General features: G+C 33.9%; 5 protein-coding genes across 9 annotated transcripts; 2 read left to right on the plus strand and 3 right to left on the minus strand.

Moving 5' to 3' along the window:
• The first annotated feature begins 9,057 nt into the window (after window positions 1-9,057).
• On the plus strand, window positions 9,058-100,014 carry LOC149479059 (phosphatidylinositol-3,5-bisphosphate 3-phosphatase MTMR4). 5 transcript variants are annotated; one of them, XM_089708820.1, is made up of 21 exons: window positions 46,404-46,629; window positions 55,646-56,014; window positions 70,199-70,372; window positions 71,960-72,135; window positions 76,101-76,296; window positions 76,585-76,724; window positions 77,022-77,199; window positions 77,571-77,767; window positions 79,600-79,792; window positions 87,989-88,174; window positions 88,555-88,713; window positions 89,706-89,865; window positions 90,157-90,259; window positions 90,638-90,779; window positions 91,017-91,244; window positions 91,880-92,258; window positions 92,761-92,913; window positions 93,406-93,590; window positions 94,351-94,464; window positions 95,037-95,206; window positions 95,566-100,014. In XM_089708820.1, the coding sequence occupies exons 2-21, from the start codon at window positions 55,868-55,870 to the stop codon at window positions 95,663-95,665; spliced, it is 3,480 nt and encodes a 1,159-aa protein (XP_089564946.1). In that variant the 5' UTR covers window positions 46,404-46,629; window positions 55,646-55,867; the 3' UTR covers window positions 95,666-100,014. The 5 variants fall into 5 exon arrangements, with proteins under 5 accessions (XP_089564949.1, XP_089564946.1, XP_089564947.1 ...); XM_089708821.1 differs by having other exon boundaries at window positions 46,404-46,624; XM_089708822.1 differs by lacking the exon at window positions 46,404-46,629 and adding an exon at window positions 46,684-46,702.
• Window positions 100,015-102,278: 2,264 nt separating this feature from the next.
• On the minus strand, window positions 102,279-107,108 carry LOC149479060 (WSCD family member AAEL009094). Its single transcript, XM_089708945.1, has 5 exons — window positions 106,673-107,108; window positions 105,846-106,018; window positions 104,433-104,517; window positions 103,753-103,922; window positions 102,279-103,330 (listed from the first exon to the last, which is right to left on the minus strand). The coding sequence occupies exons 1-5, from the start codon at window positions 106,938-106,940 to the stop codon at window positions 103,160-103,162; spliced, it is 867 nt and encodes a 288-aa protein (XP_089565071.1). The 5' UTR covers window positions 106,941-107,108; the 3' UTR covers window positions 102,279-103,159.
• A 456-nt stretch (window positions 107,109-107,564) lies between these two features.
• Not10 (CCR4-NOT transcription complex subunit 10) lies at window positions 107,565-109,438 on the minus strand. Its single transcript, XM_089709134.1, has one exon. It carries the CDS (start codon window positions 109,321-109,323, stop codon window positions 107,626-107,628), a length of 1,698 nt encoding a protein of 565 aa, XP_089565260.1. The 5' UTR covers window positions 109,324-109,438; the 3' UTR covers window positions 107,565-107,625.
• Window positions 109,439-112,691: 3,253 nt separating this feature from the next.
• On the minus strand, window positions 112,692-113,583 carry Pop4 (ribonuclease P/MRP subunit POP4). Its single transcript, XM_089708554.1, has 2 exons — window positions 113,549-113,583; window positions 112,692-113,478 (listed from the first exon to the last, which is right to left on the minus strand). Exon 2 carries the CDS (start codon window positions 113,344-113,346, stop codon window positions 112,720-112,722), a length of 627 nt encoding a protein of 208 aa, XP_089564680.1. The 5' UTR covers window positions 113,347-113,478; window positions 113,549-113,583; the 3' UTR covers window positions 112,692-112,719.
• Window positions 113,584-114,000: 417 nt separating this feature from the next.
• Window positions 114,001-118,562, plus strand: LOC149479063 (aldo-keto reductase AKR2E4-like). The gene is made up of 6 exons (XM_089708521.1): window positions 114,001-114,254; window positions 115,064-115,237; window positions 115,546-115,662; window positions 115,999-116,166; window positions 117,109-117,312; window positions 117,817-118,562. The coding sequence occupies exons 1-6, from the start codon at window positions 114,180-114,182 to the stop codon at window positions 117,994-117,996; spliced, it is 918 nt and encodes a 305-aa protein (XP_089564647.1). The 5' UTR covers window positions 114,001-114,179; the 3' UTR covers window positions 117,997-118,562.
• The last annotated feature ends 9,505 nt before the right edge of the window (window positions 118,563-128,067 follow it).

Raw genomic sequence — 128,067 nt, forward strand, 5'->3', positions numbered from 1 at the left:
TAACGTCAAATCTTAAAATATTGAAATATGTATCCTTTACACTTCACCAAATTAATTTAAACACATTCCCAAACACCTTCATCGAAAATAAATAAATATTCACACATTTTCAATGACAAATCAAATTAAACTTTATTAATTAGAATATTTTTATGTAGTTTTAAAAGCAAAGCAATTAATTATTAATTTTCTATAAAAAAGCAATACTATTATTTAAAAATTAACACCTGAAACACTGCAAAGGAACCTTCATAGAACTTCAGTTGTTACTTACTGAACAACAGGATTTTTGCCTTCACTGATGTAAAGAGCTGGTGAACAGGTACCTTCTAGTGAAGCATGCTCCATCCTAGACTACATACAATATAGCAGATTAGATTGAGGTCAGGTGGAAATGAAAAATTATTTATTTCAGCAAAAAACACAATAACAATAACAAAGTGCTGCCTTTTTTGTTCATAAAAAATATTATAATTAAGATATCAGTAAAAAATAATAACAATGAAGACAAAGGAAACTATGATTGGATGCTATAATTATCTTAATGTACTTTCTAGTCTAGCCCTTATTTTAAGATATGTTGTATTCTATTATCTATGTGCCTATAAGCTAGTCTTTCCAGTTCCCACATCAACAAGCCTTCACTCAGGCTTCTTCTCAAACTTCTGCAAATAAATCTGTGTTAAATATTGATACTTTTTTATTTAATATGGCAACTTAGAATCTGCAATTATAAAAAAACAACTTTGTTTAAATTTTTCCATTTCATAATTGCAATCAATTGTTATATAATCCTTAAACAGGTAAACTCCATTTCCAATTTGAGCTCTTAATATTTATTTTCTTTATTATTATTGAAACCTACACTTACAGAATAAACACCTTCAAAGCTTCAACATAATGTACGCTATTCACCATGCCCTTCATATAAAATTTGCGAATCGGAAATCGGAATGTTATTTAACCATACCTACCAACACTTTTAAAATTCACTTAATTTTAAATATGTACCTACATGCTGCCGGCTGCGTGATTGAGTAATTAAAAACTTGCGTAATCTTAATTACGCATTAAAAATAAAACGCGTTGACTGTCGAAGTCACATCGAAGTAAATAAAAAAAATGTTCAATACATTAATCATTAATATATTTTATTTTTAAAGAAATAAATGTCATATTAAGTATTTTCCAATTGCTACAAATTAATAAAAAAAATCTGTATCCCAAAATAATTCAAAACACAAAACATATGTTTATTGTTTATTGACAATCAGTACAACAATCAAATTCATGACAATTGACATGAGTTCGCTCAGAGGAATAAGAGCGTTTTCACATTATCCGATCCGATATCGGATATCGGAAGCCGATAGCCGATATCCGATATCGGAGGGAAGTAAAATGTATGAAATATGTACCTGTCTTTCACATTGTCCGGTCCGATATCGGATATCGGAGCCGACATCGATATGCCCGTGAGCTATCGGACGATAATGTTCAGTGTTACCAACTCAATTTTCGAAAAGGCAGTATACCAACAGCAAAAAAGCACTAGTTTGTGTATTTTCAGTCATTTATAGGGCGCTAAATCTTAAAAAAAAATCCTTTGCTTTAACCTAAAACCCTTTCTATTAAAAGAAACCGTTTTTATTAAGAAAACACACATTTAAGGATTTATAGGCATTAAAAATACGATTTATACGGCAGCTATTTTAATTACCGTATAAAAATATACGGCAATTGGCTGAAGTAAACAAAAATATATTGCGTTCTTAAATTCAAATATCTATCTTCGAAAACATTAGTGTCTATCATCTTTATTTTATCTCATTCTGCCTCGCTCCTCCTCCTACTCGGATGTTGGTTGTGCTGTTTATTGTATTGTTGTCATTGAGTGCTTTGTTTTTAACCGACTTCAAAAAAAGGAGGAGATTTCACACCGATTTTATTTTTATTTTTAATTTACAACAAAGAATACAAAGTTTGAAAACTCTTAATTCTAAAATAATTGCTTATAACAATAAATTAATTTATGTATCTTTTTACTTACAGGAAATTACAACAATCATATTACAAATATATTTGAACGAGTTTCAATATTATTTTAGGATATTACAGTGTAATAAGAAAAAGAAAAGAAAGTGTGAACAAAGATTGTATCACTTAATAAATTTATCATAGGTACTACATGAACTTTTATAAATGTATATAGTGAAAAATGACTAAATGACTAGGTACGTCTTGCTGAAAATAGATTTAATAGATTTTGAAAGGTATTTTACTAATGTGTATTACTAAAACTATTAACTAATACTAGGTTGTAGTAGGTATTGAAATAAATTTATTTAATTTATAATGTATGTATATATATGTACATATTATACTATACAAATGACCGATATCAAAACTATTTAGTAAATAGCACATCTAAATATGTAATATGCAGTAATTAATGATATCAAATCTTTTTTACATTTTACTTTTCTTTTTTTGAAGTTGTTTTTTTTTAACGTAGTTATTTTTAATGTATGTAGGTACAACTATGATCTATCATTTGATTTTTTTTTAATTATACCGTTTTTTATCAACTGGCAATTTAGTTTAGTTTTCTCTTAAAATTTCTGGCAACACTCATGATGATATCGGAACGATTTTATCGGACAATGTGAAAGGGCAAATTGTATCCGATATCGGATATCGGCTATCGGCGTCCGATATCCGATATCGGATCGGATAATGTGAAAACGCTCTAATGCTCAAAGCTCAGAGCAATAAACCTATAGAGTACTTGTATCGAGCGTATAAAATTTACATATATTTGTTTCTCTCTATCTAAAGAAAACGTCGTATGAAAGAATGAGATAGCTATAGACTACAAGTTACGTTTCAACATAGTCATGGCACCATTTTTACTATAGGTACGTATTTAGATAGATAGAAGGTGATAGTGATGGGATGTGCTTCAATCGATAAAATCGTGAATGCATTTTGCATTTACGGTTTCGTGAAATAATAAATAATAAAAAAAAAACAAAATTAATCATTAATTTCAGCTGAATACATTATTTGTTTAATCCTACGAATATAATAAATGCGAAATTATGCGAGAATGGATAACTTTCTCTTTCACTGCCGAACCGATTACAATGAAATTTTGTACATACACACAATAGGATAGGTTTTATCCCGGAAATCCCACGTGAACGGGAACTGTGCGGGATTTTCTTTAAAAACGCGGGCGGAAAGCTAGTATATTATAAAATAAATTTTAAAACTTGAAATGTAACTAATTTAAAATAAAGTTGGAAATGATGATAAAGTTAAAGGAGTGAGGAGAAAGGCACAGTCAGCATGAAGGAATCATGCAGCATTTTAACAAGTTCATAAAAGGACAGTCTTAAAGAAAACACATAGTTACACATATTTTAAAGTAACTTATGTGTAAAAAAATTTCCAAATAAAAATTCACTCACACACAAATGCATTTATTATCTACAGGAACAAAAAAAAAACGTAAGCGTAAGATTGCACAATTCTTCTAGAGTATCCTTCTTGATAACACGCAGGCTCGAAATGCAGTGAACACAATCTAGAAAATTTCGACGGCGTCCAATCTACTCGTCTCATGTTTTATACCCATTTTTTATTTAGCTCTGGAAATCTAAAACAAAATGAATTTATTAATAATCTAAAAGAGAAAATAATAAACAACAAAATAAACAGATAAGTCAAATAAAACAACCACGTGGTATTTTTTATTTTCCTGCTGTAGAAAATTTACATCTATTATTTGCAACAACAACTACATATAAATCTGATATAAGAAACAAAATAAATAAATCAACGTTAATATGAAATAGATTTTTTGTCATAAATCGATAATATACGCTAGATATGTTACAACACTACGGTGGTAAACAAAATGCCAAACGTGATAATATTGTGACATTTTTTTTTAATTATTTAATTCTTTTGTATTCCACAACCCCATAAAGTGGGTAAATGTTACAGTTACAACATAAAATTATAAAAAAGCGCTTGATAAAACCTTCAAATAGGGTTAAAACATAAATATTTATCAATTTGCTGAAAATCACTTACCGATGGAAAGATATTTTTTCATTGTTTTCATCCAAAACTCCCATTCGACTAGTGATAGCCGGTAGCTAAACATACAATAGTCATTTTAGCACACTGACAAATAAAAAGAAACACTATACACTTTATATTTTCTAAATATTTCGTTAAAAACACTTGACGCACTGAGCCCACCAGCTGGTTGGAAAACAAACTGACTGCCGGCGCGCTACGTTTGAAGACAGTGCAGATACTCTATCGCTATCTCAATCTGGCTTATGCTGTTATTGACTAAGAGTAAGTAGATAAGAAAATATGTATTTTGTTCTGTCTCAATATAATATAAGATAGCGTGTTTCTTTTTATTTGTCAGTGTGCTAAAATGACTATTGTATGTTTAGCTACCGGCTATTACTAGTCGAATGGGAGTTTTGGATGAAAACAATGAAAAAATATCTTTCCATCGGTAAGTGATTTTCAGCAAATTGATAAATATTTATGTTCTAACCCTATTTGAAGGTTTTATCAAGCGCTTTTTAGGGTTCCGTAGCCAAAATGGCAAAAACGGAACCCTTATAGTTTCGTCATGTCCGTCTGTCCGTCTGTCCGTCTGTCCGTCTGTCACAGCCGATTTACTCGGAAACTATAAGTACTACAGTGATGAAATTTGATGGGAATATGTGTTGTATGAACCGCTACAAAAATATGACACTAAATAGTAAAAAAAAGAATTGGGGGTGGGGCCCCCCATACATGTAACTGAGGGATGAAATTTTTTTTTTCGATGTACATACCCGTGTGGGGTATCAATGGAAAGGTCTTTTAAAATGATATAAAGTTTTCTAAAAAACATTTTTCTTAAAGTGAACGGTTTTTGAGATATCAGCTCTCAAAGTCGTAAAAAGTATGTCCCCCCCCCTCTATTTTTATAACTACGGGGTATAAAATTCTAAAAAAAATAGAGGTGATGCATGCTAATTAACTCTTTCAACGATTTTTGGTTTGATCAAAGTATCTCTTATAGTTTTTGAGATAGGTTGATTTAACTGTAATTTATTATATTTGCTGCTACGGAACCCTTTGTGCGCGAGCCCGACTCGCACTTGGCCGGTTTTATTTATAAGTTTATGTTGTAACTGTAACATTTACCCACTTTATGGGGTTGTGGAATACAAAAGAATTAAATAATTTTTAAAAAATGTCACAATATTATCACGTTTGGCATTTTGTTTACCACCGTAGTGTTGTAACACATCTAGCGTATATTATCGATTTATGACAAAAAATCTATTTCATATTAACGTTGATTTATTTATTTTGTTTCTTATATCAGATTTATATGTAGTTGTTGTAGCAAATAATAGATGTAAATTTTCTACAGCAGGAAAATAAAAAATACCACGTGGTTGTTTTATTTGACTTATCTGTTTAGTTTGTTGTTTCTCTTTTAGATTATTAATAAATTCATTTTGTTTTAGATTTCCAGAGCTAAATAAAAAATGGGTATAAAACATGAGACGTGTAGATTGGACGCCGTCGAAATTTGCTAGATTGTGTTCACTGCATTTCGAGCCTGCGTGTTATCAAGATGGATACTCTAGAAGAATTGTGCAATCTTACGTTTACGTTTTTTTTGTTCCTTTAGATAATAAATACATTTGTGTGTGAGTGAATTTTTATTTGGAAATTTTTTTACACATTTACTTTAAATGTGTAACTATGTGAAAATTAAACGGTTGATTAAATGACAGTTCTCATAGATGAGAAACTACTATTGAAATACATACTTAATATACATGCATTTTCAAAGAAAAACCCGCATAGTTCCCATTCCTGTGGGATTTACGGGATCAAAAGTAATTTTTCCAAATTTCATTGTAATCGGTTTAGTAGTATTCGCGTGAAAGAGTAACAAACATCCATCCTCACAAACTTTCGCTTTATTAGTAGGATGTAAGGAAAATGTTTTCTTTAAGACTGTCCTTTTATGAACTTGTTAAAATTCATGCTGACTGTGCCTTTCTCCTCACTCCTTTAACTTTATTGATCTTTATTTTAAATTAGTTACATTTCAAGTTTTAAAATTTATTTTAAAATATACTAGCTTTCCGCCCGCGTTTTTAAAGAAAATCCCGCACAGTCCCCGTTCCCGTGGGATTTCTGGTATAAAACCTATCCTATGTGTGTATGTACAAAATTTCATTGTAATCGGTTCAGCAGTGAAAGAGAAAGTTATCCATTCTCGCATAATTTCGCATTTATTATATTCGTAGGATTAAACAAATAATGTATTCAACTGAAATTTATGATTAATTTTGTTTTTTTTTATTATTTATTATTTCACGAAACCGTAAATGCAAAATGCATTCACGATTTTATCGATTGAAGCACATCCCATCACTATCACCTTCTATCTATCTAAATACGTACCTATAGTAAAAATGGTGCCATGACTATGTTGAAACGTAACTTGTAGTCTATAGCTATCTCATTCTTTCATACGACGTTTTCTTTAGATAGAGAGAAACAAATATATGTAAATTGTATACGCTCGATACAAGTACTCTATAGGTTTATTGCTCTGAGCTCAGAGGAATAAACCTATAGAGTTCTTATATTGAGACAGAACAAAATACATATTTTCTAATCTACTTACTCTTAGTCAATAACAGCATAAGTCAGATTGAGATAGCGATAGAGTATCTGCACTGTCTTCAAACGTAGCGCGCCGGCAGTCAGTTTGTTTTCCAACCAGCTGGTGGGCTCAGTGCGTCAAGTGTTTTTAACGAAATATTTAGAAAATATAAAGTGTATAGTGTTTCTTTTTATTTGTCAGTGTGCTAAAATGACTATTGTATGTTTAGCTACCGGCTATTACTAGTCGAATGGGAGTTTTGGATGAAAACAATGAAAAAATATCTTTCCATCGGTAAGTGATTTTCAGCAAATTGATAAATATTTATGTTCTAACCCTATTTGAAGGTTTTATCAAGCGCTTTTTTATAAGTTTATGTTGTAACTGTAACATTTACCCACTTTATGGGGTTGTGGAATACAAAAGAATTAAATAATTTTTAAAAAATGTCACAATATTATCAAGTTTGGCATTTTGTTTACCACCGTAGTGTTGTAACACATCTAGCGTATATTATCGATTTATGACAAAAAATCTATTTCATATTAACGTTGATTTATTTATTTTGTTTCTTATATCAGATTTATATGTAGTTGTTGTAGCAAATAATTGATGTAAATTTTCTACAGCAGGAAAATAGAAAATACCACGTGGTTGTTTTATTTGACTTATCTGTTTAGTTTGATGTTTCTCTTTTAGATTATTAATAAATTCATTTTGTTTTAGATTTCCAGAGCTAAATAAAAAATGGGTATAAAACATGAGACGTGTAGATTGGACGCCGTCGAAATTTGCTAGATTGTGTTCACTGCATTTCGAGCCTGCGTGTTATCAAGATGGATACTCTAGAAGAATTGTGCAATCTTACGCTTACGTTTTTTTTTGTTCCATTAGATAATAAATACATTTGTGTGTGAGTGAATTTTTATTTGGAAATTTTTTTACACATTTACTTTAAATGTGTAACTATGTGAAAATTAAACGGTTGATTAAATGACAGTTCTCATAGATGAGAAACTACTATTGAAATACATACTTAATATACATGCGTTTTCAAAGAAAAACCCGCATAGTTCCCATTCCTGTGGGATTTACGGGATCAAAAGTAATTTTTCCAAATTTCATTGTAATCGGTTTAGTAGTATTCGCGTGAAAGAGTAACAAACATCCATCCTCACAAACTTTCGCTTTATTAGTAGGATGTAAGGAAAATGTTTTCTTTAAGACTGTCCTTTTATGAACTTGTTAAAATTCATGCTGACTGTGCCTTTCTCCTCACTCCTTTAACTTTATTGATCTTTATTTTAAATTATGTAGTTATATTTCAAGTTTTAAAATTTATTTTAAAATATACTAGCTTTCCGCCCGCGTTTTTAAAGAAAATCCCGCACAGTTCCCGTTCACGTGGGATTTCCGGTATAAAACCTATCCTATGTGTGTATGTACAAAATTTCATTGTAATCGGTTCAGCAGTGAAAGAGAAAGTTATCCATTCTCGCATAATTTCGCATTTATAAATTCGTAGGATTAAACAAATAATGTATTCAACTGAAATTTATGATTAATTTTGTTTTTTTTTTATTATTTATTATTTCACGAAACCGTAAATGCAAAATGCATTCACGATTTTATCGATTGAAGCACATCCCATCACTATCACCTTCTATCTATCTAAATACGTACCTATAGTAAAAATGGTACCATGACTATGTTGAAACGTAGCTTGTAGTCTATAGCTATCTCATTCTTTCTTACGACGTTTTCTTTAGATAGAGAGAAACAAATATATGTAAATTGTATACGCTCGATACAAGTACTCTATAGGTTTATTGCTCTGAGGCTCTGAGGGTTTATTGCTCTTAGGCTCAAAGAATATACCACAGGAATATACTACACGAGAGGCTCTGAGTGACTAGATGGCACTAGATGGTGACTAGCTCTATGGTGACTAGTGAGTTCGGATATTACCACATTACATAGCAAATAACAGCTGAGATGATTGTTGCCAGATTTCATCATAGTTTTATTCGTTCATGAATGAAAAATAAGGTTTATAAATTATATTATCAAAGTTTTAATTCATAATATTTTATACATATCGCTATACGAATTTATTAATTATTTCAAAGAAGCACAGACCTTAATATAATTTCTACGTTCTAAAATGTTCATTTCTAAGGCGAGTGACTTACGATCAAGAGCGAGGGTGACTAAATTATTCCTAACTTTTTACATTACAGTATTTTACACTATAATGTTTTAATATCCATCAATGAATCATTAATTTAAAACTGTGCTTTAAAAATAAAATATTTCATTGACATTTTGCGTAACATGACAGAATTGTTACGTTACTGGCAGCCCTGATGTTTTCTCTTGTTCCGTCCGATGGTTTTGCTTTTAAAAGTGATAAGAAAATTAAATGTAGTAATTCTCAGTGATTAATTTACGTATAGTCAAATTAGTTTCTTGGATTTCCTCGCTTGTTCCCGATACCAGCGGAGTACAAGGAGGTAAGTGTTATTGCGCATTCGTTTTATCCTTATTGAGTAATGACAATCTTTGCACCAATTGTACAAAATCTTTATCAACCTTGAGTTGAGATTCGTGTATCGTGTCTTGATCGTAAATAAATACCATTATTAAGTTTATTTACCCAACTCGCTGCAAACAAAACTCAACAAACTCATATTTTCAACTCTGTTAATGGAATTTGAATAAAAATCGTGTCATTCTACGTTGTCACCTGTTTTCAAGTTTACTGCCTTTGTTTATCATAATTCGTGTAAACGCGGAAGTTAATAGCCCAAAACCAAGTTGTTGCAAACATAATATGTATGTGAGGGTAGAGCATAAAACATGTGCAGTTTCATATCCTACCTCCTAATTTCAAGATAATATATCCTTATTTAATGATGTAATTAGTTCTCTATTGTACAATAATTTGAAGCCAAGTAGACCCCAAAAATCAAACAGGTGATAATGATAATATAAAACTATCAATTGTATTGTCACAAATGTTAAAACAATCAGATGTATGATGTAGCATAAAATATTATCATTGTTTATACATAAATTTAAAATTTTAGAAAATTCCTACTTACTTTAACCCATTGAGCCCCGAACGGTCAGATCCGACCGCGACACAATAGATTTTCTATTGTGTCTGTGATTCCGGGGCCTGATGGATTACTAAGATTTTCAGAGTTATAGTGTCTATAAGTTAAAATCTTTTACAGCAATGCAGTCTGTTGGACACAGAAACAAAAATAACAAATCCTTAAATTATTATTATGTATAAATTTGAAATGGTGATTATTTCTTTGTATTAAATAAACAGGGGTTATGTTATCTGAAGATAATTAATACTTACAACATTCAGTAGTATCTATGTACTAATATTATAAAACTAAGTTTACTTGTCTCACGAGAACACGCTAATCTCAGGAACCATGGGTCTGATTTTAAAAATTACATGGTTAGAGAGTCCATCTATCGAGACAGACATATATCATCACGTTAAGACTAATAGGAGTGGAGCAATGTGGGTAAAACCGCAAGGTACAGCTAGTTTATACAAATAATAAACTGAATTGTTTATATTAGAATCAATTGAACTATCAGATGCCGTCATAACAAATAAACAGATGTTTAATTTTTCTGAGTCCTTGGCTCATGACCTTTTATAATGGGAAAGTTGTATAGATGATATTTTTAAGTGTTTCCATTTGTTTAATTTAATTGTTATTGTCAATTTGTTTCGTATAGAAATGACAATAAAGCAGTTATTAATTGGCAATTGAAAAGGTTGTTTCTATTAACTTTCAAAATATGATGATATAAGATTGCATTATTTACCTACCTATTTTGTTTAATTTATTGTATTGACATCTAAATATGTACAGTATAATAATTTTATACCAAATAAAATATTGCAATAAAAAGCTGTCTTATCAAGTCGTTTAGTTGTTCTTGTTCTTAATGTAGGATTAAATAAACAACAAATAAGCATACCAAACATTTAATTGGAAATTTTAATGTACAATTTTAATCTGTACTATTGGGATCCTAGGTTTCTTTATATATTGTTTCACTGCAAAAAAAAGGAAGAGGTTCCCAAGTTTTTTACTCATTTTGATGATTATTTTTTTTTATTCGAAAGCGTGCCTTCTGGTTGAGCCCTTTTAAATTTTGTCCAGTTCTGAAATCATTTTTAATTAGTGTAACTTATTGACTATTTAGCTTAATCAAATTGATACTAATAATATAAAACTAAAGTTTACTTTTTAGTAGCAATTTAAAAAATTCTTTCACTGTTGGATGTATGCGATCACTGAGTGTTATATGCTTTATATGTATGACGGGAAAATCCGGGGCGGACTGTTAGTTTACATATTCATAGGAGATGAAAAATAATTTATTATGTGTTTAATAAAGGGGGACGAAATTGAATAGACCAATAATAATGCGATTCCAGTAAAGGATAACACACACAATCGTTTCATATGTAAACAGTAAACACTATCCTAACACTATCGCTACATATAACCAGATAAAATATCAACAAAGGTGCCGCGGCCAATCTGCGTAATGCCCGTCCTTGGGCGCAACAAGGTCACGTCTCAAGGGCGTCTGGATGTCATGTTATTTGTTCCTCGATGTAGGGAATATCGAATTTCTGCTTTTTGCTATTACCACATTGTGATTAGCGCGTTTTTTATGCTTTGTGGTTTGTTGTGAAATTGATATTGTCGGATTGCATTGTGACTAGGTTAATATTTTTGACCATGGTGGTGTCATGAGTAAATTTCGATTTTAAATCCGCGGTTCGTTTTTTACAGTAATAATTGTGGAAACTATGAAGTTGAGAAATAAATCAATAAACCAAGAGGTTACTTAGGCACCTTATGTTTTGAAAATGTTAATCTTAGACCTTAGTTGATACGGCTGTATAATCCAACTTTGTAAGATAATTAGTATGTATTTACGAAGACAAAATTATAACTCGTCATGAGAGGCGATTTGACCTCTCAATGTTATCTGTTTATGCTTTTTATCTATGGATACATAAAAAATCTTTAAACAAACCGATATAGAATTATATCTTTTGTTTTGAACAGTTAATGAAGTTATCATCAGACATCAATGAATAGGTCTAGTATATTATTGTATATTAGTGCCGTAATTGAAAATCAATTATTGACATTAATTCGACGATAATTAAGTTCTAGAGACTTATAATAGATGTTTTTTTTTTGTGTGGTGTCTCTCAATGTTAGCTAGAAGGGCTTCTACATTTTAACGCGGACGCGTTATAATAGATGTGTACAAGGGCATAATATAGTCGAAAGTCGAAACTCATTCGCAGAAGACTTTTAATCTTATGGATGTGCGTTTCGTACGAGTCTTGGCCCTTGGGGTTTTTTTTATATTATGATGAATAGTGAATTATTATCTTGATCACGTATAGAGAGATTTTCCTTATTACCCATGGTGTATGGGGTAGTTGCATTAGGTACACATTCGAGTCACGAATGAATGTAAAAGAAAGAACTGGTGATACCTATCTAACGACACCTTAAATGTTAGCCTATTTATTTATACATATTATTCACATTTCATATTCGTTTAATTTGTGTGAATAAAAGGTAAATAATAATCTAATTAGATTGTGTAAATTTTAAACAAAAAAAAATGCAATGTAAACAAACAAACCGCGTATTTTATCACCGTCAAGTTAAATGTAAACAAAATATTTGTTTTGCGGTCAGTTAAATATATCCCAGGCTTAATTTAGCACACGGTGCATTTAAAATCCATACTAATATTATAAATGCGAAAGTAACTCTGTCTGTCTGTCTGTCTGTTACTCAATCACGCCTAAACTACTGAACCAATTTGCATGAAATTTGGTATGGAGATGTTTTGATACCCTAGAAAGGACATAGGCTACCTTTTATTGCGAAATATGTACCACGGGCGAAGCCGGGGCGGACCACTAGTATTTTTATAAAACCGGCCAGCCTCTGTATCTCTCTAATTGAAATATGGTTTACATGTTATGGTATTTCCATATGGTAGAACCTTGACAAGTTAATAAGTAATCATTTCAGCGATATTGGCGAATATTATTGCAATAAACTGTTGAATTGAAGAGTCAATAAATAAACATGAAATGAAAATACATCGTAATAATTAATACAGTAAAAACTCCCATGTGTGTATGGCGCAAATGCATAGGCTTTATTACCTACATATATACCTAAATTAAGTTTCTTCTACGCACAGCAGAATCTTGCTTGAAAAGATACTTTATAGTTTATACTTTATACCCATCTGTAGCTAGATGTTATAAAATATTTAAACAAATATTGCACGATCACATAAAATACGTGTAATACATAACGGTACTCGGATTGACGGTATTATTTTAATGTTTTTTTGCACAAATTATAATAAATGCCACTTTTTATACCAAAAATAGACTTAAGTACCTACCCTATAATCGTAACAACTAAATAAAGCTACAGTCGGCTAGATTTAGCGCACATTTATTTGTAAAAGCCGGCGCCAGGCCTCTAATTGCATGTATATTATGTGAGTACGAGGACCTTGATTCTTTTTAAACATGTTTTGAAAATTATTTTTAAAGCTTATTTTGAATGTTATACAGATTTTTCGTTTTTCATCATGTTGTACTATGAGTTTTATCACTAAAATCTCGTTAATTTGATTATTCATCTATTTTACGAATTATTATAACCAACAATCTATAATATAATAAAACCGGCCAAGTGCGAGTCGGGCTCGCGCACAAAGGGTTCCGTAGCAGCAAATATAATAAATTACAGTTAAATCAACCTATCTCAAAAACTATAAGAGATACTTTGATCAAACCAAAAATCGTTGAAAGAGTTAATTAGCATGCATCACCTCTATTTTTTTTAGAATTTTATACCCCGTAGTTATAAAAATAGAGGGGGGGGGACATACTTTTTACGACTTTGAGAGCTGATATCTCAAAAACCGTTCACTTTAAGAAAAATGTTTTTTAGAAAACTTTATATCATTTTAAAAGACCTTTCCATTGATACCCCACACGGGTATGTACATCGAAAAAAAAAATTTCATCCCTCAGTTACATGTATGGGGGGCCCCACCCCCAATTCTTTTTTTTACTATTTAGTGTCATATTTTTGTAGCGGTTCATACAACACATATTCCCATCAAATTTCATCACTGTAGTACTTATAGTTTCCGAGTAAATCGGCTGTGACAGACGGACAGACGGACAGACGGACAGACGGACATGACGAAACTATAAGGGTTCCGTTTTTGCCATTTTGGCTACGGAACCCTAAAAATGAATCGCAAAATGTGTTGGTAAGCGCATAACTCGAGAACGGGTGGACCGATTTCGATAATTCTTTTTTTATTATATTCCTTGAAGTACCAGGATGGCTCTTATGTAGAGAAAACATAAATATGTACCACGGGCGAAGCCGGGGCGGACCGCTAGTTATTAATAATAATTTATTTACTCGTTTCATCAACTTCTTTCTTCATGTTTATAATACTACAAGATGACAAACATACTTACAAAATATGTAAATGAATCGAATACCAAACGACCAATTTACTGAAAAACCTTCAATATAAAATAAAAATAAATGAATACTTTATCATGCAAACAGACAGTTCAATTTCTGAAAGGAAGTAGTAATAAATATAAACCATATAACTATGTCGATAAATGTACTGTCATTTCGTATAAGAATCTTTATTATACCGGTTTTTCATAAAGCCTTTTATAGTGAGAATTCAGAGATGCGTTCAGAATAGAGAATCCAATCCCGCATCAAAATCGCGATCCCGCAAGCCTGCGGGATTAAGATCATCAATCCCGCGGATCCCGCGGGATTTGCGGGATTGATTTTAATTATTATTATTTTTGTTTCATGTAATTTAAAGAAAGAAAATACACACAAATATTTTTAATTATTCTTATCAACATGAAGCAAAGTTATCACTTATATTAGAAACTAGCGGTCCGCCCCGGCTTCGCCCGTGGTACATATTTACGTTTTCTCTACATAAAAACCATCCTCGTACTTCAAGGAATAAAATAAAAAAAGAATTATCGAAATCGGTTCAGCCGTTCTCGAGTTATGCGCTTACCAACACATTTTGCGATTCATTTTTATATATAAGAAGAAGATTAAATATAATGATGTTTAAGACAATACAATATTCACAATATTTCACGTTTCATATTTAGAATTTTATTTAAAATAGAACATATTCATTGGTTTTAGAGGCATTTAAAATCAGCTTTTTTTTAAATACTTTCGAAGAAATGATAAAGTATCTTACGTTTCATCTTTTAGATTTGATCTTATCTTGTTGCATAAATAGCCAGAGGCGGAAAAATCACGCTCGGCTTCCACACTTGTAGGCGGAATTGACTTCACATAAGTATAAACAGCTTCCAAATACTTCCCCCTATTCCCTCCACATTCAAAAAGTGTCACTATCAAATCAGTTGAATTATCTCGAGTGGGTACACGCACAGCAGATCTAGACTCTGCCACCCATTCAGTACGCGCAAAGCCCCGTGCGCCGTAGGGAAATCCCCAGTCATAGAGTACTGGAACTGACATTGATTACGTTCCGTTCCGTCCGATTATTAGTCCGTTTTGTTATGGGCATGCTTGTATGGAAAGGTATACATTTTTGAGTAAAGCAATGAAATTTGGTTCGAATGTTGTTCTCGTCCACCTAAGCCCAAATCGCCTGGTAGCCAGTGTCTACTCCCCGGCAGAAGGGAGGGAGGGGGGGTTATAGAACAGAGCGCCCGGCGCTCGGAAAAAAAATTCTGGCGGATTCATTTGGCCCTTTGAGTCGAGTTTGGTGTCGTTATCAGGTAACTAGATGATGTCCGATTCATTTCCCATACCAGTTTTTTAAGGTTCCGTAGCAAAATATGTCACAATCTATAAAATAATAAACTTTTGGCAGTGGCAAAATCCAAACAAACCAGTATATTTTTATATTTTTGTATCAAACTTGGTTTATAAAAAAATACTGTCTGAAAGGCCATTTCATGCAGATTATAAAAACATTAACATGTAACATATATCTTACCATTTTCAATGTGAAATAAATTATAGAAAGTACAGGAACGTTCGTCAGCGCAGCGTAGGGGACGGCTAATAGACCCGAAAAATAAGCAATAACATAAAACAAAAACCAGTCAAGTGCGAGTCTGACTCGCCCATCGAGTGTTTCGTACTTATTTGTCCTATACCATGTTATCCTGTCTGGTAGGACCTGGTTAACTGATACACACACCCTTTCGTCTTTATAATATTAGTGTGATTTTTAATCATCTTTAAATTATAAATGAAGTCAGGTAACATTGTTAAAAATAAAGATATATAATAATAGAACGTTTTTGTATTAATAATAATGACAACCACCTCCACAATTACATAATTAGGTACATTTGAGCTGGCGTATAAAACACTTCAATCTGGAATTGCAAGATTTCACGCACCGACATCTTATCAATTCAAAGCTTCTCTTTTCTTTTTATTTCAGATGGGCAAGGCATATTTTGATTTATTTTAGGTCCCTAAATATATTATACAGCCTGTAAAACTGCCCTTAAGGTGTGTTGTTTAAGGGCAGCTTCTGTGGGAGGCAAATTTTCGATTTGCCTGTCCGTTTTTGTTAAAAATTTGTTTGCGACCCTCATTTACTGTCACAGCGGGGTACAATGTGAAAAACAAACATGTACTTATAATAATTATAAAAAAATATAAGTACTCTTATCCAGAGAGTATCCTTAAAATATCGTGACCGTCCTTACCCATCATGCATTGTAATCACAAACTTTTCAATTTCACTGTCTGCATATTTTCCACTGTAAAGTGCTTCAAATCCTCGTGTGACATTCGGATATGCCTTCCATACCTCAAATGCAGGTGTACCTATGTGGCTAACACACGATATTTTAGTGTATGTATTTTATCATACGTATATATTACACACAACAAGTATTTAAATATTTTATTTCATATTTATATTCGTATTTAATTATAACACTAAACATTCATTACACAAAACACAAAAAAATACAGACATGCATTACACTCATACAAAATAATTATAATATTTATTATTTTATGACGGAGTCGCGGTATTCGCGTAGTATGCGTGCCGCGACGAAATTATCACGGTCCCAGCGGGTAGATCGGAATATTTCTTCAAGTTTCTACACAATTGTAAAATTAACAGTTCGATCTTAGTTACCGAATGCGCATCTAGTCAGTGTCTTTTTGTTCTTGTATTTTCATGCCCAAAGTGTTGCTTGTATCTGATAATTGTCTCTCTCCTTCTACGTGGAGCAATAAACGTTAAAACTGTGAGTGTGTGGTTATTTGTGCATCACCCAAAGGTACTGTACCTAGTGTAATTGATATCCATTATCACGCACCCCACAAATTGGTGACCCCTCTGAACACTATATATATAAAAACTATGTCCAGTGCAAGTGATTCCGAAAACGCTGATCGAGTTAATACTCAACCGCGAAGGTGCGTCAAAATGGCGGAACGACCGCCGCACGTGTCGCCCGCCCAGCAACCATCCGTTAATTTACGGATCCCACCTTTCTGGCCTGAAAAACCTGCAATATGGTTTGCACAAGTCGAAGGACAATTTGCTATTATGAACATTACTGACAATGCTACCAAGTTTTATCACATTCTGGCCATATTAGATCGACAGTATGCGGTCGAGGTCGAAGACATCCTTACCGGCCCTGCTGATTATATTAAATTAAAATCGGAATTAATAAAAAGATTATCCGTGTCTAGAGATAATAAAGTGAAACAGCTGTTGATGCACGAGCAGCTGGGATTACGCAAGCCGTCACAATTCCTGCGGCATTTGCAGCATCTAGCTGGTCCCGAAATTCCAGAAGATTTCTTAAAGACGATCTGGACCAGCCGATTACCTGCTGGATTGCAGCCGATCGTTGCGTCACAACCTACGCTGTCCCTGGACGCCCTGGCTGAGCTGGCTGACCGCGTGTACGAGATCGCGGCTCCCACTACTCATGTTGCAGCGACTTCTTCATCGTCATCTTCGGCAATGGACGACTTGGCACGCCAGGTGGTGGAGCTGACGCGCCAGGCGAGCGCGCTATCCACCCAAGTAAGCAGTTCCCGACCCGGTCCCCGTGTGCGCAGAGATCCCTCTCCCCATCGCCGTCAACGGTCTTCTTCTCGACGGTCCCACTCTAATTACCGGCGTTACCCTATCTGCTGGTATCATAATAAACATGGCACAAAGGCTAACAGATGCATTAAGCCATGCGACTTCAAGGCATCGCACGACACGAAACGCGTACGACACTCAGTGATGGCGACTAACGCCTGCCCCATTTCCCCCGGTCGTCTTTTCATAACAGACCCCACTCTTAATGTTGAATATCTAATAGATACCGGTAGTGATATTTGTGTTTTCCCTATAAGTGCTGTGTCTGAAAAACGATGTAAAACTAATTACCAACTGTGTGCTGCCAATGGTTCCGTCATCGATACTTACGGTTACATTCAATTAAACCTCAACTTAGGCTTACGTCGCGTTTTTCCATGGCGTTTTGTTGTAGCTGACGTCACCAAAGCCATTATTGGTGTAGATTTCCTTTCACACTACCAAATTATTGTTGACGTAAGTAAAAAACAATTGATCGATGGCTTAACCAATGTCAGCAGCTCAGCAATAAATTGTAATTCAATTAATTGTAATATTTCTAGTGTTAAGGTTGTAACTTGTGGTGATAGTAATTATCATAAAATTTTAGCGCAATACCCGGAACTAACACGCCCCGCTGGTACTCCAGGTATTGTCAAACACAACACTACACACCACATTCGCACAACTCCTGGCCCTCCTGTTTCCTGTTCCCCTAGACGCTTGGCTCCCGACAAACTTAAAATTGCAAAGCAGGAATTCGAGGCTATGATAGCAAACGGAACAGCCCGCCCATCTGACAGCCCGTGGTCGTCTCCGCTTCACCTCGCATCGAAGAAGGACAATGGATGGCGTCCATGCGGTGACTACAGACTTCTCAACGCAAGAACGATACCAGATAAGTATCCAATCAGGCACATACAGGACTTTTCACACTGTCTGTCTGGTTGTACTATCTTCTCTGTCATCGATTTAGTTAAGGCCTACAACCAGATTCCTGTTTTTGAAGGCGATATCCCGAAGACAGCGATCACCACACCCTTCGGTTTGTACGAGTTTCCTTTTATGACCTTCGGACTTCGCAACGCAGGTCAAACTTTTCAGAGATTTGTCGATGAATTGACGCGAGGCCTAGATTTCTGTTATCCTTATCTTGATGACTTCCTGATATTCAGCAGATCAGCACAAGAGCACGAAGACCACCTGCGCCAACTCTTTACCCGTATGAGAGATTATGGTGTTCTTATTAACACAGCCAAGTGTGTCTTCGGCGCTCCTAAGGTAACATTTCTAGGCTACGAAATCTCTGAAAAGGGAACCAAACCTTTGGACAGCAAGGTGCAAGCCATCGCCGATTTTCCTGTCCCAAGAACTGTTCGAGAGCTTCGAAGATTCTTGGGCATGGTTAATTTTTATCGACGTTTCTTGCCCAATGCTGCCAAAATTCAAGCACCTTTAAACGCTTTGCTCGTAGGTTCCGTCAAAGGTTCTCATCCCGTGGTCATAGAAGGAAATTCGCTGCAGTCATTCCAGGACTGTAAGAAAAGCCTTTGCGAAGCAGCCCTGCTCGCTCATCCTGCCTGTGAAGCTAAATTAGGACTCGTCACTGACGCTTCAGATACAGCGATAGGTGGAGTCCTACAACAGCTTAAGGATGATGATTGGCAGCCGCTCGCATTCTTCTCGCGCAAGTTGAGCCCGTCACAGGTAAAATACTCACCATACGATCGAGAGCTCCTTGCCATCTACGAGAGCATAAGGTACTTCCGACACATGCTAGAGGCCAACCACTTCACGATCTATACTGACCACAAGCCGTTATGTTACGCTTTCCACGAGAGGAAAAGTAACTGCACGCCGCGTCAGTATAGACACCTCGACTACATCTCGCAGTTCACAACCGACATACAGCACATATCAGGTGCAAATAATGTCGTCGCTGATACTTTATCGCGCGTATGTGAACTGCAGAGGCCTGTCGATTTAGAAGAGATGGCAAAGTTGCAAGCTTCAGATCCTGAGCTCACTGCGCATCTCAAAGGTGAATCATCTCTTCGCCTAAAACGGATGAATGTACCTGGAAGTCGTACTCAACTGTACTGCGACGTCAGTACACCGACTCCCAGACCTTTCGTCCCTACACAACTGCGTCAGCAGGTTTTCAATTGTCTGCACTCATTGAGTCACCCAGGCGCAAATTCATCAGCCAAGCTCGTTGCACAGAGGTTTGTCTGGCCTTTAATGCGGAAGGACTGCCGCGAATGGTCTAAGGCATGTTTGACCTGTCAGCGCTCGAAGGTAAACAGGCATGTCGCGTCACCTATTGGTACGCTCGCTTTACCTTCAGCGCGATTCAAACATGTTCATATAGACCTAATCGGCCCTTTACCACCTTGCGGTGATTATCGGTATTGCCTAACAGCCGTCGATCGCTTCACGCGATGGCCGGAAGCTGTACCACTTACCGACATCACCGCAGAAACTGTCGCGAAAGCTTTTGTGTCCTGCTGGGTAGCCCGTTATGGTTGTCCAACCGACGTCGTTACCGACCGCGGTGCACAATTTCAATCGGCCCTATTCCAGCAGCTCGCTAAGTCTATCGGTTTCGATCACCGTAAGACAACCGCATATCACCCGCAGTGCAACGGCTTGGTGGAGCGCTTCCACAGACAATTGAAAGCTGCAATTACCTGTCACGCTGACGCAAATTGGGTAGAAACACTACCTCTCGTGCTTCTCGGCATAAGAAGTGCTGTGAAAGAGGATCTGCACTCCTCCTCAGCCGAGCTGGTTTTCGGTGAACCACTTCGCCTACCAGGTGAATTTTTTGGTCACGACACTTCGTCTTATACTACCGATATCACCGACTTATCAGCTCGGTTGACAAATTTCGCCAGGAATATTCGACCAGTACCAACTCAACATCATGGTAAGAAAAACATATTCATCTACAAAGATTTAGCCTCATGTGGTCACGTATTCCTTAGGGAAGACGCACTGCGCGGCTCTTTACAACCCGCATACACAGGGCCACATGAGGTCATTTCAAGAGATCACAAATTTTTCAAAATTAAATTAAAAGGAAAGTCAACGACAGTTAGCATAGACCGCCTTAAGCCAGCCTACTTACTGTCGTCTCCTACCGAAATCCTTCCTTCTCCCGCTCTTCCACCTCCCGATCCTCCCCTACCTCTTCCCAGTGCTCCTGTGGCATATACCACTCGCTCTGGGAGGAGAGTTCACTTTCCAGACTTTTATCGCCCTTAACCCGGTCTCTGGAGGGGAGTGATGTGGCTAACACACGATATTTTAGTGTATGTATTTTATCATACGTATATATTACACACAACAAGTATTTAAATATTTTATTTCATATTTATATTCGTATTTAATTATAACACTAAACATTCATTACACAAAACACAAAAAAATACAGACATGCATTACACTCATACAAAATAATTATAATATTTATTATTTTATGACGGAGTCGCGGTATTCGCGTAGTATGCGTGCCGCGACGAAATTATCACGGTCCCAGCGGGTAGATCGGAATATTTCTTCAAGTTTCTACACAATTGTAAAATTAACAGTTCGATCTTAGTTACCGAATGCGCATCTAGTCAGTGTCTTTTTGTTCTTGTATTTTCATGCCCAAAGTGTTGCTTGTATCTGATAATTGTCTCTCTCCTTCTACGTGGAGCAATAAACGTTAAAACTGTGAGTGTGTGGTTATTTGTGCATCACCCAAAGGTACTGTACCTAGTGTAATTGATATCCATTATCACGCACCCCACACCTATAGTTCTTTTAGACCTTCTAGCTTTGGAACACACGGACTATATAGTTCCGATCATCGTCTGAAACTATTTTTCTTACTTTTTTTCAATCCCGCGAACGTGCGGGATCCCGCATGAGTAATCCCGCATTTTTGATCCCGCAAAAAAGGTGCGGGATCCCGCATTAGCAGGATCCCGCGTTTGCGGGATTGGATTCCCTAGTTCAGAAAGGTATTTCTGATTCATGATATAAGACGTTATATTGATATTCATTTTCGCTCGTTTTCGATGCAAAATTATTGGTTTGTAGATGGCATATGTTTCGCGGTTTTTTTTTTGTACCTGTTTATTCTTGTTATATAACAATCTATAAAAAATCATCACAATTTGTCGTAAAAGTTCTGCTTATCCCAATTTGAAATACGGATGAGGCTGGATGTCAATCACTATCGTGATGGCCTCTACTTGCCCAACACTGGCCATTTAGAAGAGGGTCAAAAGACATTTATTCAGTGTCGAAGTAAAAGTTAATTAAAATAAAGATACACATAATATAAAAAAAAACTAATCTGTGTAGAAAATGTACATAAACACAAATATGTTTTGTTTATAATCATTTATGAAGCACTTAATTTTTTTAAACAAATTTCCCTTCCATAACATAGACAGGAGTGATTCATATTGTTGAAAAACAGACAAATCGTGGGATAGTATGCACAATCGCCATTTAATTAACACCAACAGCAATTATATTATAATGGAGAGAGCGTGCACTCTAATTGGCGGTAAATTCTGTACGTAAATCATAAGCATAAAAAGAGGTGAATAAAATTACTGCATTCATTCGAAACTGGTTGTGGCTCCCGTTCATTATTTACTAGCTGTACACGCGGTTTCACCCGCCGTCTAACTTTATTATATGTATGTATTTGAATTGTAGCTACTGCCATCGAATATCATTTCCTGGAAGACAATTTTTTTCAGACATTTGTTTTTCCCCAAACCAAACAAAACACAATGGATACTGTTTACATTTAAATTGTTTACTGTTTAGCCATTATTTCTTAAAACAAAGCCAGTCAACAAAATACTTCTAAGAAATTACGCAACCGCCGCCCATGTAAATTTTACTTTCTTGACCCGAATACCAGTGGTTAGTAACATTTCGCAATTTACCATTACATTGTTTTAAGCTACTCGTAAATTATAAGGGAAACAATAATTATAATGTCGGACTCTATTTTGCACCTATAGGCCGATAGTTTATTGAACCTTTACCTTGATACAATTCAGGAGTAATATGAATTGATCACGCGACAATATTTTTGTATTGATCTTTTATTTTTTTTTTTATTTTTAAGGCTCAGGCTTTTATACCTTTCATACTTGAAAATTTTACTGTGCATAGCTGTGTACATTACATGTAATAGGTTCGATAACTTATTTAGAAAATATCGAAAGGTCAGCATTGTTAGATAGATTCGGTAGGCACAGCAATTCATAGTAATTTCATATTGTCGTCACTGGCTAAACTTTTTTGGCTTGGGGTTTCACTTTACACCTTTGAAATAGCATCTGCTTAATATACTTCTTGCCGATTGAACCACTTAACCATTCCTTTACTATCTTGTTGTTGCCAAACGCGATGAGCTCAAATCCCGACCACCTGTGGTAATTTATTATAATTATCAAGGAGGTGTTTTGACCTGCCCTAAATGTGACCGCACATTCCTCGCTAAAATTAACTACATAAGCCATCTCCATTCTCCGAGCGCACGACAGGGCATTGCATTGTTGACCCACCGTAACGACGACACAATATAGCAGTCGCTGGAGCCGAAATCGGCAAGGAGCGATTATTTTATTTTTTTATTTTTATCTTGTTGTAATATTTCTGCCGTAGGTACCTAATGATAAGAATTTCTCTTACAAATGAACCTTGAATAGTTCACACTAGAAGTGCACTGATTTGCTGAATATACAAACACCGTATCACGTAGCAAAACATATGACGTAGCTATCGACTCTGATTAATAATAATTGATCTAGAATCTAAGGTCCCTGACCCTATAGTTCTATTTGCAGCCATGTAAACAAGTCTTAGTAATGTGTTAGGTATGCTAGCTCTTTGCCGGTAATTATGAAAGCTATTTGTGATATTCTTTCATAACTATGGTTATTCTTGGTTGCCACTCTGTTTTAAATAGAATGCTGGGTATATTGACCACATCAGAGAGTTATCTCTTTAGGAATATACGATGTCTTGTACATTTCATAATTGAAATCTACTGGTCCGGGAGCCAGCAGCAGATTTTATGACCAAGTTCCTCTCAAGCGGTAATTAGTAAAATGCATCAAAGTATAGTATTATGAAGCCTCGTGAACGTCAGCTGGAGCTTGGTTGGGGGGAAGAGCGGTTGTAGCCTCCCGTATCAGCTGACGGTTTTTCCACCAAGATACAGCCAGCTGACATATATTTATCCACAGTTACATATAAGCTATCATCAGGTAAATTTTTGTTTGAGAGGAAATAACGGAAAATAAATTTTTCTTTAAATTTAACTTTCATGTTCGAGACACCAGCTGACGTATAATACACCATGTTGTAACCAGCTGACTATTTTTTTTCGTTGAGATATTGGGTTAGCTACAATTTGACAAATTTTTAGCTGAGAGGAAATGAATGAATCAATGTATTTTTTTTCCTATGTGCGTGGGAGGCTACAACCGCTCACCCCCCCAACCGAGCGCCAGCTGACGTTCACGAGGCTTTATAATACTATACTCTCATGCGGCTGACGAATTATCTCTTGAGAGGAAATAGTTAACCAAATTTGCACCTGGCTCCCTAACCATACATGAAAAGTAAAAGTTTTGATGTAGACTGTCGATTTGAAGTTCGTTATCACAATTAAAACATAAGCAAGCAAACATATCTTTAAATGCAATTGGTATTGGGTTCACCAAGACTTCATAAAGTATGAAGATTGTAGTTGTACTGCTTAGTTTGTTAAATAACAAGATTCTTATTGCAAAATATAAGTAGACGAATTCACGTAGAAGTTAAGGGTATAAAAATAAGTTGGCTATAGTTTTAACACTATAGTTCATACGATCGCCAAGAACTTAAACTACGAAGCTACTTCTATTAAATAAAGTAAGAATTATCTTAACATTTTTCCTCTACTGTGATTATGACAAATCCAATAACTTCAATCTATAAAGGTTCAAACTTAGCCAGACAGATGGCACTGAAGCATGAAATAGGCAATTCTTGAATGATCGTCGGTAAGAATTAAGCACATTACAGGCAATCAGTCGGATCGGCCACCCGGTTACATATATTAAAGCGATGAACCATTGTTGAGATGTTTTCCATTTCCGATCGCTTATTAGTAGACATCGGATTATATGCATTTGCATATTTGCATATGCAAATGCATAAAACTCGCTAATTACGGCGTTAGTGCATATTTTAGCCTTTTTCCCCAATAGTGCATATTTCGTTAAGTAACGGGAGTTTTGATTGGTCGACTAACCTTTATTAGCCAATCAGAACGCTCAGCGAGTAAACAAACCCTATTTTGGCATGGTAAAATGGCGAAAAATTAAAAAATGGGCTCCATTTTAAGTAAATTTTGAGCTATTCAAAATAGGGCTAGATTACCCTAAAACTTAAAACATGGGTTGAATTCGAAAAAAGGGCTAGATTTAGCCCGGAAAGGTCTAAGGTGGCAACACTGGGCTCGCGGGTGACAAACGTCACAAATTTGCGCTCGAAAATTAGGTAAAAATGCCTAATTGTATACTGGCACAAAAACTATACTAAATTTCATGAAAATTTCACTGTATTTGTACAATCTTTGGTTTAAATATATAAAATAATAAAGGTTTTTTTGATTTTGTATTGTGCATATTTTAGGTATATCAGTCGTTTTTAGTGCATATTTCGGCCTTTTTTAGTGCATATTTGCATGCATATTTTGGCATTTTGTTAGTGCATATAATCCGATGTCTACTTATTAGGTTAGCTAGGCTATATGAGATTTGTTAAGCGGGGGGTATTGCAAATAAATTGTGGTTCTCTGTGTACAGATTGACAATTTAACAATTAATATTATAATGTATGTTGCTTAATGTTCTTGTCACAAGTCAAAGACCGGGCTTATATTAGTGATGTGCCATAAGAGAGGTCTATCAGTGATCAGCTATAATGGACAATAATTATAAGCTGATGCTGATTGTTGATGATGATGATGTTGCTCTCCTTCTTCTTCTATCCTTGTCTCTTTCCCATTTATTTGGGATCGGTATATCTAATACTCATTCGTATTTGTAGCTATTATTTCATATTTCTGGAAACTATTTTTAAACCTGTAGGTAATAGAAAAATATCACGTTTAAAATTAATTTGTGTTTTTGCTGTTTCCTTCTTTGCTCATATGATTATTACATATTTTGTATATTGTATTTATGTACGAATTCTTACTATATTAACAGTTATTATTAAATTTAGTAATACTCCATACTAATAATATAGTCTAAATGCAAGTCACGTGCAATTATGGATATTGAATGGAGTAAACATCAATTAGTTTAATTGCATAAATATAACTTTATGTACATACATTTAATATAATTATAATCGCCTATAGGCGCCGCGGAAAGGCGTCACTACATAAGGCTCCATTCATACTGACAGACATTAAGATGCAATTATATTCATAAAATCATTATTACCTATCGATAAAGCATTGATAATACATTCCATAAGTTCCAATACTTTATTAAACCACATGCTATGTATAATAATTTATTGAGTTAGTTATACATGTTCATATTGTACCTACATATTAATATTATTAATCTTCTTCTTCTTATACAGGGTGTACCAAAAAGTAGTGATGAACGGAAGCTGAGGGGTAGAGGACCTAGAGGGCTATCCGAATCACCCCCATGTATGTTATGCGATTTTTCGTATTTTCGGAGTTATGACGATTTTTTCAATTTTTCACCTATCGCCGAGTACGATGATATTTTCACTAATGCTGACGTCAATGATTGCCGAAGATGCTTGATTTTTTTTGTGTGCTAAGCTGAAAGATAGGCCAATTCAGTATGGTAACATTTACTATCGTTAGATCTTTGAATGGAATAAAAAAAAGAATTAAATGGCAAGAAAGATAAAATTACCCAGTATGTTCACCACTTCAAGGGCCCGTAAAAAAATAAAATCACATAAAAAAAGTTTTCCGTTTGACTTTTAAAAACTTGCTCTATCTATCAGATAGCTACCCTGAAAATTTCATTTTATTATTCAGACGGCTTCAATCGAAAAATTTAAATCTAAATGTGGTAAGTGCAAAAATTGAATTAACATGATGATCATTAAAACCAATAAATAGGTGTTTAAATTACCAGAAATTTTTAAAATAACCCCGATGTTGCTCAATGCAAGTGCGACATCACCGTAAAAAGTTGTCTTTTAAATGTCTGAATGCCCTTTCATTTTTAATGGTTTCTTCTGATACTATGAATTTCCGGGTTATTTCGTTCAAATTGTGGCAGTCTCTCGTCTTTGTAGTATCCCCACGGAAAAAAATCAATAGGGTTTATGTCCGGGGACCGTGCAGGCCAGGCTAAAGGGCAAAGATACCCTGAAAGATGGATTGGTCGTTGCAGCCTGCGCATGCGCCGATGAAGCCTGCCTTAAAGCCTGGCCTCCACGGTCCCTCAACCTAAACCCCATTGATTTGTTTCAATGGGAATATTAAAAAGACTTCGGCTACTTGAGAGAATGCCACAATTTAGACGAAATAACCCGGAAATTCATAGTAGCAAAAGAAACCATTAAAAATGATAAAAGGGCATTCAGACATTTAAAAGACAACTTTTTACGGTGATGTCGCACTTGCATTGAGCAACAGCGGGGTTATTTTAAAAATTTCTGGTAATTAAACACCTATTTATTGGTTTTAATGATCACCATGGTAATTCAATTTGTGCACTTACCACATTTAGATTTAAATTTTTCGATTGAAGCCTTCTGAATAATAAAATGAAATTTTCAGGGTAGCTATCTGATAGATAGAGCAAGTTTTTAAAAGTCAAACGGAAAACTTTTTTTATGTGATTTTATTTTTTTACGGGCCCTTGAAGTGGTGAACATACTGGGTAATTTTATCTTTCTTGCCATTTAATTCTTTTTTTTATTCCATTCAAAGATCTAACGATAGTAAATGTTACCATACTAAATTGGCCTATCTTTCAGCTTAGCACACAAAAAAAATCAAGCATCTTCCGCAATCATTGACGTCAGCATGAGTGAAAATATCATCGTACTCGGCGATAGGTGAAAAATTGAAAAAATCGTCATAACTCCGAAAATACGAAAAATCGCATAACATACATGGGGGTGATTCGGATAGCCCTCTAGGTCCTCTACCTCTCAGCTTCCGTTCATCACTACTTTTTGGTACACCCTGTATATAAAAATGAATCGCAAAATGTGTTGGTAAGCGCATAACTCGAGAACGGCTGAACCGATTTCGATAATTCTTTTTTTATTATATTCCTTGAAGTACGAGGATGGTTTTTATGTAGAGAAAACGTAAATATGTACCACGGGCGAAGCCGGGGCGGACCGCTAGTCTTCTTATATATAAAAATGAATCGCAAAATGTGTTGGTAAGCGCATAACTCGAGAACGGCTGAACCGATTTCGATAATTCTTTTTTTATTATATTCCTTGAAGTACGAGGATGGTTTTTATGTAGAGAAAACGTAAATATGTACCACGGGCGAAGCCGGGGCGGACCGCTAGTTATGAATAAATACGGAGATGTTCAATGTTGAGAACTTTACCTTCAGGAAATCAGACCAGCTCTATATTTGTCGATCTAATTTATTATAATATCTAGATACAACTAATTACGTTTTCCTATCAAAACTAAGTAATCTAAACTAGCTTTTATCGTGCGGCTTCGCATACTTAGGAACTTAAGCATTTGTAATATTAGTAGGGATTAAATACAATTTAAATATCAAATGAATATAAAATATATATAAGCCTAATATCTCCAATCTACTTACAAGTCAGAACACATGCATCACAGCGGATGCAGCGCGGCGTGATGTGGACAAAAGTGCATTGTCTCACAGCCTTGCGTTTGATTGGAGACACCGGATTGTTGCCAGATAGATTTATATTATAGCTTGACTAGTCTTTTCTGAATTGAATTATCCTTATTGATACTGAAAATGAGAAAAAATGATTGTTTGTCTGCCTGTCACGACACAAAGCAGCGACTTTATTGTGTGCTAGAGCACTCTCTATATCGCTAAATTGGCGATTTAATACGCAAACATGAAACATTCCAAAACTAATTTAGATCAGTATCTATGATGCTACATCAATGACATTGTTTACGTGTTTGTTACAATATCAAGGACTCTAGGATGGTCGCGTGATACATGCTAGTTGGGAGGGCGGTTTTCATTTTTTCTAGAAAATAACATATTTAAATTAATTATATAGTTTTTATTTTATTACGATGTGGTTATAAACTTTGATTAATCAATTAACTCCCATTTCATGTTACGTTATCGTCAGCTATAAATTATATTTTAACATTATTTACTTACACATAATATAAACGTTACGTGCGTGTGTCTAATCTGGTATAACTTGAAAATAAATCTTTGGTCACTAACTCCATAACTGGTAATTAAGTTGAATAAATAATTAAACTTGCAGCTGTATCGCTTTATCTTGAAAAGTTTTTAATCTCTTTGTTTCTATTGTTTCGAGTTTCGACCGTATAAAGAAAATTTCTTTAAATGCACGGTCCCAGTAATTTTTCATTAAGAAGTAAAGATTATCATCGTTATTGTGACATTGCAAAACAAAACACAAACCAGGAATAAAATAAATATCTTGCTTGATGTAACGTTTGAATTAAATATTTCTCGATTTGGCAATTACGTAAACTTTATTGAAACGAATTCTGGGCCAATTCGATAACGACCTATCCCTTATAAAATTTATTATTTGTAAGATTGTGTACTTTTTATAAGGTTAGGTGAGGTAAATAAAGCTCACGTTTGAATAGGGTTTTTCTTACCTCCGCCAATTACTTGTAGGTAACTAATAACTATCTCGATTGGATAAGGTTTTTCTTACCCCCGCCAATTACGTGGTGTATTTAGTAATCTGTGCCATTACACGTAATATCCTATTTCTTCTGTAAGCGTTCCCCTCGATTAATTTAACCTGATTCCTAAATAACGTTATTTGGCACCTTAATATAGCTGTAAATAAAATATTAAAAATCTTGTTGACATTCTGCAAATATACACAGTTCGTCTAGATATTCAATCTTATAAACAACCTTACCTCAATTCTCTTATAGTACATAATTTAACAACAAAGACCAATTTATTTGCATCCTTTTAACGATCAGATCATTAAGAAGAATTAAGTTATTAAGTTAACATGTACGACTAGTTACTTAACGATCACATTGTCCTGTTTATGATATAGAACCTGTTTTAGCAGTATTGGATACATGTATTGCAATAATATATTGTTACATATTGAGTTACATTGCGTACATAACGTAAATAAAGAATTATGAATTATGAATTTAGGTGAACCTATAGTTTGCGTAAAATTTAAGATATAGACTACGACGGACTTACTAGCCTCAGACAAATTTTAGGATCTGATTGATTAAGTGGATGGAATAGTATTGGATATAATTCACATCAAGGCAAGAACGAGAAATTTAATCGGGTTCTACTTCTGTGTGCTTCACTCGACGCAGAAGACTTCTATTATCCCACTCTTACCATCTTTACAAAATACTTTTCTTATTATCGTTGTTATTTGTTAAGACGGTGGCAAACTATGAAAGTACGAAATGGTGGTTCCGTAAATGTAATTGCGTGTTATATGGTAAGTATTTCCACTTTCAAAGGTCCCTTTTAATCGTAGCAATAAATAAGAGACCATCAGTACGCTTGCTGCGACCAGATGCGGCCTTGACTCGGTGCGTGCGCGCATCGATGCATCATGCAAGGGTACGTGTACGTCCCTTGCGTGAGGGTATTTTTGGCGCATCGCGAATTCATATTGATATGTCGTTTGTAAATTAGTTGAAATTGAAGTTTTTAAAGAATATAACACACGTTTTTGTGGTGGTAAAGGTGGGTGAGAAGGTGTTTATTTTAATATGTTTTACAATAATCACAAGAAATGAATTATCGCTTTTTACATAAACCCATTACGTTGATAAAAATCAGTATCTTTGCGTTTGCACGTGACTTTCTTCGCGCAAGACAAAACTTAGCATCTTGATTTAACACGTAATTTTCGATCCATTTACATTGCAATTTCTATCCCTAATGAAATCCATTTAGCCCTTTACCTCAATGTTGCATAAAACCAACTACCACCTCAATTTTATTTTAATTGTAATATCCATGCACACATAACAAATGTAATATTATTTATAAAACGAATAAGACCACAAGTGTGTTGAGTGTAAAACATTAAAATACGGATGCGACCAGGCTATTTCGGTCCGGTCCCATGGCGACAGTCGAGATTGCTAGCGCATACTAAATGCAAGATGCAATTCATGCTTGGAATTAATAGGTGGAAATTACTATGGGTTGTTTGGTTGTTTGTTTTCTAGTTGGCTAGGTTCGTTTGTTGATAGTTTACACCATATTAAATAAGTTATGTTTTGGTGTAACGACGGGACTCGATCACGATTGGAGTTCTTTTCAAGCGGTTTTTATTCGTCGTTTGCATGGAAATTAGTTTCTGTTTGGAACTGTTCATATAGCTGGCAATTCCGATTGTCTTTTATTTAGTACAGATTTAATTAGGCCACGCAATTTCTGCTCAGAGAAACGTAGAATCATCTTTTCTGAATATCACCGGGTACTCATTATTTAAAATCTGAGATCAATATTTTATAATAGACATAATCATCATTATCATTACATAGTATAAAACAAAGTCGCCTTTTCTGTCACTATGTCCTTTTGTATGCTTAAATCTTTAAAACTACGCTACAGATTTTGATGCGGTTTTTTTTAATAGATAGAGCTATTCAAGAGGAAGGTTTTAGTCATAGAAATCTAAATAACAAGACACATAGAAGTGCTGTAATGTCATAATTCGTATGAAAACCGCTGTCGCCAAAATCAACACATTCAAACCGAGAGCTAAACAGTACACACAAGTAAACTATGCCTTTTATTGGACAGCTTGATTTTAGAGAAAACTAACTTAACTATTAAATTAAGCTTTTGAATATGTATCCTAACGCACGAATTTACGGTTTATTTTAGAATAACATCCCTAAGTATATGAGACTTTTTGCTCCAATACGAACAAACGTGATAATAAGAATGGTCGACTGTGTCATTCATTGTTATTTCGATTACTATGGTGACACTCGTAATACTTGTAAATATTCTATAATTTTAAGGAAAAACGGCATTATTTCTAAAAAAAAATATTTTCCGATGAAATATTATTCCTTTATAAGTATAATTACAACTTGTGGAAGAATTTCCGCAATGGGAATTGCTGAAACACACCATGTATACACTCATACGTCTCCAGAGCAACTGAACAGTGACGAATGCACTGGTGATGTGAACATCACCTGAGTGGCGACAAGGTCACGCACGCTTACGACTTCTAGTGTCTTGTTATTTAGATTTCTATGGTTTTAGTATATAATTTATAAGGTTTTAGACAAAGCGGGCGAAGCCGCGGGCGGTAAGCTAGTATATAATATACATAAGTTAAAGAAAAGGTTTCATTTGTATGATTTCAGTGATCTTAATCAAGCCTTCAAGGTTAAGGAAAACATATAAATGATAATTTTTATCAGAATTTTTTTTATTTAAATATCATATCGGTGTCCACCAATTCTTTTGTCCGATGCAGATCGTCTGATGCATTTTTCCAATCAAACAAAAGATGTCTATTAAAATATTTCGGCAGCTTATCAAAAGACGAAGAGTAATAACATTATTTGTATTTATTTTTTAATTGAAATAAAAAAGATAAGAAAAATACCCAATTTAGGGACAATTAAGTCATCTTAAAATTATAAACCTAAAAGTGAAATCAGTAAAAAAAGGTCTTCCAATTACAAAGTATAAAAATATCTCGAGTCTAAAGTCAGATCATTAATCGCAGTTTCTTTGAATTTAAAGAAAATTTAACTTTTAACAAAGGAAATTACGTGGTTAATTTTATTAAAGATTTGTTCAAACAGTCTGTTTTTACGGAGCAATGAAAACGAGTAAACAAACGTTGCTTTTAAACATTCGAAAATAACCTTTATCATCTTAATTAGGTACAAAGTCCGTTCACAAATTTGATATTTTTATAAATTATTCGCTGTTTGTTATTTTATTGTAATCAACTTAAAAGGATCAATGTCGAAGTCTTAATTACATCGCGGTCTCAACAGTGCTATTAAACTAGCTACTGTTAATCTGAAGTTATAGTAGAGTAGTATGTTGCGTGATGTGCCTTTAATGTTATTCTTTCTTAAACTTTAAAATTTATAACATTTAAAAATTAATATGACAAGACTTAGATGGTCATGGCAGTTCTTTTTTACGTCGATATCTACGCCACCGTCTCAAATATCTACGAGGAGACACTGCTCAAGTAGATGATCGATTTTACATATTCTGGGTTAGTTCATTAGTTGACATCATGAGACATTCAACTCATAACTTATGTTTTTACAAAAGAAACAATAAAAGGACCATTGACGTCATATTATAGTTCACGCATGAAAATATCATAGATTTTAATAATGGGATGACGTCAATGACCGACTAGGTTGTTAGTTTATTCAAATTTATTAGACACTGAAAAAATCAGCATAATGTAAGTTCTATGCCAAGTTCGAGAGCTAAACCTTTGAAGTTTTATCTAACTTCCCCCCTTTTTAAAAATGTAGCTTAGATACGCTTAATTTCGCTCCTGCCTTATGGCTGAATATTATTCAGGCTGAATATTATTATTGAACGGCGATGTTAAAACGCTATGCTCTTTAAATTTTTCATTCCTTCCTCTTTATCAGCTACCGAGGAAGCTTTTTAGAAGCCAAATGGAAAACTTTTTTATGTGACTTTATTTTTTTATGAGCCCTTGAAGTTGTGAACATACTGGGTAATTTTATCTTTCTTGGCATTTAATTCTTTTTTTTATTCCATTCGAAGATCTAACGATAGTAAATGTTACCATACTGAATTGGCCTATCTTTCAGCTCAGCACACACACAAAATCAAGCATTTAGCGCAATAATTCACGTCACCATAAATAAAATCTCATCGTACTCGGCGATAGATGAAAAATTTAAAAAAATGTCATAACTCCGAAAATACGAAAAATCGCATAACATACATGGGGGTGATATCACTACTTTTTGGGACACCCTGTATATAATATAGAGATAATACCTTTACTTCATTCCCTACATATAGAGATAGGGATAGATATGAAAATGTGGAAGAACATATAAGTATTTGTTCTTTCACATTTTCATATCGAATACCATGTTTGTAACATGTCACTCATCTATCGGCTCTCATATTCACATAAAAAATATTTAAATTATAACTCCTGGCGATATTATACTCGCAAATTTGTAAATCGTTTAAATTTTGAGTATATTAGAGAAGGATCCGCACATTGTGTATATCCATACTAATATTATAAATGCGAATGTAACTCTGTCTGTCTGTCTGTTACTCAATCACGCCTTAACTACTGAACCAATTTGCATGAAATTTGGTATAGAGATATTTTGATACCCGAGAAAGGACATAGGCTACTTTTTATCCCGGGAAACAGGATAGGTTTTATTCCGGAAATCCCACGGGAACGGGAACTATGCGGGTTTTTCATTGACTGCGCGGGCGAAGCTGCGGGTGGAAAGCTAGTATATAATATGTTTTCTATTGGAAAAAAGTGTTTATTTTATGGTCGTTATATTTTACAGAGTTACTACTTTTTTCTATAATTCATGCCATATACTGAAAAAATATCATACGTATTTCATCGCACGGTAGTGTTGTTGTGTTAAATACATTTTTTTCATTGTCCTATAAAAATAATAAATAAACTACCTATTAATGGATGCACCCTTGAAATTTTATAGATGTCGTAAGTGTCAAAGTACTTAAAATTTTAAAGAGGCTTTATTCATGATCCCTAAAAGGTTTTAACAGTATTCAAATTAAGTGTTTTAAACCGGATAAGCGTATCTTGAGACTCTTAAGCTGCGATGGGTCGGTGTTAGATTAAGTTACCTGATACATTGTAGGCTTAACGATTTGTAATACTCATCAAGCCTATACCATTTATTTACGTCTCTACTTATGTACAGATTCTAGTCTTATTATAAACTAGCTGCTCCGCGCGGTTTCACCCGCGTGGCTCTACTTCTGTTGGTCTTATTGTGATGGTATACATGTAGCCTATAGCCTTCCTCGATAAATGGGCTATCCAACACCCAAAGAATTTTTCAAATCGGGCTAGTAGTTCTTGAGATTATCGCGTTCAAACAAACAAACAAACTCTTTAGCTTTATATAATACTAGCGGTCCGCCCCGGCTTCGCCCGTGGTACATGTTTCGCAATAAAAGGTAGCCTATGTTTTTTCTCAGGGTCTAAGATTATCTGTGCCAAATTTCATCAAAATCAGTCCAGTAGTTTATGCGTGAAAACCATACATACAAACCTTTCCTCTTTATAATATTAGTATAGATAGGTACTTAGTAAGCATATACATATAATTTATTAATGACTCTACTTATGTAGAGATTCGAGTCTTATTATTATTTATAATTTCCACAATGAGGAATTGGAATAATTGTTGTACTACTAATACTAGATACTATTACTATTAAAGCGAGTTAAATAAAGGTTAGAAATTTGTAGAGGGAAAGATTGTTAGTAAAATTTAAAAGGAAATCGTAGAAGCAGTAAATATTTTTAATCATCAAAAATGTTATTTTCAATGTGAGTACAATCATTCCGTCCTTGAGTTTCGATTGAGCTTATCAAATATGCGAATGCGGGTTCATTGACACCGTCTGTATTATTTCAATGCTAATTATTCATCCTGGTTTACGTCGCAGTATATTTTGATATAGGCAGTACAATTTGTTCCGTGACCTGAGTCATGAGTAATTCGGAATGAGAATTGTGTTGCTACGTCGACTTCATGTTTTGGAGTTTTTGTTTACAGTTAAAAATACATATTTATTGATTCAGTTTTATATGATACTAGCTTCCGCCCGCGGCTTCGCCCATGGTACATATTTCGCAATAAAAGGTAGCCTATGTTCCTTTTCAGGGTCTAAAGATTGTCTGTGCCAAATTTCATCAAAATCAGTTGAGAGGTTTAAGCGGGAAAGCGTAACAGACAGACAGACAGAGCTACTTTCGCATTTATAATATTAGTAGGGATTTAGAATTTACATGTTTATTGCCTACATTTTATCACCGTAATAACGCACCGCACACAAATTTACTGAAATTCCTGAACTATTTTATACCTACTAATAATTTATAGATACCCTAAGGCCTACTTCCTTATATTCTGATTAAAACGGTATCTCTATAAATTGAAACTAACTCTTTATTAGAAAGCTTCGGATTATGTTGAGTTTTATACGTTAGAAACCCTACACAAAGGAATTAAAAACCAAGCGGGCTTTTCTCGACTAATTTTAATGTTTATCCCGTTTTTATATGGGTCTATAACATTATAAGAGGATCTTTCAAAATAAAGATTATAAGATTCAGTTAAAAAAACAAGTCAATAAAGGTTACGTACATAAACCTCTTAACTGACACTTTTTATTAGTTTAAAAGCTTTCTCTCTCTAGTATTTTTCCAAGCTATTAGAAAATTACATGTCGTATCGTTGATATTACATACTAGCTTTCCGCCCGCGGCTTCGCCCGCGTTTTCAAAGAAAAACCCGTTCCCGTAGGATTTCCGGGATAAAACCTATCCTATGTCCTTTCTCGGGTATCAAAATATGTATCTCTATACCAAATTTCATGCAAATTGGTTCAGTAGTTAAGGCGTGATTGAGTAACAGACAGACAGACAGAGTTACTTTCGCATTTATAATATTAGTATGGATTATGTAGGTTGACAAGGAAACATTTTACCCCACTCGTAATATTGACTATAGTGGAGCCAATTTAATAGGCAACATTTGACGTCTATCAATTTTATCTTCATAGGGTGGTAACCTGCATAAAAACATCGATTAAAGTGAATTAATCGATACGGACTTGAAACATTTGTCAATCGAACTTGAAACACATGTCAATAATTTATGATAATTTTTATTCCCAAGTAATCAATGCATTCGATTCTAGATGTCTGATTTCGATTTTTAGAGTAACGTCTCTGGTATTTAAAAAGAAAAAAGGTTTATTGACACAAAATTGTAGCGACGTCAGTTCTTTAAATCAGAAATTGTTTATTATGTTTAGAGTGGTTTATCAGTAAAATCAAATCCTAAAATTACTTATATCGGTCATTATTATAATAAATATGTAATCGTAATTGAAAAAAGTTAAGCAAATGTGCAGTTCTAACAAAACGAAATATCATGTTATTCTATGTTGTCGTTACTAGGTTACGTTGTTGAATTTTGTTGAACTGTCAAATGTTGCCTATTAAAATGGCTCTACTATAAATAGGTAATAAGGTTTTGAAATCATATTTTTATGCTACTATGCTACTCTTTTGAATTGATGATGGTTATGGTCATTCTGTTGTAAATATTTATTCAAACTCGTTACACGACAAAGTTAGTTAGCTAGTCCCTACAGTAAAATTGTATTGCTTTACAAATAGAGAGCGTTATGTTGTGGCTATGTTAAATGTTGGAGATTATCACTACATAATATAAAATAAATAATAATAGTTTAAAAAAAAACTAAAAAACACGCTTTTTATAGAAAACCGAACTTAAAAAAAGAAAATTTTATCAAATTAGTGTATTGTCATCGGTCCTCAATAAATCTACAAAGTTTGAACGAAATCTGGCCGTTTAAAGTGGGTCCAAATCGCGCCCAAAGAAGTCGGTTACAAACATACAAACATACAGGTGAAGCTAATATAAAGCGTGTAATATAAAACAAAGTCGCTTCCTCTGTCCCTATGTATGCTGAAATCTTTGAAACTAGGCAACGGATTTTGTTGCGGTTTCTTTTAATAGATAGAGTGATTCAAGAGGAAGGTTTTAGTAAATAATTGAATGGGTTTTAGACAAAGCGGGCGAAGCCCCAGGCGGAAAGCTAGTGTAAAATAAATTACATACTCCGATCGTCTTAGAAACGAAACGTACTGTTTATATTCTTAGCTTTTGATACGTTTTAACTCTGAATAGGTACTTTTCTTCCAAATTCTGAATTGAATAATATATCTAGTTACCATTATTAAATCTTATAATATAAAAATGAATCCCAAAATGTGTTGGTAAGCGCATAACTCGAGAACGGCTGAACCGATTTCGATAATTCTTTTTTTATTATATTCCTTGAAGTACGAGGATGGTTCTTATGTAGAGAAAACGTAAATATTATGTACCACGGGCGAAGCCGGGGCGGAATGCTAGTTACTCATGCAAATTTGTTTGTTTTCTTTGTATAATACATACCTGGCTGTAATTAAACACAAGCAATGTTTATAAGTAACCTTATCGCCGTAAGGTATATGTGTGGTACTGATAACGGTTATCACAATGTCGCGATAAGTGGCGCTTGTGTGATTTTATTTATTTTTTATTTGCATTCTTTTGAAGTACTATATTTCCAAGGCAACTTAATGTTGTGTGTCTATGAAATGAGCATTAGGGGATTCGTTTTCATGGCGATCATGTTTGAATTTTGATCATATTGTGACTATAAATACTTGTGTTAGACATATATCAAGGATATTAATAAATTTAATTTAACATACTTACATATAGGGTTGAGAACTAAGAGTATTTGAAATACAAAATTTATATGGAAACTAAACGAAGATGTACTATTGTTTCACATAGAAATATTTTTAGAAATATGTTAAAACATACACAAGTAGAGTACCTATCAACATAATTCGGTCTGAAGTTAGTTAAATAGTCTACCATTTGTAAAATCTTTAATATACTTACGTAGGTACATATTTGGTGGACACTTATGGCCATTCCCAATATTCAAACTACGGTTATAGATAGACAGCTATCTCCGATAGCTAGTAGGGTTCTATCTATCGTAAGATAAATACGATATTGGGAACGGCCATTACTGGCTGACAGCTGTCAAAACGTTATTGGGACGCTCAAATAGACAAATTCCAAGAGAAAAATATACCTCTAGTTAAAGCAGTTAGTCCTCCAGACGATAGTTAGCAAAAGATAGATAGCATTTTCTATCTTTAGTACGGTCAAACCGAAGATAGATACGATATTGGGAACGGCCATTAGATATTCTAGGACTTTGAATATGCGCTTACCGCTGGGTGTTGACGCAGAATCTAGGCCAATACCCAAATGTGCTAAACTTGAAGTGGACTCAATTTATTACTTAGCTTAGGGTGTATATCTTGGTCAAAATGATTTAATTATTACGCTTTAAATAATTCTGTGTGATGTATATTTATAATAATGTTCATCTATTTTGTTTCAGGTAATAAATGCCATAAGTAAATAAGATGTTTACGGTAAGAAATAATTTAAATTAATTTTCAATCGATAACTACGTGCGTCATTAACAAGCTGGTACTAAACCACTATCTACTATAAATAAACATTAGTTTATTGCTAAACGTCCTACTATAATCCATACTAATATTATAAATGCGAAAGTAACTCTGTATGTCTGTCTGTTACTCAATCACGCCTAAACTACTGAACCAATTTGCATGAAATTTTGTACGGAGATATTTTGATACCCGAAAAAGGACATAGGCTACTTTTTATTGCGAAATATGTACCACGGGCGAAGCCGGGGCGGACCTCTAGTAATATTATAAATGCGAAAGTTTGCGAGGATGTGTATGTTTGTTACTCTTTCACGCAATTAGGTACCTACTACTGAACCGATTACAATGAAATTTAGCACACATATAGAGGATAACTTCGATTGACACATATAAAGGTGTTATCCCGTAAAATCTCACGGGAACGGGTAGGTACTGTGCGGGTTTTTATTTGAAAACGCGCGAGAAGCCGCGGGCGGAAAACTAGTCTACTATAAATAAGCATTAGTTATTTTATTGCTGTTATTGCTTATCGTAGATTAATAAATAAGTGCAACAATGTTCTTGTTTGCACATAAATTTATTATTTAATATTTATCTCCTGTTTTGTATATCTCTCTATCCGCATTCCGTGTGATTTTCTTAGAAATTCAATAGGTTATAATAATGTGATGTTATAAAATCGAACATTTACTCTATTCCTATTACCTACAGGCTACAATTCGTATTACCAAACCCGAACATTTTTCACACGCAACATTTTCCAGACCAATTAGGTCAACGACCCGGTTACGAGCGCAAAACGTCATAATGGTAGACCGTAGAAGTAGCTTATCATGAGAAGGGACGAGTCGCTATATACCGTCTGGCACCCTTAACCTCGTGGTCAAGGCCGGCGGGAAGCCATAGCGCATAGGCGCCTCGAGTATATGTAGTAAGTAGGTAATATGTATCTAGGTATATCTCATGTTAGTATTTAATAAGCACGTTTGCGTATTGGGTTAAAACAATGTGAAGTACACGTGAGTTACGAAAAAAAAATGGTAAGTAAGTATACTTCACTGGTCTGATCTTGATCGTAGTTTGAATAGCAGATTTTGATGATTGAATGTATTTTAAAGAGGGGTTGTTCATAGATAGATTAGTTTTATTATCGAACTAGCTGTTCTGTTCGGTTTTACCCGCATGGCGTGATGGTAATATATAGCCTTCCTCGATAAATGGGCTGTCTAACACGAAAATAATTTTTCAAATCGGACCAGTAGTTCCTGACTTTAGCGCGTTCAATAATATTAGTATATATAAATAGTAGAGAATGAACATAGAATGAAAGAAAGAATATCTTAATCTTCAGGAAAATCAAGCTGTACTTCAATTAACAGCGGCATCAACAGATAATTTCATTAATTATGAACTCAATTTCATAATGTTCAATTCAGTTAGTTAGGGCATTGCACAAGCCAAATATTTTATGTCTTATTACAAGATATTCTGCTTGGCAAATGAAAATTGTAGTTACTTATATTTTTGCTATCATCATAAATTGTATTACTTACTTACTTCGTTTAAAAAAATATTTGTTAAATTAAATATTTATACCTTAGATTAAGGATTGGTCTCCGCGCGCGCGCTACGACTAGATACCGCCCCACCTAAAAACAAGAGCTCTGTGAGTGCGGCAACTCATTTCTGTAGTGTGTGTTAGGCAATTTGTAAAGACGCTAGTGTGTGTGAAGAATTGGGCTGCCAGCTACATAAATTTTACCTCATAAATGGGAAATCTGGCATCTTGGAAAGAAGTTTGAAAAATATTTTTTTCATCCTGACCTGGCCGGGAATCGAATCCATGAACATGTGACTCAAATCCACTTGCGACGCTACTATACTATAGTCACAAAGGTTGTTTAAAAGTAAAAAAGCGGAAATAAATAAAAAACCATATTATATGAGTCAGTTAAACATGGTTAAACAGAAATAAATTATTGTATTATACTTTTTTATACATGTGTAAAAAAAAAGTTCAAATTATTGCTAAAATATTTCCTCAACCACGTGTATTTTTTTGGATATGCAATACGGCAACACTGAATGGCGTCGTATTTTCGTAGAAAAATTTTTCGAAGCAAAGGAGAAATTTCGAATAATACGATACTTAGTGATGGTACGTGATCCCAGTGTCTTTCTTATTTTTGTTGTATTATTTTTAAATAGTTTTATGACACAAATAGGCATTTTACTTCAGATTTTGTTCAAAATCTTTATAAATTATCGGTTCACCCTCTCCACACAATGCTTGTGACACGACTGGCTTGGGTACGCCGAATTCGGCGTACTATAAGTTGCCGCATTTTTCAAGTACGCCGGCGGTATCTAGACGTAGCGCGCGCGCGGAGACCAATCCTTAATCTAAGATTTATACATACTACATAATATCCTGAATTACGATCTGTTGAAAAACCAGATTTTAATCTGTTTTGTAAGTATATTAAATTTCATCAAAATAAAATACGATCCCACATACTTAAAAATAAAAAATTATTTTTGATTTATGAATGCAGAAGAATGATAAGAGGGCAAGATAAAATAACATGTGCTTATACAAAACACATGCACATGCACGCATGAGAGAATCTGCTTCCGAATATAATTGAAATTCAAATGATGAAGATCTTCAAAAGTCATTATGTAATTTATTTTTGACTTCGAGAATATACGCGTCATACAAAACAACAGGCGAACGAATAAACAAGTCTGGCGTTTCCTTAACATTGGTAATATTAATGGAACAAACCATGACTCCGAACGCCCTTGTCCTACTATCGGTGACGCTACGTGACTACACACACGACAGAACACTTTCCCATGAATTCTTTCTAGAACTTTCCCGAATTACGTTCATTAAGAGTTAAGACGTAGAACGTTTTCTTTTTTCGAATGTTCTTATGGCGGACTTTTTGTTTTTTTTTTTATCTTTAAGACCTTTATTTTTTATGCTAATAAGGACTTATGGAATCTTTTCGGTTTCACGTGAATTAAAATTTGCCTTGAGGTAAACAAAAATGATAATATGAGGTTTTTTGTGTATCTATTGTTTAACCATTACATGTTGATATGGTAATTTGTAAGTTAATGTTTAAAATTTACTTTTTGTTTATGATTTCTAGCCTACCTGATAATATTTCTTAATGTAATCTTGCTTCAAGGAATGAGATTATAACGATGTTATAGTAAATAAAGTAAAAGTAAATAATAAATGAGAGCATTTGCTACTATAAATGTTATAGTAGCAAAAGCTCCCATTTAAAATGTCCTACGCAGACTTTCCAGAAAATTCCATTTGCTTATGATATTATGTAGAGTGTAGACTGTAGAGCTATAAAATAAATTATTTAATTTTGCAAAAACCTCAATTTGCCTGCAATAAGTGCAATTTTTACAACTTTAAACCGATATATTTGTTGTATTGTTTACTTTTAAATCAAAAATATGTACAATTGATTCTAGGTAGATCCAATTCATAAAATATGAAGGTGTTGATTATATTTCTATAATTATTTTTAAACAGGATAATTTTGATGGATGATTTACAAAAAAATATATAATCACTCGCTAATAGTTCTCGTTACATTATTTGAGAATGCCCCAATTAAAATATTTTCCATGGACGGGTTTTATTTACGTTTTCATTCGACCTTGAACTACATACAATGTTATTGTTATCAGCTGTTTCATTATCTTCACTGTAGTCTTAACAATTTCATTGTGATGTTTTTATATGATTTTCTATATGAAAATGGATTATTCAATTTTTGTTATAAGGTAATTGAATGAAAAATTGTTATGTCTTACATTTTGGGGGTTATCAATACGCAGTTAGTTTTATACACATTTTATCGTGACGTGATAACATTGTTTATCAGTTGTTTGAGGGGGAACTTTGCAACCTTGCAGATGGAGATATGTTGGTGTTAATTTTTTGGCTATTTTGTATTAGAATTTTCCAGCAACCCTCACTAAACTTAACAGGTGAAAACTTTTCACCTGTTTTAAGTTTAGTGAGGGTTGCTGGAGAATTGGGGACAATTAATATTTTTGAAAAATTATGAAAATGTAGATTATTCGGTATAGACTATAGACACAAGATATTCTGCCATAAAAATTACAAAAAATATAGAATAACATACATGGAAACTTGTTTAGTAACAGCCATACATACCGGTTTGAAATTTATTCACAAAATTTTATGAACTAAGTAACTACATATTATAAGTACCTAATAAAAATGAAAATAAAAGTTGTGTAAACAATAATTACAAAAATATAGGGTATTGAATAAAAAAAGTACCTACCTAAATTGTAATTTTTTTTAAATACCTAAAAAACAGTTAACTACTTAAAAATATTTAAACTCAACATCACCCATGGATCCTGGTTTTTATAGTACATAATATGTAACATAAATTTTATGAACTAAGTACCTAGTAGTGTAATAAAGTTATTTTACTACTCGTTCATAAAATTGGTTGTACTTTGAATGCTTCGTGACATTGTGGTAATAAAGTTCTCTGTCGCCATAGCGATTAGAAATGGTTTACTTCGATACACCCATGGTTTTAATGTTATTAAACTATACAATACATCGAACTATTTATTATCCTGTTCAGAATTTAACCTAGAAGTTAATAGCTTCTAAGTAAGAATTATTCATGGAATCTGGCTTGACAAAAGTAGAAAGTCCTTAATTAGCACGGCGACTTCATATAAATTGCTCATTTATTGAAATATTTTTAAATGGAAAGCAAAACACCGGTAACTACCTATTAGTCCAGGAGGAATCGGCGCATGAGTACCGAAAACTATTCCACCTCAATTTTTTTACGTGATCCTCTTCAAATTGCCCTACTGATGATATAAATGCATGTTGCCATGGGGCAACCCGGTGCCATATTGTTTAAACCGAAATTGTTTAAACAATTGCAAGGAATTGTTATTTTTCAACCGGACAAATTTTTTTTATATTTTTTATCGAAATACCAATAAAAAAGGTCCAATTACTTTTCACGATAAAGTTAATATTTTCAAAGATATGAATTTTTTAAGGTTTGAAAAATCTCAAATTTGGGTACTTTCGACCCATGAAAAATATATTTAAAAAAAAAATAATATATAAGTAATATTTTTTTTTCAATTCTCTATACAATAGTTAATAATATTGTTAATAGAGATTTAAGAAAATTTCATTGTTTATATCTGTTTTTTACCTTTATTATATTTGTTTTTTACCATTCCCAACTAATCTTAAAAAACCGTGTAATTGTAAGAAAGCCTGTAAAACCAAAGCTTGTTATTGTAAAAAAAATAATATAAGTTGCATACTTCTATGTGGTTGTGATTCAGAAGACTGTAAGAATATAATATATAAAAATAATATTGATAATAAATAAATACTTATTTTTAAATCTTGTTTTATTATTTCATACTTCTCCATCTATAACTTTCGTTTGAAGAAGTTATTCAATGTAATTAATAAGGTAAAAGACCTAGTTATTGACACTTTAAATTTTATTTTAGTTAAAAAAAAAACAAATCAATTCTAATAAATTAATAAATATAATTTTTGAATTAAAAATTTTAAGATCTTTGGTTTTTTGAGAACATTTCATTCTTTTAATTAAAATCAAATTGCGAGTGTCAAACAACTAGGCCAGTGTCAATAACTGGGTCTTTTACCTTACTTGCTGTTTCAATAACAAAAAAGTAATATAAACTGACAAAAAAGTAATTTTAATTACATGTTTCAATTTATGCTTAAATAACTTTAAAAAAATTGATTTCAGAAAAAAATATATAAGAAACAAATTGTAGACAATTTAATTATTAATAAGATTGCTCTCTTTAGAAATCTTGATAAAGTTGATAGTTTTTAAGATAAATGATAAATAATGATTCAAGACACAGAGAGGCCGATGCAGCGCATGAGTAAGAGAGAGACGGCGATACTTAAAGGTAAGCGGCGCGTACTTGTGAGCGCGCGAAGTTAACAATTAAAAAACAGATATAAACAATGAAATTTTCTTAAATCTCTATTAACAATATTATTAACTATTGTATAGAGAATTGAAAAAAAAATATTACTTATATATTATTTTTTTTTTAAATATATTTTTCATGGGTCGAAAGTACCCAAATTTGAGATTTTTCAAACCTTAAAAAATTCATATCTTTGAAAATATTAACTTTATCGTGAAAAGTAATTGGACCTTTTTTATTGGTATTTCGATAAAAAATATAAAAAAAATTTGTCCGGTTGAAAAATAACAATTCCTTGCAATTGTTTAAACAATTTCGGTTTAAACAATATGGCACCGGGTTGCCCCATGGCAACATGCATTTATATCATCAGTAGGGCAATTTGAAGAGGATCACGTAAAAAAATTGAGGTGGAATAGTTTTCGGTACTCATGCGCCGATTCCTCCTGGACTATATGTGTTGTAAACAAACTTGGATAACATCCGCATACTCGGTGAGTGAATGGAATATTTGCTTTGGACTTCTCTACATACGACAATGCAAAGAAGCCGGACAAAAACACGAAATTGCTTTAAACGCCTTACATCCTCTTACTTATTGTATCCCGCGGAAAACGATTCGTTACTCGATACATGCAATAAAGTTGAATAGCGCCTTTTTTGCAGTTCCGAAGCAGCAGCTAGGTGTGCACTGTGCAAGTACGCACGCCCGCTTACGTTGCACAATTTACGAGTCAACCTCTAGACCGTGGATGCGAAGCGTTCAGACGCCGGCGGCTCCCCTCGCGAGTGTCTCCTCGCCCCGTCCCGCGCACCTCCGCCGCGCGACTTCCAGTTGCCCCGCAGCTGCCGCGCGCGATCGTCGCATATCCCATGCGACACAGCAACCCTCCTAATATAATATGGATATACCCCAAATACGCTCTCTCGTCAACATTCAGTTCACATATCTGTGGTTTTGTGAAGTCTCCGACAAATATAAATGGATTATATTGTAAAGTGACGCCAAATAAGTTAACATTCGTAAGGTCCGCAATGGAATTTTATACTATGGCGAATGCTGCGCGCCGACGTGTTCGACACATGGTTACAAATAATACGGTGCTGGCGGAAATAATGCTTTAAATTACAGTATCACATGTTACAGTTGCACTAAAGAATGTTGTTTTGTGTTTCTATGTGGTGATCGAGCAGAATTTATCACTATTGAGCCGAATATGTTGGCCCACGGCATGGTGTACTCGTGGCGTCTACAAGTGCATTATGGCGCGTTTACTCAATAAAATAAAATTATTCCATCAAATCGTCTATTTTTACACATTTGATATACATTTTATTCAATAAATATTTTTGTAACACACACCTTTAAAATATTTACATCATTATACTCGCTGGATTAATTATAATACGCGCGCCGTTAAATATTCTGATAACATTCCTCAATAATTATACCGTTTTGCAAGATCTCAAAATATTCGATTGTTATTACTTTATACTGTGATTACGTACGAGGTCACTAGTACAAAACATTGGCTCATCATTTGGACGTAAATTTGTGAATGAATCTGTGAATTTTTTGTGGCCGGTCTTAAAATTAACGATTATTTTGTACCTAGCAGTAGTGATTATACATTCCAAAGTTTATTACTTTCAGTTGGAATTTCGTTTCATTCACTTGTTAGATAAGGTGACAAGTTGCTATACACGTGCATATTAGCAAAAGAACTTGAGTATGAAAGTGTCGCGGTGCAACGTGGCTGACTTCGGCTATAGTACTATAGGGCTTGTAGGCGTGGCTTTACACATTCTCGTTTCTTGCTTCCTGGTACTTATTGGTACGGGCGAATGGGTGAAATCTGGTCTGTTACTAACAATTGCAACGATTTAACACAATGCAACCGCTTGCAATATTTGCATGACTACGTAAAGTCAAAACAAACATATCGAATATAATGGTTAGGGAGCCAGGTGCAAATTTGGTTCATTATTTCCTCTCAAGAGATAATTCGTCAGACGCATGAGAGTATAGTATTATAAAGCCTCGTGAACGTCAGCTGGCGCTCGGTTGGGGGGGTGAGCGGTTGTAGCCTCCCACGCACATAGGAAAAAAAATACATTCATTCATTCATTTCCTCTCAGCTAAAAATTTGTCAAATTGTAGCTAACCCAATATCTCAACGAAAAAAAATAGTCAGCTGGTTACAACATGGTGTATTATACGTCAGCTGGTGTCTCGAACATGAAAGTTAAATTTAAAGAAAAATTTATTTTCCGTTATTTCCTCTCAAACAAAAATTTACCTGATGATAGCTTATATGTAACTGTGGATAAATATATATGTCAGCTGGCTGTATCTTGGTGGAAAAACCGTCAGCTGATACGGGAGGCTACAACCGCTCTTCCCCCCAACCGAGCTCCAGCTGACGTTCACGAGGCTTCATAATACTATACTTTGATGCATTTTACTAATTACCGCTTGAGAGGAACTTGGTCATAAAATCTGCTGCTGGCTCCCGGACCATAACTCAGAAAGAAGTTTTAAAATGTAATCATAATATGAACATGTTTTATTACACAACATTTTGATAACGTAAATAATTGTATGCTACTATTAATTAAGTTTGCGGTAAGAACGATTTATATAATGACTTAAAATCTGATAAGAAAAATCTATCTCATTATCAGAAAAACTTAATTATAATATTGTAATAGGTCTTGCAATTAAAATACATACATAGCAACGTACAGCGTGGCAAAACTCCTAACTACATACATAATATGCTATGCATCAATACAGTCTAGACATTCACATTGGCAGGACATCATATCGTATTTGTGAGAGGTTATGCAACTGGAAAGCGCCACGTGGCCAAAAGAACCTTCTGCGCATGTCTGGTTAAGAGATCTATTGCGGATTTTCGGCATTTCACCGGTTTTATAACAACTTGTCTTGTATTAAACTCTGCATGTACAACAGAAGTAAAGAAAAAACGTTCTTCACTAATGTTTTGCACAGCCAAGTCTTTACTAGAACTTTGACAATATTTGAGACACAACTCTCTATACTCTTTTTATTGAATGAACTATGGTTTTCCTATATGAATATTTAATGGGTGTTTACCCATTAAATATTCATATAGGACACTAAGAGTCTGATTGTAAAGTAGTAGACTCAATTAAAATACAATATACTGTAGTATTTGGTCAAGCCACGTGGCTGCAAAACCTAATGCGCAGGTTCAAAAGTTACAGCTGAGTTCCTAGAAAATCGTTACTGATTCCCTGTATGGTCACGTGGTATAGACCACGAAAAACTAACTACTAACTTGAAACTTTGAACTTTTACAATGATCCTAAATTAAGCGTCCAGCGAATATATTAATTGCATAAATATAAACATTACTATCATTATCTCTTGTTGATAAGATAACAGTTTTAACACGTAACTTGTATTTACGAAGCCAGTGTTCCAGTTCAGTGATAAACAAACACACACTTTTGAGTGGCCTGTAGGGAACTGGGTCACCATACAGTCGAATATTTTTATCGCGCAACCATATCACCTCGGTCATTTGCCATGATAAAGTTCATAGCATATCGGACCACAATATTATTTGTTTTCTATTCATTGATATATATTTGGTCTATTATTTGAACAATTTTCTGACTTCTGTAGATAATCAAGACTTGCGAGCAAGTAAATTACTGGCGAGCTTTATCCCAAAATACTACTTGAGTTATCACTTCTTCTTTTCAGGAAGTTATTCCTTCCGAGATCACCTTTCACTTGAACAAGGTTTTTAAATGAGGAGAATTATTATAGTATTGCAATAATAACTAGTTATGCCTTTATGTGTTGAACAGCGGAAATAAAAATAAGAATTGTTATATCCATACATAACTCGTTCAATCTAATCTACATAAATCTTATGCTTTGATTCAGGAAATATCGCAAATACCTATAACTTGTGTACATATCCGTTATATTAAATGTCGTGGTGTTATTTATACTATTCACATTATAACCGCAATAGGCTACTGCAATTACTTGTTTTTGGTCTTTAAATAACATGCGTGCAGTTGGACAAATGTGGCCTCGATTGATAATATCTAGATGACCTTGTTATCAGAGAATGTGACCGTACCAAATGTTTTTAAAGACATTTGTTTTATTCGCTTTATGAACATCTATGTGTGAAACTAGCCTACAATATACTGTGATACATTTTAGAACCAATACTATATTTGTGTAGAACCAATACTATGTGTCGAGACAATCATGTGATTAGCGATCTAAAACTATCTAACCAATTTATTTATAACGTATATAGCTATGACATCGTAGGAGTGTTGTCGTTTTCTTTTGTAATTGTATTGGTCACTGTCTTGAAGGTTGTTTCCTCTGTTTTACCTTTCATCGCGGAAGTGTTAACACCGGCACTATCCATTCATTCAATCTTGACTTTTAAAGGATGTACCTACTAACGTATTAGACAATGTCCGATACGCATACAAATCCATATAATGTAGTACTCCTGTGATGTACCTTGTATGGAATGCACTATTTTCATTTTCTTCAACGGGTATACGGAACGGTATATTGGCTGGATGACTAATGAAACGCCGAAGAAATGAAAATGCATAATCATCCTCCAATTCTTTGTCCTCTCAACATCTCCAGACTTCGTGCCCGACACAAATTTTAATCGTACATTAATGGCCGAGTTGTTATTTATAGTTCCTTGCAATTTATTATTTACAACTTTGTACGCCGGTGAAGGTCATGGTTGGAACGCGACGCTTGTAATGCTCGTACTTGTTTTGTGCGCAACGCATCGTGGTGTCTCCCCATTGGCCAGTTACACCGTGCTTGCTATCTTTAAGTCGCTATTAATATATGCTACAGCTTCATGGGTTTTGCAATGTGCATCCATTTTAAAGACGATTATGATTTTCATAGTTGAAGGTCTTAAGAAATAATTTTGTGATGCTTGTTGTTCCCCATAATTGAAACAACCGAGATTGTTAGAATACTGATAGACTTGTCAAGTTATAAATACCTGTTTAGTCTCACAAAGTCCAACCTTAATTATATAATGTGGCATATATATTATGATGCTTATATTAAAAACTTGTTTATTTACCTATGTTGTCATCGTTTGCCTATAGTTGACCTTTGAAGACATTTAACGTTATACCTCTACGTAAATTAGTTTGGTAAATACAACAACAAAGGACACAAGAAGTGAATTTCATTGGCAAGGTCGTTCCATATTCATTTGACTGGGAAAACGACCTTGCTCTACTAATCTCATAAACTTGATTGCTCTTAAACATGGTTCTGTTTTATCCAACAGAGTGAAAACATGTTTGACAATTTGATTTATTCAATGAAATTAAACACAGATGTCAAAGGTTTCAATTGAATACAAAAATGTTGAAAGCGCGTGCTGCACTTGGCCTTTGTTTTGCTATCTGTACACATTATGATATCGTGAATGTTATTTTCGTATTTAATACTTGCAGAAGGTTGTGATTAGAATATTTCGGAACGAAATGCACGTATTTACGTGATGTTCTTCGCGATGATATCACGAAGCCTTGGGACTGGACTGGAGGTGAATTAAATCTCAGGGAAGTAATAAAAATGTTTTGCGAACTCTTTATGACCTAGATATTCTAAAATGATTAGGTTTGTCCTCATACATTGTCATCGCCATATTTATTTGTTGAAGATTTAAATGAAATTGAATATTTATCAGTCTGTCTCGCTTCGATTACATGCCACATTTTAAATTGACGAATGAGACATCAAATACGTGTACAAATGTAACACTATATTCCAGTTGCAATTTTAGACTCTTGTATTAGGTGTCGGTCTATTTGAAACGCGACGTCAAACTAAAATGCAGTCACGGTAGATTCTCGTGTTTCAGAAATACAAACCGCGCCAAGAGTAACGGCAAAAATAACGAATTGGAACTGCGAAAAAATCCACTATTGCAAAAGTGCTAAGCTCTAATATCCCTCGCTCGTATTGTGGCTCAGTGGAATGTCGGTTAGATGCGTAACCTGAGAATGGTGAATGAGAGGCAACTGAATAATGCTTGCGGTCCAGCTATTGGAGACGTGGTTTTATATGTTACTATTGATCTTATTGCTGAATCCTGAATAAACAGGACGTGTTGACGAATTAATTAGTTTATATTGTGTACAACTGTATCTTCAGTATCGTTGTGTTCAAGATCCTTGTATTCCTCACCGTGAGTAATTGACTAATGTTTTTGTCTTAGTTCTACAAATAAAAGGGTATATTTACGCCTTAAATTAATGATTGTATATTTTCAAGACCTTGATCTTTGCAATCAATTTATTTGGCTTGTCGTGCTTTATCATAAGAAGCATTATTGTCTTTTTAATGTCTATTTTTTCAAGCGCACTATCTTAAATATTCCTTCTATTATCTTGAAAATTGAGATAATCACACAAATCGTTACAAATTAAACATCCCAACGGTGCAAAACAGATTTTCTAATTGTTTTCCACTTGGAAAATTTTATCCGTCGATGTATGAGGGCGATAGGCGCCGCTGACCGCATTCCGACGCCGGCACGCAATAAAATTGGAGCGGGCATCCGCCAAGTGTCTGCGGGATTCGTACTCTTTACATCCTTTAATAATGGCAAGTGGAAAAATATTTTTGCCATTTTATCTCATTCATTCGTACCATCTGTGGTTGTTTCCTAATTCTTCGATGCGGTAAGATATAAAATGTTGGGAGTTTTGAATTAGCATGATTTTTTATTGATTTTTGGAACGAGAATTTTGAAATGATAAGTTATAAGCGGGAACTTTCTGTTGAACTGAAAATTGGGTAGGTAGGTACATGCTATACTAAACATAAGGGATCGACGATAACCTTTATTACGGATGGATGGATATTCGAAAAGTTTAACGTCTCCTTAGGTCCTCAAACCATCAAAATTACGTAATACCAATTTTTGAGAATTCACATTCGGTTAAAAGAAGATTTTTCGTGACCGCGACAATGTGTATGATTTACAGAACCTTTAGCTTATTAATGAATTGAAATTAAATAAAAGCTATTGTAAGCTTGATATATTGCGTATGTTTAGCGTCATTAACAGCATGTTAAGGACTCGCGAATATTCGCAATTAGCACTTCTTGACTAGTTAGAAAAATTCATGACGTCAAGTATAATTTTTTTATGTGTCGAACGTTAATGTAAAGAAAAAACAATACGTGATTGAAGCTGTCGATGGTTAGATGAGATTTTTCTAGAACTCGCATAGATTTTTATAGGTGTTTTTGCATAGATATTGTATACTAGAGGTACGCCCCGGCTTCGCCCGTGGTACATATTTCGCAATAAAAGGTAGCCTAGGTCCTTTCTCGGGTATCAAAATATCTCCATACCAAATTTCATGCAAATTGGTTCAGTAGTTTAGGCGTGATTGAGTAACAGACAGACAGACAGAGTTACTTTCGCATTTATAATATTAGTATGGATGTCCTTTCAAATTCATTTAACAAAGCAGCTGTTAACATATCTACCGCATTTTAACTTTACAATCAAACTCAATTTTTGGTAATTTGTATAGGTGAAGTACTTATACTAATGAGCATTTTTTTTTTGCTAAAAATAAAAATAATCATTTACATCCGTCAGATGTTTACGTTTATCAACGCAATAGTAAATGAAACTACGCGGAATCAAAGTTCATCCACTTATAATGTAAATTCAATTATTTCGTTCAACTCGAGGTTACCTGAACGTGCCTGAACGCAGCGCGTTGATCGAATATCTGTTTATTAAAACATTATAATATGGTAATAACCATTGTTTCGTTAACCTATATTACGATAGCTTGATATTTAGATACAGAAGTATCCTTATGTCAATTGAATTGTCATACATATGGATGGTAACATAATAGTTAAGGGTCTTTTCATCTGATCTTTCACTGAATTATCTGTTCTGATTTTGGAAAGGCATTGTTTAAAAATATGAAGTGTATATTCATATTATAAAGAATCAGAGGTAGTCCTAAAAGAAGAATAGTTAAATAAATGAATTGATTTTATACAACCAAAAGTACAGAGAAACAAAGATTTCATACTTTATACGCAACCTTATCCCTTAGTAGCGATTTCTAAATATTAAACCAACACAACAAAAACAAGTTTTCCTTAGTTCACCTTCGAATAGTTTAATGTCCCAACTTAGATAATTTCTTATAAGAATAATATTTACAGTAAGTAGGTTTAATGGTATAAAATAAATTATGCAAGTCCGTTGCACTTATGATAATTTTATTGCTCATATACATTTAAAAGAGCAATTAGCTGCAAGTAGTACTTTTATAATGAATGCTTAATGGACCGGCCAGGACACATAAAAACAAAATATCGAGGTAAATGAAATCGAACGCTTGATTATTACAAGACCATTTGAAAACTTTTTCTATAGGAAATGATTGATAAATCTAATAAGTATCAAGGTAGTAATTATCCAGCAGTCGTTTACGAATACGTCGACTCAACACCAGTATCAGTGTAATCCAAGTAGAGCGATCATATTTCTCCGAGTCGACTGGTTTCCGCATTTATTTATTCCCATCAAGTAAAATTTTTGGCTCTAACACCTTCAAATAAGGACCAATTTGTAACTGACGCACGAAACTAACCTTTACCAATACAATCAGAGGACACGCTTGATAGCCACGTTACATAAGGATGAGGAAGGTCGAAAAGGTTGCCTATTATATGATTAAGAGATGTATCTCTTGATGTGATGATGATAGACAATCATAAAGGTTAAGCAGACATACACGTAGAATCAGATTGACATACTTGAAGGATTAATAAGGAATTAGACGACCAAGGAATAGGTACAAATGTTAGCAATGAATTAAATATGGAAGCGACGGCTTTTGTCGCGGGAATAACGAGGTCGTGATCAAATTGAATATTTAAAGAGTTATAATTCACCATTTTATAGTTTGTTTACTATAAACGTTTCAATTTAGCTGAAGATTTTATTATTTTGCATTTTTACTTCAGATTTTTTGGAAAAATGGATCGGGTAGGAAGATAAAATATTGACTAAAATGAAAGTTGAGCAATAAAGCTGGCAAGATCTTGGGGTGTTTTTTAATAATAATAATGTTTTTTTTAACAAAAAGTGTAACTTACGGACTTATCAAGAATGAAGAGATGAATCTCATTCTTCCCCGTTTTACAACAAAATTACGCATGCCCTGGTCATTGACCGATGTTGAAGGAACAAGTGTATTAGAGATAAGGTAGGTATTGTATACAATAGACGGATAAACAATATACAATGCACATTATGATTGCATGTCGAAAGGGCGATCGACATGCAGCTCTCGCGTGTGAGTCGGGCACTTACGTAAGGCTCTGGGAGAAACGTGGATGTAGGATAACTACCATTTACAGCATTGTTGTAATGTATTGTATACAGAACTACATGTTCGTATAATAAGATTGCTTTGACTCATTATAGTGAGGCTATTAGTTAAGGAAGTAGAGGGTGATTGCAAAAATGCAATCCATGTTGCAAAAAAAGACTGATGTTCATGACGCTATACTGCTCAACAGATGTCTCAATGAAGAAACATTAACAATAGACCATAAATCTCAACTATTTTACAATATTTTATCGTTTACGATTATATTCTAGTCGAAAAATGGAATGTGAAAACCCTAAAGTGCATTGTAACTCGCCTAATAATATTCTATAGAAAAATCAACAACTGAAACCTGTTTTTATCAGAATACTTAACGACTATTTCATTTGCTTTTGTTTATAATAAAATACCTTGAATATTCATTAAAAATTATAAATTATTAAACAGGTTTGAATACATAATTGATTCTTATGAAAAACATTAAGTGAAATCCTCGCAAGCCAGCATCGTATTATAACATAACGCGCCAAACGTTGAAAATATTTTGTATTTATGACAACCATGGAATAAATAGTTTTTTTCCTCTAACAGATAAGTGATGGAATTTGAGCGACAGCGTAGTGATAAAAAAACACTGTGGATGTGAACTCTATTGTGATCATATTATACACGCGTAGATTATATTATTTATTACATATTAACGTTTTATATTTATTGCAAAGATGCATCGTTATAGAACTTTAAGATCGTTCGACGTGCTTCCTCTATCGATAGCTAGTGTTTAGTGCGAAGTGTGACTGTTACTGTTAGAGTATGCTGATCAATACTTTCCTGGACACGGAAGATTTCGTGCACCTGTACTACCCTGAGGATGAGCCGCCCGCAGCGCAGGGCTGCGGCGCGGGCGCGAGAATGGCGTCCAAATACCCGCCACGACCGCCTTCGCCGGAGTACAAAGAGGTACTGACGTGAACCTTCGAATTTTCAACTGTTTCCTCTATTGTGTTCGATTATGTGGGTAGATGGAGTTTTGACATGTGACGTAGATTAATGTTCAAATTAAGTTTTATTTTGAATTGAAAATGGAAATTATTATCTAATCACGGTGAAAAGCGAATACATTTTAAATTACAAAATTAATGTATGTATTTAAATTTAAATATGTACCTATTCATTTATTTAAATTGAACTCGAAAAAAGTAATTTTTATTTCCAAGGTTAATTTCCGAAAGTGTCTGATAATTATTATTTGTTATATGCTTTTGAAATGATATCGTGTTCACATTTACCTTGGAGTGTGGCCCAAACATGATATTATATGACATGACCCCTCTATGTCGTGAAGTTATGTCCTTGTCTTCACTAGAGAACCTTCATCTTCTCCTAATTACAATCAGTTAGTATAGTAATTGGTTTTCAATTTTTTCTTGTCTAATACTTCTTCATAAAGTTATGTTTTTTTAAAAAAGGAATTCATGAACTGTTATAGATAATGTTGGTAAGAGATGTCGTGGATACTTTTACAAGGTTCTTTGGAAAACATTTATATGATTTTCTTCTTCACGGAAGACTATTGTTTTATTGTTTATTGACTGAGTCTTTTTATTAATATTGTATTGTTTTTCTAATCCTTGTATTAAACTTGGCATAGACAGAGAAAACTCATCAAGAGTTTTAGACCTGCGTAAAGCAAATTCTGAATGAATCTCAGGTTCTATAATTTTTATACACTGACATTTTTTATGTTGGAAGAAAATGACTTATATCCAAAATAGTCTTACGATTTTTCAATTTCCTTTTAAGCCGCTTTAAAGAATTTCATGGGCTATTTTCTAGCATGATTAAGTTAATCAGTACTTAATGAGCTAGTAGACAGTACTTAATTTATACACGTGCATAAAGTACGAGCTAATTTTAAATACCCAGTGCTAGCATTAATCTCGCACAAGCTCTGAGGGGTTACCTTTACGTCTTATAGCAGTACTTATTCCAGTGGGGGAAAGTGACCGCGCTAGATGACCGGTCTAGCGCTATCTCTTTCCCACTTTGGAAATAGTACTGTTTAAAGAGCTCCTGTACTTTAAAACCTAGTCTACCTAGAGCATTGCGAATACAATTTTACGCAATTAATTGTATCTAAATTACAAACGACCTCGATTCAGCCGGGTTTCGTGATCGCGGAATGTTCGTTAAATCGAAAGCTATTGTAAAAACGATATACTATTGTAATAACGAGGTTTTTGCTGTAAGTATCAATGAGCCCGCATCGAGGTGGCATTCCATTGTGACTTGTGATGTATGAATTTAGGTTATGGGAATGTTATGTCAGAGGTATTAATTTATTTAGCATATGAATGGTTTATTTCTTTTAGTTAGGGTGTGTTTTCATAAAGATTGAATCGCATTTATTCATCCATAATGTGCTACATTCGTTAAAACTGCTTCTATACGTTTCTTATTTATTGGTATTTATTTTTTATTAAAAGACAGCGCTTAGGAAGGTTACTTACGTATACTTGTTTGCAAGATTTGGAACTTTTTATTCTTTGCTAATATAAAGATAACACAACAGGTCCCAGGTATAGAAATTAAATAAATTTAAATTGTATTTCAAGTTTAATCTTTCAACAAAATAAACAAATGATATACAATTGACTGTAGCGCTCTCAAATTTTGCAAATTTGCTTTGTTTTGATAAGGTATTGATTTATGTATTATTAATGATTAAAAGGAGCGAAAACCCTTTTTGATTCAATAAACAATTAACTGATACGGGTAATTAATGTAATCCAATACAAATGATCATGCATAACAATTATGTGAATTTTATGAAACAATAATGTAATCATAATTATATGCTTAAATAATTTAACATAATTTTACATGGATTCTTTTCATTTTGCTTCTTCTTGAAATCGGTACACCTTGTTGAATTTTAAACAATAATAAAGTAGAGTATTTCATAAACTTAATACATATATGAAAATATTAATGTATTTTAATTGTAAAACAGTTTAAATTGTGTATTATTTTTACTCAGTCCTCATTACTAAAGTAAAACATTAAAAAACTCATCTGGCCTTCCAGTATTGATGTATTCTCAGAGGAAATCTTATAAATTCATTAAACTAATTGAACTGTAAAACGTTTAGATTACTGAACAAAGAACGGAAAACGTTAATAAAGATGCGTGAATCTGGTGCAAACTGCAGACCCTTCAAAGGGCAATAATTTGCTTTATTGAGGATGACATACTTTGTCTCAGTTTGAAGTTTACATTAACAGGGACGTTAGTACGTCCTGTCGATTCATCGACTGATTCAATTAAAAATATTTGTGATGTTTTAGAGTAACCTTCACAAAGAATTTTCAAAATTCACAGATTTAGAAGTTCGAGAAAGGGACGTGATTAAAAAAATACAATGATACTAGGTGATAGGTAGACATTTTTCTTCCCTTATATTCCGCTCAGAGAGCCAAATAGTAAAAACTCTTTGCCCCCATCATGACTATATGAAGATATCCTGATCACGCTAAACAACACGGAAGCTTCATTATCTAATTTCCCACTACAATTGTTCACGCTAAAAAGAAAACACCGTCGGTTGGTTTAAAGAACAAAAGACAATTAATTTCCTCGCCATAATCTTGCAAGTAATTTTATGGGTCAATGACGCGCGCAAGGTGACGATGGAGAAGCTAACTTTCCCTATCTTTTGTCTTATTCACCAACAATCTTGTCAACATTGTACGCAATTTATAACTCTGCGAACAATTGACCAACATCAAGTACTATTATATAACGTGTCAGAAGTGAAATATAATTGATAGTGCTATTAATAGCTTGTCGAAACGTGTAGTTGCGTCGTACTGTAGTAATAAGTTGTTTCGATACATGCAAATTGTTGCCTCGCGTCGGCATGATCAAAGTTTAATAAGCGAGAAAAGCGCACGATGTAGCTAATATTAAAAGTCAGAGGAAATAATTTTATACTCGATGGAATGCGCTGTTATTTTTCGTAGAACTTACTTCCTTTTTAATGTTATCAGTGATTTAACAGGATGTAGAATGGTTGTTATTTACCAAACGGCAGCCAAAGCGTTCACCAGTTAATTTGCCGATTAACCTTTATCGTGGTTTAATATGGCGGGTACAATAAGTACCGCTGCACCACTGACTCATTACTCAGGCATGTTTATGCTTTATTGAATGGCTCCGGCTCCCTGGTACCCATTGTTGTGGTCAAGACCAGACTGGGCTTACGTTCCAATCCATTCTATAACGAGCTATATAAGCGTTGACGGCAAATTGCTTCTAATGACAAGATTTTAGATTACTGCGAAGCTAGTTTCATCAGCAGTTAATTCTGTTCCTTGTTGCGTATGAAGTCTGTATAAAGATTCGTATTAGATACGTGATATTTAAACTCAATTAATCACGTAGTGGTTGATAGACACTTGACGAAAAAACCTCTACTATAATATGGACAAGATTTAATTTATAAGCAAAACATTGCACAGCTTTACATAAAATCGAAAGTGTCTTGAGATCGTGTATTTGTTTTACATTTAAATGTTTTATGAAGAAAGCGAACTCATCATCTTCATATCTCTATATTGCCTCAGGAGATCTTAAATGGTCGGCATTAGAGCTGTAAATGTTTTCCCATTGCAATTACTGTCTCGCTTTTTACGATATCGGCATGATTGAGCGCGATCGAACATCTGGCGCCTGTATTTACTATCATTATATCATACGTGAGCTAAAAATGGCCTTCAATCAACTCCGTTTGTAGAAACCCCGTGACTCAACGTCGACTGAATAGAATAAGCATTGCGCCAGATGCTTGGCACGCCATCGATGTATCTGCCACTCGATTTGGAATTACAATGCGACGAGATAGAGTTGAAATTTGTTAATTCTATAGCTATCGAGAACAAGGCTCATTAACATCCGTGGTGTATTGTTCGAGTGGTGCGTCTAATTGTCTTGAGGATCCTTTTAGTGCCTTGACATGGCGCTGTACTTGGAGGATTTTATGAATGAACTAAATGGGATAAAATACTACGATGGCGTGGAAGTATGGCGGCAAACAATGGCGATAGTTCGTAATTTTATGCGAGATCACGACTCACGAGGCTAAGTTGGAATCGTTTTTGATTTATCGTTTTTCATTTATTGCATTTAAGAAACTTAGTTTTAATTGTTACTAATTAAAAGGAGGCTTTGCTACTGAATAAATAAATTTTTAAAATATTTAATATAATATTTTATCTCAACCAGCCAGACAACCTTAGCCTAAAAAAACTTTTGAACACGGATATTATGCCATCTTTGTTTGTGACCTCAATTCACTTTCATCACAATTCAAAAGCCCGTTGTCAGGTGATTTTAAATTCTTTAGACTGTTAGGGTCACTTTTTAATTTTTCGTTTACAGACCCGTTATCGTCAAAAACGTTGAGCCTGTATAATTGTTTCTGTATAATATAGGTACATTTACGTTCACATATAGTTATCTCATTTTAAAGATAATGTTATATAGAAAAAGTTTAATCAGAATTCATTGCATTGCTGTCTAATAGAAGCTACTTCAACGTGCATATTTTTTCGAAATCATAGTCTCACGCTACGCTATCTCGGTCAAGCGTTTACCAATCAATAAAAATATTCTTAAAAAGTCGCCCATTCAACCCACGAACAATTCCCAAGCGGGCCGTGAATGGGTCGCGTGTCGCAATATCCCACGGACCTTTGTCTATTCAAAGCGGAGTACCAGGCTGGCATAAACGCATTGAGCGGTGACGTTTCGCCATTGAGGGCTCGCCTCCGTGGCGTTTCCGCGATTGGCCAACCGGCGGCCGACACGTTGCGAACGTCCTTGCGAGTACATCACCTATCGTAGGCCCCCCACTCGCATGTGACGTCACGGCTACGAAACTAAATGGAACCATGTGATTATGCGGCTGATCAAAGATTGAGATCGTCTATGGAACTTGGAGATTCCAAATTTCAGGCGTATATTTTGGTTAGAATTGGTGCCAGTGCAGATGAAATACTTTTTCTATTTGTACTCAACAGATGGTATCTAGGCGTGTGAAATGTACTATAAATAAATGCGGAAGAGCTATCTCACAGACTTTTTTACTGGGTGAAGTTCAAACGACAACATGCTAAAAATATATTTTCAAATACATACCTACTTGAAATGCTAGCTTTTATTATATTAACTAGCTTCCGCCCGCGACTCCGTCCGCGCGGACGTCGGTCTTCGCGTGGATGGTTTATTTCTCCATTTTGAGTAACTCTGACAATGACATCTTATAAATATATCTATTGGACCCAAATACGGCTAGGCCTATAATAATACGCAACGTGTGTTCGCGGTTCTACAGAACAACGTCTATGGATAAAACTGAAAAATTAAGATTAATTTTTTTTACGTATTTTTCCAGGATAAAAAGTATCCTATTTTACGCCCAGGATAATAAGGTATAATTATACCAAGTTTCATCGAAATCGAACCGTTAGTTTTTACGTGATGCCTGAACATACAGACAGACAGACAGACATACAGACAGACAAAATTTTTTTTAATCACATATTTGGGTTTGGTATCGATTCAGTAACACCCCCTGCTATTTATTTTTTCAATATTTTCAATGTACAGAATTGACCCTTCTACAGATTTATTATATGTATAGATTATTTTCATGCATATTGATAACCATCACCGACTATAAAGTACAGTGTGTGTATGGCCACTGCAATTATAAAATATGAAAATTGTTGGTTTTTATTATTTTCGTATATAAATAGATGCATAAATAGATCACACCTCTCCAGATAATATGATAAGGGAACATACAGAATTCTGAATTTGGCAAGAAATAAGTGCCTACTGAGTTCTGTTATAAAATGCTAAATTGCTATAATAGACTCATTATGTATTATGTATTCTTGGATGATAAGTGAATGCCGATAGTAGTTTGAACAGGGAAGTGAATATATAAGTGTTTTCCAGTACTTCTGTTACATAATTAAAACGATTGCCCTGTATTGTATTACCTTTCGATTAAGTAACTGTTTGGAAAAGCTGAATAATTTACGTACATTGGATTTTTAAAGATATGTACTTGAAAATCAAATGCCCAAAACCATGTTTGTACTTACAGATAGAGATCGTTTGAGAAACCTAGTAGAGCAATTTTAAATTATAAAAAGATTGTTTGTGTCGTTGAACCAAATGTTGCAAAAACTTCGTTTAAGACAGACAGATAAAACGATACCGTATCTTTAGACCACCTTGAGATTTAGCCGTAGGCAATTTCTGTCCCCTCCAAGCGGATATTGATGAATATTATCACTTAGATCTATTGAACCAATCTCCACTCTAATTTAAACTTTATCACTGTAACTGTGAATACAAATTTGAACCGTAACTTGTTCGCTTTGTCGTCTAGAATATTCGATGCGCCTGAGGTTTTTATGGGTACCAAATAGTTAAGGTTAACGAACTTGTGGTAGAAACTCAGCTACACGACTGAATATATAAACACTCGGGGCGGTTGGAGACGATACAAACAGATGTCTAGTTAATTGAGTCGGTTTAACTTTAGTTGCCCACCCGCACGGTTCCGACGATGGCTTAAATGACTAATGTTTGGATACTTTGTGCTCTGTTTTAGTGTTGATGATCTAATAATATATTTATGGTGTGTTTACAAAGTAACTATTGATCCAACGTTTCGATGGAGTCGTAAAGTCGTGGGACGGTTTTATTGAGAAGTCTCTGTGAGTCTTTCTAATGTAGGTAGTGGAAAATTTGTTGACTTTATTGTGTTATTCATTAATTATTGGTAATCATTCAATTAAGAGAGTTTTTTTTATAAAATTTATCGTTACTGATTTAAAATGTATTTTACTCTTATTAATTACTATCTGGGTATCTGCGCTCCGCGGTTTCACCCGCGTGGCTCCGCTCCTCTAGGTCTCAGCGTATATATAGCCTATAGCCCTTCTCGATGAATGGGCTATCTAAATCGAAAGAATGATTCAAATCGGATCAGTAGTTCCTGAGATTAGCGCATTCAAACAAACTCTTCAGCTTTATAATATTATAAGTATAGATAATATAATATTAGTATCCTTGACATCAGTTTTTAACACGTGTGACCTTACTTTATGATTGCTTACTTAATGATTGTCCTTATTAAAAAAATTTCATAAAAACTAGTTTATTATTTTCTGATCAAAAAATTGGCAAGTAACTAATTACCTTGTAGTCAATTAGTTAATTAGGTACGTAGATACGTTGATTGTATCACGTGATATATTTTTTGTTTTTATTTAATTATGCTGTGTCATATTATTAACGTGAATGTTTTGCTCATCTGTAAACTAAAGCGCCAATGTAGCCGTGAGAAAAAAAAATTAAATAAATATCCAGATAATCTTTTAATTTGAACTAAAATCTAGACTCCCAGATTTGAGTCAACACTGAGAATTTCTCTTATTGTGACATTCCATAAGGACCATTTTAAACATCATCTTGATACGAAAGACGAGATTCAATCCATCTGTTTAAAATAAAACTTTACAAACAAAATCACAGAAACTTTTGAGATCAGATATCAAAAAAGGAAATACAAATAGCATATTGTACATCATCCCCTCACCCAACAGGAAATTAGGATATTTTTTCATTCAAAGCTCAACTCGAGAATTCTGAAGTAGACCGTTAAAGCACCTACGGATTAAAGCGGAATACATTTAAACAAAGGGCTTCAAAAGTTGACTTGAATACAGGGTGATTCGTAACTTGAGATAATCTCAAAGAAAGTCGCGTACAAAGCCACGTTTCGCCTTTGAAGCCTTTTTCGGTCGCTCGTGCGCGGGTGAATGCGCCTGTGGGTGGCACCCGCCCACTGTTCGCTTGTAAGGCTTTGTGCACGCGGAACTAGTGCTGCGTTTAATTGTTTTAATCTTTTGTAATGCACTTTAAAAATCACCCTGTGAATGCGGATTTTCCGGTGCTAAATTACAATTTTTTTATTTGATTTGAAAGTGGATATTCGTAAATCATAATTTGTTCGTAAGTTTATTCTCTGTGTGTTAAATATCATACTATTTTCCAAGTAATGTGAGCTACCTAATACAGAAAGTTTAAATCGATTATCTAATTATTATGAATAACAAATGTACTAACCAGCCATGACAAAATCGATTAATTTAGAATTTAAAAAGGAAAACTCTACTATGCGTGTACTTATAGAGTTCGAAGGTGAAGTTGAACACAAAGTGGAATTATTTATTATTAATATTATATCGATTTTATAATTCACTTTGTGAACAGTTATGATAGCAAAGCGCGGATGGTAAAATTATTTTGTATTTAAATGAGTGTAATTAGTCAGTGTTAGCCAAATAATGACGTGATTTTGTGGCGTTTGAAATAATTTTGCATTTCATTTAAATGCGATTAGGAAATATTTTAGTACTTTTGATACTTTTAACCTGGAGTTGCAAGGTACTTTTATATAATTCATACGCGCAAGAAACTTTTCTTACAATGTTATTTAAACATCATGCCTATTTCATAAATGAATATCGTTCATTTGACTCTCGTTATATTGAAGAGTAACTATAAATCTTTTGGTATTTCTCGCAAATTACAGTAAAATTACACTTTTACGATATGTTAATTGATTTCTATCGATAAATGGTGTAACATTTCTTATATTCTTATTTGTTGTGCAACAAATGATAAAAACACTTGTAAATTGTAATGTTATTAAGTAATGTATCTCTCATTTCGCAAAACGACGCGTGACGTCACACGTCGCACAATACCAACTAATCTAGCTCATTGCAATAAATGATTCAGAGCATAATTATTGTTGTGTGTTCATAGGCGCTGGCGCCTCGTTGCGTCACCACTGGGGAATGTTACGCAGTAGGCACATCGGATAGAAAGCGAAGTTTATTGCCTTTAACGGTTATAAATAAATGTGGAGTTGGTACTGTTTTTATGCTCAGGGTTTAGGGCGGTTACGTGACTCGTGAGATGGATGTTTGTCGCAGATTGTACGGGTAGAGATTGTGTTCTTTCTCTTGATCTATGTAGTTTAGTCTAGTACTTTTAGTTACTAGTTTTTAAGTCACTGTCGCAATGAGCAAATAACCTTTTAGTTCAGGATCCATCGCCCATCTTTGCTTGTACGAAACTCTCGATTGTGGTAGCTTACATAGGTAACAAGGATAAAATATTTTGATTTGATTGTTCTGAAATATTTAAATAAAGCTACTCACGGAAAATTAGCTTGATAGTACCTAATCAAGTGCAAACATGGGCGATGGATCCTGAACTATTTAATGGCATGTCGTAATGATGAATAAATAAATGTATTGAAGCAATATTCTGTGTGTTATAATTTTATTTAGGTTGAAATTTAGACCTGCAACATTTTATTAAAATATGAACTAAAAATACATCAGCTTACAACCGCAGTTTTAATCGCGTGGCACCCCGTAGGCCGTAATTAATGTGTTAATCCTGTCTCAAAATCCGGTCAGCTGTTTTTGTGTGAGAATAACGAACATCGACCTATCCTCACAAACACTCGTGTCTATTATTATATGTTATTGTAGTGTGATTGAATAGGTGAGCTTGTTTTTTTGCCTCTCAACTGAAATTGCTTCTAAGATTAGGCTAAGAGGTCGCAGTGGATCCTACCCACGGTCGTACTGGCCTAATAGGTTTTGGCTACATAATGTCTCAATTTGTTCAGTGTAATAGAAAGCTTTTATTTCTTATCTTTGTCCGTTTCCTTTATTCACGGCAATGATGCAGCTGTTTTACCTGATGTGGGCGCCGTGAGTCATTTCTCTCGTTTACTCTAAGGATTTACTTTTGTTTGTGGGAAAGTCGCATTTGTTCCTATGAATGGACTGGATACACGCATTGTTTGTTTAACAATTAAACAATAAAGTAACACTTGCAGCGGGGATTCTCCGTCGAGTAAAATTGTTCGTAGACACAAACAGGAAGTTGGTTGTTAGTGCCCCATACATGGAAGGATAGGCACGATCGTTTTGTTTATGAACGTCTGGTTCATTAGATTGTATCGCAAATCATTGTACGACTTTTTCTAAGTGTCTAATCTGTAAAGGAACTTATAAAGCAATTTAATTAAGCATTGCAAGAACAACTTGAAATTGCATATAAAAGATGCATAATAAAACAAAGAAAAGCAGTGTTGTTTATTTTATAGACGTAAAGTATTTTATTATAAACAGAACATTTGGAATCGACACGCAAGTTAAGTTGAAACTAAAGGCGTATGGACAATCGAGAAGTGAATGAACCCATGAATAATTTAAATTTTAAACTTCTTCATTCGAAGGATATTAACGAATTTTATTTATGATGTTAATGCACTTAAAGATTTAACAAAGGAGGGGAGAATCGAGATTTGTTCCGGGTTAAAATAAATTAACGCCCACAAACTTGAAAGGATACATACGCGCAATTCCCAGAATTACACTGAAAAGCTTCTAAACTGCTAGTCGTGAATTACAAACGAGATATTTGTTTTGCAAGTTAAGGTAACTCGACGATTTAGCGGTCTTAGCTGGCCAGAAGTTTGGAATATATGGGCATTATTTATGTTGTTGGAGTGGGCAAATTTGGTAGCATAATATTTATTACTATTTAATACAACAATGTTCAACCATTGCTAGTATGCTGTAGTAATATTATTCAATTGTTTTTACATATTACATGATATCTTTTTGTGGTTAAATCATGACGAGGCAAGTTTTAAAGTTCATCCAAGCCCATTGAACAAAAAACATAAGAATCATAGTAAAAACGTTATATAATTAAGTCGTATGTGCATTAAAGAAAAATTACATTAATCATGGATGGAATGCTCTTAGAGTTATGATTATGATTTGTTTATGTTTATAAATAGCTGAAGCGTTATTGACGTGGATATTTTGTAATATAGATATATTTTTAACTTAGCTATTTGAAAGTTGAAAGGACTAAGGTACCGGGTTATTTAAACCGCTTGTTTACTCGTCTTTCTATAGCCATACTGACTTCTTTATAATAATATTATGTCCTTTCATGATAAATATATTGTATGACATTTATTCGAATAACAAAAAATATCATGCTAAAGTCCTATTAAAAAGGCAACGTATTGATCAGCATATTGGTGGGCAGCAAATCTTGTGTCATCATTTGGTATAGTGGCATATACTTTCAGATAATTGGCTTTACTTCTTTCTTATACACGTTGGAAGGTACCTACATATATAACTTCTAGCTGTGCCTCGTGGTTTTACCCGCAGTGCTCCGCTCCTATACGTCTTAGCGTGATGATATTATAACCTATTATATCATCAGGCCTTCCTCGATAAATGGGCTATCTAACACCGAAATTATTTTTCAAATCGGACCAGTAGTTGAGATATTAGCGCATTCAAAACAAACAAACTCTTCAGCTTTATAATATTAGTATAGATTTCGATACACAATGGACTTAACGTATGTATTATGACTATTATGCATAGTTTTGACGTTATTTCACGTCGAGCCGTGAGAAAATGCCCCCAGGACTTTGTTCTTTGTTTTTGAATGAATCACAAACATTTTTCACATGCTACTTAAATGGTGTTGATACGTAAGGGTTTTAACGAGGTTTTATTAACGTTTTCCTTGCTTGTTTGAGCTGTTTGTTGCAATTGAACAAAATGATAATGTTTTATTGGACTGTAAGTTGGCGAAGCACAATCTGTAAAGGATGCGTTTCCGATGCAAGGAAATGATTTGTTTAAATAAGTATTATTGCACGCCTCATAAGCGAAGCGTTGAGGTGGGTACTACTGTCACTTCGCGCAAAACATCTGATTTTTCAAACTTAAAATGTCTTTATGTATCATACATTGCACTTGTAAGATAATACATACACACACATATTAAGAAAAAATACTATTTTTAACGTTCATGATATTTTTGATGTCATTTTTGTTATTTAAACTAGTTAAAAAACAGTTTAAAAAAGTTCTGTCTTGGACGTCCGTGTGTCTGTATGTGCGGATCCTTTTTCTTGTTAACACGATAGCGACCGAAATACTTTACTAATCGAGTCTTTTTGCACGCCTCATAAGCGAAGCGTTGAGGTGGGTACTACTGTCACTTCGCGCAAAACATCTGATTTTTCAAACTTAAAATGTCTTTATGTATCATACATTGCACTTGTAAGATAATACATACACACACATATTAAGAAAAAACACTATTTTTAACGTTCATGATATTTTTGATGTCATTTTTGTTATTTAAACTAGTTAAAAAACAGTTTAAAAAAGTTCTGTCTTGGACGTCCGTGTGTCTGTATGTGCGGATCCTTTTTCTTGTTAACACGATAGCGACCGAAATACTTTACTAATCGAGTCTTTTTTTTTCTCTTACGCTTGAGTATGCTCAGGAATAGAACCCTTTCATTTTTCAGGGTCTGATTCGATGTGGTTTAATTGTTATTAAATAAACAAAAATAATAATTAATAAATATTTATTAAAAAAAAATTATGAGGCGTGCACTTTTGGATTTTCCAAATTATTTTTTCTCTTACGCTTGAGTATGCTCAGGAATAGAACCCTTTCATTTTTCAGGGTCTGATTCGATGTGGTTTAATTGTTATTAAATAAACAAAAATAATAATTAATAAATATTTATTAAAAAAAAATTATGAGGCGTGCACTTTTGGATTTTCCAAATTATTTTTTTAACTATCTTTTTCGGGAGTATCTTTAATCTAAATTGGATTGATTTGTTTTGAGTGTTTTCTTTAACAAGGTGTTTTTCAAGACTATTCCTACAAAATACTTTTATGTTTCCTAAGTTTGCAGTTCAACTACTTTATTTACCTACTATTACTTTAGCTTATCATAAATTCATACTATAAAAGTCATTGATTATATTTTATGATTCATGAATGGGCGGTTCCCTGTTAGGCGCTGAATGATTATATAACACACAATTACTGATTGACTAGAGGGAAATAGAGCGAAAATCACATATTATTGAACGCATAGAGAGTATGTGAGCAAATGATTTTATTGTTTATTGTACGTTTATGGACGAATTGTATATTTTATTTTGTTGATAGATATATTTTTTCTTATTGTTTGTAAATTTACTTGATTCGTTAAGATTTAAATATTAGATTGAATTAATACTTTCAAAAAGCAATAAGTAACAAATGTATAATAGGATACTAAAATTGTAATGTAGTTAGTTATGTATATTGTATCTAGTCAGTAGTGTAATAAAGCAGTATAATTTACACCACACACATCATTCAACATGCAACCAGGAAATGCATTTGTTGTCCATCTCAGACGTCAACCTTACAAGTCCTTATCATATTATAACGACTGGCAGGACACTTGGACTTTGCTCGAAACGAGAAGGAAAGTCCTTCCTCTCTGTCCTGCACGGTATCTTGCGACGAAATAAGTTATCAGTACAAGTTGAACTCCAAACTTGGTGGAAGTGTCTTTGTTTAATTGTATCTTGGACTCTCTATAACCTCTTTATAATACCTCTTTATAATATAGACTAATCTGGCTTTCTGCAGTCATATAGTAGACTATAGTCAGTAATGTGCCTATGAAGTGCTATTTGTTCTGTTTGCAGTGTATGCCAAATATGAAAAGAACTTCGTTACGTGTGTTCTTCTATAAGGTTTTTGTTTTTGTGTATTGTTTGATGGATAGGTATTGGAGTGACTATTGTCGAAAGAGTAGCCTAAAGGTGTACACATATGATACTTATCGCACTGGACAAATAAATGCGTGACGGCAAATTCTGCTTCTTCCAATAAACTCAGTAATATGTCACTAACGTACAGTTTATAAGTACAAAGAGATACGGATGATAACGTACAGAACGAAGTGTTGATATTTGAAATAACTAAATATATAAGTTTAAATTATGTACATAATACAGACACAAGCTAGCTTCCACTGCTACATATTTACAAACTTTAATAATATACTCGCTCAACCAATATTATACTTTCGCTCATCCTATATTCAATTTTCGCTCATGCCATATTCTCTCCGCTCAGGTGGCAACGGCGTCGAGCGAGATGAGCGACCGCGAGCGATACCGCGCGCCGCCGCAGCCGGAGCCGCCGCCGCACCGCGTGCGCGCTTCGGACTTGTACCCGCGCCAGCGCACACACTACGATGAGCCCGGATTGGATGCCGGCTTCACGCCCATATGCGGAGAGTTCGTGCAGGTAACCGCTTGAGCTATGTTATATGAGATTGAGATGCAAAAATGTTAATTGAGAGCAAATGCATTGTAGTAATAGTCTTCCCAAACAAACAACACTGTGTAAATTAATTTGTTAATATTTCTTTGATTTTTTTGAAAAGATAAGTGAATGCACGATAGCAAATACCATATTGATTTTTTTATTTAAACGACAGTCTAACATGAACTGCTCGTGTTCTGATTCATTCAACGGTTAATATGCTAAACACATGGATACATTTCTTCTGTAAATAATAGTAATGTTTTTATACCTTCAAGAAATATGCCAACGATAATACAGTATAGCATATTTCTCATTTGTGAACGTGTTCCTGTTTTCACCATAACAAATGACTCTATGACATGAATTTTATCGAACTCTGAAACAATGTAGATTTGTACATAGAAAGTATATAAACTGATACCAAATTCAAGGTGTATCTTCCATAAACATGCCAACAGACGAAGTAGGTACAACGTGACAGAAATTCAGATTTTATACTACAAATGTTAAAGGGATGAGCATTTGAACATGATATGAGTATCTGAGTGTTTATACGATAATGGTGTACACTATACATTCAAATAAAATTTGTATTATTGTACCTTATGGGTACAATAATACAAATTACCTACCTAGTGTTGGTAGGAAAAATGCAAGGAATTGAGTGGCTTCTTAATTTCTTATAACATAGTACCAGCTTCAGCCTGCTATAGATAAAGAAGAGCTTGTGTGCCGAGCACACGTGTCAGAAGCGAAACTTCTTTGGCTAGATTCAAAGATACCAAAATCGTCGTCCTACACATGCCACGACGGTATTGCCATGACGCGACCTTCAAATTTTACTCCCAAGGCGCCTAAAGAAGTTTCACTTCAAAAAACTCTTGACTTCTTTGTCCGTCTATACTCTATAGTATGAATTTACAATTTCATCAATTTTTTTTGAGAATTTTTGTAAAAGAATAACAAACATTTTGTCAGTTGATTATTTATTTTTGCATTCATATAAACCTTTTGATTTATGTAATATTAGTTATATCTGTTTGAATTTAAACAGGATATGCATTGTACAAATGCACATGAATGCAAACCTGGCAAAGGTCGAGCTTGAGTTCAATGCACGATCAGTTGCTGTAATTATAACGTTATTGGAATAATTATTTTTATTAAATAGGCTAATTATTAATGAGATAATGTTTTATTAGTTAATATTTTTATATCCGTTTTTATGTACGTAGATATGAACAAAGAATATTACACAATTGCATGTGAATAAAATCTCAGTATATTTCCATAGCTAAATTTTAAGGAAAAGCATTTTCTATTCAATGGTGACTGTAAATAAATTGATTCGAATGCACAATTCAAAAATATTAAGCTTTTTTCTAAAGTGGGTAATTGTGTTTACTTCTCAGACCTGAATATTCTTTATTTACTGTATAAGAAACAGTTTTCAATAACCCCACATCAATCAATAGTAGGTAAGATTGCAATATGACGACTATCCTGATGTATTTAAATAAACCACTAATTCCTATATAATATATCAAAATTAAATTTTTCTTCCAGTGGGTCGGCAGGACGTCAGATGGCGGCACCATAGCCATGTCCAACTACCGCCTACACTTGCAGCCGAAACGGCGGAACGGCGCCGGATCGTCAGTGCCCTTAAGATTAATAGATGCCCTGGAGATCAGGGATATACTGTGTCTGATTGTGCTGTGCAAACACGGACGGCAGCTAAAGTGAGTGCATTTTCTGTAGAGAAGTAGATACTATACTGCATGTAGATAATTAGGAGGTAGATAGATTATGATAAATAGTGCCTCTAAGATATATAGATGTCCTGGAGATCAGGGATCGACTATGCTTGATTGTGCTATGCAAACACGGACGGCAGCTAAAGTGAGTATATACGACGCAAATAAACTTATTTGATTTGAATATATTCACTCTATAGGGCATAGTATGCTCTCTAGAGAAGTAGACACGATAGAATAGAATTAGGTGGAACGATGCCGGGCCTTCAGTGCCTCAACGACTTGTAATGCCCTAGTTTCATTTGCAGTAAGTGTAGTGTTTAAATGGCTTGCATAAGTGATCCTTTGTATTATTTTGTCCGAAATAAATCGAATAGTAAATCTCGAATAAGAATATGAAATCATTTAAATATTAAAATGAAATATTTATACATTAATCAAGTAAAAATCAAGCGAAGGATCCCACTCATTTTTACCATATCACATCCTTCCCTTTACATTTATATTTGAATAATTGTCAAACACTTCCAACGGATATTATTGATAAGGGACCATCTGTTGGTAACGGGGTTAATGACTGATAGCACACAACCTAAAGAAAGTAAAAACTTCCTTCGATAGCATGATAATGGGGCGTTATTCAATTTGTCCGTTTGGAGGTGACCTAGAAAGCTGTCACTAATTCCTGATAATAATTCTTAATAATAAGATTAGTTGCTGTGTTATTTGTGGTCTAATTAACTAATGATTTTGTGTTGTTATGTCTCGTAAGTGGATAAATAATAATGAGTCTACGTTGGTTTGTCGAACAGTTAATCGAACGTTGAAAAAATGAGTGAATAATAGGTACTTCAACTATCTCATAGTACAAATGAGATATTTAAGATGTATGGATGATTGATGAAACTGATTCCTAATGCACTTCGTTCACTAGAAAACTACGATTGGATATTATTAAGAAATTGTGTATTTAAGAATTTATATAAAAGAAAATTTGAAATAAATTCCATTTGCAAAATAGAAAACTAATGTCGCTACAAAACTATAACACTATAGAAAAGCAAAGCAAATACATTAACAGCCGTACAATTAATAAAAACTAGCTTATTCAAACCTTATGCAATGAATAGATATGATTGGAATAAATAAAGAATAAGGATGTCATAATTTCTTACAAATAAATTTGGAATAACGTCGATGTAACTATGCTCATGCTATGCAATAGGATCGAAGCGGCAACGTAGCAATTCATTCACAAAATTATGAAAAACATCGAAATTGTCTACGGTTAAGTCTTGGTGCTGTCATTTTGACGCTCGTTTGACTTCGTCGAATTTGTTGTGAAGTTTCATCATACGATGTTCTGTTTATTTATTTTTTAAATATTTATTGTTAAAAATTTAAACATATCATTAAATATGCAAGCAAATGAAAGAGAACGATATTCAATATCTGGAGAATAGAAGATAAACCCACCTTGAGATAGAGAGTTACACAATTAAATATATTACAAAACATACAACTCCAGGCTTAGAAGATTTATATTTTCAACGAAAGTTTATATATTATTGTGATAAGTTTAGAAATAAATTTTATGTATGTATGGTTTGGCGCATTCCGTAAATAAATAAATCATTATAAATATCAAAAGGGTTTTTCATAATTTCGTATGTTTTGACATTTCATACAAAATTTTCCATTTCAATACTTAATGAAATTATTAATTTGCTCAACTTTTTCTACTTCTCGTATTACTCTCATTGCTATTATCTCAAATTTAGATTGAAAATTGCTTTTAAAACTTATAAAACACAGCACAATGTACTAAAAGATAGGTTATACTCGGTTATGTCAGACTTATTCTAGGGTGGTAGCCGGAATAAGGACGGAATAGCATCAGTATGAATACTTTTTACGAAGTTATACTAGGTTACATTTATTTTGTGTTTATTTGTATGATTTTTCCTTATTCTTAGTTTATTCTTTGCATAAAATGTTATAACTCGTTTATTTGTACGGCTGATATAGTTTAGGTACCTGATGATACTTGACTAAATAAAATAAATACAAGTTGAAGTGTAACCAAACACAGACAAAGCGGCGGGCATCATCTAGTAGCTAGTTCTATGAAAACGTCTTAGAACAATTCTTATATTCCAAGAAAATATCCTCACAACGAGTGTCAAGCAAACATTCGCATAACATTTGCCGAGTGCTAGCAAACACTTGGCCATTTCTCATTTACTATATACAGTACACAAATATTGAATGCTCAGCGTTAGATAGACGGTGTGATTTCGGAATTGTATAATGTAGCCAGCAAATATTGGTGAGATCATTGCTAAGAGTTTATTATTGTGGCACTACACTTGCATTGGAATTCTTGTTGTTGTTGAAAAAAACTTTACACTTGAGATTTTTTAATTTAACATTTACCATACCATAAAAGGTCTAAAGTGTATATATGTTATAGTCAAAGTCCGATACTCAGTCTCTTCGCGGAAGGACTGGTTTATCCTAGGTTTGGCCAAAGCCATCAGGCAATCCCCGAAATACATTTCAATTTCGCCCTTTGCCTGAAGTATTTTTAGTCAAACCCAGGAGCTCCTAACTTTTCAGTCAAACGTCGAAAGTAAATTATTCTGTTTCGGTTTTGGCCTAGTCAATCCTAGAAGCGACTGCAATTCTCGGTCAAACGTTGATCTGAACATGTTTAAACAGGTTCATAATGTCTCTCGCGGACCGCGGTGTTCCGACTAGGAATGGGTCGTCGACGCATTTTTCATCAACGAGACTATGCCTCACCATGCCAGAATAAAGATTAATTTTTCATTTTAATTACCTAAGAAATTATTAAAACAATTAACATTAATGCCTCACCATGTCAGAAAAATGATTAATTTGTCACTTTAATTACCTAAGAAATTATTAAAACAATTAACATTAAAGTTAATGCCTCACCATGTCAGAAAAATGATTAATTTTTCATTTTAATTACTTAAGAAATTATTAAAACAATAAACATCAAAATTTTAAAAATGTTATTTTTTTATACTTAATCTTATACAAACTAACCTCCGTATATTCCAAAGCATTTATTTATTTATTTTATACTTTATTGCACATCGTACAAAAGGCGGGCCTAATGCCATACGGCATTCTCTCAAAGCATCTCAAATATAAAAGTGAAAATCATGTAAGCTGACCAATCAGGTGTCAGAACTGGCAGAGTTAAGCGGTTCTTAAGACTTGAAAGCTGCTTAAATGATAAAATGCTTCCAAATATACGAAGATAAGACACTTCATACCTATATCGGAGTTTGACTCGTCAAACCCCGATTTAATAAAATTGTGTTTTGACGTTTGCCTGACCAAATTAGTCTCTCCCAGGTTTGACGAAAATTGTTTAGTCAAAGGCCGAAAATTTACATTTGTTTGGGCTTTGACTAAGTCATTCAGTCTGACCTGAGGATTGACCAGTCCAACCTAGGAGCGCCGGAGCTTCGGAGTTTGCCTATAACATATATAAATAACAATAGAATATATTCTACATGAATTTTGTCGCACATTACATATAAAGTGTTCTTATTTGTTACGGTTAGTAGCATGCACGACACCAAATGACACCAAAAATAAGTGTGACAGCATACTATAAAATAAGACACGCAAACATGACGGAATTTGCAATGCAATTTTACCTTTACTTAATGTAAGCAAATTATTCGCCTAGCAATCGCTGCAACTCTACAAATAATTACGAATCTTCTTCAAATATTTTGCAACTGATATTCAATAACATGTTTTATTTATGAACTATTGGTTTTTGAATAAAAATAAGGGACATGTTATTCGATAACGATCTAATAATAGTAATGAAGCAGTAAGAGCATTCCGATTTATTAGAGGAAAATAAAAATAAAATGTATTTATAAAGTAATTTCCCTTTACAGATGTTCCTTCATCACAGGCGAACAATGTCTAGAATGGTGGAGGCGGCTCGGTACAGCGATAACACCGATCACGTCGCTACAGGAAACGTTCGCAGCTGCGTACGCGGCGTGGGCGAAGGAACAACCGCCCTCGTCGGTGCACAGAGCGCTAATGAGCGCTTCGCACGCGCCGCAGAGGCATTGGTTCGGCCCAGAGGTGAGAACTACCCGCATTTTGCTTGGTTGGTATGTTTAGTGTTTTTGTGATTAGTTGATTATTATTTTTATTGTTATTGTGAAATTAATCCTTTAATGAAATGTAGCTTGACGTAACTTACTTACAAATATTGTTACGCATATTGTATTTCATTTGATTTAACATACAGTTTATTTATCGCGGAAATTAGAAGTAGTATAAATAATTTTTGACAAAATCTATGATTCATATAATTAACGCTTATTTGTCGTTAAGCTCTTTATTCAGTTTAATATGTTTGTGTTCCAGTTGGAGAGGTTGGGATTCTCACCAAAAGGCCCGTGGCGAGTGACAGCTGCCAATGCGGAATACAAACTATGCTCTTCGTACCCGCCTCTATTGATAGTACCCGCGACCATCGGTGATGAACAACTGGAGTCCGTTGCACGGTGAGAAAATGTTGAATTATCTACATGAAAGTGTATATTATTACTTATTGATTTTGTTTATAAAAAATCACTGCATAATTTGAACCATAATTCCTGAGAACTTTCAATAGTTTTATTGACCTTAGAGGTTGTTTTCAATAAATCTTTTAATTTGAAAACCTATGAGAACTTTTTGTGTGAAAAGTGCAATAAATATTATCCACCATACCATCACAAATTTTCTTGTTTGTTATAATAACGGCATCCTATTCTGATTAATATGTATGATTAATAGAAATAATCATTTATTTCCTGCAGGTTTCGAGCCATGCGCCGCATACCAGCGGTAGTATGGCGGCATCGTGGTACAGGCGCGGTTATAGCCCGATCCTCTCAACCAGAAGTGGGCTGGTTCGGCTGGCGCTCCAGTGACGATGAGGGGCTGCTGGCTGCGTTCGTAGCTGCGTGTAATGCGGACAAACAGACGCCTAATAAGGTGAGACAAGTGAAGAATGTGTCAGACGCTTCATAAGGGGAGAGTGTATCAGACGCTTAAAAAGGTCTGACGATAAGAAGCGTGGTTGAGTGACTTTTAGATGATTGACTTGTACGTCTTTTGGTTAATTAGTCTAATTTGTTATGGACAATGTTTATATGAAAAAACACAAGGATCAAATTTGTGTAACATTTGCTTTGCTGTTTTTAGGCAGATGGGAATATGACCTATACTTTCTAAATATGCCTCTATCACTTTAGTCAAGAAAAAAAATAATAATATTAAATAATAAAACTGGTTACTTGATAATATGCGCTGGTTTTTTTTTTAATTCAATACCTATAATTAATCTGTACCCATAAATATTGCAGCAACTCAAGCTGCTAATAGTGGACGCGCGTTCCTTCGCCTCAGCGGTGACGAACCGAGCACGAGGCGGCGGCTGCGAGTGCCAGCAGTACTACCCGCACGCGGACATACAGTTCATGAGTTTGCCGAACATACACCACGTGCGCAAGAGCTTCCAGCAGCTGCGGGCGTTGGTGGCCGAGCCGAGCGATCAGGCCAAGTGCGTAAATAGCTTTATTTCTAGCTTCTTTACCTGTAAAATTGCCCTTAAACAGTAACTTTACCGACTAGAAACAGTAGGGTAAATTAATTGCCCTGAAAAATTAATTTACCCTACTGCTTGTAGTCGGTAAAGTGTCTGGCTGCGATTTTATATATTTCCATCTTTCTTTTAAGTATGTTACAACTTATTTCTGATATATTATTAACCCTTAACACTGTCCAGTTGACAGATCTTAGTGTAAAGCCGCCCCAAAAATATAAACTTACCATATTCTTTCTAGAGTCTATAACTTCTTTTTTTATTTTATTTATTCGCACCTTATTTTAGTGATAACTTGGAGCAAAATGTTCACTTATAGACTAGAGTAGATAATTTTTGAAACAAAAAAAAATCGCAGTCGGATGAAACCCATTAGAAAAGGAGGGGAATATGATAAAAATGTAAGGAAAAATAAATTACGGTCAATCCGAGTTCGGGAAGTGGGGGGGGGAGCTTTTAAGAGAAAAAAATGGTCTCTCTCGATTTCCGACAAAACTACAAGTCCTACGGAAAACAGTTCAATGGCAAAGTTGTAGGTAATAAAAGAATCTACAACTTTTGTATTCACAATTTTTTCACATAACCTCAAAATTTAGGTGAAAAATTCAAAAAACCAAGTTTTTGGTTTTTTATTTTTATCTACTTCAAAATTTATTGTTTTTCTACGAAATTTGGTGAAAACTTACTTTATTATGTCCCAAATACACTGTAATTTATTTGATTGAAAATATTTATTTTTTCGCCTTATTTTGAATTAATACCAAAAAAACAACCTAATTTTCAATCGAAAAGTCACCCGTCAAAATATCAGCTTTTTTCAAAAACTTGGGGTGCCTTTTATTCATTGAAATCTCTACTTTCATATGGTGTAAAAAAAATAAACACCACCATAGTAAATGTTCTCAGGAAATGCATACAAACAGTGTGAAAATTAGCTTTTACTAAATCAGGCACACTTCTCGAACTACCTGAAATGTTTATATCGACATCATTTTGCTTTTGAATATGCTGTAAAATATTAACCTTAGAACAGATAATTATTTTTCTTTTGAAATATTACCGAAAAGCCGATACAAGAGAAGATATAGAGTTCGAGAAGTGTGCCTGATTTAGTAAAAGCTCATTATCACACTGTTTGTATGCATTTCCTGAGAACATTTACTATGGTGGTGTTTATTTTTTTTACACCATATGAAAGTAGAGATTTCAATGAATAAAAGGCACCCCAAGTTTTTAAAAAAAGCTGATATTTTGACGGGTGACTTTTCGATTGAAAATTAGGTTGTTTTTTTGGTATTAATTCAAAATAAGGCGAAAAAATAAATATTTTCAATCAAATAAATTACAGTGTATTTGGGACATAATAAAGTAAGTTTTCACCAAATTTCGTAGAAAAGCAATAAATTTTGAAGTAGATAAAAATAAAAAACCAAAAACTTGGTTTTTTGAATTTTTCACCTAAATTTTGAGGTTATGTGAAAAAATTGTGAATACAAAAGTTGTAGATTCTTTTATTACCTACAACTTTGCCATTGAACTTTTTTCCGTAGGACTTGTAGTTTTGTCGGAAATCGAGAGAGACCATTTTTTTCTCTTAAAAGCTCCCCCCTCCCACTTCCCGTACTCGGATTGACCGTAATTTATTTTTCCTTACATTTCTATCATATTCCCCTCCTTTTCTAATGGGTTTCATCCGACTGCGATTTTTTTTATCTTTTCATTATTTTTAAAGGCCTACCCCAGTCTATTATGTTTTTTTTTGTGACTAATTATAATATATCGTTTTACAGTTGGCACAGTAACCTCGAGCGGACGTTATGGCCGCAGTATTTATCGGGTATAGCGCGAGCGGCGAGCGGTGTAGCGCGAGCTGTGTGTGCGGGCCGGCCGGTGTTGGTGCACTGCTCGGACGGCTGGGACCGCACGCCGCAGCTCGTGGCCGCCGCGCAGCTGCTGCTCGACCCGCACTACCGCACGCTTGAGGTGAGTGTGTGCACCGCATATACAGACACGTACATGCGTGAGTGTGTGCACTGCATATACAGACACGTACATGCGTATACGCTTTACGCACACACATGCCAACCAACGGTCACACATGTATAATATGTTTTTTTTTATAAATTAATAAAGAATAGAAAATTTATATTTATAAAGCATTTTAAATTTCAGATCTAATTTTTTTTCTTTTCATCAATTAACTATCTATTTTAGGAAATAGTTCAATTTATTTAACCAATTTTAATTGTTTTCTGTTCGCTTTGAAGTCATACATTATATACACTTTTACAATACATGCACTTAAATAGTAAGGTAAGTAATTAGAATTCCCCACACATCCACACTAAAATTACACATTAAAACAACACTTAATCCATCAGGCCCCGGAATCACAGACACAATAGAAAATCTATTGTGTCGCGGTCGGATCTGGCCGTTCGGGGCTCAATGGGTTAATATTCATTAAATAAATAAATAATAAATAAATAAATATTATAGGACATTATTACACAAATCGACCTAGTCCCACAGTAAGCTTAAGGCTTGTGTTGTGGGTACTAGGCGACGATAAATATAATATTTAATAAATACATATATAGATAATAACACCCAGACCCAAGAACAAATAATTGAGTTCATCACACAAATATTTGCCCTGACCGGGGATCGAACCCGGGACCGTCGGCTCAGTAGGCAGTTACTTTACCACTGCGCCAACCGCGTCGTCGTGTTCATTGTGTTAATTCATTGTGTTAAGGTTGATGTTCCGACCGTCCCTCCATACATTTTTGATTACCTCTAAACACTTAACACAGACACTATTTCTTTAAAACTAATCATTTTATCACTTCTCTATAATGAAATGTGTGCGCGTTCGACCTTTTTAATCAATAATTTACAATATTTACTTAGAAAAACAACAGTAAAATACCGGAAAAATTTGACACTTCTACAGTAGTGTGCGTGACTTTTGCCAAGCGAAACACGACATAAAGCACGACATCTAGCGCATAGACTATATACTTATTACAGATCTAGCGCGTCAATGTCTAAACGAAAGGCGATGTTTAGACATTGACGCGCTAGATGTCGTGCATTCGCGTTCGTTATCTTATGCATAATGAGCATAATTCTAATAAATCAAAGTTCTGTGTAAAAATTGAGTAATTTCATTTCCAATCGTTCAAAGAAAATAACAATAAAATAAAATAAAACTAATGACCTTAGAAACTATGTTTTTTTTTATTTATTACTCATTATTGTTCGTCCGTCGTAGGTCTGTAAACTGTATTGTACACTGAAGGTAAATGGTACTGTAGGTACTTTAGTTCGGCGTCGTCGCTCGTCGGCTTGATATAAAATTACATTCTTGATTTCATTGACACGCGCTATGATTTGCGCGCGGAATTTCTTGTGTTGTGAATTTATTTTTGATTCAAATTGCAATGTTTCTCTAGTATGCATTTGAGACTATATTGTAAATTGTAATAATTGATCGTGGGTATAGTAATTAATTATTCTAATAACGCAATTAGTAATATATGTATTTTCGGTGGGATTCAAAACAAAAAATTGGCCCGTGATTTTTATGAAATTTCACCACATTGCAAATCACATCAATCATAGTTCATACACATGTATGACGAAAGTGATTAGTATTGTGGCTAACATTGACTCATCAGTTCATCACTGAAACCAGTGATAAATCAGTACCTATATCATATTGTGTTTGAATATTTTTAAACAATGATATAAGTATACAATTATTATAAATCGGTAAACTATCAAAGTAATCACAAACTTGCAAACATTGGTAAAATGTCCAGTACCTAGTTTATGAGCCTATTCATTACAATCAAACAAACAAACAAAGTTTTCCTCTTTATAATATTAGTGTAGACAAACACTATGAATACGATCACGAATGCAAATTCGGGGATTTTCTAATTATTGCTAAATAATAATTGAATTCGTTTTGAAATACTCTATAATTTTTAGTGTATAAATAGACATTTATAATGTGGTGCTCATTTTTTTTGTACTGCTAACGCTATTGTAGGTACCTATTTTCGTTGTTTTATTTCAAGTGAACACGGCCATACAATTTTGTCACGAGCCGCCTATGATTGTAGCACAGACTAATAATAATATACTATTGTAGGTACTTTTGTTAGGCTCCTTCGTCGTCCGCGTCGGCTCGAAAGTTCTTGATTTCATTGTCACGCGCTATGATTTGCGCGCGGATTTTCTTGTGTTGTGAATTTATTTTTGTATTATTATTATTTTTTATTTTTTTTTTTATTTTATTGATTCAAATAAAATATTTCACTAGTATGCATTTGAGACTATATTGTATTATGTATAATTTATCGTAGGTATAGTTATTCTTATAACGCAGTTATATTTTCGGTGGGACACTAATTTGACCCGTGATTTTTCTGAAATATCACCACGTTGCAAATCACATCAATCATACACACGTATGACGAAAGTATAGTGGCTATAATTGACTCATCAGTTCATCACTGAAACCAGTGATAAATCAGTATATCATATTTTATTGTGTTTGAATATTTTTTAAACAACGATATATACAATATTATTATAAATCGGTAAACTACCAAAGTACTTCCGAATTTTCAGACAGACAAACAAGTAGTTTGAACACGCAGTTTTCTTATACTAGTAGCAAAAATCAAAACCATAATATTATGTTTACCTACTATATTTTACTAAAAGTCGAGTGCGTCGAAATCGTAAATAATAATATGTTTTTCACCTTCCTGGTTATTTTCCCATAGTAAATAGTGTTTTAGGTTTGTTGTTGTAGGTAGGAATAATAATAATTATTCTTACATGTTGGTTATGAAATGTATATTGAAATAATTTACTTTTACAAATCATTAGTGATATAAGTTTTGAGTGAAAATGCTTGGATCAGCATAATATTATATGGTACTTCAAATACATGTTTTGATAAAAAAAACAATAGTGTAATAAAATAAAACTGCGTTTTATTGTAATCAATGTTGACAATTTTAAATTCCAAAATTATTGATCAATAAAATAGTATACACCAACAAATATAACTTTTATTTTTATAACAATCGTTCATAATATAAACCGTAGCAGGTGGCGTTTTGAAGTTCTGTCTACTCATACAGAAAAATGGAAAACTTGTTTTTTTTGTAAACAATTTATTACTCATGTTTAGTGTTGCCGCTCGATAGTCCACTATTGATAGTCTATCGATTAACTATCGATAGTTGGGGAAAAGCAATAGTATCGATAGCACTATCGATACTATCGATAGTGTCGATACTATCGATAGTATCGATAGTCCTATAAGCGTAAATACTATCGACACATAGCAATACCATCGATAGTATCGATACTATCGAAGCTCAATATCGAACGAACTATCGATACTATCGATAGTGTCGATACTATCGAAGCTCAATATCGAACGAACTATCGATACTATCGATAGTGTCGATACTATCGATAATATCGTCCCATCGATAGTGACCTTAGCTATAGCGATAGCTCAAAACTATCGATAGTATCAGTACTATCGATAGTATCGATTGTAGTTGCAATATTCAGTAGCAATAGTATCGATACTATCGACAGTAGTTAGTATAGCAACTATTGGCAATCAATACTATCGATTTTATCGATACTATTGCAGTTCATCAATAGTATTCCATGATTAACGCTATCGATAGTATCGATAGTATCGATAATATCGATACTATCGATAGTGCTATCGATATTCTGACTTATTTTCAAGGTCAACTATCGATAGTCAAACTATCGATAGTTCGGCAACACTACTCATGTTGTTTGGCAACTCGAAGCGTGGTCGTCCGTCGTAGGTACTTTTGTTCGGCGTCGCGTCGTCGTCCGCGTCGGCTTGATATAAAACATTCTTGATTTCATTGACACGCGCTATGATTTGCGCGCGGAATTTCTTGGTTGTGAATTTATTTTTGTATGCTATGCATTTTAATTGAATCAAATTGCAATATTTCTCTAGTATGCATTTGAGACTATATTGTAATAATTGATCGTGGGTAGGTATAGTAATTAATTATTCTAATAACGCAATTATATTTTCGGTGGGATTCAAAACAAAAAATTGGCCCGTGATTTTTATGAAATTTCACCACATTGCAAATTATATATTATACAATTACAATTACAATTATTATAAATCGGTAAACTATCAAAGTAATTACAAACTTGCAAAATATGCTTTTCCGAATTTTCAGACAGACACACAATTTTATTAGTTTGTTTTAGCAAAGTAGGTACCTATACCTATACGCTTACGTCGCGCGTCGCGTCGTCGAAAACGGTGCGCCGGGCGCCCAGAAACAAACATACCTAATTCAGTTACAATCCTTTTTTTGTTCCGTAATTTATTGTATTTATTCTAATACGATTTTTTTTATTCGTCGGCCAGTTCTACTAGGTATAAAAAGATAAAATTGAAATATAATTATTGTAGCGACAGCCATATTATGTTACTATGTTTTCGTAAATATGTTTTTCACCTTCCTGGTTATTTTCACATAATCTTATCTTATATATAAAAATGAATCGCAAAATGTGTTGGTAAGCGCATAACTCGAGAACGGCTGAACCGATTTCGATCATTCTTTTTTTATTATATTCCTTGAAGTACGAGGATGGTTCTTATAGCTAGAGAGCTAGTTAGTTTAGTTTTAGTGCAGTGGCAGTGTAAATGTTGTTGTTGAGGTTATGTAAATTTAACACTTTAGTTAACTACCTACCAAGATATAAAGAAATGAGGATAGGACACAATAACTATTGGTTGAGGTATTTATAAACTCATAATATACTTTTAAAAAAATCACGTTTTAATAAATTTCTAGAATTAAATTAGAACAGCTGATTCAAAATAGCCTAAAAAATCTTAATAATAATAATTACGCTTCACAGCAAGAAGAAAATATGTACCATATGTACCCGCACAAAGTCGATATTGTGTTGCCTACCGTTCGACTCAATGGCTAGGGTTGTAACTACCTTTAATAATTATTACCAAACTAATAAACCGAGTGATGCGAAATAACCATAATTCTTTTAGAGTTTGATAAAATGATCAGGCAGGTATTTTCTTTAATCCTCTGAATTCTCGGTTACTAAATTGTATCGTTGAAATTATTCTTAATCGCGTAAATTTAATAAATAATCATATGGAAAACACTTTTCATTTGTTTTTTTACTTTCACGCCCAACTACTATACAATAATTACGTTGTTTCGGTATTTTGACGAGAAAACGCAGGAAACATCCGTTGTATCATTTTAGATAGATTGTATATTTTGTATCTGTAGAATTGAAATCAAAGCTATGTATATGTTGTCTCCATTCTTTTCTTATCGGATTGTTGATCCCAATGCGAATGCGTCACTTAAATTTTATAAAAGACAATTAAGAACATCAAAAATAAAGTGATACGTAAATATTTCACAGTGCAATATATTATGTAATTAATAATAATTATATATTTATGAAAAAATAATTACATCAGATTTAATAATAGCAATTGTTTTGAATGTACATAATATGAATAAATGATTACATCATAATAGTAATAATCACAATTGTTTTATTTCCCATTTGTTGCAACCCTAGCATATTTTCATGTAGCAGCAGAAGTACCTACACTGGCGGCGCGGCGGCATCGTGCGACATCAAAGGCATTGCCTTACTAGGTAAGTTTATAATGACTCATTTCTTTTATTATATAATTTACGTTTTACTTTTACAGAATCCGATTCAATGGATTATGAAGACGAGTCACACAACGCCATACGATAGTGATGATGAATGAACATTACATTTTTTTACAACATTCCGATAGTAATAATAATCTATTTTCAAATATCAAAATGGCAGACGTGGTCAAATGGTTTCAAAGTTCGCCAAAAATTTCCACCTGTCTTACCTAAGCGCGCGCCCCGTCCACCACTCTGGGCTTAGTGACTCCTCATCTCATGTATAGTAGGTATAGGGGAATCAACACACAAAAATCCAGGTCTGGTCAAATACATACAGGTAGCTTTGCGCTAGCTCTCTAGCTATTACTTCTTATGGAGAGAAAACGTAAACATGTACCACGGGCGAAGCCGGGGCGGACCGCTAGTAAATAATAAAATAATAAATAGTGTATTAGATTTGTTATTGTATCTTGTATACCTACGAATAATTATTCTTACGTCTTGTTGGGAAATGTTCAAATACCTACCTATTGAAATAATTTACTGTTACAAATCATTAGTGTTATTAGTTTTGAGTGAATAGGCATGGATCAGAAATTCAGAATATAATATGCTACTAACTACTCAAATACATACATGTTTACACAACAAACACTATGGATACCTACGCTCGCGAATGCAAATTCGGTGATTTACTAATTATTGATACCTAGTCATTGAATTCGTTTTGAAATAGCCTGTACTTTGTAATTTTTAGTGTTATAGACATTTATAAAATGTGGTGCTCATTTTTTTGCAATAAATCATCCCGAACGCTATTGTATTTTCGTTGTTTTATTTCAAGTGAACACCTATACAATTTTGTCACGAGCCGCCTCTGGCCTCTGGGTGAAATAAACAAGTCAAATGATTTTTGTTCTAATTGTATTTTGGTAGTAGTTTGTTTAGAATTTACATTACCATTGTTTAATTTTTATTTTGTATTTGCAGTAAAATAAAAAGATGAAAAACTTCATTAGGTATATTGTACGACACCTCACTCTGAATCGCGCTAGCGAAATTTTTTCGTTACAGAGCACATATACAACTTTCGGACAATCTTCATTGAGGCCGGCCGGCAAATCGAGTATGTCGAGAAACTTCACTTATTCGATGGAGGTATTCTACCTTCCTTCCTCCACAGTTGTGGGACCCCGACGTGCATTGAACACGCAGCTTTCTGATACTAGTAGCTAAAATCAAAACCACAGATATGTCTGTGATCAAAACCATAATAATATTTTTACCTATTATTTTACTAAAAGTCGAGTGCATCGAAATCGTAAATATGTTTTTCACCTTCCTGGTTTTTTTTCCATAGTAAATAGTGTTTTTGATTTGTTGTTGTATGAATAATTATTCTTACTTGTTGGTTATGAAATGTATTTTGAAATAATTTACTTTTACAAATCATTAGTGATATTAGTTTTGAGTGAAAATGCTTGGATCAGCATAATATCATATTTGCTACTTCAAATTCAGCATAATATCATATTTCAAAATAACATCGAACAATGCGTCGAACACATTCATTTGACATTTCAAATAGAAACTATGACATATGACGTTTGCAAGAGAGATAGATATAGGTATGTGTCAAAACAAAACTTTTACTTTTATTTCTATTTATTCGGTATAATTACAACTTAATAGTGATAAATATGATCATTATAAATACAAATAGGAATTAACAATATCACGAACACGTGACACAACTAGTATTTTACCGATTCCATACGTAGTCATACATGTTTCAAAAGAAAAACTTTTACTTTTACTATTATTTCAATTTATCCGGTTTAATTAAGACTTAATATTGATACATATGATCATTATAAATACAAATAGGAATTAACAATATAACGAATACGTGGCACAACTAAAATTTTACCGATACCACCCGTGGTCATTCTCCTTTGTGGGTCATTTGTAACAGGATGGCGGTTCTACAGCGAAAAAAGAAAAATGATGGTCAGAACGCTGATACCGGATACCTTAAGATACTGTAATATAAAATATTACTAGATTAGATAAAATATTATAGGTAGTATCTTCACCGTGTGTGACGCGCTTTACATTCACGCCATCTAGAGTTAAATCTTTATCATTTTTGTATACGTCTGTGTGTGTAAACGACCCTGTATGCAATGACAGATGTTAAAACGCATAATTTTACCGAATTGGGTGGATTTTAAGGCAATGATATAACATATTTCAATAAAATATAATATTCAGTAACCGCCATGACTATTCCTAGGTTTGATGACTATTCCAATTACGCAAAAACTCAAATAAACTAGAAATGTAGAATTCAGCGCCATCTAGCGGGATATTGGCTGGGAACAGATCGTTGCAATCACCTTAATATTAATTGTATTTATCGCAGGGTTTCCGCACACTGATCGAGCGCGAGTGGCTCGACTTCGGGCACAAGTTCGCTGAGCGCTGCGGGCACCAGGTCGGCGGGGAGGACCCGAACGAACGGTCGCCGATCTTCTTGCAGTGGCTGCATCTCGTGTATCAGTTGATGCTGCAGTTTCCATGCGCTTTTGAATTCAATGAGGCTTATTTGGTGAGTGGCGTGGAATATATGATGGGGGGGTATTAATTTTTTATGTTAGAAAAAAATATTAAAGATTTGAGTATTTATAAGACCAATGTTACAAATCTACTCGATAAAGACAATTTATGAAAGTCTACTTAAAAGTAAATGAAATAGATTTGTCATTTCACTTTGCTGGCGTTGTTGACCAAAATATTTTGGCCATTTATTCTATTTCAGGACAAAATTGAGTTGCGTGTCATAATTCTGCAGCTTTATTAGTTTTTTCGTTACAATTCCAATTAATTTGCATGATATTTCATGCAAATTAATTGGAATTGTAACAATAGTGTATTCACTATCCCTCGCAATCTACTCCTTAAAATAACCAAAAAATCCTTACTTTCCAGATAAAGCTGGCCACACACGTGCACTCGTGCATGTTCGGCACGTTCCTGTGCAACAGCCGGCGCGAGCGCGCGGACTGCGCCGCGAGCACGCCGCACGTGTGGCACCTGCTGGCCGCGCCCGCCTACCGCAACCACCTGTACGCGCCCAACCACGACCAGGTACCGTGTGTGGAACACTCGCACTACAACAGATAAAGCTCGCCACACATGTGCATCGTGTGTAGCAGCCGAAAAACAGTGCGACACCTGCTAGCCCCGCCTCGCGACTACTTTTATGCGTCCAACATCGATCAGGTACGTGGCATGTGCATGTTGCGGGCACGCCGCGCGTGTAGCACGGGCTTAATGTGTCATTTGTTGACAGGTTGTTTTTTATGCTGCAGTCAAACTGAAACTAGAACTCAATCTTTAATCTTTTTATTCGTGTATATATAACATGGGCTTATGAGTTCTCACTTCAAATTGAATCAAAATGCGGTGTAGATGTCAAAATTATCTTATTCTAATTGTTCTACCATTTTAATTTCATTTATTTTAAATTTCACACGTAAAGCCTATTGCACGCCTCATAAGCGAAGCGTTGAGGTGGGTACTACTGTCACTTCGCGCAAAACATCTGATTTTTCAAACTTAAAATGTCTTTATGTATCATACATTGCACCTGTAAGATAATACATACACACACATATTAAGAAAAAACACTATTTTTAACGTTCATGATATTTTTGATGTCATTTTTGTTATTTAAACTAGTTAAAAAACAGTTTAAAAAAGTTCTGTCTTGGACGTCCGTGTGTCTGTATGTGCGGATCCTTTTTCTTGTTAACACGATAGCGACCGAAATACTTTACTAATCGAGTCTTTTTTTTTCTCTTACGCTTGAGTATGCTCAGGAATAGAACCCTTTCATTTTTCAGGGTCTGATTCGATGTGGTTTAATTGTTATTAAATAAACAAAAATAATAATTAATAAATATTTATTAAAAAAAATTATGAGGCGTGCACTTTTGGATTTTCCAAATTATTTAAATTTACATTAATTGCATCGAAACCACTTTCACCACGTTATTTTACTTTCATCGGCCACCAAGTACTAATAAATATAAAATAAACCACATAAATAATTATTACTATATTGTATTCTTCCACAGGTTATATGGCCGGAATGCAGCGTGCGTTCAATGCAGATATGGTGGGGAGGCCTAGGCGGAGTCGAAGGCGAGGGCGACGCGGAGGGCGAAGCCCGAGCGCTCGACCCACCGCCCGCGCCGCTGTTTGCACCAGATGCTGCGCCCGCGCTGCCGCATAACGGTACGAGATGCTTTTGTAAAAATGACTTTAAGTAGTGGGAATAAGGTTGATTTTAGTTTGCTATTGACCAGCGAATGAGTTATTAAAATTTAATGTTTTTCTTTGTTAATAGGTACGCACGTTTATGTAAATACTAATAAACTTGACTTTGCTTAATGCTTGTTTCTTTTGATTAGAATTTTTCAAACACACTTCGACAGTTTAACAATCGTTTTGATATAGTATAATGTCTTAACCTTACCTTACGAGTACTAATTTTGTTTTAATATCAAATGACATGTAAATTTGCAGGTTTCATGACAAAAACGCGATCCTGTGATAACTTATTGAATGAAGGCGAGAAGCGAACAACGCAAAGGCGGTGTAGTGACCCCAGCATAGCGCCAGATGTTATGTGAGTAGACCTTGTTATTTTCATTAGGATTTAAATGCAAAGATACATTGATAAAAAAAGAGTAGAGAAACTTCTGTCATATATTTTATGTAAATCCATGATAATTAATATTAGGTAAATTATCATATTTTGACCATTTTTAGACGATTACAACTATCTAAACGAAATTTTAAATTAATAAACAAAAGTTTGAGTTTTAGTACGTCATGTTGATAACCAACCTCAAAATAATTTAATAAAATGATACTTACAAAATATCATGTTGTGTATATATCTTGTTAACGTCTAAAATCATACGTAAAAAGTGCACAAATCTCAGCAGAAACATGTTTCATGCAGTTGATATACTTCAATTTAAATATAAAAATTCCCTTACAGCAAATTATCACTAGTAGTAAACGGAAGGACCATCGAAGGGGAGAAAGAGAAAGAGCGATCGGAATGCGGCGTCGCACTCACGGACAGTTGTGTGGATTCCTTGCCGCAGACTTGTTTAACGCATGCCGAGAGTGAGGATCAGGTACTACTCTATCTATTTAAATAAATAGCATCAAAATCCATAAGTAAGTTTTAAAGATTTAAACTTACATAGGGATAGAATTGTATGTGATCTTCCCTTTATTTCTATTTGACATACCAGATTTTATACACTCTTTTTTGCATCGGTTTCTGTTTTCATATTTTTTTATCAAAAAAACTCCTGCACAATTTACTTCGCCTTCTAAAAAATAAGCTGATTATTATTTTTTTCTTCTAGGTTGTCAGCCTCCATCCAGACTACTTCGACAGCCAACCGCGCGACATTACCAGCAATTCTTCATCGCTTGAGCGGGAGCTCGCTTCCGTAGCTGAGAACAAACAAACAGACGAAATACCGCTTGTTAACGGTGACGTGTGTGCTGACGTCACAGATAGCGGCACGCCGGTGGATGAACGGAACGTGTTCGACTGCGATCTATACACCGATGTTATAGAGATGGCCGATGTGAGTGTAGTTTTTTTTTAAGTGAAAACTTCTTTAGCGACGTTGAGCACTTTTTCTGTAATGGGTATAAAATCTTAAACTCGCGTCTGGACACGTGACCTGATCGAAAAAGCGTAAGACGGATACCATTCCAAAATATCAAACATGCTCAACGTTAATAATCAAGTTTTCACTTCTGCCGGCACTCCCGGAGTGCAACCCGTCTTTTTTTATATATGAAAGAAGGCAAACGAGCATGTGGATCGCCTGATGGTAAGCAATTCCACAGCCCATAAATTTTTTAATAATAATTAAGGTTAGAGCTGAATTTATCGTATTCTGATAATGTCCCTAATATCGTATCTCACACTTTTTGACGTAGATTTTCTTATTTTTCAAATGTATGAGACGTGGATACAGTTAAGATGCGTAACTTGTTATATTATTTGTCAATTTATATGACAAGCTGACAAAACATACCCAGAAGTTGTGAAACCTGCTATAAGACGCGTATAAAAAAAAATAGACTATTCCATGACGTATATGAAGTCATTAATTGTGTCGTATGAAATAACTGTTCTGAGCCAATCATAATTTTAAATGTTGACGTGTAGTTCAAATGATTTTATATTAAAACACATTTTAATTTATTCCAGACATCAAGAGAAGTTGGCAGAACGAGAAACATCAGTATAACGTGGCGATCTATATCAGAATCGAGCAACCAATCCTCGACAGGCTTCGACATCCCAGAGAACTCGCCACAAAGCCGCATAGACCCAAGCCCACCGAGATTAGACCAAATCATAGACAACAGAAGCTCGTCAGACAGAGATACCCCCACCATAGACAACCGGAACTCGTCTGATAGGGAAACCCCAATCATAGACAATTGCAACTCCACAGAGGGGGATATAGTCAATCACAATGTAGTCAATGGTTCGACGAATCATAATCGGGAAAACGGTGTTAGTAATGGTTCTGTTAACGGCATTGTTGATGTTACTGCGAAGTTTTTGGAAGTTGAATTAAATGGTACGTCTTACTTGTGTCTTGTATATAATTGACATTTTTGAGTTTTATTTTAAAGGACTATAAAATTCGTTGTATTGACAGTAAAACAGTTAACATCAAGTTTTTCCCAAGTAGTCCTTTTTTCCTTTTTTAGTCTAAAGTAAATCATCTTCAATTGACTAGAAATTTTCAATATTTTAACTCATCTATTACATCTTATAGAAGTTTTTATTATTCTTATTCACTTATACAACAAGTGTTCACATATGAAACAGTTAATTTTAAATTAAAAATTTTAAGTTAAAATTTTATTCTATATTTTTCTAGCTTACCGCCCGCGGCTTCACCCGCTTTGTCTAAAACCTAATAAATTATATACTGAAACCTTCCTCTTGAATCACTCTATCTATTAAAAAAACCGCATCTAAATCCGTTGCGTAGTTTTAAAGATTTAAGCATACAAAGGGATATAGGGACAGAGAAAGCGACTTTGTTTTATACTATGTAGTGATTTTCCCCTCAGGTGGTGGCGTATCATCGAGCGGCGCTAGTTCAGAGAGCGACGGTGAAACGCGCGAGATTCGAACCTCGGACCCGTCCAGAGGCAGAGTGCCGAGCCAACTCACTCTGTGCCCGGCGTCGCCAAGACGACCGGCTTGCTGTCATTGTAGTACAGGTATTTATTTTACACTATTTGAAACAAATAAAACGGACTTCCTAATTATTCTGCAACTTGGAAATGTTTCTACAACTTAGAAGTGGTTTGCTTAAAAATCCAAGTCATATCGTCTTTTACATGTGCTATTATTGACGGTTCTACATGCCAATTAGTGTTTTTTTTTTATTTTTTTATTGATTAAAACGATAGATGCAATAAGGTACAGCGTGTAATTAACAAGTTTGATTTCCTAAAAATCTACAAATTTTAACAAATTTCAGACAGTTTTATTTCTTAAAAAACCATAAAAATGTTATAAGAATGTATTACTTGAAAGTTCTTCTTTTGAAAAGGAATGTTTTCTTTATTAATTTTTTTTATATCATTACTTACCCTTCATGTGACATTCCTTCTCATTAGATTGTACTAGATTTCCTTACATTTTTTTGTACTTTAAAGTGTTATAAATAAATAAATAAAAAATCCTTTATATAACTTTTTCCCCCCCAGGTCGCTACAGCACCGCGTGTTGGTGCGGCGTGTGCGGCGCGGGGGCGGGCGCGGGCGAGTGCAGCGCGTTGGCACGGTGCGTGTGCGGAGCGGGAACGGTGCGGGCACACCACGAGCTGGACGGCCTGCCGCCCGCCGACAACCCCACGCAGTCGCGGCTGCACCAGATTATACTCTATCAGAAGGTGATTTGTTATTGAAGTCGGAAGTCCTCTTTAGCGCGCGGCGTTGGGTATAAAATCTTAAACTCGCGTCAGGACAAGGTACAGTAAGACGGATGGATATCAAACATGCTCAACGTTAATAATCAAGTTTTCACTTCTGCCGGCACTCCCGGAGTGCAACCCGTCTTTTTTGTTATTATACAGGGTGTCACAAAAGCAATGTGTTAAGCTCGAGGGGATTAAATGTATTGAATGCGCTGATTAAGGAAATATACTCTTAATATCTAGACGCATTTTTTTTTCTATTAAGATGGATTCTTTAATCGCCGATAAGTGACAACCCGACGCAGACGCGGCTGCACCAGATTATACTGTATCAGAAGGTGATTTTTTGTTATACAGGGTGTCCTAACGGTAGTGTGCAGTGATTTATTATTATTACACAGGGTGTCACGACGGCAGTGTGTAAAGCTCAAGGGGATTTAATCTATTAAATACGCTGATTACGGAAACCTATTTTTTTTTAATTTCAGACGCATTTTTTTTTTCTATTTAGATGAATTCTTAACTATGTTAAAGTTGAGAACATCAACTTTGTGTAAACTGGCAACCCGTCTCGGGTTGCCAGTTTAGGAGTGTAAGATATTGGTGTTTGCATATTATCTAAAAAAAATCTAATCAAATAAGAAAAAATGACGTCGTTTGTTTTAATAGTGTTGCAATGTTTAATTTGCCATCACATTAAGTACACATAACTGTAACATATACCTTTATCCCACAGAAAGTGGTAGAAGAGCTGAGCGGTCAGTTACGCGAGGCGCGCGAGGCGTTACGGCGCGCGTCCCCCCCCGCGCCGCACCGCCGGCCCCCGCCCCCGCAGATAGACACGCATACGGTGAGACATTAAGTATGTTTTATTTTCATGACTCATGCGGCGTTACCTCGCTCTCAGGCGTTCCGTAAGGCTTGAAGTGCGAGCGAGAGCGTGGAACGAGCTACAAAGAAGCAGAATCGGACGTTGTCACGTTCAACTATCGTCAGTAAACCGACTTTACAGACAACTAATTTTGGCGGGAGCCGGCGTTACGCCGCGCGTGAACGTATAAATAGATCGAAATCATCAACCTGCGAGGTTGGGATCAGGAACCTGCAGGTTGCGGCCAGGTGCAAAACGGCAACCGTGATTTTTTAGAATCTTTATATGATTTGCCATGATGTAGACATTATATATAGTGCATTTTATATAAATAACAAGTGAACGAAATGTTTTTTGAAAAATCGATAAGAAAAAAAAATGTAACTAACAATGCTTGCGGCCAAATTTTGACTGGCAACCTAGTCGATATACATAAAATTTTGGATTTAGTGGGATAAGTGGGATCTCATACTATTTGTATAGGGTCATTTTAGACCAATCTATTACATGTTCAAAGTGTACAAGGAGCTCATAAGGGTCGTCGTCCACAGGTGAGCAGCAGCGGCAGCAGCGGCGCGAGCGGCAGCAGCAGCGGCAGCGCGTCCGAGGTGGAGGTGGGCGAGGAGGCGCGCGGCGTCGTGTGGCTGCCGGACAGCGCCGCGCCGCGCTGCCAGCACTGCCGCAACCCGTTCTGGCTCGCGCGCCGCCGCCACCACTGCAGGTGCGTAGCTGTGCTGTGCTGTGCGGTGTGCTGCCGCAACCCGTTGTGCTGTACTGGGCATGGTAAAGGTTGCCAGGGATGCTGCATGCCGCGTGGCCAGCTCGCAATCACGTGTCAAAATGGAACTATTACTTCCTTAATCAAATTAAGGATAGGATATTTATTAGACAAAAACGTAAATTTATGCACATACATTTTTGATATCGTACCATTGATATTGTACTATCCTTTTCACAATATAAAAATTGCGAATTTCTTCAAAAATTGCAACTTCTACTCTGATTACAAACCTAACCTAAACACAAAAACAATTGACATTTTATTATTTAATTTAATAAACATTAACATTTTCCTTGCAGACTGTGCGGCGGAATCTTCTGCGGCTCGTGTTCAGAGATGAGCTCTTGGGGCGAAGTGGGTGCAGTGCGTGTTTGCCGCCGCTGTAGGGCACTGCGGTGACCGCACATATAGCATCAAGAGATATATGCAATATACAAGATACAACGATATGGTACAGAGATAGTCCCCCAATACAGAAGACAGTCTGGTACAAAAACACCCCACGATATACAATATAAGATCGTACAGAAATAATCCCCACTGAATATGCAGATATAGTCCTAACAACACAAAATTCGCAGACAATAGACACGCTCGATATGGTACAGAGATAGTCCCCCAATACAGAAGACAGTCTGGTACAAGAACACCCCACATATAATTATATTACGCAGAATCACTCGTGACAGAAATAATCCCCACTGAATATGCAGATATAGTCCCCAATAACACAAAATTCGCAGACAATAGACACGCTCGATATGGTACAGAGATAGTCCCCATGATATGGTATACAAATATAGTCAAGCACAATAATATGGTGCAGTGAAAGTCCCTTTCGATACAAAGTTCACATAGATAATAGACATGTTCGATATAGTATACACTATACAGAGAACCCACGATATAGTTCACTATGGGTAGAAGATAGTCCTCCAGATATGGTATACATAGCAATAATATGGTGTGCAGCGAAAAGGGGGACTACTTATTTGTGAAACTATTTCGTGCAACAGTTGGACAACCAGTCGAGCGATCGATCCGATGATTTATCTGCGATTCCCTCTGTACACCGAATATTATAGACATTGTTCGTTAATTTGTGATAACAGTTGTGTGCATGTCGATTTTCATCTCTATAATACCTTTATAGAAAATAATCGGAAAATGTGTAGTACATGTTGGACGACTAGTCGAGCGATCAATCCGAAGATTTATTACTTGTGTGTAACTTATAAATGAATTTGTGAATGAACTGGTGTAGTTGTACGACTAATCGAGCGATCAGTCAGAAGATTTTGATTTATTTATTCACTTGTTTAAGGCTGGTTGTTTAATTAACTAGTAAATTCGTTTAGTAGTCGATTAAACTGACAAGTGCTTTACTTATCGCTTGATTGGTTGTCCAATTTGTCCAAATATTAATATTTTGAGGTTAAAATGAGAGAGAACACTCATTACTTATACTATTTTCCATACTTCCTTACAATGTTTATCGACTAGTCGATCAACCTGTAATACAACTAGTTGTTATCCGCTCAATGTTTTGATTAAAATTTCGAAAAGCATACCAATCGAGCAACTTAAAAGAGAAATCGATCGTTTGCTAAACTATCTTTCGACAAAAACAATATAGGTACAGTTTTCGAGTACTCAAACTCAACGTAACAATCGGCGACTCAAATTTGAGTTTGAGTATTCGATTTACTAAACTATCGATGATCATCAACCATTGACTTGACGTTTAAAACAAATTAATTATAAAACGCGTAACGTTCACGAAATATAGAATTTATATTAAAATATATAAAATATTTACCTCATTAATAAGCAATAATCGGTTACTGTGGCTTTTTCAATTTTGTACAAATATATACTTTATTAATATGTATATGTATTGTATTTATAGTATATTGAAATACTATTCGTGAAGGACGTCCGTTGTTTATTGATGAATTCTAGTTGCTTCATAACAGATAAAACACCAATATTAACATTAGTGGGAATTTATTTAGTGTACATATTTCATAATATCCAACTTTGAACTACGTCTTAACTTTCCGAAAACATTTCATGCCTTGGATAAAAGAAATTAGGCAAAAATATCTTGAGCTGTCAATTTTTAAACTAAAATGTCGAAAACTGATCCAATGAAATAAAATTCTTCTTATTTGACATTGACAGAAGATTATTGCCGCCAATTTTACCCGACTACGCCAATGGGGAAAAACGTGTAAATACAAAACACATAAAAACACGTTTTGAAAGAACCTAAAAAATCAAGTTAATAATCTAATTCGTAACCTGGTTACATCTTACCTGCATTCAGTATTGAATACATTTTATAACGATAGATATAAGTGAGGACGTAGTTCAAACGGCAGTTTGAATGCTAGTCATCTTGAATATATTCCTAAATGTCCAAACATCGATCATGACAATTATTATGTCACAGTGTTAAGTGAGAATTTATAGTGACAACACTTTACGAGAGTCACTAAAAGTTAAAAGTTTAATACATTTTTGACTTAGGCTGGGTTGCATCATGTTACTTTAGCAATAACAAACATTTTAAAGTTACGGTTAGGAAATGTTTTTTGCGCCATTTGACAATTTTATTGATGTCGTCATAATTTTAACACTTTAACCGCTCGTGTTTCACCGGTTAAAGCTATTGATAACGTTAAATAACTGTCAAAAACGTCAAATACATTTGACTTGTGACTTAAATAACTTTAACTACCTAGATAATATGTTAAAAAATATGCTGTTGGTGACATTTCGCAGTCACTGTAAAAGTCACCGTTACAGTTATTGTTAAATTTAACATTAATTTTAACTATAACTAAAATATGGTGCAAACAAGCCTAAAAGTTAAAAAAATTTATAGATTTTTGACTCGGTATCGTATATTTTTGTCACTATGACATAGCACAATACGTTTAAACGTGTGATATAATATGAACAAATACGATATGCCTTATCTAAAAGAAATTATGACAGTTTTCATAATAAATTAAATATTTTAGCCACACTTTTAATGTCTATGGAATGGGGTGCGGAGTGCCTGTGTCACTTCGGTTGGGATCGACTAGGAATGAATTGCGCCGAGAGGTGTTTAGGTAAATGAGACCCTACGACGATTGATAATAAATAATACGATTCCCTATGGGCTATGGATGTTTGGTGTTTGACGTTTATCACAGGTTATGTCAAAAATCAATAGACCATACAGGAGATGGCGTCGTTTCATAAAATAGAAACGAAATAAAATCATCTTTCAATTGGAGTTTAATTAACTCGAAACATATCGTACATGTGAATATGAATATTAAATATAGAGAAAGAGATATCGTCGTAGGGTGGAGTCGGTGTGTTATGTCGTGACGCTATTTTAAAATAGTCGTGCACGACGCGTGCGATACGATATCGTATCGTCGCGGTGTAACCGGCTCGCGGATAGAGAATGTTAGTACGAAGGCTGATATTGAGCTGTAGTTTTGTTGAACGGTGTACGAATGCGAACTATATAGACTGATTCAGATGTGCGCGACGTTGCCTCCACATCGAAAACTAAATATCGTTACGTTGAACGGAATTAAGTAAAGACATTTTTTTGTAAAGTTTTGTTTTATTTTTTTTTTTGTATAATAGCATTTCTTTATGTTGTATACGTTTTGTACAGTTCTATTGCGTAGTCGAATTCACATTTGCCAAATCGACTCGGATGTTTCCGTTGATTCCGCTCGTTCGGAAACAATTGTTTCTTTGTAAATTCACGTTTCTTTCTACTTTATTTCGCTTTGTATAATGCGTTATATTTATAACCGAGGTGTCGTTAATATAGTTTGAATTTATAAATAGTTTTAATTATGTATCAAAATTATGTATTTTTGACAAAAATTAAGTATTCCGGTATATGAAGAATTAGCGCTGAGTTTATCGATTTTTTGTGATATTGATGATAATTTTGTATAATATTAAGAGTTTAATTACATGTTATTAGAGGTTAAATTTTACTGGTCATAATTTAAGCGTGCTCGTTGAGTTTGCGATTATTGTTAATAACAATAATTTTATATGTATAACGCATAGTTTCCGAATGCCGATCAATTATTGTTGTATATGAATGTAATATTGGTCTATTTTTAACTGAAATTATAACAAATCGCTTATTAATTTGTAAAAGTGATGAGATTTCATAGTTTACAAGCTGCCAAAACTTAATGAAATATATTATAGTTATATACTACGGTTAAGGATGACTATGAAATCTCGAAATCGTATCAGTTATTTTTTAACAAAAGGAATGTTTCAAGCTTTCATGAATTAAAATGTTTTAGACATTTGTTGAGCCAGTACATTGTATACTAAATAGAATATTTATTTGTTTCATATCTATTAATATTATAATATCCTAATAAAGAAATGCAATAATTAAAAATGGCGGGTTGTGACACGTCACATTTGTGACGTGAGATGACGTCTGTTCATTTGTTTTAGTTTCCTTTAATATTTTCTATTTAGTGTAAAAAGTGCGGGTATAAATGAAACATTGAAAAGAGCGAATCTTAACCGCTTTATGTATAATGCATAAATTATTTGTGAGCCGGAGAATGTTGTTATTTGCATATATTTTATATTGTAATACAAATCACGTAGCGTCTCCGCTCCATCGTCGTGCAAACTTGTTTGTGACCAATTAATATTGACGCAATGTGAAATAAAGCATATTTAGTTTTATGATATTGTTGTCTTTCATTCCTGCATTATTTCCTGATACTCAAATCATATTAGTCAATCATGAGGTACACTTTATCCCATACACAAAACGCAAGTCATAAGCTAAGGCCATACACTTACATCATATCGAATCATAGAGTAATCAAATTCCATCAAGAGTATTTACTGTTAAGTATAGTGTCATAATATTACTGGTAAAATTCTTAAGTGCGTCACACACGGTGAAGATACTATAATATCCTATCCTAATATTCGGTATCAGCGTTCTGACCATCATTTTTCTTTTTGTCATTGTTTACTAAGACCCCTGTAGTATCTTCACCGTGTGTGACGCGCTTTATTATTTCAATTTCGATCCTTACAAATATACGTCAAATTTTCCAATTTAACATCATTGCAAAATGTATCAATATTTTTGATAATTTCTTTATATTTATTTGTCCAGTTGTTAATTTAAAAAAAAATCTCAAAATACTATAAACCGATTGTAGCCACAGGCTAGTATCTAATCTGTGCCACAGGCCTGCATTTTGGTATGTGCATTGGCTGCTAGGCAGTTTTCAATACCTTGCCCACGCGCTGCGTAGATTTGTGCACATTCGTGTGGTTATGTATCTTAATTCATATTTAAAATGGCGCATTGCGATAAAATCACATTAGTGCGAGTAAAAACTCCTGGAGATCCATATCTCCAGGAGACCATTCTTCATATTATTAGACCATTCTTCATACATTCATTCCATTCTAATCAGTGAAAAAAGTATACATATTATTATGTACACAGTTACATGCTTTATAACTGCCTATTTTTATATATTATAGAGATTTCAGTGTGTATGAAAGAATCTCTTTAGAAAAAAGATTCGATTCTTGAATTTTAAATTAGTTCACTCTCGGAGTGTTTCTGTAATGGAAGTGGCATACATAAAATAAAACGAAAAAAATATTTACATCTATTCATTTATTCACAAAAACAGTGTATGGTTTTCATTGTAACATTGGGCATTAGTTTAAATTATTTTACAATTAACAATACAAGATGAAATCATTATTTTAGGTATAGTAGATTTAAGGGTATATTGATTTTCTGGACGGCTATTACGTTAACATTACCAAAAAAGAAGTTAAACATTTAATTTTCTACTAACTCTTTTATTTAGAAGACAGAAAAATAATCTCATTTTCACATACTCTCCAAGCATAATTTAACTGTATAATAAATACGTATATTAACTTTGGCATTTCAATTATTCTAATACTGATTTGTTTCAATGGGATGCATATAATGTTATATTCAATGAGTTCTGTAATGTTCATTTTTACTTAAACTAACTACAATATTAATAATCCCATTATAAGGGTGATTTTCCACCGATCATGTGCGATGATGTGTAGCGAGGAATGTGTTTGTAAAAATAAATAATATCCTAATACTATTATAAAGGCGAAAGTTTGTATGTATGGATGTTTGTTACTCTTTCACGCAAATACTACTGAACCGATTACAATGAAATTAAGCACACATATAGAGGGTAACTTGGATTAACACATAGGATAGGTTTTATCCCGGAAATCCCACGGGAACGGGTTTTTCTTTGAAAACGCGGGCGAAGCCGCGGGCGGAAAGCTAGTAGCTTAATATAATTCAAAGCTCGAAGCGTTTTGAATTTGAAGCGATACCTACTATTGGTTATACAAACACATTCCTCGCTACACATGCTCGTACATTATCAGTGGAAAAGCAACCAAAGACAACATACAATAATTAATCTAATAACAGATTCGACTAGAATTAATAAGACTAGATGTGGCTGAGCAAGCAAGAATCAATTTATTTACCTTACACTGAAATATCACTATTGTTTATAAGAAATGATGAATTTGAAAGTCATACTAATCGTGAAAAAAACGCCAAGACAAAATTAGTTACGCATACACACATTTGTTGGCGTTTTTGCAGCAAAGTTTACAATTTGGGTACATAATTTATTATATGACGAAATTTTACGTGGTTTTTACTTAGAGGTACTGTGTTTACTAATCATTTGTAGATTTTTAAGCGCGTCACACACGGTGAAGATGCTATAATATTTTCAGCATTTTCAGCATTTCAGGTATCAGCGTTCTGACCATCATTTTTCTTTTTGTCATTGCGTACTAAGACCCCTGCAGAACCGCCATCCTGTTACAATTGACCCGAAATTTTGTGGGCAGTATCTTAAGATAAAATATTATAGCATCTTCACCGTGTGTGACGCGCTTTATGCGCTAAATATTATCAACACGTTACAAAAGACAATATATATTGCAAACATTATTTGTGAGTAGTAGGCAAGAAATTATGGGAAATATTTCTTCAATATCCCTTTTTTACCAAAATAAATTGGAAGATTACATAAACAGTGTTAACATAATATAAAAATGCTTTTATTTATTTATTCTAAGTAAAACATCACACATTGAACATTTATGTTTAATGACACATTACATTTACCTACTTATACTAAATAACATTATTTACAATCTTATAATTATAATCGGGAAATTCTAATTATCTGGAAAGATACTAAAAAAGTAAAAACTAAGTATAAACTGCTAAAGCAATCCTAACTAAAGCAACTAACAAACAACTACATAACAGTATAATAATATTAGAAAATATAAATATTTAAGTTTCCTCAATTAAGTACATATAGTTCGTTAAAGTAGGAACTTTATCTTTTCGGGGTTTCTGATAGCATGTATAATAAGCAAATTTATTTAATTAAACACCTATACAACACTTATACAACAAAAACATATAAATAGCATTAGGCCTAAGAAATTTCCATTAGTCTATTTAAAATAATGTAAGTAACAAATAAAAATGAGTATTATTAAAAAAAAAACATAACTTTTTTGATAATTCAGGTACAAAAAAACAGTTATATTTTGACATTTGACGACACAAGTTTACGAGCCACTGCATAAAATTGTAAATTAAAATATAAAAATAAAATTTAATCGCATTGAGTCAAATAGTCAATAGCATTATGGAAAAAAATATGTTCATAGATAAGATCACTTGTTCTAAATATGAAAAGAAAACAATTCATAATTTTTTACTTTATCTACAAATATGAACTATTTTTTATCTATGAGCAACAATTTTTACTCTGTGCGATTGTGAGTTCTTTGATAGTCTATGACCATGTCCCGCACTCGATTTCTGACAGTTTCTAACGCCGCATACATGTTCGGCGTAAACGGATCGAAATCTTTGTATTTTTTTCTTCTTCTATAAATACCTTCTTTGTTGTACATCGCGCAATTCATGTCCTCCTAGAATTAAATATGAATAAATGTAGTATTATGTAATACTAGCTTTCCGCCCGCGGCTTCGCCCGCGTTTTCTAAGAAAATCCCGTTCCCGTAGGATTTCCGGGATAAAACCTATGTCCTATGTCCTTTCTTGGGTATCAAAATATCTCCATACCCATGCAAATTGGTTCAGTAGTTTAGGCGTGATTGAGTAACAGACAGACAGAGTTACTTTCGCATTTATAATATTAAGTATGGATTAATGTATGTGTTCGCAGGCATCAATTACACCGAGAAACAAGGCGTAGTTTATACAATATCAAACTACATTTTTACGACCATTTAAAATTTTTTTATTAGCGCGCATTAAAGTCATATTAAGTCATTTCAAATGTCTTAAATGATAAAATAAGCGTTTAATAATTTAAGAAAATATACCTCACCTCCGTAACAGTATGATTTAGAAAGTCCAAAATCCCCTGCATCGTCGGTCTGGTCCTGTCCACCAAAGTCTCATAGAACACAATATGAATGGGCCCAGGAAAGTCGTTCAACCAATGTTTGTGTGTACTTTCCCAAGATCTTAGCTCTACTGACACATATGTCGCCCAGTCTGAAAGATAAATTAAATTTGTTAAGGGCCGATTTTTCAATGCTTGGATAAAACTTATCCGTCCAATCAAGTATTACACGATAATATTAAAATGTCACGTAAACTATCAAATACGGGCAATTAGAGTACGTTTTTAAAATGGTAGTTTTATACATTATTCGACGAATAAGTTTTATCCAAGGATTGAAAAATCAGCCCTAAATCACACATATCATTATTTATCAAACAAAGACGCATCAGTCTATTTGCGATAAACTTAAAAACGACTGCACCGTTTTTATTTCGGCCATGGCCATTCCCGATTGAGACTAACCAACTGCGTAGACAATATATTATTGCAATGCGATTTGCGAATTGTAGGTGACCAAAGAATCAAATAAAACTAATAAACTATTTTTATTTTATTTATTTATTTATTTAATAATTAAATAAATAAATGAAGAGTTTGAGACATTGATATAACTTCTCGATTCTACAAAAAATAATAAAAATTGACTATAATTTTCTTACCAGATTTATGTTCCCTTGTTTTTCTTTTAAATGCAGACTTTGGGGCTGTGCCTATATGGCCTTTGTGGATTCTATTAAAATCAGCCTGAAATAAACAATATGGAATTTTGCTAAAATAAAAATAAACTTTGGCTTACAATCTATGGTAGTTTATGGTATTAATTTAGAGCTATTACGCACTGTCGACCGGTCGCCGGCGACTCAGTCTCTCGGCGACCAAAACAGAGAAACTAGGGGCAGGAAACCAAGCCGAGCGACAGTATTCAAAGTACATTCGTGCAGAATCCGGTCCCTACAAGAGTCGCTACGACAGTTGCTTGCAGTGCGAACGCTCCCATTTGAAGCCGTGCTTCTATTGGTCGCCGGCGACCGCCAGTCGCCTGTGCGTCGCCACAACGCGGCGAGTCGCCGAGTCGCCGGGACGACTGACGACCAAGTGCGCAAGCCCCTATTTAAACTATAGTAAGTCACAGTCGCCGGCGACTCAGTCGCCGGCGACTGGTCGACAGTGCGTAATAGCTCTTTATCTATATCTTAAAATTTATTTTTACATAAAATAATAAGCTTTCAAAATTTAACTTTTTTATGAAAACCCTGTTTATTACATTGATTATAATTATAATTTTTTAGATCACTTTATACAATTGCAATAAATACAATCTTATGAGTGCTATATTTTATTAAGTATCTAAATATTCTATAAAAAAAAAACACAAAAGCAAATGCAAGCAGGAATCATTAGGTATGTGGCTGTTGTGGCATAAAAAATAAAGCTATGGATAAGGAATGTTTATTTTATCAATCAATAAGGATTTGTTATAATAAATAAAAAATGAGTTTTCAAAAATAAAGTAGATCTAACCTTTTATAGGTATTTATTGTATGATTTATTTTCATGGTTAAACAATTATTATACTTGTTATAAGCTTGATGTACAGCGGGACAAACTGAAAATACAAACAAAATAAAAAGCCATTAGATATTATGACAAAAAGCAAAAAAAAATACAAATATATTAAATACATAATATGTTATACAAATACACAGCATACTGTAGTAGGTATTTTTAAGTTAATAAGTAACCAAATATTTCTTAAAAATTAATAAAATGATAAAATTTTATAATTAACATGCAAAACACAGGAACATTGTTTGTATAAGTTCTTGATAAAAATAACTAGATTTATGAAGACAAACAAAAAAAAATAACAAACATACAGCAGCTGAACATTTAGCCATAGAAAAAAAAAATACCATTTTCGAATAATATTTAATTCAAATTCAATTTATTTGTCACAATATGAATAATGAATATAAAAAATGTATGCTGAAGTTTGTTACCACTTATAAATTTTAATGATATTTCAAACACATAACAACAAATAAAACTCATTTTAATATTATTATTCATACCAATATGGCATCCCTAGGATTCCTTATGAGCAATACAGCGGCTTGAAACTTGTTATCAGACGGAGGGCCTTCATGAGTTTTAACAACCAATACTGAACCATTGGTCACATTCTCCGCTGGAAAGCCATGCACTCTCAAACCATAATCCATGTATATTGAACCTGTCATAATGCCTGTAATTATTAGAAATAACATGAATTTTAATGCACCAACTACTACACTACTAACTATACTTTTTTAATATATTATGACAGTATGAATAAAAAAATAAAACAGCCCTGCATATATTGAACTAGCTTCCGCCCACGACTTTGTACGTGCATCCCTGTTTTTCCCCATTCCCGCAAGAATTTCGGTAAATCCTTTCTTAGCGGATGCCTACGTCCTAACATCTACCTGCATGTCAAATTTCAGCCCGATACGTCCAGTGGTTTGGGCTGTGCGTTGATAGATCACTATATCAGTCACCTTTGAGTTTTATATCTTTTGAATTGAATAAGACTTATACTAATGCTTTAGCAAACCAAATTAAAAAGCTCACTTGATTTGAAGTAGCCTATTATTGGATAATTAAGTACTAGAGGTGCGCCCCGGCTTCGCCCGTAGTAAATATTTCGCAATAAAAGGTAGCCTATGTTCTTTCTCAGGGTCTAAAGATTGTCTGTGCCAAATTTCATCAAAATCGGTTGAGGGGTTTATGCGTGAAAACCATACATACATACATAATTACAAACCTTTTCTCTTTATAATATTAGTATAGATGTAGATTGGCTATTATAAAAATGTACCTACTCAATTATTTTCTAGCAATAATAAAAATGACAAACCTGTAGCTTGTTGCAAGAGATATCGCAGCCAAGTGTTACCGCTTCCAGGATAGGACACCAAAGCTACGACATTGTTAGATGGTGGAACACGAAACCTCAATTCTTTGCACCAGTTTACGTTTGGCTGCCTCAAAGAAAGGTGATTTGCGTAACTGCCTCCATAATGAGAATTTTTAGCAAAATACAATGGGCTCAACATAAAAAGAATTATGGAGAAATGCAATGTAGCCACGATAGCTGCTAATAAAAATATCCCCCTCCTACCCATTTCTGTTCACGATCCTACATTTTTGTTTTAAATCCTTGTTGTCTATTTCATTATCATAGGATTCAATGGAATTGTTATGACTCATTTACATTTAAAATTATACTGTATTTTGAAAAGCATCTCATTGTGCTATCGATGTTTTGATTTCAATAAAATTTACAATAGCGAAATGTCAATAATGTCAAAATATGACAGATTGGCTTATGCCAGAGCCCAGATGCGTTCCATTCAGTTCCATTCTACCTTATTCAAATAAACAATAGCTTGGAACAAGGCTTGGAATTAAAGGAATTAAACGATTAACGAATCCAAAAATCAAATATTAAATTGAGAGAACAATCCAATATAAAAATCGTAATCCAATATTAAAATCACAGAGCAGTCAAAACTGTTTGCTTTTACTGTTCTGTGATTAAAATGAAAGAAAATGTTTCGTTTAAAAAACTTAATTTTCACCATTTAAACCAACAATTTTTCAAAGATTCTAATATAACAAGTTAGCTAAATCTGCGATTGCAAATTTAATTGACTGAACAACATTCGTACACAATTTTCTTTTCTTTGATCAATCATTTATTTCGTCATTCACCGTCTAATACTCATCTAGGAAGATTGAAACAAAAATCAATAATTTACTTTTTAATATAAAATATAAACACAATTTTTATAAAAATTTATGTCTATGTCATTGTGATACATGAGTATAGCGTATTTTACGTAAAATGGTATGGCAATTCTCTACATTGCCCAAACAGATTTCAACATACATTTGTAAAGGTAAAACTTTTGCAGAACTAATTTGCTGCAGCACTTTTCTTGCTTGTAAAAGATCTCCTCGTAAGATATTGCACACAGCTGCCTTTGCCCATACTGCTACTCCAATAACGTCTCTCATTTGATCTGGCAACCCTGATACTAATTCATGTATCATGGTTGGCTGTAAATGTTCTATCGCTTCTACTGTTTTATCAAGAATAATTAAAGCTTCTGCTGCATAAATGTGTGCCCAAGTTTTATTACTCTTAGATGCATCTGCTTGACTTAAAAGTTCATTAGCACTAACTAACGCTGCCAAAGGGTCCTGGAGGTGTAAAAATATGTAACTCTGTAGAACTAATATGGAATTCTTCAATTCACACCTATGTTTCCAGTTTATTGGTGGACCAGGAGGTGCTTGTATCATTGGTACTGACACATCTACAGGAGGATCTTGATTAGGCAGTAATGTGATAGCATTTTTCAGGCATAGTGCTGCAAATTCTAATGACAGTGATGGTATCGCAAAGGATTCACCAGATGAAGAATATTTCTCCTTTTCCTTGGCAACAAGGACCTTTGTATGGGACCCACTGCCAAGTTTCTTAACAATGAACTTCTGAGCCTCATCACAACAACATTTTTTAATGCAGCACTCAGCTAATCGAACCCATACTAGTGGATTATTGGGGTAATGCCTCGCTGCTTCGACGAGACACTCAAAAGCTCCTTCAGTGTTCTTCGTAGCAAGTAATGCTAATCCTAGATTGTAAACATATATTGGTCTGTCCTTACACACAATCAATCTTTCACTGTCTTCACTCTCCATAGTTTTAAAGTGCTCTTTTAGAGCATTCTGAAAATACTTTGTAGCTATGTACGGTTTCTTGATTGATAAAAATATAACACCAAGGTTATTGTTTATTGCTGCCCATATATCTTCACCCTCATTTCTTACATCATAATTATATTGTAAAGATCTATAAAGTCCCAAAGTATTTGCAGCTTCATTGATATTACCGTTTATATACTGTTGCTGGGCTATGATGCAAACATTTTCTATAGAATCAGCCTTTAACTGTACCTTCTGGCCAAGGAATATTTGAGCTCTGCTTACCAAACGTTGATACAAATCACTCACCTCATTATTCGATTTTAAGCCCTCGCCATGTGTTTTTGCTATTTCTATAGTTTTATCGTAAGTACGCCTACATAGTGTACATTCCAATAAGAGCAATACTACTTGTTGTAGTAACTTTTTGTCCTTAACTACTTTTGAAGCTAACAGCTTTTCTAGTATTATAGCACTCTGATAATAGTAACGTGAGTGGTATAGAACCACTGCATAGTTATAAATCGCGAAAGGCGAAACTGTCTCTTTGACATCTTCGTCAGGGAAGGAAACGCCAGTACACTCTGCTAACGTTGATTTGAACTTAGCCACATTCTTCATATCACTAGCAGCTAGCTCCACTACTGCTTTGTTATGTTGTATACGTTTCAACAAAACACTGTTATTTCCAACAAGATTTTCTAATTCATTTAGGTGTTGTAGTGCGGATGTATAGTCCTTCTTCAGATAACATTGGTGAGCTAACACGGCTGGTTCATCTGAATTGTTTGCCATGGCGTTATAAAAGTAATAAAATAGCAAATAACGACTGAAAATAAATTATTTTATATTTTCAAAAATAAACGCGTAGAAGTATGAACTATGAATCAAATGTCAACGTCATATACACTATCAGTGGCTTTGACAGTTTTTCTTTTTTTGTGACAAAAAGTTATGTAGATATCGGTTGTTGCACCAATTGGTTCTTCTGACCACTGCTTGATCCGCAGTATAGTGCCACTTGGTCACATTCAACGGCAAGAACAGGCAGCATGCCGCCGTGTTTGGCATTTCAAATCAGCTGACTGGGATGAGTTGCGAACATTCTATGCGTCCTATCCATGGGGTCGAGTTTGCTTTTCATCCGATGATCCCAATACCTGTGCCGATTCCGTCGCCGAAGTGATCCTGCAGGGTATGGAGCTTTTTATCCCATCATCTGTGGTTCCTGTTGGTGGCAGAACAAAGCCCTGGTTTAATCGTTCCTGCATTAAGGCGTCACACTGCAAACAGGAGCGGTTTCAGGCTTGGTATCAGGCACAGGCGTTATCCGATCCTAGTGTCAAATCTTTAAAAAAAAAGTATAACTCGGCCTCCCGGGCTTACAAGAAAGAAATTGCCATGGCTAAGGCTAATTACATCAAGAGGCTTGGGCAGAGACTTGCCAGACTTCCGTCTGGAACACGTGCGTTTTGGTCACTATCTAAGGCCATACAAAACAACTTTAGTCGGTCATCTTTTCCACCCATGCGCAAAGGGGATAATGCTCTGGCTCATTCTGCAAAGGAAAAAGCGGATCTTTTGTGCTCTATTTTCGCAGCGAACTCGAATCTTGATGACAGAGGGACCATACCACCTTCCATCCCCAGTTGTAATACTACTATGTCCGAAATTCGGTTCACACAACGAGCTGTTAGGAAAGCACTCCTGTCCTTGGACACAGCTAAAGCGAGTGGGCTGGACGGCATTTCCCCTATTGTACTGAAAGCATGCGCTCCAGAGCTTACACCAATTTTGACGCGCTTATTTCGGCTCTCTTATTCTAAACGTATAGTCCCGCAGTCATGGAAAACAGCTTTGGTGCACCCGATCCCGAAAAAAGGTGATCGCACAGATCCAGCAAACTATAGGCCAATCGCGATAACCTCCCTTCTCTCCAAAATAATGGAAAGTATTATCAACTGCCAGCTCCTGGATTACTTAGAAAGAAACCAGTTATTAAGCGATCGCCAGTATGGTTTCCGTCGCGGACGTTCTGCTGGCGATCTTTTAGTCTATTTAACCCACAAATGGGCGGAAGCAGTGGAGAGTAAGGGAGAGGCGTTAGCCGTTAGTTTGGACGTCGCGAAAGCGTTTGATCGGGTTTGGCACAAGGCACTTATTTCCAAACTTCCATCATATGGACTACCTGGGGGACTGTGCGAATGGGTCGCTAGCTTTCTCGCCGACAGGAGCATCAAAGTCGCTATCGACGGTTCATGCTCCGCACTCCTGCCGATAAATGCTGGCGTCCCTCAAGGCTGCGTGCTATCTCCTACCCTGTTCCTCCTCCATATCAATGATATGTTGCAAATCAGCAACATACATTGCTATGCGGATGACAGCACAGGAGATACTAGCTATTCCGGCCATGCAAGATCCCCCAAGGAACACCTAGATGAGTGCCGAATGAGACTTGTATCTTCCATTGAGACCTCTTTAGAACAGGTCTCTGAATGGGGCAGACTAAATTTAGTCGAATTCAACCCCAAAAAAACTCAAGTCTGCGCGTTTTCAGCGAAAAAGACACCGTTTGACATTGCACCTCACTTTCAGAGCACTCCCCTCAACATCTCACCCAGCATTGGAATCCTTGGCGTTGATATTTCGAGTGACGTACAATTCCGCGGTCATTTGGAAGAAAAGGCAAAACTGGCCTCTAAAAAGTTGGGTGTCATCAATAGATCGAGACGGTACTTCGAGCCTAAACACCTGCTTTTATTGTATAAGGCCCAGGTTCGTCCTCACTTGGAGTACTGTTCTCATCTATGGGCTGGCGCCCCGCAGTGCCAACTTCTCCCACTTGACCGCATTCAACGTCGAGCGACTCGAATTATCGACGACCATAGGTTAACTGATAAGCTCGACCCTCTCTCTCTAAGAAGGGACTTGGGGTCCCTCTGTATCTTCTATCGTTTTTATAATGGGGAGTGTTCTGAAGAGCTATTCGATCTTATTCCTGCCGCTCAATTCCACCATCGCACAACCCGCCACAAAAATCTCTACCATCCTCACCATCTAGATGGCTGGCGGAGCACCACAGTGCGTTTTACTCGCAATTTTCTTCCACGCACCTGTAAACTCTGGAATAGTCTGCCACCTGCTGTGTTCCCTGCGAATTATAATCTGGGAAATTTTAAGTTAAAAACGTATCGTTTTTTGAAAGGCCAAGGGCAATAAATTCACCTATTTAATTCCGTCTTCCCCCCTATCCTATTCTGGTAGGCAACAACCATAACCCCTGTTATGGTCTATGGGCGACGCAACCTGCTTACCATCAGGCGGTGCGTCCGCTCGTTTGCCTCCCTATAACATAAAAAAAAAAAAAAAAAAAAAAAAAAAAAAAAAAAAGATACCTGTTATTTTGCTCCTTAGCTTCTTAGATATACGAAAGAAATTTATATATTATAGGACCAGGGATTTGCCTGATGATTTTTAAAATTGATATATGTTTCAAGTTTCCCCACTTTAATCGATGTTTTTAAGCAGTTCACATCTATAAAGATAAAACAATAATTAAATTAATGGGCAATGTCTATTCAAGACATTGCCTATTAAAATGATCTAATAGAGGGGAGGATAAAATACTTTTAAATTTATGTTAAATATTTATTACAACTCTAACTATCATCATCATAAATACAAAACCCAATACAATGAATACTGAATAATAACTGAATACATAGTAATCTGAGGGCAATTATTTTTAATTCCAACCGCCTCATTGGTATAATGGTTGACGTGTGAGTTTAGAACTGAACCGGTTCGATTCCTGGAGGGGCGAAGAAAAAAAAATGTCTTGGTCTGGCAGGATACAGAGGGCTGAACACCTACTTGTCCCTAAAGAAAATCAACCACTGATGAGATTTATGGACAATGCATTCTGCCTGTTAGCCCACTAGGGCAAACGAGAATTTGTTTTTTATTCTATATCTTGTTCGAATTTTGAATGCCTCAATAAAAGATTTATTTTATCAAGTTATAAAACATTGTAATAAAGGAAAAAAATCTGTCAAGAAATCTAAATTCTTTTTTTTATATGTATTTAAAAAAAATCAATTTATATTTCAAAATATACACATAGGTAGTTTATGCATGCCCCATTTCTGAAATGAAATACCTAATCAATTTATAACTTAGATATATTTAATTCTATAAATCTGGATGGAAGTTATTCTTGAATTTCTTATTTGATCGTTCAGCTGGCCTGATACATAAATGTTTTCCAAAAAGAGTAATTTTCACATTCTTTATGTACATAGCAAATACACTTTCCTTTTTAGGTATGGTTGTTACAACATCATCTTTGGAGACAATTTTTAAAGTATTCTTTGTATCCATAATACATATACCCTTTTTACCAACATAACTAGGGCATTTTGAACGCACCACCTCTAGCAAGCTGCCGTGAAAATCTGCCTTATAGAGAATCTGTGTAAATATATCCCATCTCTTACTCATTGGATCAGGAACTGATTTATCCAAATCTAGCATTTCAGAAATATAATCTATCCATATTGCGTTGATTGCCTCTACATCCTTATATTTGACACTATTACGTGGTATAGAATAAAAACCTAATTTCCTTTTTTCGTTGCGTGATAGCAGATTATTTCGGCGTTTCTTTACTTTCTGCTTTTGAACTTTACTTTTAGATTTTCCTAATACAAAATCTTTTTTTAGCTCACTTCTAATATTGGCTACGTCTGATCGTGGTACATTTGATTCTAAAAAATTAACAACACTGCGAAATGCTTCGCTGTTGACCTCTTCGTCCATTTCTTCTGGTATTTGGTTCTTTTACAAACTTGTTTGAATTTGAAACTTTTATTAAGTATTTGCACGTGTAGTCTGTACTACAACTTTTTTGGAAAATGTTCTGTAATTATTATATAAATTGTTAATTATGACCTCTCGTTAGAGAGTAGTATACAAAGAGAATATAATCACAACGTTTTGTAGTATATTCTTTGAATATGACATTGGACACATAATATAGCACACGTGAGTTTTGACAAATGACAATTGACAGCTGATATTAGCGACACAGTTCTTTAATCTCAGAGCAATAAACCTATTATTCCTCTGAGTCTTTAATATATTTTGCTCTGTGATTCAGTGGTGATTCAAGTTTCAACCATGTTTAAAAGTAGGAACCATTTAGGTATGTACAGTAAAAGTTAAAAATAGCTAAAATAGGCATACCGCCTGTCTGTCTTTTCTTCATTCCTTAACTACTTAGGCCTGGGTCCTGGGAACCTAGCCAATATCCACGAAAACCTAAATTTTCGTTATTTAGGTTTATGAACGGAACCCGATTCAAATTTTAGATATGGCAATGGCTCTGAAGTTTGTATGACAGAACCACGACCGACCGCAAATTTAAATTTGCTTGTTTACAAAATAATTCAATGATTATTAAAGGTTATTTGGTCTTATCAATATTCATTTGAATAAGTATTGTATTTGCACTTATAAATTTGTCAAGTCAAGTTATCTTGAAACTATATAAGAACCCTTTTCAATAATACGATAAGTATTTAATTGTTCGTTTTCTATCAAGTACTAACTTTTTTTTAATTACTGTACATATTGTATAGTTATTGTTAAATATGGCTTTAAAAGCTCCAATTGTTAAATTAAACAATGGCCTAGAAATGCCTATTGTCGGACTTGGAACCTATGCGGTAAATATTTACTTTTATAAATCTTCGAGCTGATAGGTATACCTATTTTAAAAATAATTTAACCTACTTAAAATTTATTACTTTATAAGTTTGTATATCTATTTTTCATTTATAAATATAATCAACCTTTCTCTATGATTACATACATCATAAAAATTATGAATTACAATTTAAAAAATTATAAATTCTCTGAGAACTCACAAATTAAAAATTACTATACAATCATAACTGTGGCTATAACACATATACACTAACCCAAACCCTACTTTATCAAACTTTTCTCTCAATTTAATTAAGACTTTTTTATTCAATATTAAATTTACAACTTCATCAATTTAAATGTCATTTAAAGGTCATATTAGATTAGATCCAATAAATTGCAACATTTATATGTGTATAGTTTTGAATTGTGTTAATTAAAATAATATTATGCATATAACTTCAAGAGTAGTCTTTGCAAAAACTACGCAAGGACCACATGGGAGAAAAAAATATTAATTTTCTGTATATTTCATCAAAATAAATATGCATTTAAAGCTTTGATAAACCAAAGAATTAGTCCACAATTTGAACCCAAATCACCTTTTCTTTGTGTATCATCTGATTCATTATTTTTAGGAATATTAATAAAGTTTAATTAAAAAAATGGGGAATATATTATGTACTTGAAAAAATAGAATGCAATGACCAAAAATCACTTTCTTTCATGTATTACATCAAAAATTATGAAATAAAAATCACACTACTTCTACAGAGAGTACTAATTTAAAATACTATAGCTAAATATAAATAATAAAATTAACTTGTAGCGAAAAGCAGAACCTGGTCAATACCAACAAGCTGTTGAATGGGGTATAGATGCAGGCTACAGGCATATAGATACAGCTAGCTGTTACAAGAATGAAGAGGAAGTCGGGCAAGGGATTAACAACAAAATAAAGGAGGGAATTGTATCTCGGGATCAACTGTTTGTGACTACCAAGGTATGAGTTAATCATAATGTGTAATTATGTAGTTTGAACTAGATGATGTTATCAATATACCAAGCATGAATATGCTAAGTAACCTGTATATTATCATATTACAATTAAAATTAAATTAAGAAATTTAGATATTGCAAAAAAAAAACTCAAAAAATATTGTAAAAAAATTGTTTGAATAACAGAAAATTTAAAAAATTCAATAAATTCAAAAGTTTATCTTGTTAGCTATAATTTTTATTCTTATTTTACATCGATTAATCTTGATCTACTTCTATCAGTAATGAGACAATAAAATTGTTTTGTTTCAGCTATGGAATGATTGTCATGCAGAAAAAGATGTAGTTCCTGCACTAAAAGAATCCCTGCAAAGGTTAAAATTGGACTATGTTGATTTGTATCTTATACATTGGCCTGTGTCTATTGATGTGAGTTATAATGAATTCACCAAAAAATTAAGGTCATGTTTTATAGAAAAATTCCATGATGTAGCAAAAAAAAAAAGATTTTTTTTCCTATTTTTTAATACATAATTAAAATTAATTTTTCTTTACATAATAAGTAGCTGCTCTCCCCAGTCCCCAGCTTCATGCGGGTAGACGTTTATACAAAAAAATCAAAGAGCTTTAACTGGTATAATCATAATTGAAGCAGAGACAAATTCTACAAACCAAAAATAACTTAAATCCATTCAACCATTCTTGAATCAGGAGTTTTAAAACTAATTTCTTTTATAGATTCTTTAAATAAAAACGTATTTTCAGCCTAAAGGTGACGACCAAGAAATAGATTATATAGAAACATGGCGAGGTATGGAAGAAGCTTTAAGCCTGGGCCTCACTAAATCCATTGGAGTGTCCAATTTCAACGAGGAACAGCTTCAGAGGATATTAAATAGTTCTAAAGTTAAGCCTGTCGTGAATCAAGTGGAGGTAAATAATTATTACTATTATTTTTAGTCTGTATTGTTCCAAGGCCTATAATTAATGTTGAGATTACGAGCCAATTAGGTTAGGGAGTTGGAAATAAATTAAAATCATAAAATTTTTTCTATAGGATTTGGGGTATAAACCATCACAGTAGCCTATTGTATTGAAATAAATTAAATAATATGTATTATTAGTCTTCTATCCTCCTTTTTCATTCTGGTGATGAGGCAAATGCATTTCATACTTGTTGTTTGTGCTTATTTTTTTAACAAAAATGGAAAATTACCTGTTTCTAACAAAGAAAATTAAACCTTAAAATTAAAATTAAAGTTAAAAGTCTGCTTTAACTTTTTCTTCATTTTAATTTATTGAAAGCAGTTTATTTAAAAAAAAAATGATAAAGAAATGTATATGTATAATGTGACATTCAAATTAAAGTGCCATATAATTACTAATTTACTGATAAAAATAATTTGAATATTCACAGGAAATTGTAAAATTACACATTATGACGTAAATTAATTATTATTTCGATTTAATTTAATGAAAAATGTGTAACATTATTACCATTTAAATTGCATTTTGCAATAAAACAAATTTGATTTCTCTGTTGCTGTCATATATCCCTATGTGCCTATGTATGCTTAAATCTTATAAACTACTCAACGGATTTTGATGCGGTTTTTTTAATAATAGATACCTAGTGATTCTCAAAGAAGGTTTTAGTATAAACATTCGAATTCGAGGATCGCTAGTTTCAGATAAAATAAACACTATACAAACAATTAGTTTTAACAAACCAATTAAGTATAATAAAATAAAAATATTTTATCATTGATTTTTTGCCAAATATATATATAAATCACACTTCCCTATGTTCATAGTAAATATCATGATATTTCTTTTGTAATACTCTATACTTTTAATTTAAAAAAAAAATTACAGATAAACCCAACTCTAACACAACACAAGTTGGTTGATTTTTGCAAGAAGCATTCTATACAACCGGTAGCCTATACTCCCCTAGGCCTTATATCAGACGCTCGACCAGAATTCGCGGGCAAGGATGTGATCAAATCTGACCCTAAACTTGGTGCCTTAGCTGACAAGTATGGAAAAACTAGAGCGCAAATCGCTTTGAAATATTTGGTAAGTTCACAAGCTAAGCTATAAGAATTAGCTTATAAGAAAATTCTTAATTTGAAATTCAAGTTTTATTTTATTTATTTATATTACATAGATGTGAGAATTGATACTGAATGTATGTATTTTTGTACCCACTCGCACGAAAACTACTAAAAGGGTGTGTAAAAATAAATTTAATACAAGTAGTCTGTATTAATACATAGACAATGGACATACTTTTTATTCCGCTTTTATGCGAGTGAAACCGCGAGAGCGGCTAGTATTATAAAAAATTACAAACATGCTACAAATAACTTACAAGTAATTAATTTATTTTGTTATCATTGAACATGTTTATCATTAATGACTGTATTATAATTAATATTGAATTTGCATAGACTTTCTTTTTATATTGTTTTTGCATAATAATTGATTTCAATATAAATTCAGTTCACATAAATAAATGGTCTAAATCCTAGGACAAAATATGTAAGTATATTATTCTCTTAATATTAATTTTATTTTCAGATACAACGAGGCATTGCAGTTCTACCAAAGTCGTTCACAAAATCTCGAATCATAGACAATTTGAACATTTTCGACTTTGCACTAAACGAACAAGAGATGGCGCTAGTTGACAGTTTTAATATTGACCATAGATGCGTTCCCGGGATCTCTTTCGCTAAATATAAGAATTATGCGTTTTAAATATAATTTTGTTTGTGAGTAAAATAGTTAGGAACAAAAACACCATAATGTTACGTTAGTAAATGTTACTTAAGATTGTTTGAATTATAGGTGAACGTGAAACAAATGTAAGATTTAATTTTTCAAATCCAAAAAGGTGTTTTTCTTTTTCTATGATAAGATTTAAAAATCAGAGAAACATAATGACTAGGTAGGTATATCTATAATGGTCGCGGAAGAATTCTAACAAATACCCACGGCCCCATCATTAAAGCGGCTCGACGGAACACAGTGGGGTTTTAGTCGGTAAGAATCCGACATAACCCACGGCTCCTTCCCCGGGGGCCGTGTGTATCTTTGGAAGATTTCCTCACTATTAAAAAAAAGGTATATCTATAATGTCTATAATGGATATATCCTGTGCTTATGTTGGATTGATTTTATTGTTATTATAGCTACGTTTATTGCCTTGGTCACTGCGTGTAACATAGTTATTGGTATAATGTGATAGTTTTATAGTTCTATATCAATTGTTGTGTATATTTTTATATATCTATGTATTGGTGTTTGACTGTTTTATTAAATGAATTGTTTTCAAATTGTTGTATTTACTTCCATTCAATTTTAAGAACCTTACCTTGTTTTTCCCGTTTAAAGTTCTACAGTGCAAACAGTATCATTTTGAATTTATTATGCTCAAAATATGCTATAAGTACCTACTTAGGAGTTAGGTACCTTAAATATGGGTTAAAGATATCATAATTATTCTGAATATAACAAAACTATCGAATCGCAATGAAGAATCGTTAGAACTTTTTAAGCAATCCGTCCAGAGTGATAAAATAAAATAGCCCTTAAGGTTGATGTTCCGACCGTCCCTCCATACATTTTTGATTACCTCTAAACACTTAACACAGACACTATTTCTTTAAAACTAATCATTTTATCACTTCTCTATAATGAAATGTGTGCGCGTTCGACCTTTTTAATCAATAATTTACAATATTTACTTAGAAAAACAACAGTAAAATACCGGAAAAATTTGACACTTCTACAGTAGTGTGCGTGACTTTTGCCAAGCGAAACACGACATAAAGCACGACATCTAGCGCATAGACTATATACTTATTACAGATCTAGCGCGTCAATGTCTAAACGAAAGGCGATGTTTAGACATTGACGCGCTAGATGTCGTGCATTCGCGTTCGTTATCTTATGCATAATGAGTATAATTCTAATAAATCAAAGTTCTGTGTAAAAATTGAGTAATTTCATTTCCAATCGTTCAAAGAAAATAACAATAAAATAAAATAAAACTAATGACCTTAGAAACTATGTTTTTTTTATTTATTACTCATTATTGTTCGTCCGTCGTAGGTCTGTAAACTGTATTGTACACTGAAGGTACTGTAGGTACTTTAGTTCGGCGTCGTCGCTCGTCGGCTTGATATAAAATTACATTCTTGATTTCATTGACACGCGCTATGATTTGCGCGCGGAATTTCTTGTGTTGTGAATTTATTTTTGTATGCTATGCATTTTAATTGATTCAAATTGCAATGTTTCTCTAGTATGCATTTGAGACTATATTGTAAATTGTAATAATTGATCGTGGGTATAGTAATTAATTATTCTAATAACGCAATTAGTAATATATGTATTTTCGGTGGGATTCAAAACAAAAAATTGGCCCGTGATTTTTATGAAATTTCACCACATTGCAAATCACATCAATCATAGTTCATACACATGTATGACGAAAGTGATTAGTATTGTGGCTAACATTGACTCATCAGTTCATCACTGAAACCAGTGATAAATCAGTACCTATATCATATTGTGTTTGAATATTTTTAAACAATGATATAAGTATACAATTATTATAAATCGGTAAACTATCAAAGTAATCACAAACTTGCAAACATTGGTAAAATGTCCAGTAGTTTATGAGCCTATTCATTACAATCAAACAAACAAACAAAGTTTTCCTCTTTATAATATTAGTGTAGACAAACACTATGAATACGATCACGAATGCAAATTCGGGGATTTTCTAATTATTGCTAAATAATAATTGAATTCGTTTTGAAATACTCTATAATTTTTAGTGTATAAATAGACATTTATAATGTGGTGCTCATTTTTTTTGTACTGCTAACGCTATTGTAGGTACCTATTTTCGTTGTTTTATTTCAAGTGAACACGGCCATACAATTTTGTCACGAGCCGCCTATGATTGTAGGTACTTTTGTTAGGCTCCTTCGTCGTCCGCGTCGGCTCGAAAGTTCTTGATTTCATTGTCACGCGCTATGATTTGCGCGCGGATTTTCTTGTGTTGTGAATTTATTTTTGTATTATTATTATTTTTTATTTATTTTTTTATTTTATTGATTCAAATAAAATATTTCACTAGTATGCATTTGAGACTATATTGTATTATGTATAATTTATCGTAGGTATAGTTATTCTTATAACGCAGTTATATTTTCGGTGGGACAATTTGACCCGTGATTTTTCTGAAATATCACCACGTTGCAAATCACATCAATCATACACACGTATGACGAAAGTATAGTGGCTATAATTGACTCATCAGTTCATCACTGAAACCAGTGATAAATCAGTATATCATATTTTATTGTGTTTGAATATTTTTTAAACAACGATATATACAATATTATTATAAATCGGTAAACTACCAAAGTACTTCCGAATTTTCAGACAGACAAACAAGTAGGTAGTTTGAACACGCAGTTTTCTTATATTAGTAGCAAAAATCAAAACCATAATATTATGTTTACCTACTATATTTTACTAAAAGTCGAGTGCGTCGAAATCGTAAATAATAATATGTTTTTCACCTTCCTGGTTATTTTCCCATAGTAAATAGTGTTTTAGGTTTGTTGTTGTAGGTAGGAATAATAATAATTATTCTTACATGTTGGTTATGAAATGTATATTGAAATAATTTACTTTTACAAATCATTAGTGATATAAGTTTTGAGTGAAAATGCTTGGATCAGCATAATATTATATGGTACTTCAAATACATGTTTTGATAAAAAAAACAATAGTGTAATAAAATAAAACTGCGTTTTATTGTAATCAATGTTGACAATTTTAAATTCCAAAATTATTGATCAATAAAATAGTTTACACCAACAAATATAACTTTTATTTTTATAACAATCGTTCATAATATAAACCGTAGCAGGTGGCGTTTTGAAGTTCTGTCTACTCATACAGAAAAATGGAAAACTTGTTTTTTTTGTAAACAATTTATTACTCATGTTGTTTGGCAACTCGAAGCGTGGTCGTCCGTCGTAGGTACTTTTGTTCGGCGTCGCGTCGTCGTCCGCGTCGGCTTGATATAAAACATTCTTGATTTCATTGACACGCGCTATGATTTGCGCGCGGAATTTCTTGTGTTGTGAATTTATTTTTGTATGCTATGCATTTTAATTGAATCAAATTGCAATATTTCTCTAGTATGCATTTGAGACTATATTGTAATAATTGATCGTGGGTAGGTATAGTAATTAATTATTCTAATAACGCAATTATATTTTCGGTGGGATTCAAAACAAAAAATTGGCCCGTGATTTTTATGAAATTTCACCACATTGCAAATTATATATTATACAATTACAATTACAATTATTATAAATCGGTAAACTATCAAAGTAATTACAAACTTGCAAAATATGCTTTTCCGAATTTTCAGACAGACACACAATTTTATTAGTTTGTTTTAGCAAAGTAGGTACCTATACCTATACGCTTACGTCGCGCGTCGCGTCGTCGAAAACGGTGCGCCCAGAAACAAACATACCTAATTCAGTTACAATCCTTTTTTTGTTCCGTAATTTATTGTATTTATTCTAATACGATTTTTTTTATTCGTCGGCCAGTTCTACTAGGTATAAAAAGATAAAATTGAAATATAATTATTGTAGCGACAGCCATATTATGTTACTATGTTTTCGTAAATATGTTTTTCACCTTCCTGGTTATTTTCACATAATCTTATTCTTATATATAAAAATGAATCGCAAAATGTGTTGGTAAGCGCATAACTCGAGAACGGCTGAACCGATTTCGATCATTCTTTTTTTATTATATTCCTTGAAGTACGAGGATGGTTTTTATGTAGAGAAAACGTAAATATTATGTACCACGGGCGAAGCCGGGGCGGACCGCTAGTATATATATATAAATGAATCGCAAAATGTGTTGGTAAGCGCATAACTCGAGAACGGCTGAACCGATTTCGATAATTCTCTTTTTATTATATTCCTTGAAGTACGAGGATGGTTCTTATGTAGAGAAAACGTAAACATGTACCACGGGCGAAGCCGGGGCGGACCGCTAGTCTAATATAAAAATGAATCGCAAAATGTGTTGGTAAGCGCATAACTCGAGAACGGCTGAACCGATTTCGATAATTCTTTTTTTATTATATCCCTTGAAGTACGAGGATGGTTCTTATAGCTAGAGAGCTAGTTAGTTTAGTTTTAGTGCAGTGGCAGTGTAAATGTTGTTGTTGAGGTTATGTAAATTTAACACTTTAGTTAACTACCAAGATATAAAGAAATGAGGATATGACACAATAACTATTGGTTGAGGTATTTATAAACTCATAATATACTTTTAAAATAATTTCTAGAATTAAATTAGAACAGCTGATTCAAAATAGCCTAAAAAATCTTAATAATAATAATTACGCTTCACAGCAAGAAGAAATGTACCATATTATGTACCCGCACAAAGTCGATATTGTGTTGCCTACCGTTCGACTCAATGGCTAGGGTTGTAACTACCTTTAATAATTATTACCAAACTAATAAACCGAGTGATGCGAAATAACCATAATTCTTTTAGAGTTTGATAAAATGATCAGGCAGGTATTTTCTTTAATCCTCTGAATTCTCGGTTACTAAATTGTATCGTTGAAATTATTCTTAATCGCGTAAATTTAATAAATAATCATATGGAAAACACTTTTCATTTGTTTTTTTACTTTCACGCCCAACTACTATACAATAATTACGTTGTTTCGGTATTTTGACGAGAAAACGCAGGAAACATCCGTTGTATCATTTTAGATAGATTGTATATTTTGTATCTGTAGAATTGAAATCAAAGCTATGTATATGTTGTCTCCATTCTTTTCTTATCGGATTGTTGATCCCAATGCGAATGCGTCACTTAAATTTTATAAAAGACAATTAAGAACATCAAAAATAAAGTGATACGTAAATATTTCACAGTGCAATATATTATGTAATTAATAATAATTATATATTTATGAAAAAATAATTACATCAGATTTAATAATAGCAATTGTTTTGAATGTACATAATATGAATAAATGATTAAATCATAATAGTAATAATCACAATTGTTTTATTTCCCATTTGTTGCAACCCTAGCATATTTTCATGTAGCAGCAGAAGTACCTACACTGGCGGCGCGGCGGCATCGTGCGACATCAAAGGCATTGCCTTACTAGGTAAGTTTATAATGACTCATTTCTTTTATTATATAATTTACGTTTTACTTTTACAGAATCCGATTCAATGGATTATGAAGACGAGTCACACAACGCCATACGATAGTGATGATGAATGAACATTTCAATAAATGCATGCGTGTTTTTTTATGTTGTTTTGTAATTGTTAATTGTTTCTTAAATAAAGAAATAAACTAAATATTTAAATGATGATTTGTTATTTGCAACACAACTTTATATTTGAGATTCTTTACAAATGTATATTTAGTTTTGTATCATCAAATTTATAAATTTTATTCCATAGTTTTCAAAAAATGTAAATGACCATAAAAACATTAATAAAGTAAATCATTGATGTAAGGTCAGGGAACGTAATACATATATACATCTGACCATGTAGAAGCTAAGTCTTGTTGACTGCTGAAGTCTGTAAAGTTTTGTTGTCTGCTGAAGTCTGTACGCAATGAAAATGTCTGCCGTTTCGAAAATAAGTTTTTAAGACCCTAATAAATAAAATATATGAATGGCAGATCTGGTCAAATACTTTCAAAATTGTATTTTTTTCAGCACTTTCATAAGTGTCTGCCAGAATGTTATCCGCGTGATAATGGTCTGCCATTGTTATTTTCCGATAGTAATAATAATCTATTTTCAAATATCAAAATGGCAGACGTGGTCAAATGGTTTCAAAGTTCGCCAAAAATTTCCACCTGTCTTACCTAAGCGCGCGCCCCGTCCACCACTCTGGGCTTAGTGACTCCTCATCTCATGTATAGTAGGTATAGGGGAATCAACACACAAAAATCCAGATCTGGTCAAATACATACAGGTAGCTTTGCGCTAGCTCTCTAGCTATTACTTCTTATGGAGAGAAAACGTAAACATGTACCACGGGCGAAGCCGGGGCGGACCGCTAGTAAATAATAAAATAATAAATAGTGTATTAGATTTGTTATTGTATCTTGTATACCTACGAATAATTATTCTTACGTCTTGTTGGGAAATGTTCAAATACCTACCTATTGAAATAATTTACTGTTACAAATCATTAGTGTTATTAGTTTTGAGTGAATAGGCATGGATCAGAAATTCAGAATATAATATGCTACTAACTACTCAAATACATACATGTTTACACAACAAACACCACTGACCTCTATAACTATAAGTTATAGAGGTCAGTGACCGTCAGTGACAAACACTATGGATACCTACGCTCGCGAATGCAAATTCGGTGATTTACTAATTATTGATACCTAGTCATTGAATTCGTTTTGAAATAGCCTGTACTTTGTAATTTTTAGTGTTATAGACATTTATAAAATGTGGTGCTCATTTTTTTTTGTAATAAATTATCCTGCTACGCTATTGTATTTTCGTTGTTTTATTTCAAGTGAACACCCATACAATTTTGTCACGAGCCGCCTCTGGCCTCTGGGTGAAATAAACAAGTCAAATGATTTTTGTTCTAATTGTATTTTGGTAGTAGTTTGTTTAGAATTTACATTACCATTGTTTAATTTTTATTTTGTATTTGCAGTAAAATAAAAAGATGAAAAACTTCATTAGGTATATTGTACGACACCTCACTCTGAATCGCGCTAGCGAAATTTTTTCGTTACAGAGCACATATACAACTTTCGGACAATCTTCATTGAGGCCGGCCGGCAAATCGAGTATGTCGAGAAACTTCACTTATTCGATGGAGGTATTCTACCTTCCTTCCTCCACAGTTGTGGGACCCCGACGTGCATTGAACACGCAGCTTTCTGATACTAGTAGCTAAAATCAAAACCACAGATATGTCTGTAATCAAAACCATAATAATATTTTTACCTATTATTTTACTAAAAGTCGAGTGCATCGAAATCGTAAATATGTTTTTCACCTTCCTGGTTTTTTTTCCATAGTAAATAGTGTTTTTGATTTGTTGTTGTATGAATAATTATTCTTACTTGTTATGAAATGTATTTTGAAATAATTTACTTTTACAAATCATTAGTGATATTAGTTTTGAGTGAAAATGCTTGGATCAGCATAATATCATATTTGCTACTTCAAATACATGTTTTGATAAAAAAAAAACAATAGTGTAATGTAGGTAATAAAATAAAACTGCGTTTTATTGTAGGTAATCAATTTTGACATTATTTATTTCCCAAAATTACAATAAAATAGTTTACGCCAACAAATATAACTTTTATTTTTATAACAATCCTACTTCCTACTAATGCGAAAGTTTGTGAGGATGTGTATGTGTGTGTTTCACGCAAATACTACTGAACCGATTACAATGAAATTTAGCACACATATAGAACGTAACTTGGACACATTGAATAGGTTTTATCCCGGAAACCCCACGGGAACGGGAACTATACGGGTTTTTTTTTGAAAATGCGGGCGGAAAGCTAATCGTTCATAATAATATAAACCGTAGCAGGTGGCGTTTTGAAGTTTTGTCTACCCATACAGAAAAATGAAAACCACAGGAGATTGCCCAAGTGACTATGGCACTTGGTATCGCAATCAAACTTATTGTGTCAAGATGAAATATAGCTCAATTTAAAGCTTGATGTTAGTACTTTTAGATATGATTAAAGTTTTTATGTAAATAAGCCGCAGTTCGCGACAATAAAAATAAAACAATAGTTTTATTCAACACTTCAAAAAACTACTTAATCGAGTTTAAACTAACGATGAACGTTAAGTTTTACATTTATTACATAGGTAATATTTTAATTTACAAGACAAATGTGAAAAGTAAATCGTAATTTAAACATTATTTCAAAATAACATCGAACAATGCGTCGAACACATTCATTTGACATTTCAAATAGAAACTATGACATATGACGTTTGCAAGAGAGATAGATATAGGTATGTGTCAAAACAAAACTTTTACTTTTATTTCTATTTATTCGGTATAATTACAACTTAATAGTGATAAATATGATCATTATAAATACAAATAGGAATTAACAATATCACGAACACGTGACACAACTAGTATTTTACCGATTCCATACGTAGTCATACATGTTTCAAAAGAAAAACTTTTACTTTTACTATTATTTCAATTTATCCGGTTTAATTAAGACTTAATATTGATACATATGATCATTATAAATACAAATAGGAATTAACAATATAACGAATACGTGGCACAACTAAAATTTTACCGATACCACCCGTGGTCATTCTCCTTTGTGGGTCATTTGTAACAGGATGGCGGTTCTACAGCGAAAAAAGAAAAATGATGGTCAGAACGCTGATACCGGATACCTTAAGATACTGTAATATAAAATATTACTAGATTAGATAAAATATTATAGGTAGTATCTTCACCGTGTGTGACGCGCTTTACATTCACGCCATCTAGAGTTAAATCTTTATCATTTTTGTATACGTCTGTGTGTGTAAACGACCCTGTATGCAATGACAGATGTTAAAACGCATAATTTTACCGAATTGGGTGGATTTTAAGGCAATGATATAACATATTTCAATAAAATATAATATTCAGTAACCGCCATGACTATTCCTAGGTTTGATGACTATTCCAATTACGCAAAAACTCAAATAAACTAGAAATGTAGAATTCAGCGCCATCTAGCGGGATATTGGCTGGGAACAGATCGTTGCAATCACCTTAATACCACACGTTAAAACTCCAAATGTATATGTGGTAAATTACCACATATACATTTGGAGTTTTAACTAATAATTACCACTGGTAATTATTAGTTAATTTATCTGTGTTAATAATAATTACTTCTGTTTGATACAGTACCATTTTATCACAAACTATCGGAAGCTTGTTTATTTTTGAAGCAAGCGAAAATGCATTCATTCCTGTTAGTAATTAGTCAGAGAAATGAAAATTGGAATGGAATTCGTTACGACTGTAAGAGCTAGCGCAGACGAGCAACTTTGTCTCCGCAACTATTTTGTCTCTCCCATCAATTTGTATGGGGAGTTGCGTCGCTACGTGCGTGCACTTTCATACTAGCCCATAGGTGCGCTAGCTCTAAAATAACAAATTTAACTTGGACAGAATAAAACACATTAATTTTATTTGGCATTTTATTAAAATCAAAAACAAATAATAAATAATTGTAACATTTAACATCAAATGCGAATATGAAATTAGAAAAATAAATAAACTTTATAATAAATAAACGGAATGTCTATTTAAGATCTCTCAAAAGTACGTAAAGGGGCTCGGAAAAGATAATTTTCTTTTATTACCGTCAAATATAGTTTTCAGTTTTCGCGTTCCGTTAAAGTCCTTTACTTCTTATGAGAGATCTTAAACTATAATAATTATTATCAAAATGCATAGAAAACAGGCAGACAAGAAATGCTTAATTTCATTCACATAGTATAAAATCAAATAATTTGGAAAATCCAAAAGTGCACGCCTCATAATTTTTTTTTAATAAATATTTATTAATTATTATTTTTGTTTATTTAATAACAATTAAACCACATCGAATCAGACCCTGAAAAATGAAAGGGTTCTATTCCTGAGCATACTCAAGCGTAAGAGAAAAAAAAAGACTCGATTAGTAAAGTATTTC

Source organism: Colias philodice, chromosome 21, assembly GCF_061535455.1.
Source record: "Colias philodice isolate Cphi_HAF_F1 chromosome 21, ilColPhil1 Martin Lab GWU primary, whole genome shotgun sequence".
NCBI lineage: Eukaryota > Metazoa > Arthropoda > Insecta > Lepidoptera > Pieridae > Colias > Colias philodice.

Bases quoted from the DNA above. Each gene is read 5' to 3' on its own strand.
- LOC149479063 (XM_089708521.1), top strand. From the start codon at position 114,180: ATGGCTTTAAAAGCTCCAATTGTTAAATTAAACAATGGCCTAGAAATG. The intron at 114,255-115,063 runs GTAAATATTTAC...ATTAACTTGTAG, and splicing joins TCGGACTTGGAACCTATGCG to CGAAAAGCAGAACCTGGTCA. The intron at 117,313-117,816 runs GTAAGTTCACAA...TTTTATTTTCAG, and splicing joins AAATCGCTTTGAAATATTTG to ATACAACGAGGCATTGCAGT.
- LOC149479060 (XM_089708945.1), bottom strand. From the start codon at position 106,940: ATGGGTAGGAGGGGGATATTTTTATTAGCAGCTATCGTGGCTACATTG. The intron at 103,923-104,432 runs GTAAGAAAATTA...TTTATCTTTCAG, and splicing joins AACAAGGGAACATAAATCTG to ACTGGGCGACATATGTGTCA. The intron at 103,331-103,752 runs GTGAGGTATATT...ATTTAATTCTAG, and splicing joins TAAATCATACTGTTACGGAG to GAGGACATGAATTGCGCGAT.
- Not10 (XM_089709134.1), bottom strand. From the start codon at position 109,323: ATGGCAAACAATTCAGATGAACCAGCCGTGTTAGCTCACCAATGTTAT.
- LOC149479059 (XM_089708820.1), top strand. From the start codon at position 55,868: ATGCTGATCAATACTTTCCTGGACACGGAAGATTTCGTGCACCTGTAC. The intron at 88,175-88,554 runs GTGAGTGGCGTG...CTTACTTTCCAG, and splicing joins AATTCAATGAGGCTTATTTG to ATAAAGCTGGCCACACACGT. The intron at 93,591-94,350 runs GTGATTTGTTAT...TTTATCCCACAG, and splicing joins AGATTATACTCTATCAGAAG to AAAGTGGTAGAAGAGCTGAG.
- Pop4 (XM_089708554.1), bottom strand. From the start codon at position 113,346: ATGGACGAAGAGGTCAACAGCGAAGCATTTCGCAGTGTTGTTAATTTT.